The 144179-nt window shown below is 45.7% G+C and overlaps 1 protein-coding gene across 3 annotated transcripts; it reads left to right on the forward strand.

The window, feature by feature from the left end:
- Window positions 1-21368: 21368 nt before the first annotated feature.
- On the forward strand, window positions 21369-114538 carry SLC25A51 (solute carrier family 25 member 51). 3 transcript variants are annotated; one of them, XM_069236401.1, is made up of 4 exons: window positions 21369-21480; window positions 31943-32023; window positions 60176-60320; window positions 104979-114538. In XM_069236401.1, the coding sequence occupies exon 4, from the start codon at window positions 104981-104983 to the stop codon at window positions 105932-105934; it is 954 nt and encodes a 317-aa protein (XP_069092502.1). In that variant the 5' UTR covers window positions 21369-21480; window positions 31943-32023; window positions 60176-60320; window positions 104979-104980; the 3' UTR covers window positions 105935-114538. The 3 variants fall into 3 exon arrangements, with proteins under 3 accessions (XP_069092502.1, XP_069092492.1, XP_069092511.1); XM_069236391.1 differs by lacking the exon at window positions 60176-60320; XM_069236410.1 differs by lacking the exon at window positions 60176-60320 and having other exon boundaries at window positions 21394-21504.
- Window positions 114539-144179: the final 29641 nt, after the last annotated feature.

The following is a 144179-nucleotide window of genomic DNA, read 5'->3' on the forward strand; positions in this document are numbered from 1 at the left end:
AGGGAGCTTGTGAAGTCCAGTTTTAACTCTTCCCTAAGCTGTCTTGTAGTGAAGCTAGCAGGTCATTTTTGGTGAGTGCCATACTGTCGCGCTCCAAATGAGGTACGTGGGCCTCCCTGGCCTCCACCAGCTGGAAGTAGCTGGACACTCTATTGTGTTGTGACTTTTGGGTGGCATGTAGGGTGTCCCAGCTGATCACACTTTTAGTGCTGTAGATAGGCTTGTATGTGGGTCTCTGCACTGTCAGGTCACTCGTATTACAGCTCACAGCAGTACATGGGAGGGGGCGGTAGTGTCTTGAGGCAGGGCTCCCACTCGTAGTAGCTTGCTCTCTAGGGGTTGCATCCAAGACGCTGTCTGGTGTGAGCGAGGAATCCACGGCTAAGACCGGGGGGTTTGAGTCAACCCCCCTACTGTGCATTCCATACATTGTCTATGGTGGATTGTCACTCCCAATTTCCTAGCTGTTGCTCACATTTTCCCCTCGGCCATGCCGGGGGACGGGATGGCTAGGTTTCCCTTGCTGCTCGTGGAATCCCCCTAGTATGCTCCTGGTCTAGCTTTGCACTGGCAGGGCCTGTAATCCCACTCAGCCGCATGTCGGGGTCAGGCATTTTCAGGGACATCCCGCGGGGGCCTTGATCTCCGAGCCCCGCTCTTCAGGGGGGCCGCTGCCTGCAAGTGCTGCAGCTGTGCTCCCCCCAGGAGAGAGAAAGTAGCCAAATTCCGTACCTGCAGCTCCTGCGCCACTCACCGCCGGGCCGCTTCACCTTGGCGCATGCGGTCTACTTTCTTTATAGGTCCTCGCAGCTCCACTTATCCAAGCAGCACCACAGGGACCTCTCCACAGCTCTGCACAAGACTTCCGGCGTCTCTGGTGGTCCCTCTCTGTGGCACCGACAGTTTCATTGCCTGCGGGCTCCCCAAGCCACCATTTTCACCAGTAATGCGGTGGAGCCTGGGTCTATTATGTCCCATGACCATGTTGGCTTGGCCACTCCCTCTGAATTGTGCTTTGAGAACAGTTTTTAAAGACATGCTCATGTTTGTGTGAAAATGGTAATTCAAAATGCAAAGCTTTTGTGTTTCTGAGTTAAATGCATGTGCAAGAGAGCAGGCACACAAGGCCACCTTATCTCACGTCTGTGTATGCTTTGTAACCTTGAACTTTGAAACCAAAGAAAATAAATGGTTATTTTACATTGAACACCCTGCCAGAGCACTCAATTGTGAGTATAGTATTTTTTAGGTTAGATAAGAGTGGCATACGCTTGGAATAATGGCTTCTGTGATACATAACCTGGACACACCTTACAGAGGATTTGGAATGATGTTTGCCTCAAACAACAGCCTTGAGACTGAGGTAAAAAGGCGAGCATGGCCCCTTGGGTGCCATCACTGTATATTTGCTTTGCTGATAGACTTATCTTTTTCTTTTGAAATATAATTGCCTTTCTTTGTTGACTGCATTCGGCAGCTGTGCGTCAATAATAATAAATTAGCGGTTGTAATGGAATTATTTTCAAGCGTGTGTATATGTATGTATATACATAGAGAGAGAGAGAGAGAGAGAGAGAGAGCATCTCAACTTGAACAAGATGAAACATTTAAAGATATTGCCCTCTGTATATGTTTCTGCCCCACGGCTTAAAGCAAATAAAAGTTTGCTTCTGTAGATCACCATGACTATGTATTGACTGTTATTTCCCTTTCAGACAAATTTTGCTTTTACACTTGGTTAGACTGATATAGCTTCAGATGGATGAAACACTGCGGTCCTGGGGCAAGGATATACAGCTCTCTCGGATGCACATTGCCTTCAATGGGCTTTCTTCCAGCAGACCCGAACGAAGGAGTCTCTGTGACCCCCGAGACATGTGAACGTATCAGCTCTATTCAGACAGTAAGAGGTAATTGCAGTCACCCACAGTTATTGTGGAACCAGTAAGACACAAGGAATGGGTCTGGGGTGTATAAAGGAGAACAGGGTTCCACTTCGAATGTTGCAAACTGACACCATGACTGGGTCCGTGATGCATAAAAGGGAACGGGTTCCACTTTGAATGTTGTTGTTTTTTTGGGGTTTAAAGTGACTTCACAGAGGAGATGGAGGATTAGAGTCCCCTGTCTAAGGTAGGGTTTGAGTCCCCACCTTGAATAGGGTTAGAATCCCTGTTCTTATCACTGGAGGGGTTGAAGTCACCAAGTATAAATGGTGATGGTAGCTACAACTGATATTGAAACAAGTATTTAAAGTCACTAGAGCTCACTAAAATGTTGGCAAACCTGAGAAATGTTATGAAGGGTATTGGTTACAAACTAGAGCTAGCCAAAAACTGAAACCGCTGTATAAAACAATTGTTGCATTGCAATGGGTCATCTTTCTGAAATGTTGTGTTATATAATTAAGGCCCTCATTATAACCCTGGCGGTAAACCCCACTTACCGCTGGGCAGAAGACCGCCAACATACCGCTGCGGCCACGGAATCCCGCTATAGGTATTACGACCCACAGCTCGGAATCCGCCACAATACAGACACCCACACAAGTCCGCCACACCAAAGGTCAGTGATAAAGTGGCGATAACAAAACCGACACCGTCACGCCAACAAGAATACACCCACACTATTACGACCCACGAATCAGCGCGGCGGTCTTTCAACCGCGGTAAACCATTGGTGGTACACACCACTGCGCGCAAAATACACACACATTTACAAAAACACAACCACATTGGACAATTCAAAATACACACACCTGATACACATACACACACCACACCCACACACTCACACCACTATAAAAAACACAAACCCACATTACCCACAAACCCTTACTACCAGAAATTTGAAAGCAGGCCAGAGAGAGACACTACCAAAAACAACACCAGCATCCACAGACACGCAACACAACATCGACGCACCTCAAACATACACCAACACATCCCCTCACACATCACAACAGACACCACCTCACACATCACCCACACCACATCATGGCACCTCAAAGACACCCCGGGTTCTCTGAGGAGGAGCTCAGGGTCATAGTGGAGGAAATCATCCGGGTAGAGCCACAGCTATTCGGATCACAGGTGCAGCAGACATCCATTACAAGGAAGATGGAGCTATGGCGAAGAATTGTCGACAGGGTAAACGCAGTGGGACTGCATCCAAGAACACGGGATGACATCAGGAAGAGGTGGAACGACCTACAGGGGAAGGTGCGTTCCCTGGTATCCAGACACCAGATTGCTGTACAGAGGACTGGCGGTGGACCCCCACCTCCTCCCCTACAACTAACAACATGGGAGGAGCAGGTCTTGGCAATAGTGCATCCTGAGGGCCTCGCAGGAGTAGCAGGAGGACTGGACTCTGGTAAGGCAAATCTTTACTACCTTATCCCCCCACCCCACCTGCATGCCATCACATACTCCCACCCTTAGTCTCACACCCATCACCCCAACAACCCACAGATACCCCACCAACACAACCCACAAACCCCAAAACCAAGCCCTGCATGTAACACCAATGCATGGACACCCATCAGCCAAGCATGTCCAGTACAAAGACTCACTCAAGCCCCAAAATCACCAATCACACAAGGACCAAGCCAATAATGCAAACACTGGAGTAGAGGGTCACTCACCCATTGCACACGATGGCACACACAGATACAATAACTATGCATTTACACCCCAACAGGACCCCTACCCAATGTCACCGGACAGGAGATGCCAGACAAATCCAGTCCACCCACAGAAGAGGCCCACAGTGATGACAGCAGCTCTGCACGCCTGGATCAAGATGACCAGTCCGGCCCATCTGGGACCTCGGGACAGTCGGTTCCCCTGCCACTGTCACAAGCCACCACAGAGCCTCCCCCCTCAGGAAACACCAGCACAGCACCCACTCAGTGTGTCCACCACTACATGGAACCCAGGCAAACCCACTAACACAGGACGATCAGGGACCTGGGGGCAGTGGCAGTGGGCACACGGTTCAGGGGACAGAGGCACAGGATAACAGGGAAACTGGGAGGACTGCTGTGCGACGGGCGTGGGGGGGGGCCGTTCCAGGGAACCGACACTCCATGAGGCCCTCTCCAACATCATGGGAGCTTACCATCATTCCCAGGAGACCATGGCAACGGTACTGGCCAAGTTTCAGGAGACCCAGCGGCTGCAGGAGGAACACTACCTTGGGATCAGGGAGGACTTTAAGTCCATTAACACCACCCTGGTCACCACTGCAGGGGGCTGGCAGACCTTCTCAACACCAGGAGGGACCCAGTGGCACAACAAGGGGCCCCTGACACTAGCCTGGACGATGAACAGCCCTCCACGGGCGCTAGTGGACAGGAGGCACCGCCACAGGAACAACAGGACACCAGCACCCCACCCCCTGCAGATGGAGAACCACCCCGCAAACGATCCCTGAGATCCAGGAACAAGACAGAGAACATTGCCAAGACCCCCACCAGGAAATGAGACCCCCCTGAATGTCACCCTTCTGTCCCACTATGTCACCCTGTCCATCCTTAAACTGCCATTGCTCCACTTCCTGTGCCCCTTTGGACAATGCACCTGTGAAACAAATAGACTGGACTCTGCCATGGACATTCCTCCACCATTACCCCAGCCCATTTTACAACCCCCTCCACTTATTTGCACAGGAATAAACACACTTCAATCACAAAACAATCTGGAGTCAGTCTGTGCTTTCACAAATGTGTAATTGCATTAACTATGGAATATAGCAATGTCAATTTACTTGTTCACATACCAATGTAACACAGCTGTAGGCCAGGAGTAAACAGAGCAGAGGGCACAAAGTGGGACCCAGATCTGTGAAATGGAAAGTCAAAGTGAAAAGTCAGGGTCCATAAACTGAGTGAAAATGACAGACTTATGCTAGCTCAAACAACAGTATGAGATGTGGGAAGCAGTTACATCTTCTTACCTGTGTTTCACTGGAGGTATTGCATGACGATGTTGTTTTGGTTGTCGATATCCTCTTCTTCTGCCTCCTCTTCTTCACTGTCCACAGGCTCCACAGCTGCCAAAAGACCACCATCTGGCCCATCCTCCTGCAGAAAAGGCACCTGTTTCAGCAGGGCAGACAACACTCTGGACAACATGTTAGAGAACATTGGCTAGGACATCCCTGATGCCATGGCCACTGTTGTTTGAAAAGACCCACTGGCCAAGAAATGGAGTACAGACAGGACCTGCACTAGAGGGGGGATTCCTGTGGGATGGCGGATAGATGAAATCAGGTCTGGCTCCAACTGGGCACATAGTTCCTGGATTGTTGCACGATCAAGTCTCTATGTGACTAGGATGTGTCTCTCTTCCATTGTCGACAGGTCCACTCGGGGTCTGTACACCAGAGGATGCCGCCATCTCATCACCTGCCCCAGCAGACGTGCCCTATGGGGGAGAACAGCGAGCAGAGAGTCATCCAACACTGAGGTATCACAAGTTCTTATTTGCAGAAACGTTATTAATCCGCAATATGCCGGTATCTGTCTATATTCCCGGCCCAGATAGATGTGACGCAGTTAACATTCATCCCATGTGGCCTCCTGAAATGGCGGCTGCCTGACCTGTAAGGTGGGACATGGGGATGAGGTAACTGCGCTGCCGTTGTACACCGTCGCAGTGGGCAGTCGAAGACCGCTGCGCAATTCTGCATTGGTTAACATTGGGCCCTATGGGTCCCAGGAGCCAATGACGATGTATGCCGGCTGTGATGGTACGCACCAGCGCGGACGTGACCGCCATTTTCTGTCTGTTCCCTCACTTGATACCTGACCTTCAACAGGAGAGGACTTACACTGCAAGTGCTGCTGTGACCTGTGTCTGGAAGCGATGATGGCTACAGTGTCGGGGGAAAGGGCCCCTGCCTTCACTTCGGAGGAGTTGGAGAAACTAGTGGATGGGGTCCTTCCCCAGTACACGCAACTGTACAGTCCTCCAGACAAACAGGTGAGTACAGTGTTAGCATGCTGCATGGGCAATGCATGGCGTAGTGCAGAGGGCTGCTCCATGTGTGTTGTGTCTGCCAACGGTAGTGGTGTTGCATGCACTGAACATGTCTTTCTTCTGTCCCCCCCCCCTTTTTTGTGGTCTCCCTGTTCTTGTGTGCAATAGCATCATCAGGGGGAGGAGCATTGGCACCGGAGCAGGAGGGAGCTGCAACCCACTTGGCCCTGGGGGGTGAAGCAACGGAGTCTGAAGCCACCAGTGGGACGGAGGGCGAGGGGAGCTCCACAGCGGGGACAGGAGCAGACAGCAGTGACAGCGACTCCTCCTCTGATGGGCGCTCCCTTGTGGTGGCGGGCACCTCTGTGCCCACCGCATCAACAGGTACAGCCGCCACACCCCCTACCAGCACCGCCTTCCCAGCAGCCCCTCAGCGTGTGTCCCGTGCCCGCTCACCCAGGAGGGTGGGCATCTCCTTCACCTCAGGCCCTGCCCCAGCCATCCCTGCTGCCCTCAGTGAGGAGGCTATTGACCTCCTGAGATCCCTCACTGTTGGGCAATCTACAATTGTGAATGCCATCCAGGGTGTAGAGAGGCATTTGCAACAAACAAATGCATACCTGGAAGGCATTAATTCTGGGCAGACAGCCCAACAGAGAGCATTTCAGGCTCTGGCCTCAGCACTGATGGCAGCCATTGTCCCTGTGTCCAGCCTCCCCCATCCAACTTCCTCCACCCTGACCCAATCCCCTGTACCTCAGCCTATCCCAAGCACACCATCAGACCAGCATGCACACACATCAACACACAAGAGTGGGCATGGCAAACATAAGCACCACACATCCCACAGGCACTCACACAAGCACCATCCCCATCCCCATGCAGACACACCAACATCGATTGCCTCCACTGTGTCCCCCTCCCTCCCTGTCTCGTCTCCACTCACACCTGCATGCACTACATCCTCAGCCACTACCTCCATCACCATGCCCATCTCCACACACCGCTCATGTGCACTCACCACCCCCACTACCATTCACCCATCCCCAGTGTCCTCTCCCAGTGCGTCAGTGAGCCCTCCTCCCAAAGTACAGAAACGCAGGCACACACCCACCCAACAGCCATCCACCTCACAACAGCTTCCGGCCCATGCACGTTCACCCAAATTCAGCAGACGTACACCTCCTACAACCACTACCTCTACCTCCAGTCCCAAGCCCCCTCCATCTTCCCGTCCCATTGTGTCTAAAAAAATCTTCCTGGCTAACATTGACCTCTTCCCTATACCTCTCCCCCCCACCATGTCCTTCACCTAGGGCCAGGCTTTCCAGGTCCCAGCCCAGTACCTCAGCCACCACATCCCCAGGCACAGTGGTGCCAGCAACTGCGGGGTCATCGAGTGCGCCACCCATCAGGGCTGCCAGTGTGCCACGTAGCGAGGGCAAGGACATTCCGCCACCTGCCAAGGTGAAAAAGGTGCCCACATCCTGGCGGGAGAAGCCGAAATTACCAGCCACCAAGGGCTCAGCAAAAACAAAAGGGGATAGTGGCAAGACAACTGCGGTACCATCAAAGGTTGGAAAGGGCTAAAAGCAGAAGAGCAGGTCAGGAGAGGGCATGGTGGCACCGACGGAGGGACCAGTGTCACACCTTCTGTCCACGACCACGCCAACCTGTACGGCAGCAAACACCGCTAGCTGCCCCACCACCACAACCGCCACTTGCACCGCCCGCGGCACGTCTACAGCCTCAGCGACAGTCCCCAGCCTCTTCCCCAGTGGGCAGCCGTCCGAGGCTGCAGGAGATGTCCTGCTTTGTCCCTCAGCAGGTACTGACCCATGCACCGCCACCCCAGACTCCGCCACCTGCACCGCACCCGGCATGTCTACAGCCTCAGTGACAGTCTCCAGCCTCTTCCCCCATTGGGCAGCCGTCCGAGGCTGCAGGAGACGTCCTGCTTTGTCCCTCAGCAGGTGCTGACCCATGCATCGCCACCAGCACCGCCGCAACAGACACCACCGCAAGCACCACCACCGGCCCCGCAGCGTCCTCGGACACTGGCACCACTGCTGACATGGCTATCATCCCCAGTGGTCAGTCGTCTGAGGTTGGAGGAGAGTTCCTGGACCCAGGGCAGCTTCCATGAGGCATGACTTCCATCACTGTTTGCACCTGCAGGTGGAATGCTAAGCCGCAGCAGTGTGGGGTATCTCGCTGCCTACATGCTACCTAAACCTCACCATCTCGTGGCACGCACACCCAGGTGAGGGAATTGTACCGGCCACACTGCACGTGGAGCACTCTGGGCACCACGCCCCCTCCAGAACCAGTGGAGTATCACATCCACTACCTCAGTCCTTGGCAGGATGAAGCACTCTGGGCACCATGCCCCCTCGAGAACCAGTGGAGTGTCACATCCACTACCTCAGTCCTTGGCAGGATGAAGCACTCTGGGCACAAAGCCCCCTCTAAAACCAGTGGAGTATCACATCGACTACCTCAGTCCTTGGCAGGATGAAGCACTCTGGGCACCAGGCCCCCTCCAGAACCAGTGGAGTATCACATCCACTACCTCAGTCCTTGGCAGGATGAAGCACTCTGGGCACCAGGCCCCCTCCAGAACCAGTGGAGACTGTTATCCACTTAAGAGACTGTGGCTTTGCACTCCCCAGGATAAAGCAGTGGGCAACCACCCACTGGAGAGACTTGAGAGACTGTGGCTTTGCACTCCCCAGGATAGCGCAGTGGGCAAACCACCCACTGGAGAGACTTGAGAGACTGTGGCTTTGTACTCACCAGCATAGAGCAGTAGGCAAACCACCCACTGGAGAGACTTGAGAAACTGTGGCTTTGCACTCCCCAGGATAGAGCAGTGGGCAAACCACCCACTGGAGAGACTTGAGAGACTGTGGGTTTGCGCTCCCCAGGATACAGCAATGGGCATGGAGCCCCCTCGTGCAGCAGTGGCGTTGTGCGTTCATCAGGCTGAGGTGCCCCCCCTCCCCCTCAGGTGCTTGTGTATTTTCGATCTGATGCCCCAGCAGTGTTCTCTCCGTTCCCAGTCAGGTATCATGTGTGGGCTTCGCCCATGCATTTTGGGCCCAGTGGTCCACGGACAATGATTGGTACACTATCCGGACTTGTGTAGTTGGTGTACATATTTGTATATACTGAATTTTGACTTTTGACTAATGGATTTTTCATGATTACAATCATTTCCTTTTGTCCTTGCGTTCTTCCACGGGGTGGGGGTGTATATGTAATGTTGATGCAGGTATTTGTGTGTATGTTGTTGGGTGTGAGGGTGGGGGTGTTGCGCGTGTGTCACTCTCTTTCCTCCCCCCCTCCCCTGTGTTGTAGGTGCAGTACTCACCGTAGTCGCCGCCGCCACCGCCGTTCGTACTCCTGGTAGAAGAGGAGGTAAATCAACATAGGTACATGGCGTCCTGGTTCCTCGTTGGGTGTCGAGAGGTGAGTGGTTTCCCTTCTGTGTACTGTTTCCGCTGTGCTTTTGATAGCGTTGGTTCCGCCCTGGAAAACGTGGCGGATAGGTGTCTTGAAATACGGTGGGCGGTACTTTGTCTCCCGCCTGTCTGTTGGCGGTTAAAGCCGATGTGTTTGTTTCTACCGCCGTGGCGGTCGGAGTGTTAAAGTGGCTGTCTATGTTGGCGGTTTCCGCCACGGTCGTAATCCCATTTTTTTTTTCGCCGGCCTGTTTGCAGTATAAACGCCGCTTTAACACCGACTGCCAGGGTTGTAATGAGGGCCTAAGTGTTGTAACGGAAGAAAGAGATTTGATGAAAATCTAGTACCACCAGAGCCTAACACGCCAGCATCACATGTGGTTAAAAAGAAGGGTTATCACATGACTATGTTATTTTACAATTGTGTTTATATTACATGTGAGGACCCACAGAGACAATGGCCAAAGTGGGGGTCATTTGAGGAAACTAGAATAGATTATTTAGAAGACTGTTTGAGAGAATGAGAAAAGAAAGGGAAAAAGGTAAAGTTGTTACAGTAGAAGGCGCTTTATGCATGCAAAGATTGAGCAAGAGGGAGACAGTGGACGGAGTCAAGAGATACGTTTGGGAAAGTAGTGAACTATGAAAGATAAAAGATGGAAGAGGCGTGTGATGCAGCCTGTGGAGAACAGGAAGTGGTAGAACAGAAATATCTTGCACAAGAAGGGCAGGAACAGTTACAGAGAGAACAAAACACTAATCAGAATACAGAAGGTGCAGGCAGACTGACATACTTTTCTGAAGCACTAGATGAAGAGTCTGAATTAGGATTAATGTTGAGATCCGCTACGTATTTAATATTGTTTACTGCAGGCTCCTCAAGAGGTAAAGTGACAGTTTTTGTATGGAAAATATATATAAATTTGATACTCTTAAATGTTGGTAAGGTGTGATATTGATGCAGAAAACAAATGATTTGTTTTTTTGGTCAGCACTATTAGAGAATTAGAAAGCACTACATCACAGATATGGTAGATTACTGAGTTTTCAGTCACCTGAAACTAAAGGCATTTCTTAATAGTATATAAATGTGTTCAACAACTGGTTGGGAGACCTTCTACCGAAAGGGCAGAGATAACTGGATGCAGAGCGCATAAAATAAAATTTTGGTTGTACCACCTCCAATCATGCAAAACAGGTGAGCACATTTTTAGGAATGGCTGGCTACTATAAAAGATTATGGGGGTTATTCTAACTTTGGAGGAGTGTTAATCCGTCCCAAAAGTGACGGTAAAGTGACGGATATACCACCAGCCGTATTACGAGTTCCATAGGATATAATGGACTCGTAATACGGCTGGTGGTAAATCCGTCACTTTTCCGTCACTTTTGGGACGGATTAACACCTCCTCCAAAGTTAGAATAACCCCCTATATGAATATTTCTCTGTCACATTTGGTGTAGATGCAATATATGACTATGCAGCCACACTACTACCTCATGTAGAAGTGTACCGAAACACTTTGACAATAATAAGTGCATTTAAAGAACAAAGATACAGACAAAGGGCAGAATGGATATGCAGAGTGAGATACTTGATGATGCTGAAGGAGAGTTGTGTTATGAATGAATGTACTCATGCTACCCCATGTGAAAACGTTGAAATAATTATAATAGTGTGTACCAAGACCATTTTTCTCCATTCATTAACAGTGTAAAAACTTCAGGAACTGGCATATAATGTGCAGATTCAGAATATTTAAGTGAAACATCATGTTGTTCACACTGTTATTTCCCTTTCAGACAAATTTTGCTTTTACATATATAGACATTACCAAGAAGTGAGAAAATGGAAAACCCCTTTCTAGTCTAAAATAAATATACTGACAAGGAAAGAAGGAAGGCAGAACAAGGCTTTGTAATTATTGTCTTTCACACAAATAAACATGTTCTCTTATTACTGAAATTGCAAAGACAAGAGGATGAATAATGTCTGCTTTTTTAGCATGATCAAAATCCAAGAGTTTCCTGGACAGTGCTAGTTTTCTGTGGCCAGTCCCGGCATCATTTTGAATTTATGTTCTGGTTTTGGAAAGAGGAACGAGTGACTGTGCACATTAAAATGTATAGAGTACACATGCTCACATTTCAAGTGGCCAGCTCAATATCACAGCAGTGCCACACATTTATTTTGCAGCTGTCGCCAGACAATTATGTAATCAGCACTATAGAGGGGTTTTGGCTCCACTCACATGTTGGGAGCCAGGAGTACATGTTTTGAACGGGGAAAAGTTGTGTGCTTCCACAACAAAAGTGCCCTCCAGCAGCTGTGATCATTCTGTTTAGCTATCCAGCTGCCTGAACTCAAACCTTCTTGGGCAGACGTATTACTTTGGAATGCTATTAAAATGTCTTAGATGACTAGATAGTTTATGTTGTTGCTGTCTGGCATCTGCACAGAGGGGAGGAGGACAGTTTTTAGCCTACATGGTTTTTTGATCTGGCTTGACAGGCCAACTGTCACCTGACCTTTTTAATAGTAAATAAACAGGTCTTTGCTTCCATGTCAATGCATATATTCCCGTGCTATTCAATTGTAATGCTTCAAATTATCATAACATTCCTTTAAAGCCAGACCTGTTTGCATTGCCAATGCTTGTTTGACATGTAATAGAGGTTTCCACAAATGTACCTTCTACATTAAAGTTTTTAAAAGTGACACTTTTTGTTCAATATTATCAGAAACGTAAATTCATTGTATGGGCCTGTGTGCCTCTCCCTACCATCTTCCCCTCCTCTCCCTTGCAGGCACATATTAATGCTTATCCAGTTCTGATTTTGTATTTTGCTTTCTGTTTGTTTTTTATCTTTACATGCATGAGTACAAGTCAAAGAATGCAAAAATAATTAAAATAATTAAATTAGACACGATTTGCTACTCATGAGGCAACTTCAGATTTCTGTAATGTTTTCCTTTTTGACATCACGTTCTATGCAAACGAACAAAGGGTATGTTGCAAGTTGACATCATACTAGTTTACTTTAAGGAACCTCACTATGACATAGATTCTAGGGGTCTGCTGTTGTTAGGAGGTCTGCGTTCAGTTTGTTTCTGCTGGTTGGCATGGATCGTCTCTGCCTGTATGGTCTGTGCATGATGAATTTACTCGCACAAAACCATAGAAATTAAGCAGTTAGAGTTACTTCAAGTAACTATAACTCACGCCCTAAGGTAACTATAACTTGCGCCTACGCCATGCACAGTTTTCCCCTCAATAATTTGACTGCTAATGTTTCATTGATATTTTTAGTGATGTTAGAAAAGTTGTCATAAGTGCTGCAATATCTGTGGTAATTAGCAGTGCATGGCGAGGACGCGAGTTATAGTTACCTTAGAGCGCGAGTTATAGTTCCTTGAAATAACTCCAACTATAACTGCTGAATTTCTATGGTTTTGTGCGAGTAAATTCAAAACCTAACTATAACGTCCCCGTAACCTTTGGCTTTTTAAGTGAATTTCTATTTCATCACTATAACGTCTCTGCAACCTTTGTTTTTGTCATTCAATTGCAATTTTTTTAACATAAAAAAATCTTCATTAGTATATGTTAATCCAACCGCCGCTGTGCACGGCCTTTGGCCTGTGTGTGGCAGGGGTAGGCTGCAGGTGAGGCCAACCCCCAATAAGCACACAACCCCGCACCATGCATGGCCTTCAGTGAGCAGGTTCTGCGGCCAGCCCCCTGCATGACTCTCTGAGTGGGTCTGTGAGTGGGTGTGTGAGTTGCTGAGTAGGTCTGTGAGTGGGTGCATGAGTGTCTGTGTGATTCTGCGAGTGGGTGTGTGACCGAGTGCATGCATTACTACGGGAGTGAGTATTTGAATGTATATATATATTTATTTTTTTTAAGCGGGGTTTGCGACTATGCCACAGCATTATACGGGGGCCGCGCAGAGCGTCACACAAGGTCCACAAATACAGTGCACCCATGGGGTCAGGGTACTCCTACCCTGACCCCTTCTATAGTTAAGAGCTTTATTTTTATCCCTTAAGGCCATGTCCCGCTGCATAACATGTGCACTGCTCCTGGCACATGGAGCCACGACACTCCACCTGGGAGTCGCAAAGGAGCTGCGTCCCTGTATATACAAATTTGTTTTTCATTTAATAACTAGAAAACTATTTAATGGATTTACACCAAATCACAAAAAGGCCGCATTCTGGACCAAGAGCTAGCTTTCTGCCAAATTTACTGTAAATCCATCTAGCATTTTGGGCTGTAGTCGTGTTCAAAATCCCTATGGAAATGAACATGAACAAACGCATTTTGGGACCCTCTCCCCCATTTTTTTCTCAGCTCCAGCTTGATGGTTCACCCCAAAACTTTCCAAACAGCAGCTGACGTGAGCATCAAATTTTGGGGAAATTTATGAAGATTTATCAAACAGCTCCAAAAATAAAAGCAAGTCAAAAAACGCTTTTACTATGGAAACTAGGTCCCAACTATAACTACCAAGTGGCGACCGCCAATAACCTATTGTATGTCACTAGTTGGAATTTATAGTTAGGACCAAGTTTCCATAGACAAGTGTGTTTTTTGTTTTGCTAATTACTTTGGCGGTTTGATGACTCTTCAAGAAATGTTCAAAACTAGTTTGCAACTCACTTCAACTGTTGTCTGAATAGTGTCTGGGTAATCTGTCCAGTGGTAGGCCGTGGAAAAAAAAAAGGGGGGGTGAGGGGGGCAAAATGCATTTTCCCTATAGGGATTTTGAATCCAACTACCGCTGAAAGGAATTACACCAAATTTGGCACAAAGATAGATGTTGGTCTAGAAATAGTGTTTTTTGTAATTTGGTGCAAATCCATTGAATAGTTTTGGAGTTATTAAAGGAAAAAGAAATGTAGATCTGTGGGGACGCAAATCCATTGCAGATCCACCAGGATGGATCCGCGGAGCCACATGACAACAGCAATGCTGATTGGTTAGTCACCACCTGACAGTGAAGTTACGGCCGCCATTTTAACTATCGGGACACAGTCCCCGGGCCTCAAAATGAAATCTTACAGTGATAGAAGGGGTCAGAGTAGAGGTACCCTCACCCTATGGGTGTGATAGAGGTGTCACCGAGTAACCCCTGATAGGCAAGAAACTGACCAAAAACTGGATTTTTTTTTTTTTTACACATGCGCTGATCCATCGAGGCGCTCAGCGCGACCCTCGCGGATCCATCCCCAATGGTGAAAACAAAATACACACACTCACAGACCCACTTACACACTGTCTTATACCCCACTTCCACATGGTCAAGTTCAATAAGGGGCCTCTCTTGCGTTCTAATATCATAAGTAGAGCACTTAGCCTCTGGAGATTGAAGTATGCACCCACTCAAACACCGATACAGCCTCTCAGAAACGTAAACTCACGTACATGCCCACACCAGCTCTCACACACACGGACATACTTGCACAGCCACTCACACATCCAGAAAATGACTTGCATGCCCACATATGCACCCACTGAGCCACTCACACACCCACTCACATACCCACAGGATGGGGTTGACTGCATTAAGGGCGTTGGCTGCGGGGCGTGCACGTTGTGGGTTTGATTAACTTATGGTAATTATTTATTTATGTCAGGAAAACATAGAAATTCACTGAAACACAACAAAGGTTACAGGGACGTTATAGTTAAAAAATAGAAATTAAAAACCTTAGAAATTTGCTAAAATAAAATAAAAAAAAATAGGTTACAGGGCCTTTACACTTAGGTTCAGAATTTACACACACAACACCATAGAAATTCATCAGTTATAATTAGAGTTATCTCAAGTAACTATAAATCGTGCCCTAAGGTAACTATAAACCACCCCATCACCCTGCCCTGCTAATTACCTCACATATTACATCAGTCATGACATTTTCTATTACATCATTGATAATATAACTGCAACACTTGCAGTAAAATTATTGATGAGAAAATTGTGCATGGCAGGGGTGCGAGTTATACTTACCTTAGGGCGCGAGTTATAGTTACTTGATCATAAGAAATGCACTTTTGTGTTGCTAATAATGTTAGCACCATTTGACAAATCTCCATGAAACATTCCAAACAAGTGCTCTTTTTGCCTAGTGTACATTTGGAAAGTTTCAGGATGATCTGTCAAGGGGGAGCCAAGAGAAAAAGGGGAGTCCCAAAACTTGTTTTCCCGTTTATTTTCCTGATAGGAACTTTGGGCACAGGTACAGCCTAAACCGTTGAATTGACTTACACCAAATTTGGCATAATGCTAGCTCTAATTCCAAAAAGACTGCTTTTTGTGTTTTGGTATAATTAATGCTCAAACGCTTTGTATATCTAGGGATGTGGAAGCTCTGCAGATGCCGACAGATCTCTAACTGAGACCTGATTGGCTGCAACCATGTCAGGCAGGAAGTGGTGGTATCCATCCTGCTTGGGGCCAAAAACATTTTTTTTGGTAAATTCTGCAGCGAAATTAGAGAGAATCTGCTGCAAAAGTTCAAACTAAAAACAAATGTGGTCTCTCACGCTTTTTTTTTTTTAAGCCCCCAGGTTGGGCCAGGTCCTGGGGTGGGGGGATATTTATATTTTGGGGGAGGGGCATGTGTGGTTCCTTCCACAGCCCATTTTTGGCCCCAGGGACACCATCCCCTTGCCAAGTTTGTAAAAGGGGAGGAGGCACAAGCCCCCCTCCCTCCAGGCCCTAGGGACCCCATCCTGTGTGTCCCTCCACATGTTTTAAGGGGAGAGGGGCCACACACACCCTTTCCTGAGCCATTAATGGCCTTGGGACTCCATTCCCCAAGACCGGCTCTCAGGCAATGTCCCAGGTAGCCTACCCCCAGGACATAGCGGTTTCCCTGCTCACACTGGTGTGGGCAGGGAAACCTGTGTTCGGTGTCACTTGACAGGAGTATTTTTAAGTCTCCCACCAAGTGGGAGCAAATACCAAGTCTGCTCCCAGCGGGCAGGAGCTTGAAAAGTGCGCCTCCAAGCTGGGTGCAGACTTTAGATCTGTTTTCCTGCCCACATGTGATGCGGGCAGGGAAGCAGATCTAAATATTGCTCCCGCTTGCAGGGAGCATCATTATTGGCTGCTCTGTGTGGGCGAGAGCAATGCCTGCTCCTGCTGGATGCAGGGAGCTGACTGGGACGTTGGGATCTCCCTCTGCTGCCTCCCTATGACAGTGCAATGGGTACCCTGTGTAGCACCAAGGCAACCACCCTTTGTTGGCTGGGTCCCAGGGATGGGGTCCCCTGGGCCAAATGCGGTCCAGGGAGGAGGGTGTTTCCCTCACCCCCTTGCATATGGTGCCACTCCCTGCGGGATTAGGGTCTCTGGGGCCAAAATTGGAACTGGGCAGGGGGCTGTGTACTCACTCCCCCTTACATATGTCACCAGGCCCCGGCGTCCCCGGGGCCAAAATAACCCATGCCCCCCCCCCCCAAAAAAAAATGTGCCAGCCCCCAGATGATGGGATACCCGGGACTGAAATTGGCGCAGGAGGGGGACACGTGAACCCCACCCTTTGAATATGGTGGTGGCCACTGGGATGGGACACCCGAGGCAAATCAGCAGGGGAGGGTGGCCAAATGCCCCTTACCCCCAAAAAAATGCATTGGGGCCAAAGGTCACCAGGGCCAAAAACGGCCCGGGAAAGGAAGAGCTGCATGCACCCCTCCCTTTAATTTTAATTACTGGCCCTCGGGGGCAATCGGGACCCTGAGGCCATAATTGGTTCGGGAGGGGAGCCAGGTGCGCCCCTCCTCTTAAAAAGGCTCTGGGGACCCAGGGCCAGAGTTTGTGGCTAACCCGCCACAGGGCACATTCAAAGGCCATGCGCAGAGTGGGGGTTAGCTGCATGCGGGTGGTTGGCCACAGGCCAGGCCTTGTGGACAATCCCCCACTGCTCACAGGCCAAAGGCAGTGCACGGCGTGAGGTTGACTGTATGGGGAGGGATTGCCCTGCGCAGCATGGGGTTGGCTGCATGCGGGGTTTAGCCGCAGGACCTGCAGCCAACCTCCCACCGAATATGGCCAGAGGCCATGTGCGGCAGAGGTTAGATTAACATATGATAATTATATATTAATTTAAATTGGAAAAACAAACGTAGAAAATCACTGAAAAAACAAAGGTTAAAGTAATGTTATAGTTAGGTAAAATGTTAAGTAACAGCGTAATATTTTAAACTCTATAAATAACTGAAATTCATCAGGTATAGTTATCTCATGCAACAATAACTCGCGACGCAAGGTAACTATAACTCATGCCCTCGCCATGCACTGCTAATTACTCTACATATCATATCACTCATGACATCTTCTTTGACATCATTGATAATATCACTTTGCATGGAGGGGTGCGAGTTGTACTTACATTAGGATCAGAATGATAGTTATTTGAGGCAACTATAACTAGTGACTCTAAGTGTTTTTCTACTGTTTAAAACGTTACATTGTTTCTGAACATTTCACCTAACTATAATGTTAATTTAACCTTTAGGTTTTTTAGTGAATATATGTATGTATTTATCTATCTATATGTATACGTGTGTGTGTGTGTGTGTGTGTGTGTAAAAAAAAAAACACCCCTGCATATATATGTGGAATGTGTCTAGTGTATGTTAAGTGCCACCATTTAATCCCAATTCCATATCTGTGGCCTGTCTCGGTGTTTTGAACACCTGGTCACCCTGAACTGCTCAGCTGTGCTTCTTGTCAGCAACACTGAGGCTCTTTAGGGTTGCTAGTGCCATATAGAGTAAGGGGGCCATGCACAATGGATGCGAAAAGTCACATGCTTAGGTTCCATGAGAAATTAGATCTGCCCACAAAGTAGGGCCACAAAAGTTTTGTATGTTATCTGAAATGCCAAATACAAACCAAAGTAGTAGCAGGGTAAGAATCAAATCACTGTCATGTAACAGAATATATTATGTCAGTTTAAAATAGAAATGCTACATGACTTTTATTGAGAGAAGATGTGGCCTAAGTGCCATAACTGCCAACTTTGGAACTGGGGAACCAGGTTGGAGTCTCACATCCTGTAATTCGGGGCAAATGCAATTAATCTCCCAGTAGGTCTCCACACCTCTTTGTTACCATCTGTAAAGGTATAAGGCTTTCTGCATTTCACCTTAAAAGGCATTCCTATCACACCGTATTTACAGTATGCAGCTACATCCGGTATGGGCCTTGTCAGGCGTTGTGGTCCACCCCTGCTGGATGCTTTCAAATTCAGCAACCAGAGAAGAAAACTAGGGGCACTTTCAGTTAATTTAATAAACCACCTCAGTATGATTCCAATCACACTGCAACTTCATAACAATCATTAATACAATCACTACATCTGGCTAACTGTAAGAAGCATTTATGTCTTGTGTTGAAGATACACATGCCTCTACATCAGGAGCAATCAAATCTACTTCGCAGCAAAGCTGGTAAACACTTAATGAGATGTATGGTAATACCCTGTACATAATGTTGGTGCATTAGTAGCACTTATCTCAATATATATTGTTGACCCAGTCCATCTATTTAGATGGAAAGTGTAAGGCAAGATCACTCAACATTATGGCAGTATCACAAACATTCGGCCTAGTATCATAAAGCGCACACCCAATATGACACAGAGCTTGTCTAATATATAGCAGTGACATAAATTCACATACTGTCCTATCAATATCCAATATACCACAGTGCTGGGATCACATAACGCTGGCCTACAACACTGTCGAGGTCTAATATCACACATAATGATGGCCAGTGTGCACCGTTCAAAATCTGTCAAATTCGTTCTAAGGATCCTTTGGCTTTTTCTGGTGTGACCAGTCCATGTAAATACAATGGGTCTCATGAATATGCCCTTTGTGTGCAAGAGGAAATGAGGATGAGCCCTTAAAATGAGGACTACTTGAAAACTGTGGTGCTGAATAGGGGTGTCCAGAATTGCACAAGTATGAATTGGTGTTACCTAGTTAAACAGAAACATTTGGGAAAGCAGTGATGGGTGAGTGTGTGTGTTGAAACTGCTCTACAGAAGCTGCACCCTCAGCTACCTTTATGGTAGGGGAAAATAGGGGGGAAGAACCATGGCCACTCAAGTTACACACTCTACTCTATACATGGCAACATATTGGGTATACCTAATAGTTTTAGAGGCATATACAAAGAAAAACAGTATTTTCTTCTTAGCTTTCATTAGAATGAAGGAAGCATGAGAAATCTGAAATATAATTTTAACTTCCCTTCCTCCATCATGAGGTTTTGTATGCATGCCATTAGGAACTTAGGGCCTGATTTAGAACTTGGCGGAGGGGTTACTCCATCACAACGGTGACGGATATCCCGTCCGCTGAAATCTAAATCCTATTATAGCCAATGGCATTTACATTTCAGCGGACGGGATATCCAATGGGATTCAGATTTCGGCGGACGAGATGCGTGTCACTGTTGTATTGGAGTAACCCCTCTGCCTAGTTCTAAATCAGGCCCTAAGAGCTGCTCTTCATCAGCTAACCCTGATTTTTTCATTATCTGTCCTCTGTGCAGAACAAAGCACGGAGCAAAGATCTAAATTGACTGTACCACGATCACAGTGGGCTGAGCTAAGACCCCACATCACTGGCACAAGATAGTACATCAATGGTTCTCTATTAGTACTGGCCTAAATCACAGCAATGGCTTAAGATAAGGGTGGCTTAAAAGCAAACTGTTTGAGCCACGTCACCTTTTTACTAGCCTAAGACAACATACCATGAGTCAAGATCACACAGTGCCGAGCCAATTTCACATTCTGTTGGGCCAAAATCAACCACTCACTGGCCCCAGAGCATACAATACTTGAGCAATATAACACACAGCAGAGCCAAGAAGAGATACTAGTGCGTCGCAATTATAATCAAGATCTTGCTGATTATTATGCCCAGTTCTAAACCTGGTAAATTGGTACAGAATCTCTGGAGGCAACGAGACGATTGTCCAGCCTAACCTTTCCCTTACAATGGACTGCATACAGAGTTCTGAAGGTCATAACATCATACTAGCTGTTATATATGTCTTGTGCCATATGTGCAGAGGGAATCTGCACATATGGGAAGTTTAAGCCTATCAACGATAGTATGAATACTTGATAGTATAAGTGTCTCGTATCATCGTGTTTGGTATTTAGCCCTGCCCCTAGCCCCGCCTATTAGCCACAATCATAGCTCATTTTATTGAGTACCTGCACTTACGTTTTCCAATGTAAAGTACTGCCGGTGCATAAAACAATGAATAAGTCCCTGTTTAATAAAACTGGTGCTTACGTAAAGCTCTCCAACACCTTCGGGTCGAGCGCGCGCTACATAAAACTGCTAAAGAATAACAACTGAAACCAGACATCCCACCGAGCCCCGATCATGCTCAGCCGGTGCCTCGAGAACGAAAGCATCACTAAAAGCTGCCCAGCTGTCAGTCATAAATAGACCGTGACAGGAATCAGACCACTGCTCACTCATCAGCTGGTGCACTGCTTCACGCTGCCCACTATGTTCTTCCCCCTTACATCTAGACCGGGAAGCAGCGGCCCAACTCGGCCTTCACAATCAGCATAGGCTGACATCACCGGGTTAGTGTCTAAATCATCTCTATCGAGCATCAAAAGAAGCCCAGCCGTCTCCACACTAAACAGCGACCGCAGCCGCAGACTGAAGTAATAGAAAGGGCTGGGTACAGCCACGTGCGGATTCCAGTAGCCAATCAGCTATTCGGAATGCTGTGTAGTCAGTAGATTGGCTGAAATACCCTCAATGGTCCAATGCTAGATCACCTTAAATATTAGCAGACGCATACCACTCCCAGGCTACTCCCGGAAAATGTACGGCTGTTGGATTGGTTGTCAAGCGACCCGGAAGTGGTAAAGTTACGGCCAAATGACATTCGTTAAAAGATCAACAACGGACGAGAGGCTTTGGGCTGGTTTCACGGGCGGCCGGTGCAAGCAGCGGGCAGTTGACCACCTTCAGGTCTGCAGACATTGCAATTTTTAGGTCGGACTGTGCCATGTTTTATTTGATAATAGTGGTGCAGGTGCCGATAGCTGCTCAAGGAGAAGAGGAATTGAAAACCCATTACATAGCGCCCTTAAATAATTAGGTGTATTTATGAGTTGTTACGATCCTTGAACTTTAAACATTTTAAAGCAGTTCATGTTTTTATTGCAGCTATAATTTGGTTGCTATTTAACAAAATGTGTAGGGTTTCCATTAATAGTCACTAATAGATTTTAAAGCATACTTTAAGCTATCCACTTTTTTATTGATTCTGTAAACTGATTGTTGTTTTGCAAAGCATATAGGGTTGATTTTCATTCCCACGAAGTAACCAATTGTGATAATTAGAACAATAATCATGCACTTTTTTTCTGGCAGCTATTTTACTAACAACTACATTTTTAGATTTCCAATATTCTTGTAATTTCAATGCGATTAAAAACAACATACACATCCTTTCCCTGATATGAACTTTTTTGGATGCAATAGCGATGTGTGGCATGGAAACACAGTCTTTAAATAGTAAAGTAGGCAAACCCCTATTTTCACATCTCCTTCTTAGAATGTGAATAAACCTGTCAAATTAACATACTAAACTGTTAATTTTACACGATCGATGCCTTAAAACAACCACAAGCCTTCACGTGTCTTAATGAATTTCTTCATGGAAGTACATCTGTTGCTGCTCTTTGGCTAAAATATTGTTCAGTCTAAATTAATTTTGTATGAATGAATAAAAATTATTAGTAAAGCGCACAATAATCCTAGCAGGGTGTCCTGGTTCGAAAATAAAACTCAGAAGGAAGTTTAAAAGATTATCCATTCTTAGGAGAATATGAGGAGCTGGAAATTGTACGGGTTTAGCCTACGAAATATTAAATGGTTGGTGACATCATGCAAGGCTGGCAGTTAAAGAATTGCGTTGTTTGGCCGTAGCACGGAAAAAAGAATGTGCGCTGCTGCGGCTGTGTTGCACACGCTTGAACTTATAGATGTGGGAAATTTGTGGTGGCCATAGTCTATTGGGAACTGCGAGCAAAAGGGGAGTGGGACATTATCAGAAAAATTAGCAGAATGAGGCCCGGAAAGGCAAGTGATGTGCACAGAATTGCAAAACGTGGCCAAGTGGGAACTGTTTCTTCATCAGTCAAATCAAAAGGATGAACAAGTTGTCTAGTGTTTGTGTTAAAACAAAAGTGATCATGTCTGGAGACCTTATTCTTTTGGGAACTATATTCTGAGGTGCCACTGCCTCTCTTATCAGAGTATACGTTTTTAAATAGTGTTTTAAATGCAAATATAGAAGTGCTAGCCAATGCTTTTAATGGGAAGAAAAAAGTGCAGCTACTCACCAAATTGTGCTATGACCTGGGGGTGGGGTAGGGAGGCAGGTTTAGGGGTGGGGCCAGAGGGCAGGGCTACTTGGAAACTATTTATCTTTTGCAGCAGTGTGGAATTCCTATAGCCCAATGCCCAGTACATATTGTTTGTGGTCAAGGACAACAGGTTTTCATGTTTATTTTGTCTTTGAAACAAGTAGGCCCAACCCCCTGCAGCACAAACCCTTTGGCTGCTAGTTTACAGGAAAGGGAACTGTCTGCAGTTGAGGTAATATTTGTGTCCACATGTTAATGCTTCTTGAACTTGTATTTATCGTTCATTAATGCAAAGCCTTTATTATTAGGGTGAGCGCTCTAAATAAATGTTGTGCGGTCACACTGCACTACTGACAGTGGTTCCAGTAAAGAAATGTGTACAAACACGTGAAAAGTTGAAAAATATAGTGCTCGCTGAATGCTCTCTGATTAGATACAGATGTTTGTAAGCAAGATTAATGATTCTTTGCTTTCAAAATGAAATGTTCAGGAAAAAAATGCAGGTAGGAAAAAAATAACTTTTTTTAAATTACTGTGAAAATGTAGGTGCTATTTCTTTGAAGCATCATTTAGTAAAATGTGTTGATGCATGGTGATATTTCCAAAAACTATTCATAATGGAAGATCAGTGTAACTGTTTCCAACAAGATTATGGGAAACATGGAAATAAACTAGCACTAGCAAAGCCAACCAATCCGAGTTTGGTGGTCATTCTTTAGATTTTCTCAATATGTGTCTTGTTTTGACATGGCTTTTGTAACACTTTATTGCTGTGGGCGCTGCCAGACCCTAACTATTGTAACAAACATTGGCAAGAAAATGGTTTAAAAAAGCACACATTGCCACACTAGTTCCTGGCACTGAACCAAACTACTTTGTGTGCCAATATGCTCTACTACTTTGTGTGCCAATATGCTCCTTGTGGAAGAGCAGAATGCTATCACTCACAGTAAAGCCAATCGATATATAGATCAATAGAATTTTCCTGAAAACAAAATGTCTTGGTTAACGCCAGACCTAATTAGGGGCCCAATCCTTTAAGAAAGTCACAATGTAAAGATATATACCAGGCCTACACTTTTGTGACTTTCTTTAAGGATTGGGCCCCTAATTAGGTCTGGTGTTAACCAAGACATTTGGTTTTTGTTAAAATTCATACTCCTAGAAGATATTTGTGAACTATATTTTAGCAAGAGCAATTATGCATGTGTAGATTTGTTATGTGAAAATCTACTGACCGTTTACAAGTTCACTTTCCCTCCAACCAATTTTTACTGCCCTTGACAGGAGTACATTTCCAGCCTTTCTCAGTATGGGAAAAGATTAGAGAAGAGCTGGTGTGAATCCGTAAAACATGCAAGTTAGTAGGTTTGGACAAGTAGATATTTTATTAAATTCCCCACCCCCGCTTTTGTGCATCACCCAGTAAAGCATCACACTTTGTTTTTATGGTATTAAATTCTTCCATGACACTACAGAATATCAAAAGTGCTGCTTCATTTGTCGTTTCTTATTTCCAGGTTCGAAATATTTAAACAGTTCATTTACAGGCATTTATGCTTGCAAAGTTTCACAAATCCTCTCACTCCGCAGTCAGGGAAAGAAAAGTAAACACCAGTCTCCATGTTAAAAGAATAAGCAGCAATTTGTCAGATGGGATCTCCTGACATTCAACTTCTGATGTAAGAAAAATAAACTAAAGGCATCTTTTTGCTGTTTCGTCTTAACTCCAGTGCAGTTATTTTGGATTTTACACCTATGCCACTTCTCAGGGAAAGCTTAACCGCTCGAAACAAATGTTAAAAAAATAATCTGCTCAACAGTAATTCAACGGAATGTGCTTCCTGAGCCACCAGTATTGGCATCGCTGAAAGTAGAGATTCTAATTGACCTTTTTCTATCCCCTGAAGATCTCTGACGCAGGCAGAGTCGAATTGGGGCAGAAGGCTCCATAGCCCGGGAGCTCGCAGTAGCAGAGAGTGACCACTGCAGGGGCCTGAGTACATGCAGAGCCCACCAGGGTAGGGGCATCCTTTTTATCTCACCTGGGTTCCAGGGAGGTCGATCGGGCCAACTCCCCCGCCGCCCCCCTCCATCATGGGCTCAGTGTCCCAGTTCAGCAGGGGCCAAAGGAGTCAGTCTGACCCCAGTGGCAGGCAGGCTAAGGGGTGAAAATGGCCCACATAACCTGGGTTCCTGCCTGGCCAGTCATGCTCGGGCCCTCTTCCCCTACCACTCATTTAATCTGCACATATCAGTGAGCCCTTAACAGGCAATGTCGACCCGAAATTAGAGCCCCATTTGAGTGGAAGTGAGCCAAGGTCCACTTGTGCCTGTGGCTTGCCTCCAGCGAGGCCCTTCATCCCCTATGTGGCCCTTGCAACATCCAAATGATAGCTGTAATAAAGGGCAACATGCCACCAATAAAACGGCCCACAGCTGACCCTCACTCACCTGTCAGTTGTGCAATACCCGAGTGCTTGCTTATCAATTGATCCTGGCATCAGGCGGTGCATGGGTGGAGAGTCCAGCAACTGGAGGAATCAAGTCCTGCGTCCTTAACAACATAGTATAGATGAGATCTGATCCTTGCTTCCTGGGTCCCTGATGAAACTGGATGCAGGAATCCGTCCTGAGTCCCTGGTTGGTTCTGTAGGGAAACCTTTGTCCGCAGGTGCTGCTCCTCGTTTGCTCCTTGTGATGATCCATGCTGCTGTATGGTAAAGAAGGAAGAGAAAGGAATCACAAACTGCATTCTTCCCTTCCTTCCCGCCACACAGTGACAGGTGTTGACGTCACATGTTTTGTTGATGGCAAGATGTATCTGGCCTGAAACCTGTTTCCACTTTTACACCTCACTTGGACATGGTAGGTCCAGAAGTAAAGATTTTTAAAAATATTGTTGTGGAAAAAATTAGAACAATGTTTAAATTTATTCCTAAACCGCATTACAATCTTAACATATGTGAACAACAAGCACTTACTAAGTTACAAAAAGACAAACATACCACGGTTAAACCCTGTGATAAAGGGGGTGGTATAGTTCTAATGGACACCGAACAATATAAGTCCAAAATATTGAGTATGTTGGATGGACCTGAATATTACCAAAAGGACAACAGCAGTTGGCGAATACGGGTCAGACAGGAGATACAGAAGGTGAGTAATGAGCCACTAAGTAAAGGTTTGATTAGTGAACAAGAATTTCAATATCTTAATCCACAGAAAACGAGGACCCCAGTTTTTTATGAAATCCCTAAGATACACAAAAATGAGGAAGATCCCCCTCTTCGTCCTATTGTTTCTACGGTTGGATCACTCACTGAACCCTTATCTAAATATGTGGGGACATTTTTGAACCCTAGAGTGGTAAGTCTTCCTGCATATCTAAGGAACACTGGGCATATCACTTCCATGCTGGAAGGTATCCCTTACAATCCCATCACTCAGATGTTAGTTACCATGGATATTGAAGCCTTGTACACAAACATCCCACAAAGGGAAGCGTGGCAAGCAGTGGTTTGTCTGTTTGAAAGAGAAGGTATGACAGACCATCTTTTGATGGAAACATATACCAACAAAAGAAAGGAGTTAGCATGGGGGCGGCCTGTGCCCAGAATGTAGCAAATATCTATGTGGGATCATTTGAAGAAACCCATATCTACAATGAGATAGCTCCCTTTTATGAAAATATACAGTTCTGGTCTCGTTATATAGATTACATTTTTTTCGTCTGGACGGGACAAGAAGAACTTCTTAAGAGTTTAGTGAATGGATTAACGTTTGTGACCCAAACTTAAGGTTTACTATGCATACGAGTAGAGAAAAGGTTGAGTTTTTTTATATTTGGGTTGGATATAATAATTTTCAATTAGAGATGCACCTATATACTAAACCAACTGCTAAAAATACTATACTCCACTTTGACAGTTTCCATCCAACAAGCCGAAAACAGGGAATACCTTTTAGTCAGTTCCTGCGTATTCGCAGGAACTGTACTAATTTACGTGATTTTGAATACCATGTGGATATTTTACAGCGGAAGTTACTCTTGCGAGGTTACCCTAAAAGATTAATAAAGGACTCCTATAAAAGAACAAAATATTATAACAGGGCCAGCATGTTTGAGAAACAGAATAGAAATTCAAAACCACAGATGGTGTATGTTGTTCAACACTCGAATCTGAATGAAAGAATTAGAAAAATAATTCTGTCCAACTGGCGCATACTTAATAGTGATCCTAATTTACCATCGTTGGAACGTCCTCTACTTGCTTTTCGAAAAAATCAAAATATCTCTAACAAATTGATTAGAGGACGTTTGCCTAAAGGTGGAAGTTTGTCAGAAATCTATAAATTAAGAACAACCGATAAAAGGTAACCACAAGTGTGGTACCTGTAAGGTCTGCCCGAGAGCCATAGTAGGAGATTCCTTACTATGGAATCAGAAGAACTACAAATTTGTAGATATGACAAATTGTAGAATGGCTAATTGTGTCTACTTGATCTGTTGTCCTTGTACACTGGGATATGTTTGTGCGGCAGGACGGGAAGTCAGAATAAGAATACTTGAACATATGTCCAATATACAAAATAATAGAGAGGGAGCTCCCCTTGTTCAGCACTGGAGAAATCTTCGTCATAAAGTAGAGGATTTGACATGGACTATCCTAGAAAAAATCAAGAAGTCAGTGGTAGTTGAGGAGAATAAGATCAGAAAGAAACGGGAAGTTTATTGTATTTTTACTTTGGACACATGTAATTGAGGATTGAATGAATATATTCCATGGGAGAATGCTATTGACTAACTGTGTGGGTATTTTGCTTGTAAATTAAATCATATTTGTATTTACTTTGAAAAAACTCCCTTACATTACTGGCTAAGAAAGATCATTCCAGGTAGAGAGATCGGTTGCTCTCTGTTAGTCTTTATCTAAAAAGTGAGCTGTAAATTCTCTATTCTGAACGTTATATTCTTGGTCCTCTCAGAATTCTTTTTGCGATCTGGCAAATATTCATTCCAGAATAGTCCTTACTCCTTTAGATAGAATGTATTTTTTCTTTCTTTTGCGTTCATGCCATTAAGTGGTGTTTAAATATTATGTTTAATGCATTTAACACATGGGCACGAAATATGGAATAGACCAATTTGACTGAATATGGCCGCATGCATTAGGATTACTCTGTTGCTGTAAATTGTGCACTTTAGTAGTATTCCCCTTTTCAACATGGCGGCCGTTTTAGTAGATCGTATCTATGTTTTTGAGCGCGGTCTAGCTTTTCACGCTACCTTTCCGACGTGACTGTTTGAATAAAAAGGAGTATGCTAGACCGGCACTTTCACTATGAAATACGCATCGCATTATAGAGCATCCAGGTAAGGAGAAGCTGTCTTCCCTCAATATATATCCAATTTTATAGCATTTCGTATTATGAATCTTTTAAGTGAAGCAACTAATATTTCCCCTTTTTTAAGATCCTTTAGACAAAACAACATATGCGGCCAATCCTATGATATTAAATGGAGTTCCAACTTTAAGATTTGCCACATATTGGACAGGTAATCTAAATTTGTTTAAAAATATATTCTTGTCTTGGTTCTTCCTCTATACCTTCGATTATTTGATTTTCAGTGTAGTCTTATTGGTATTTTGTCTTTCTTCCGTTTATAGACAAACTATATCATTCTTGATTTGAGGTATAATCCTCAAATGGCAGCTAAGGGCATTTTGCCTGTACTGATACAAGTGGAGGCTTTTGTCTGATAAATCATAAACGATTCTCTCTGCAGGTCTCATTAAAGATAATTCACTATCATTAACTTCACAGTTCACATGGGCCTATTTTTTATTATTTTTTAAGAAAATGAATGTGTATCTTAGGTTCCTGATATATAAAGAAATATTGTCTATTTATATATTTTTTCAAATTTATTAAATTTTCTCTCTTCGGTCTTTAGTCTCACGCTAGTTTATTCTTCATCTGTTTGACTACTCTTTTGGTATTTCATCTTATCTCATTTCTTTTTTCTTCATTTTATTTCATGTCCTGCACATGGGTGTATTTCATTACATCAAAACTACTTGGGTACCTTGTAGGCACTAGATGTGTCTACTGATATATTAGTTTATAATTAATATAAAAAAGTTTTTATTGTTATAATTTGGGACTCCCGTTGTTCAAGTCTGTTTTATTTTTGTTTGTTCCTATCGGATATCATTTTATATACCTGACATTTATTCTGATTTTCGCACATGAAGTTGGCAGAATGTCCGGCTGTTGGGTCCACATCAATATTGGACTAGAAAATTGGGAACTGCCCTGATGAAGGTAGCCTCAATAGTAGAGGACTACCGAAACGTGCGTTGGCAATAGTTTCCTTTTTTGTAATTAGGTCTGAAGTCGTTGAATTATCAACACTAGATTTTTGAAAATCAAACTTTCAGCGATATGTATTAGCATATATATTGTGTCCAACTGTAGTTGTACATTTGACATTGTTCTGTTTTCTAAAATATTAGATATTTTGTATTGTATTTTAAGGATGTCTTAGCTTTATGATATTGTGGGGTGATTGAATTAGTCTTATAGTAATTTTTGTAGTAGGTTTTACATATTATATATGTTGTTAATGAAATAAGTAAAATAATGTATTGTTGATAATATTCGAAACTTGAGATGTCATTTATATATGGAGATTTACTTTAAGATATCTATCTAGTCCTAGTCCTAACACCGAGGTGTTCCATATTTATGATTCACTGAACATATGTTGGTGAAGACATACATAATTATCTAATTTCAATACAAACTGTTATGTGGTTTTTGAGGAATATCTATCCAGTTGTATTCATAGTAGCTCATAATTTTTTATTTACTCTACAGATGGCAAGATTATTGCCACTGCCAGTGTGTAATGCTAATCATGTGAGCATGCTCTGCAGAGTAGAAATGCTGCATATGCTCACACGATCACCATTTCTTTGGAAAATACAAACATTCTGCATTGAGTACCGGTAGTCTCCATGGTCACACGGAAGTTCTGGTATTCAGAAGCAGAAAAAATAGAAGTGCCGGTACGGAGTACCGGTGAGGATCGGCCCATTTAAAGCACTGATGTAGTCATTCATAATATAGAGTACTTGTTTGCTCCTGAGATGGGCTCGTACCCTCCCATTAACTACATTGCTGCAGTGCTGAAAAGTGTCAGGTCTCTCCCTCTAAAATTAAAGACGTGCAGATACTCCATACCAGACAGTACTTGCTGATTAAAAGCTTTGTTTGTAAATGCTTTTAAAACATTATCTAGTTATTTTTGTCATATTAATATCTTCACCCTGGTCACATGAAGGCCCCTCTGGAGTATGTGAATATTAGCGCACGAGTAATCATTGTAGTGTACTCTTAAAAAATATTGACCTGTATAAAATGAACTATAATACATCTGTTTATACACAGGGTGTGCATTGACTTTTGTAGCTCACCACAGTGGTAGCTCACCTGAAATACCTAGCTCAAGCCACAGTTGCCCCTGGTGCGGCTTCTTGCATGAAAAAGTTAGCCCTTGGGACATCACCCACCGTAGCTCCAGGATTGATTTAGCAGCTTTGATTCATACATTCCATTCTGTTTTTTTCCTCGCTCCAGGGTGAAGTCTAAAAATGTGGTCATAAAAAGGCCAATAAGAAGTGCTTGTGAGCTGCAGGTAGAGCTCTAGGTGGGCCTCGTTTCTTTGTGTAGTAATTCAAAACAGATATTGAAATCGGACCCTATATTTATGTCCTAACTTTCCGGGCAAAAACACTTCTCGAGTTCTGAACTATGAATGTAAGAATGTTAAGGTAAACCGGGTCAGCGATGTAGTTTGTTTATAGGTCACACTTCACATAATGTTGCATTCTCTATGAGTGTTAGCTAGTTCTGGATTTTTTTGTGTAGCATGTTACTCTTGTCTAATGCATACTTCGAACTGAATCGCCTCTAGGTGTATAAAACGGGCAATAATTGAGAACTCTGAAGTTGAGGCAGAAGACAGTGCAAGTTTCTCACAGTGCTTGTTAGAAAGGTGTTCAGAATATCTGTCCATCCAATCCTTAGCCTCTCTGCAAAGCACAAAGAGCCGTGGTCACATATTCCAGCTGTAATTGTGAATCTGTGTAAATGTGTGTGAAGAAGGTATACAGTTGTCAAGATATTGACGAGGTAAAGGAAAATGTAGTGCTTACAGGTAGATGGGTGCATTGTGTGTTGTGGAGGAGGTAAAGGAGATGCAAGGAAGTGGATTCAGTTCAGAGTGAAAAGAGGGTGCTGAAGAGGAAAGAGATGTAGTGTAAGATATGCAGATGAACAAGATGTGGAAAGAAAAAGGGTGTTCATGTCTAACATACCGTGAGCATAACAGGTGTGATTGAGACACTCTGAAGATCACTATCTCTTCCACACGTATTGTGTTATCTATCAGCAAAAACAGAAAGCCTAGACCGGAATATATATATATATATATCTATATATATATCTATATATATATATATATCTCCCTCTCTCCCTCTCTCTCCTGAGCTTGATATGCACAGATACCTCACAAGTTCTTCGACATTAAAAAGGATGCTGTCATCAACTCCCGGGTGGAAGTTTTAAGGAACATGACGTCGACGTGGTCTACGTTGCAACATACAATATTTACTGACTCATCAGTCTGACGCAAAACTAATTGGATGTCAGATTTCATATGTCTTTTTAATATTAAATGGAACACCTGCACATATGTATCGAATTACATGTTTCATTTCCTTATTTTCACATTGATACGTTAAAAAAAATGTATATCTCCACTACGTGTAGCAGTATCATTCTATTTGGTATTATATTCCTTTGCTACAGACTCAGAAGTGTGGAACTTGATGGGATGCGTTTTGTAAGAGAAACCGTTCCAGACCCCAGGACGCCATTCTTGATATAAGAGCTCTTTAGAAATGCTATTTATTTATTATTTCAAAATGTTTGTATAAAGCTGAGTACTAAGAGCAGTGTGTTTGTTAACTTTGATATGTTCTACCTAGGCTGCCTCCAAAGAAGCCATATCAAAATCTCCTTTTCCGACCAAAGCACCATGCGGCAAGGAAGCAGAATTTGGTCTTAAAGTAAGTCTTGCAACGGTTTGCTTTTAGGATTATTGTTGTTTTGCCTTGCTTTATCAGCCATTCTTTGACAAAAGTGTGTTATAACTTGAGGGAAGCATTTACCGCCACACATCCCTCAGACTTATAGTCACCTTCCTATTGGGAGGAATCCTCATGTTTAGGACAAGGGTTGGCCACCCACGTGATAGAGCATTTGTTATTTAGAATATTTTCTCAGTACAGGGCGCGTTTTAAGTTGTATACTGTAGATAGTTACTATCAATTTCCCTCAGTCAGTTACCTGTTTTGGAAGCAGAGTATGTGGATTCTGCATAATTTTTGAATTGAGAATTACCAATCACAGTGCAGTCAAAACTAGAACTAAATAAAAATAGTACAAAACACATTTTAGTAATCTCTGAAAGCACCTGAAAATCATCAGTTTGTGAGCACTCTTCTCTTTCAAAATGGGAGGAAAAATATGGATCAGGAAGATTTATTCAAATTCTTTTTTCACACGAAAGGCATGGGTGATTAGGTTTTGCTGGCTAAGTTTGCTGCCATTGCACACATGACTAAACCTTTTTCTTCGCATCACTTGTTTCACGTCTAGCTGTGGTGAATTATTCTACCTTCTGCAGGCTGTCATTTTCTATTCTCGAAGTGAGAAAGAAGCGAGGTATAAGCCAGGTCTGCAAATTTTTAAGAGACCGCGTCTCTCCTTTTCCACAAGTAGATGTGTTTTGCCAGTTGCAGTTTCCCATTTTTTTCAGTGGCCTGCTCCCAGTCATTTTCAAAGCTCCTCTGGTCAAGGCATGGTGTGCAGCACGTTGCTTATCTTTAATTCAACTTTGGTGATTCGCCATTTTTTATCACTTTTTAAATCGATGAGTAACTGACTACCAGTGGAGGCTTTGAAAAGAAAGAAATTGGTTCCTTAATAAGCTATCGTGAATTATTAGCTCCAGTCATGTTGGAGTCCAGAATGGAAAGAGAAAGGTTTTTGAAAAGTAGCAGTGGTGCAATTCTAACTCTCATAAAGGTTACATTCAGGAATCTGGTCCGGTCGCTTTTTGTGAATGCTGCTGTGTTGGTTTAGAGAAAGGAATGCACAATTAAAATTCCTTGGATACAACCTCTGCAAAGAGCTGAAATGTTGTTGAATCGGAAAGTTTGAACAGCAGCTGTTGCCTCCAGCTATGTATTCATTCTGTTCATTGTACATTCAAGGTTAAAGTAAGGGAAGTTTCTGACAAATGTCCCAGCCAATTGTTTGCTCACACTGGCAGTTTTTCTTATCAATCATTGAAACACCTAGTCTCGAAGTGGTGACCAGCCCATGGAAGAGATATTGGTCCAGAAGATGCACATAACAAAATAGTTGAAAACTGTTCCAAAGTGCAGCAAAGATTACAGCCTTTTTTTTAAATGGAAACATGATTTTGGCCTGAAGTGTGCTTGAATAAAGTATGTAGGTGGAAAGGGCTTTACAGTTTTTTAGGTGGAAAGGACAACCACTTCCTTCCCATGCAGTCAGATTAGGCATCTGCTAACACTATATGGTGGGGTGATGCATGGTTCCGGCACAACTTAAAGCATATTCTGGCTCTTGAAAGGATTGCTGCTGACAGTGTGGGGAAGAAGATATTCATATACTTTCATAGAGGATGCAAAGTTATTGGCCATTTTGTAAGAAGATCATCTCCTTGATAAAGAGATCGGGGGATATGGGGTCCTCTGGCAATAGTAAAATAACATGAATGACCAGGAAAACATGTACTAAATACGTTAACACTGTTCAATGGCAGTGTTATTGCAAATGAAAGTGATAAGCAATGATAGATATTAAACAAACGTTTCCTCGTGTCAGCTAGCAAAACGAAGACACTCTTATGAAGAATGATTGTGTGCTTATTAATTAGGCCTGCACTGTTTGTATACTCTTAAAGAATTTGTATGGAGACCTTTTTTTCTGAGGCAATGGAAAGTCCGGGTGGCTGATAGGGGAGAAGTGAACCTGAGATGTTGAATGTGTTCAAAATAATATGATTTCTGAAAGGAAAGACTTGCTTTTCCTTCTTTAAGTACTCAAGGTTGTCAAAAGGTACAAAAAATAAAGAAAAGAACCGTTGATTTAAAAAAAAAAAAAAAAATCCTGGTGCTTGAGAAAACTGATCACGGAGATGCCTTTGTTGGACTTTCTTTATGGTGGATAATGCAATGGTTGGCAGTGCTGTAAAGGCACAATTACCAAAGGCAGGCAGCTGAAAACAGTAGCACATACATCTTTATCTGGTCGTTGCCTATATGTTAAGGCGTCAAGGGTTCACTTTTTTCTAGGGTCCTGCATTTCTCTGTTACTGGCATGAAGATCTTCCCCCGTCATCTGAAGTGATGCACATGTATGTTTCCTAAATTCTAAAGGGGGTAATTATTTGGCCCAGTTCTAAAATGTCAATTGACTTTTCTTCACAGGTTTATGCACTGTACTTAGGGAAATAGGAAACTCAAAAACAACAGCCCCGGGTAAACCAGCATTTGCTTCCTTTACAAATCCTGTAATTTTTCTTGGCAAAATGCAAAAGAAAATTGCTAATATAGTTTCTGCCTTGGTTCCATAAACTGCTAAATAAAAGAATGATCTCACTGGTTGTCGTTCAGTCACCACATTATGTAAATTGTGTGAATGTCTTGACGGGTTATTATATATTGTTTTATTTCCAGTTGAAATAATTTAATAAGAACTTGTGCCAGAAACTATTATTATGTGAAGGAGGTGTTGTCCGATCTAAAACTACAGTTGTCATTGTCTGCTTATTTCCCTGAGATTTACAGATGTTGTATATGCTGCTTGCCACCAGGTAGTTACTCCCAGTTCTTTAAAGTAATCTAGGATCTCTGTGGTACTGAATATTTAAAAAGTATGTAGCAACGCTAACCAAAAAACGACAGTTGTGCCATTGTTAAAGGCTAACCTAAAAGCCCCTGGAGAATGTCCAAAATGTAGTAAATTCACCATCAGTCATTGATTTCTTCGGTTGAGGAACATTCAGCCATTGGCTTGAGACATCAACATTTCGTATCAGCTCACAAGAGTAGTTTCGTCTCACTTTCTTTCTGTTGGCTGTTTTGGTCCATTTTTCTTCCTCCAATGGAGTGCATAAAGAGCAATTTTATTTCTGAAAAGTCCAGTCCATTATCACACATTGAAACCATTGTTTTGCCAAGCAATAAACATTTTTCAATGCTTTCGCCAGCATTCGAGTACGACTCTCAAATAACTGTCATAATGACTTTCTTTCATGCAGTTTGCCTCCGCCCAAGAGGGCCACCCCTAAAGCCTTAATAACGCACGACAGGCGCCATGTTCTTCTTGTCAGCCATCAGGAGAAACTTCACTGTTGAAAAATGCATTTTGCTAAGGCCTAGATCGGATGTTTCTGTCATGCTTGTCAATTCTCTGGCCAGTGGGCTTGTGATGGGCCTGCTGCCTTCACAGCGATTACAAAACCCACAACCTTTGGGGATGGCTGTCAATGAGTAGTTACAATGCTTGCAGCTTCCTGACCACTCCTTCCTGAGTCGTTCCTCCTTCACTGGTTTCACAGTGTCATGTCCCTCCCTCTCTGTTTCACACCTCCACCTGTTGGCTATCAGATCTCTTCCACCCCCTGGGAGGCTCACTCTCCCTCATCCTCCCTTGTGGTTCCCAGCTCCATCTACCCCAACCCCCCACAAGTACTCCAACCCCAACTACATCCCTTGTATCTCCCACCCTTGTGCATCACCTGCCCCCTCTCCACCTTGCTCCCAAGCCCCTTCCTCTTTGCTGTGCATCTCCCATTCTACTGCTTTCTACCGCTGCTCCTCTTCCTCCATTGCCATTTCCCAGCAGCTGTTTCCCTCATAACTGCTCCACACTGCCTGCTCTTTTTGCAGGAACTCTTTTGAGTTTTGCCGGATTCACTTTATCAGCGATAAAATGTCAAACCTGTTGGCTTTGCCAAAGCTTTTTGTATGTGATAAGAAGAAAGAAAAGGGTGGGGGGATTCCGAAGTCTCAACTTATTCCTCTACCTGCTATGTGGGCACCTTTTCAATATCAAAAACAAGCAATGTGAAAGCTAAAACATTAACACATTTAAAGGCGAGACTTATTGGTCTGGCCAGTGCATGTTAAAGTGGCCACTGACATTTGCCATTTGTCCCTCACTTACTTCCCTTTCTCGTGCTGTTCTTCCTTCCTTCCCTCTGTACCTGTCTTCCATGTGGTTTATTTTAACATCCGATTGATACTCAATTCCACTATCCTTTCCCCATGATGTAAATTTCTTTACACCTAAATGTCCTTATTTACCTATCCAACAATGGTCTGCTTTTGATCTTTCATTCCAGAAATTATGAAAAAGATTTATATTTACTGAGAGTTGTTAAAATACAGTAAAAAGCCTGGTGGGGGGCACCTGGTTCACATTCAGTTACTAAAACCGAGCTCCTGATTATGACTTTATTGCACTTACTTATTAATCCCTTACTTCTATCTTGAATATCATCAACATGTTCTCATTGGTGAAATTCAACCCTTCCTCAAAAAAGCCAAGCATGACCCACATGAATTCGGTAATTACCACTCCATCAAATGCCTTTATTTCTTTGGGAAAGATTCTGAAGAACCAGTAGACAGCCACCTTCATGAACATATCAAGCCATCCAACAATCTCGTCCAACACTATTACTGTTGCTTTGTCCACAATGATTTACAGGTTGTACATGACATTCTGCCAATCGCGGATGATGATGGTCTTGTTTCCTGGTGGTGTTAGATCTGTTTGCAACCTTTTTCATACTGTTGACTCCGAGATCTTACTTGCAACTCTGCACTCACAGGTGGGCATCACTGACACCATAGTTGATTGGTTCATCTTTTACCTATCTCACTGAAAAATTTTTTACCGGTTGAATCCTGTAGCAACACTACTTTCTGTCTTCTATCCTTGCTCTCTCTTCATCTTCTTTGATAAGCAACTTTGTTTTTTCCTAGCATTCAAAAAACAGCATAAAACTACGAGTGATACAACATACACCATCTACATCCGTAATCAGAATATCATGTGCTTTAGTTAATCCACTCATTGTAGTAGGTCCCTCAGATCCATTCTGTTGTAGTTGAGCCATTTGCCCCAGATCTTCGCATGTTACCTTTTGACAGCCTCCTGCAGCATACATGGGCTCTTCCAGTTGTGTGCACCAGTCCATTCCGGAGCGCCCCTTGTACAGAGTAGGTGGGGTGACTGATCTCCATTTATCGTCATTGTCACGTTTGGTATGATGGTGGCCATCCCGATTAGAGAACGGTCTCCTACTTTGTTGAGGATCCTCCCTTGTTATTTAACCTCTACATGGACACATCAGAAGTACTCCTTAGTCCACACGAAATTAACATTTCTCAATATGATGATGATATCCAATTATCTCTTAAAGAGATGTCAACTGAAGACATCCTTAATCTTATAGCTTGATGTCTTAATTACATCTTAAAGTCAACCTAACAAAAAACAAATTTGTCTTCATCGATGAAAGAGTAAGTGTACCCGACATTAAAAATCACATTGCTGCAAAATAAGAAAATATCCATGTGGCGGACCTGGGCTAGGTCTCAGGTATCTCGATTTACTAGGGAGGGTTCATGCGTGGGCCTCCCACCCTGAGATCTTCTGCGGTCCCTGGGGCTCCATCCACCTGGGCCCAATACAACCAGGATTGTCCAGAGGGACTCCCATCTCCCTAGGAAGAAAGCAAGGGGTAGGCTGGCTGCTCCTCCTTCACCCTCCAATCCTCCCCAAACGTACCCTGCCAGTGTCTGGTGCGGTATGGGGTATGTGCACATAGGAACTGGGTTCCCACCTTTGACGGAACAAGATAGAAACTCCCTGTTTCCAGCCTTACTCGAATCCCACCAGGCAGAAGAGCAGGTGACAGAGCTGGCACCTGTTGGTCGTATCCCACATGTGGTAAACTGGCAGGGCCTGAAGGGACATTGACTCTTCCTTTGTGCAGCCATTTTAGCTATAGTTTTAGACACGTTATTTTAGCAAACTAGGCCTGCCGCTGTGCACTTTAACCTAGATATGTTTTATTCAAGCTTCGTTATATTATTTTAACAATAGCCACATTTGCGGTCTTGTTTTATTTTTCTCTATCTAGCTGTTCTTCGTCTAGGCCAGCACTGCGTTCTTAAACAAGACATTTCTTTCACTCTGTGCTTTTTCAAGGCTGCAGTGAGATAGGTTGCCGGCAAAAGTGGTACTCTTTGTCTTCAATGTTCACAGAAACATACACACTCTTATGTGGGGATCCTTTCTTGGAACATCAGATGTTTTATTATAGAAACCCTACTTTGACCCATATAAGTTAGAGGGAGATTCCAGCCAGATGACCATGACTGTATCCTGATTGCTGAGGGCTTCGCTGCAGCTGCTTATGTAGATTACAGGCCTCTTGCTCAGGTATAAGGGATGATGTCTTCCCAGGGGAACCTGAAGGGCAGCATTAGAGCTTAACATGCTGTGCTCTAACATAGTCTAGGTAGGAACTATTCTTAAAAACCGCAGTTACAACATGGTAGCGTTATTTTTGTGTTTTACTCTCCTTGTCACAATTTTAATCCTGTCATGCTTTGTCGTCCTAGTTATTGCAATACATGCTTTATTATCTAAGATGCAGTTACTTCAATAAAACCTTATTGAACTATACTCTGCCTCTGATTGTCCTGGTATACGTGAGACTAATGTAACTGCGAGAAACGGATGAGATCTAAGTGACCGCGATTTCCTTGAGGAGTCATTTGTGTCATGCGCCCGGTTGCCCAATCATCCCTACTCTCGTTGGAGATTAGGGACTGCTAGTTAGCTGGAGGAAAACCCGGATTAGGCCGGCAGGTGTCACCTGGTGTGGGTTTAGTCCCAGTCCCCCGCAGTACAAGTGATTCTGCCGCCTAAATCCAGTAGTCTCATTAGGCTAATGAGAACCTGCGCGACACCATGCAGCCACAACCAAATAGACATGTGGATGCCTAGAGTTTAACTTGGGCACCGGTAACCAAAAGAAAATGTTGTGCAAGGGCCGTATATTCATGGAAAAATCCACCAGCAAAGCCACTAATGAGAAATCCAGTTTTGAGGAAAGAAGCACCCCAGAATCCTCTGGGGTGCGCCAGAAAGTTTCCTACTTGCTTCTGTGTTACTCCAGGAAGGGCAGGGGCACCACCAACAGATTTGAAAATCGTTGTGAGGGGCTGCAGGGAGTGCAGCTGCCTCCTAGAAAATTGCCCCTTCAAGGTTGACCTAAGTGTACCAGAGAGTTACATGGATGCCCCTTGAGAAGGTTAACTTGTTTTCTGGCATTCTTGAAGATTGTGCCTTTGCATAGAGTCTCTGGATGGGGGGTGGGGGGGATCTCTGCTGGATGGTACTAAATCTGTAGTGGCAGCAGTATAAAGATGGAAAAAGGACTCATGTCCATGTGATTGTATTTACCATGCGTTATTGGACAAGCTTACACGAATAGGGGATCATAATATATATTAATGAATTTCATTGAGAGATGGTACCATCAGAGGATGTTATTAATGTGGTTTGCCATGACGTATGTCAGATTTCAGTCTTTATAATTGTGGTGACACCGTGGCAGTAGGCCTGTCTTTATAATTTCACCCCATGATCTTTTGTCTAGGCGTATGTGTAGAAATACTGTGACTTAGAGTTTGCAGAGGTGGCAACTGTTTTGAGGGTGTCACCAAAGGTATTTCCATCTACCAAATTGCAGATATTTGTAAATTAATTTGTAGTATTTAATAGTGTGTATAAAAAAAGTAATTTTCCTTTTTATAAGAAAATACACGGACTGGACAATGATTTATTGAGTATTGTTGCATACCAGCAAGCTGGATTTACTAGCCTGCACCACCTCCCCCAATTAGGCATTGCTACCTTGAGAGAGTGAAGTCCTACAATGGATTACCTAGTTTCAAGTAAAGAAAAAATTGCAGACTTATTACTTGAGACGGATTCACATCTTTTGTAACTAATATCCCAGTTCCTTGCACACAATGTTTGGTACATTGATTTACTTATGATTTTTCTGTGTTTTATCTATCTTGCTTCTTCTAGCTGTGTTTGATGCTTTTTTCCATTATTCTCTGACACTGTCTACTAAATTGCTGTAAATTAATTGCTACATATGATCTAATGATATTTGTGATTAACTGGCATTATGTTGTATATTGCAACAATGCAGCATTTTGTACTGTATGGATACTGTACCCTAGACTGTACCATAAACCTTATGAAGACTCCTTTGGGAAGCTGTCGTCTGACTTGTAACTAGAGATGAAATATGCAGCACAATGATTCACTGATTTGAGATTTATGTTTAGGGACACCAGTAATCATTGTTTTGGATATGATTGAATACAAATGTTGCTGAACACTGACCCAAGGTTCTTTTTCCAGAAACATCCTATAAGATTTTAGGTTTAGGATTAATGCTTATGTTAACGTTTTGACATGAACAATAAAAATTTGCACTGCTGTACCCTCATTGAAATCTTTGGAAGCAAATGTGTTCGTAGATTTCCTTGCAGTGTTTTTCGGAAGTAAGTTGTCTGTTATGATAAAAACTTGAAGTTACGTTTCCTCTTGTGTTTGTAGAAACTTGTTTTGTGTATATTTATATGTTGTGGGAAAGGAAGCAAATATCTGAAGGCTACTACAGAAAATCTTGAAAGTTATTTTTGAAAAGATTCCCCAGTTAAAATAAGACTGAAAACATTCAGCGAAGTGGCTACAATTGTATACATCCAGTATGAACCTGATAATTGACTTCCTCATGCCAAACATTATAGACTGTAAACACTACTTTCTCTCCACCTTCCTGTTTTGGGTCATTACCAGCAGGTGAAAGCGAACACCACGTACGCTGCAGTTGAACATGCTGAGCAGGGAAATTATCTTAAAGGCTTTCTACAAAGGTCTCTCCAGCTTTATTTATGTACAAAGGTGAAGCAAAAGATAAAATGCGAAGGTCATGCGAGTAAATGAGTTGCCACTAGACAGCAATGTGTGCGCCAGAACATGGGACAAGGACAGGACTGCATTTTATCTTGTAGATACAGCGCAGTCCTACCCTTTTGGTTTGACGCAGGGCGGTGTAGCAAAAAGGCGTGTGGTGCTGCCCTGCTCAAAACTTAGTAAATGAGGCCCTCAGTCTTTTGGGTGATCTAGCGAGGATCAGGTTTGAATACACCCCATTTCAGCATTTTTCTAAACTGGAGGTATTATTTTTTCTACAAGTCCTTGGGGGAAAAAGGTAATAGCGTACCCTAGTCTAGAGGCATGACACAATTTTGCGGGTAAACACCGACATGGAATGCACATCAGAGATTTTGTTTTGGTGACTAGAATCTGCACTGCTAGATATAATTCATAGGTTCTTTAGTTTAGAGCGTGTAAAAGCCTGCGTGCAATGCATTTAGAATGTAATTCTTTCATTTGCTTTGCATAAATTTAGTGTTTGTTGCATGTTTTCACGAAAATCCTCCGAACTGTGCTATCTTTTGTGCTGAAGGACTGTCTACAGATGCCCCGTATTTTTTGTATTTTGTATCGTTTACAGGGCCAATATGATTCTTGGTGGTAACATCGCTTTCCCTAAACACCTTTTAAATATTGATGTGCTGGGAAGTTATTCACCCCCAATATGCATATATGCGAAAGTCTTTGCTGACACTAAATTTAATTTGTGCAAATGATGCAAAACCGGTCCCTAAAGTTTTACAGTAGCCCATGAGTTGCGACTTTGGTGGAGTGGCTTGGCAGCAGCCAAGATGGCCACAATGTAAAGGAGCTCTGGAGATCTCGTAAATGAAACCCTTGCCCTCTGTCAAAAATCCGAATCTAGGCCACAAAATGCCCCCGGGGGGACCAAAAACCGACGGCGCCCGATAGATGCAAATCCACAACAAAAACAATTGGGGCCGGTGAGGCAGTCGCAGAGAACTCGTGGGCTACCTACGGAGGAGAGGCACGCGAGGCGCCCACAAAATCTTCATGATGGAGGCCTCTGGAGGTGGGCCCTGAAGGCAGATCGCCTAACATCCTGTGGTGAGGCTCGGCCAGCGGGGACCCCTGGTGATCGCCTCGGTTGCTGAAAAATGGAGAAGAGGTGGCCGGGGCACGTTCCAGCCGGCCGGGGGAAGCAGCAGCGGGCCTGGGAGTGAGGCACTCTGCCTGTAAAGCGGCCGGGGGGCCTGTAGGAAAGTACCATCTTGCCTGGCATGTTACCCCCATATTTCACTGTATATATGTTGTTTTAGTTGTATGTGTCACTGGGACCCTGCCAGCCAGGGCCCCAGTGCTCATAAGTGTGCCCTGTATGTGTTCCCTGTGTGATGACTAACTGTCTCACTGAGGCTCTGCTAACCAGAACCTCAGTGGTTATGCTCTCTCTTTGCTTTCCAAATTGTCACTAACAGGCTAGTGACCAATTTCACCAATTCACATTGGCATACTGGAACACCCTTATAATTCCCTAGTATATGGTACTGAGGTACCCAGGGTATTGGGGTTCCAGGAGATCCTTATGGGCTGCAGCATTTCTTTTGCCACCCATAGGGAGCTCTGACAATTCTTACACAGGCCTGCCACTGCAGCCTGAGTGAAATAACGTCCACGTTATTTCACAGCCATTTACCACTGCACTTAAGTAACTTATAAGTCACCTACATGTCTAACCTTTACCTGGTAAAGGTTGGGTGCTAAGTTACTTAGTGTGTGGGCACCCTGGCACTAGCCAAGGTGCCCCCACATTGTTCAGGGCAAATTCCCCGGACTTTGTGAGTGCGGGGACACCATTACACGCGTGCACTATACATAGGTCACTACCTATGTATAGCGTCACAATGGTACCTCCGAACATGGCCATGTAACATGTCTAAGATCATGGAATTGTTACCCCAATGCCATCCTGGCATTGGGGAGACAATTCCATGATCCCCCGGGTCTCTAGCACAGACCCGGGTACTGCCAAACTGCCTTTCCTGGGGTTTCACTGCAGCTGCTGCCAACCCCTCAGACAGGTTTCTGCCCTCCTGGGGTCCAGCCAGGAAGGCAGAACAAAGGACTTCCTCAGAGAGAGGGTGTTACACCCTCTCCCTTTGGAAAAAGGTGTCCGGGCTGGGGAGGAGTAGCCTCCCCCAGCCTCTGGAAATGCTTTAATGGGCACAGATGGTGCCCAGCTCTGCATAAGCTAGTCTACACCGGCTCAGGGATCCCCCAGCCCTGCTCTGGCGTGAAACTGGACAAAGGAAAGGGGAGTGACCACTCCCCTGACCTGCACCTCCCAGGGGAGGTGCCCAGAGCTCCTCAAGTGTGCTCCAGACCTCTGCCATCTTGGAAACAGAGGTGCTGCTGGCACACTGGACTGCTCTGAGTGGGCAGTGCCAGCAGGTGACGTCAGAGACTCCTCCTGATAGGCTCTTACCTGTGTTGCTAGCCTATCCTCCTTCCTAGGTAGCCAAACCTCCTTTTCTGGCTATTTAGGGTCTCTGCTTTGGGGAATTCTTTAGATAACGAATGCAAGAGCTCATCAGAGTTCCTCTGCATCTCTCTCTTCACCTTCTGCCATGGAATCGACCGCTGACTGCTCAGGACTCCTGCAAAACCGCAACAAAGTAGCAAAGACGACTACTGCAACCTTGTATCACTGATCCTGCTGCCTTCTCGACTGTTTTCCTGGTGGTGCATGCTGTGGGGGTAGTCTGCCTCCTCTCTGCACTAGAAGCTCCGAAGAAATCTCCCGTGGGTCGACGGAATCTTCCCCCTGCAACAGCAGGCAACAAAAGACTGTATCACCGGTCCTCTGGGTCCCCTCTCAGCACGACGAGCGTGGTCCCTGGAACTCAGCAACTCTGTCCAAGTGACTCCCACAGTCCAGTGACTCTTCAGTCCAAGTTTGGTGGAGGTAAGTCCTTGCCTCACCACGCTAGACTGCATTGCTGGGTACCGCGTGATTTGCAGCTGCTCTGGCTCCTGTGCACTCTTCCAGGATTTCCTTTGTGCACAGCCAAGCCTGGGTCCCCGACACTCTAACCTGCAGTGCACAACCTCCTGAGTTGTCCTCCGGCGTCGTGGGATCTTCTTTTGTGACTTCGGGTGAGCTCCGGTTCACTCCTCTTCGTAGTGCCTGTTCCGGCACTTCTGCGGGTGCTGCCTGCTTCTGAGAGGGCTCCTTGTCTTGCTGGGCGCCCCCTCTGTCTCATCACGCAATTGGTGACATCCTGGTCCCTCCTGGGCCACAGCAGCATCCAAAAATCCTAACCGAAACCCTTGCAGCTAGCAAGGCTTATTTGCGGTCTTTCTGCGTGGGAACACCTCTGCAAGCTTCTTCACGACGTGGGACATCCATCCTCCAAAGGGGAAGTTCCTAGTCCTCTTCGTTCTTGCAGAATCCACAGCTTCTACCATCCGGTGGCAGCTTCTTTGCACCCTCAGCTGGCATTTCCTGGGCATCTGCCCAATCTCGACTTTGTCGCGACTCTTGGACCTGGTCCCCTTGTTCCACAGGTACTCTCGTCCGGAAATCCACTTTGGTTGCATTGCTGGTGTTGTTCTTTCTTGCAGAATTCCCCTATCACGACTTCTGTGCTCTCTGGGGAATATAGGTGCACTTTACACCTACTTTTCAGGGTCTTGGGGTGGGCTATTTTTCTAACCCTCACTGTTTTCTTACAGTCCCAGCGACCCTCTACAAGCTCACATAGGTTTGGGGTCCATACGTTATTCACATTCCACTTTTGGAGTATATGGTTTGTGTTGCCCCTATACCTATGTGCTCTCATTACAATCTATTGTGACTGTACATTGCGTGCATTGCTTTCTATTGCTATTACTGCATATTTTTGGTATTGTGTACATATATCTTGTGTATATTTGCTATCCTCATACTGAGGGTACTCACTGAGGTACTTTTGGCATATTGTCATAAAAATAAAGTACCTTTATTTTTAGTATATCTGTGTATTGTGTTTTCTTATGATATTGTGCATATGACACCAGTGGTATAGTAGGAGCTTTGCATGTCTCCTAGTTCAGCCTAAGCTGCTCTGCTAAGCTACCTTTTCTATCAGCCTAAGCTGCTAGACACCTCTTCTACACTAATAAGGGATAACTGGACCTGGTACAAAGTGTAAGTACCCCTTGGTACCCACTACAAGCCAGGCCAGCCTCCTACATTGGTTGTGCAGCGGTGGGATAAGTACTTGCAACTACTTACCACTTTGTCATTTTGTACTTTTCATAAGAGAAAAATATACAAAACAAGTTCAGTGTATGTACACCTAACCAAAAAGTTTTGCTTTTCTTCTCTTACTCTATTGCTAAGTGCTGAAAAGTACCTCTAAACTTTCTAAAAAGTTGAAATAGTTTTTTCTGTTTCCTTAAAAAGTTCTGAAACTTTTTCTTTCTTTTTCTGTCCCTTAAACCCTTTTCTATCATGTCTGGTACATGTCCTACTCTTAATCTGGCCAGCACAGCTTATGATCTCCTTAGTTTGAAAAATTTGAGGAGTCTCTGCATTGATAGAGGTTTAGGGGTAGGGAAGAATCCCTCTAGAGAATTGTTGATTAACATGCTCATTGAAAATGATAAGGCCTTAGCTGGCACATCAGTTGAGAAGTTAGCAGATGGTTCACACTCTGATTCTGGGGTAGCCCCAGTAAGAATGTTAATGGTATTCTTTCCAACCTGCCCCTTAGCAGACCCCTTAGCATAGCTGGTACTAATGTGAGCTCATCACAGTAGGGATGGCATTCCTTTAGGCCAGGTTGTTAGGGTGCCAACTGTTAGGGACAGGTCTCCTTCTGTTTTTTCACATCATTCTTCTGTGTCAAAGCATGCCCAACCCACCCACCCTGATGACAGAATGTTAGAAAGGGAGCTCAATAGATTGAGAGTGGAAGAGACCAGGCTGAAGCTTAAACAGCAACAGCTGACTCTAGACAGGGAATCTTTAGACTTAGAAAAAGAAAGACTGAAGTTGGGGTATGGACCCCATGGTGGCAGCAGCAGTATTCCAGATAGTAATCCTGTGAAAGAGCATGATTCTAGGAATCTGCATAAGATAGTTCCCCCTTACAAGGAGGGGGATGACATTAACAAGTGGTTTGCTGCTCTTGAGAGGGCCTGTGTTGTACAGGGGGTCCCTCAAAGGCAGTGGGCTGCTATCCTATGGCTATCTTTCAGTGGAAAGGGTAGGGATAGGCTCCTTACTGTGAAGGAAAGTGATGCCAATAATTTTACAGTTTTGAAGAATGCACTCTTGGATGGATTTGGCTTAACCACTGAACAATACAGGATTAAGTTCAGAGAAACCAGAAAAGAGTCCTCACAAGACTGGGTAGACTTTGTTGACTATTCAGTGAAGGCCTTGGAGGGGTGGTTACATGGCAGTAAAGTTTCTGACTATGAAAGCCTGTACAATCTAATCTTGAGAGAGCATATTCTGAATAACTGTGTGTCTGATTTGTTACACCAATATCTAGTGGACTCAGATCTGACCTCTCCCCAAGAATTGGGAAAGAAGGCAGACAAATGGGTCAGAACAAGAGTGAACAGAAAAATTCATACAGGGGGTGACAAGGATGGCAAGAAGAAGGATGGTAAGTCTTCAGACAAGGGTGGGGACAAATCTAAAAATGAGTCTTCATCAGGCCCACAAAAACACTCTGGTGGGGGTGGTGGGCCCAAATCCTCTTCTAATCAAGTAAAGAAACCATGGTGCTATTTATGTAAAGTAAAAGGCCATTGGACAACTGATGCCAGTTGTCCAAAGAAAAGCACCAAGCCTCCCACTACCACAACCCCTACTGCTACACCTAGTGCCCCTAGTAATAGCAGTGGTGGTGGGAGCAAACCTACTAATAGCCAATCCAAGGGAGTAGCTGGGCTCACTTTTGGAAATTTAGTTGAGGTTGGTCTTGTTAGGGAGACCACAGAGGCTGTGTTAGTCTCTGAAGGTGCCATTGATTTGGCCACCTTGGTTGCTTGTCCCCTTAATATGGATAAGTACAAGCAACTTCCCCTAATAAATGGTGTTGAGGTTCAGGCCTACAGAGACACAGGTGCCAGTGTTACCATGGTAATAGAGAAACTGGTACACCCTGAACAACACCTACTTGGTCACCAGTACCAAGTGACTGATGCTCATAACAACACTCTTAGCCACCCCATGGCTGTTGTAAATCTCAACTGGGGGGGGTTACTGGTCCAAAGAAAGTTGTGGTTGCCTCAGATTTACCTGTAGACTGTCTACTAGGGAACGATTTAGAGACATCAGCTTGGGCAGAAGTGGAGTTGGAGGCTCATGCAGCAATGCTGGGCATTCCTGGGCATATTTTTGCTTTAACCAGGGCTCAGGCCAAAAAGCAAAAAGGACAGGGTGACTTGGATCCTGGAACAATGGCCCAAGTGCTCCCTAAAGCTAGGGTTAGTAAAGGTAAATCCCTACCTACTATCCCTCCCTCTACAGATGATTCAACTTCTGAGGAAGAAGAATTTCCCCCCTGTGCAGAACCTTCAGCAGAGGAGCTGGAAGCAGACACTGCTGAGCTTTTGGGTGGAGGGGGGCCTGCCAGGGAGGAGCTGAGTGTGGCACGGCAAACCTGTCCCACATTAGCATGTCTAAGACAGCAAGCTGTCAAACAGCAAAATGGGGATATCAGTGACTCACATAGAGTTTACTGGGAGGACAACCTCTTGTATACAGAGGCAAGGGACCCTAAACCTGGAGCAGCCAGGAGATTGGTCATTCCCCTGCAATACAGAGAGTTCCTCCTAACTCTAGCCCACGACATTCCCTTGGCTGGACATCTTGGGCAAATTAAAACATGGGAAAGGCTTGTCCCCCTGTTTCATTGGCCTAGGATGTCAGAGGACACAAAATATTTTTGTAAGTCCTGTGTCACCTGTCAAGCCAGTGGCAAGACTGGTGGCACCCCAAAGGCTCCCCTTATTCCACTGCCTGTGGTTGGGGTCACCTTTGAAAGGGTAGGGGTTGACATAGTTGGCCCCCTTGACCCTCCTACTGCTTCAGGCAATAGGTTTATCTTGGTGGTAGTGGACCATGCCACAAGATATCCTGAATCAATTCCTATAAGGACCACTACAGCACCTGCAGTGGCAAAGGCCCTCCTGGGAATCTTTTCCAGGGTGGGCTTCCCAAAAGAAGTGGTATCAGACAGGGGTAGCAACTTTATGTCTGCATACTTGAAGGCCATGTGGAAAGAATGTGGTGTAACATACAAATTCACCACACCTTATCATCCACAAAAAAATGGACTGGTAGAGAGGTTTAATAAAACTCTCAAAGGAATGATAATGGGACTCCCTGAAAAACTCAGGAGGAGATGGGATGTCCTGTTACCTTGCCTCCTTTTTGCTTACAGTGAGGTACCCCAGAAAGGAGTGGGCTTCAGCCCCTTTGAACTCCTATTTGGACACCCTGTAAGAGATCCTCTAACACTTGTAAAGGAGGGTTGGGAACAACCTTTAAAAGCTCCTAAGCAAGACATAGTGGACTGTGTACTCGGCCTAAGATCCAGAATGGCTGAGTACATGAAAAAGGCCAGTAAAAACCTTCAGGCCAGCCAAGAGCTCCAAAAGCAATGGCATGACCAGAAGGCTGTTCTGATTCAGTACCAACCAGGACAGAAAGTGTGGGTCTTGGAGCCTGTGGCCCCAAGAGCACTCCAAGACAAATGGAGTGGACCCCACATCATTGTTGAAAAGAAGGGAGAAGTCACCTACTTGGTTGACTTGGGCACTGCCAGGAGTCCCCTTAGGGTGCTCCATGTCAATCGCCTAAAACCCTACTATGACAGGGCTGATCTCACCCTGCTCATGACAACAGATGAAGGACAGGAAGAAGCGAGTGACCCTCTCCCTGATCTCTTCTCTTCCACAGAACAAGATGCTCTAGTGGAAGGTGTAGTTTTAGCAGACTGTCTTACTGCTGAGCAGAAAGACCACTGCATAAATCTCCTGGGTCAGTTTTCTGAACTCTTTTCTACTGTGCCAGGTACCACTTCTTGGTGTGAGCACACTATAGATACTGGAGACAGCATGCCTGTCAAAAGTAAGATCTATAGGCAGCCTGACCATGTCAGAGACTGCATAAAACAAGAGGTTCAGAAAATGCTTGAACTGGGAGTGGTTGAGCACTCTGAAAGCCCATGGGCCTCTCCTGGGGTGCTTGTACCAAAGCCTCACTCTAAAGATGGGAAAAGAGAAATGAGGTTTTGTGTAGATTACAGAGGTCTCAACCAGGTAACTAAAACTAATGCTCACCCTATACCCAGGGCAGATGAGCTAATAGATACACTGGCATCTGCCAAGTATCTAAGCACCTTTGATTTGACTGCAGGGTATTGGCAGATCAAGTTATCAGAGGTTGCTAAAGCAAAAACTGCATTTTTCGACTATTGGAGGGCACTACCCATTCACAGTAATGCCCTTTGGTTTGAAAAATGCACCTGCCACTTTTCAGAGGTTGGTGAATACAGTCCTGCAAGGGTTGGAGGCTTTTAGTGCAGCATATCTAGATGATATAGCTGTCTTTAGCTCCACCTGGGATAATCACCTGGTCCACCTGTGGAAAGTTTTGGAGGCCCTGCAAAAGGCAGGCCTCACTATCAAGGCTTCAAAGTGCCAAATAGGGCAGGGGAAAGTGGTTTATCTGGGACACCTTGTAGGTGGGGAACAGATAGCACCACTTCAGGGGAAAATCCAAACTATCATTGATTGGATTCCCCCTACAACTCAGACCCAAGTGAGCGCCTTCTTAGGCCTCACTGGGTATTACAGGAGGTTCTTAAAGAACTATGGCTCCATAGCAGCCCCTCTTAATGTCCTCACTTCAAAGAAGATGCCTAAAAAGGTATTATGGACAGCTAGCTGTCAGAATGCTTTTGAGGAGCTGAAACAGGCCATGTGCTCTGCACCTGTCCTAAAAAGCCCATGTTACTCCAAGAAATTCATTGTTCAAACTGATGCATCTGAATTAGGGGTAGGGGCAGTCTTATCACAACTCAATTCTGAGGGCCAGGATCAACCTGTTGCTTTTATCAGCAGGAGGTTGACCCCTAGAGAAAAGCGTTGGTCTGCCATAGAGAGGGAGGCCTTTGCTGTGGTCTGGGCACTGAAGAAGTTGAGGCCATACCTGTTTGGCACTCACTTCATTGTTCAGACAGACCACAAACCTCTACTTTGGCTAAAACAAATGAAAGGTGAAACCCCTAAATTGTTGAGGTGGTCCATATCTCTACAGGGAATGGACTATACAGTGGAACATAGACCTGGGAGTACCCACTCCAATGCAGATGGACTCTCCAGATATTTCCACTTAGACAATGAAGACTCATCAGGTCATGGCTAGTCTTATTGTCCTTCGTTTGGGGGGGGGGGGGTTGTGTAGGAAAGTACCACCTTGCCTGGCATGTTACCCCCATATTTCACTGTGTATATGTTGTTTTAGTTGTATGTGTCACTGGGACCCTGACAGCCAGGGCCCCAGTGCTCATAAGTGTGCCCTGTATGTGTTCCCTGTGTGATGACTAACTGTCTCACTGAGGCTCTGCTAACCAGAACCTCAGTGGTTATGCTCTCTCTTTGCTTTCCAAATTGTCACTAACAGGCTAGTGACCAATTTTACCAATTCACATTGGCATACTGGAACACCCTTATAATTCCCTAGTATATGGTACTGAGGTACCCAGGGTATTGGGGTTCCAGGAGATCCCTATGGGCTGCAGCATTTCTTTTGCCACCCATAGGGAGCTCTGACAATTCTTACACAGGCCTGCCACTGCAGCCTGAGTGAAATAACGCCCACGTTATTTCACAGCCATTTACCACTGCACTTAAGTAACTTATAAGTCACCTATATGTCTAACCTTTACCTGGTAAAGGTTGGGTGCTAAGTTACTTAGTGTGTGGGCACCCTGGCACTAGCCAAGGTGCCCCCACATTGTTCAGGGCAAATTCCCTGGACTTTGTGAGTGCGAGGACACCATTACACGCGTGCACTATACATAGGTCACTACCTATGTATAGCGTCACAATGGTAACTCCGAACATGGCCATGTAACATGTCTAAGATCATGGAATTGTCACCCCAATGCCATCCTGGCATTGGGGAGACAATTCCATGATCCCCCGGGTCTCTAGCACAGACCTGGGTACTGCAAAACTGCCTTTCCTAGGGTTTCCCTGCAGCTGCTGCTGCTGCTGCCAACCCCTCAGACAGGTTTCTGCCCTCCTGGGGTCCAGCCAGGCTTAGCCCAGGAAGGCAGAACAAAGGACTTCCTCAGAGAGAGGGTGTTACACCCTCTCCCTTTGGAAAAAGGTGTCAGGGCTGGGGAGGAGTAGCCTCCCCCAGCCTCTGGAAATGCTTTGATGGGCACAGATGGTGCCCATCTCTGCATAAGCCAGTCTACACCGGTTCAGGGATCCCCCAGCCCTGCTCTGGCGTGAAACTGGACAAAGGAAAGGGGAGTGACCACTCCCCTGACCTGCACCTCCCAGGGGAGGTGCCCAGAGCTCCTCCAGTGTGCTCCAGACCTCTGCCATCTTGGAAACAGAGGTGCTGCTGGCACACTGGACTGCTCTGAGTGACGTCAGAGACTCCTCCTGATAGGCTCTTACCTGTGTTGCTAGCCTATCCTCCTTCCTAGGTAGCCAAACCTCCTTTTCTGGCTATTTAGGGTCTCTGCTTTGGGGAATTCTTTAGATAACGAATGCAAGAGCTCATCAGAGTTCCTCTGCATCTCTCTCTTCACCTTCTGCCACGGAATCGACCGCTGACTGCTCAGGACTCCTGCAAAACCGCAACAAAGTAGCAAAGACGACTACTGCAACCTTGTATCGCTGATCCTGCCGCCTTCTCGACTGTTTTCCTGGTGGTGCATGCTGTGGGGCTAGTCTGCCTCCTCTCTGCACTAGAAGCTCCGAAGAAATCTCCTGTGGGTCGACGGAATCTTCCCCCTGCAACAGCAGGCAACAAAAGACTGCATCACCGGTCCTCTGGGTCCCCGCTCAGCACGACGAGCGTGGTCCCTGGAACTCAGCAACTCTGTCCAAGTGACTCCCACAGTCCAGTGACTCTTCAGTCCAAGTTTGGTGGAGGTAAGTCCTTGCCTCACCACGCTAGACTGCATTGCTGGGTACCGCGTGATTTGCAGCTTCTCCGGCTCCTCTGCACTCTTCCAGGATTTCCTTTGTGCACAGCCAAGCCTGGGTCCCCGACACTCTAACCTGCAGTGCACAACCTCCTGAGTTGTCCTCCGGCGTCGTGGGATCTTCTTTTGTGACTTTGGGTGAGCTCTGGTTCACTCCTCTTCGTAGTGCCTGTTCTGGCACTTCTGCGGGTGCTGCCTGCTTCTGAGAGGGCTCCTTGTCTTGCTGGGCGCCCCCTCTGTCTCATCATGCAATTGGCGACATCCTGGTCCCTCCTGGGCCACAGCAGCATCCAAAAACCCTAACCGCGACCCTTGCAGCTAGCAAGGCTTGTTTGCGGTCTTTCTGCGTGGGAACACCTCTGCAAGCTTCTTCACGACGTGGGACATCCATCCTCCAAAGGGGAAGTTCCTAGTCCTCTTCGTTCTTGCAGAATCCACAGCTTCTACCATCCGGTGGCAGCTTCTTTGCACCCTCAGCTGGCATTTCCTGAGCATCTGCCCAATCTCTACTTTGTCGCGACTCTTGGACTTGGTCCCCTTGTTCCACAAGTACTCTCATCCGGAAATGCACTTTGGTTGCATTGCTGGTGTTGTTCTTTCTTGCAGAATTCCCCTATCACGACTTCTGTGCTCTCTGGGGAATATAGGTGCACTTTACACCTACTTTTCAGGGTCTTGGGGTGGGCTATTTTTCAAACCCTCACTGTTTTCTTACAGTCCCAGCGACCCTCTACAAGCTCACATAGGTTTGGGGTCCATACGTTATTCGCATTCCACTTTTGGAGTATATGGTTTGTGTTGCCCCTATACCTATGTGCTCTCATTGCAATCTATTGTGACTGTACATTGCTTTCTATTGCTATTACTGCATATTTTTGGTATTGCGTACATATATTTTGTGTATATTTGCTATCCTCATACTGAGGGTACTCACTGAGATACTTTTGGCATATTGTCATAAAAATAAAGTACCTTTATTTTTAGTATATCTGTGTATTGTGTTTTCTTATGATATTGTGCATATGACACCAGTGGTATAGTAGGAGCTTTGCATGTCTCCTAGTTCAGCCTAAGCTGCTCTGCTAAGCTACCTTTTCTATCAGCCTAAGCTGCTAGACACCTCTTCTACACTAATAAGGGATAACTGGACCTGGTACAAAGTGTACGTACCCCTTGGTACCCACTACAAGCCAGGCCAGCCTCCTACAGAGCCAAGGAGAAGCGACTGCGGTGGCAAGTTGGACCCTGAGACTCGAGGGGAGACAGCGGTGAGGCCTGCTCCAAACTGGTCTGGGCTTGCTGCAGTGTCCCTGGACTGGGAGCCAAGCGGAGAGCACAAGGCAGCAATGCGCTAAACCGTCTGGCCGTGCAGTCTGTGCTTGGATGTGGGCGCACCGCGCAGCCATAATCACTTTGGCGGTTGGAGGGGTGGAGGGTGGCCACTCTCCTGATCCCCTCCGACAGAGCTGACAACAGGAGGAGCTGAGGAGTGGCTCGGCAGGCCGGGTAAGGCGACATCGACTGCGGGGTGGCCCGGAGAGAAGTGAGTGGAAACAAGGTGAGTGGGGCGGCCCTGGGAGGACGTTGAAGGGTGGCTGAAGGCCCGCTGGAGTTGCTCACTCGGCCTCGGCCCAGCGCTGCCTTGGAGATATAGGTGCCCCCTCCGGACAAGGGTTTGGGGGCAGTCGAGGATTGTGCATCACCCCCCCACCCCTTTCGCTCCCCCCCGAGGCTGGTGCCATAACTGGGACAGGGCACCTGGTGGTGGGGGAGGATGTGACAGACAGCGGCTGCTGGCTGGGCCTTGGGACTCAGAAGATGATAGAGGTGAGGCCTGCCCCGTGCCAATTTGGGCCTGCGGTGGCGACTCTTGACTAGGAGCTGGGTGGAGAGAACCGTAACAGCGCCATAGACACTTTAGAGGTTCAGGGTGCGGCCTGCTGTGGGCCGACTCTCCAGTTCCCCTCTTTCTGAGCAGAGGTGCCTGAAACCATGGTAAAACCCAAGGGCCAAAAGCAAACGCAATCAAATAAGGTGGACAAGTATGCAGTGACCAGTCACACGTCGGTGAACAGTCAGAGAGGGGAGGAAACGCCAGAGTTGGCAGAGCCCTCGCTGGGCGCCATAATGGCAACGATTTGAGATCTCAAGAACTCGTTCAAGCCAAGACTGGATGCTATCACAGTGGACGTCAATCTCCTGAGAGGAGACATCCAGAAAAAAAGTCAAATCTGCGAAATTGCACATTCACCTACTACAATCCTCGTAAAAAAAAGCTGGACGATCAGGTCCAGTACCTGACAAATCAACAGGCGCTAATTGCGTCCAGACTGTAATATCAGGAAGGCATGGCAGGAAGAAACAATATCTGAGTGGTGGTGGTCCCTAAGGGGGCGGAGGGGCCAGTGTGGATCTTTTTCTTGAAGACTTGATAGTCAGCACCCTCCGCCCTAAGTGCCTCTTGAAATTCTTCTCCATAGAACGGGCACACAGAGTGCCGGTGCTGCGGCCCATACCGGTCCCCCCACCAAGAACCATCATAGCGAGGGTGTTTAACCACCGAGATGCCATCCTCCTTGCTGCCCGCATGCACGGAGATCTAACCTATGAAAATGCCACAATAAGGTTCTTTCTAGACTTCACGTTACAGTTACAGCACCAGTGTAGAAGCTTTGATGAGGTCAAGAAGATACTTGGGTCCAAAGACATTAAGTACATGAGGCTCTACCGGCCCGATTGTGAATACTGACAGAGGGCAAATCCTGGTTCTTCACCACACTGGCGGAGGAAAGGGATTGGGTGGAGGGCTGGCACGCAGAGTGAAAATGCTCCCCCAAAGGCACAATGACGAACCGCGCTGCAGTTCAGGAAAATAGAGACACTAAGGAACAACCTGCACCAAATGCATCGGACCAGGAACCGCCTGAGGGCAGTCTCTTGCCAATGTGATGGGGGATGGACGGGGCTCATGGTAGATCATATGGGTCATGCAATTACAGGAATAGAGGTGGTTGGACAGCTCATGCAATGCAATTTGACCCCGGATGTCACTGATCTCCAATGTCCAAAGGGCTGCAAATGACATGTTGGGGGTGCTGCAGGAGGCAGACGCACAGCTGCAGAATAATGAGAGTTAAACTCTGGGTTGTGCGCCACAGATGCGTGGTTAGAAGTGTTGGAGAAGAGGGGTTCAGCATACAATGAACAGCACTTAAATCTTGTTTGGAGACACCAGCCAGTCCCTTACTAGTTATGTTGACTCTGGGGCGACAGGCACTCTGCAGATTGGGGTTGTGGGCGGTTTTAAGCCTACTAAGCAGGGTGGGGGGAGTTCATGGGGGAATTCTGTTTTGTGCCAGGTTGTAGCGATTTAGGAGTTTACCTTGTTCTTGCTCAGCTGCACACTGTCCATAATGTTGGGGACGAGAGCTTGACTTGAAGCGGGGGTGGGTGGAGTCATAGGATCGCGACTGTAGGTGGGGGGGGTATGGTACTATATAATAAACTATGTTAGAAGAACATTAGAAGTGGGGTTCATGACCTGGAATGTCAGTGGCCTTGGGAATAAAATCAAATGCACAGTTGCCTTGCAATACATTAAAAGGCATGCACTGGACTTTGTCCTGTTACAGGAAACGCACTTGAAAGGGAACAGACATAAGGCATTGGATCGAATGGGCTGTGCCCTTGTCGCACATGCAGGCTATACGTCTAACTCCAGGGCTTTTTGGAATGCTGGTCAAATCATAGGTGCTGTACACACGGCGCAATACACGGATAGATCCCCTGGGTAGATTTGTAGCGCAGAACCCGGGAGGATCAAACGCTAAACATTTGCTCGGTATACGTGCCACCTGGGCTGCATGCTGAAAGCTACTAGGTGCTGGGTGAGGTGCTGTTGGAGCTGCCTCAGGGTACTCTGATATTGGGAGGTGACATGAATGATATTATGGACCTGGGTAGCAATAGATTGTCTGGGGCCAAGAGGGTGGGGTAAATGCTAGTTCCCTTAAGACATTTGTGGAAGCAATTGGACTGGTAGACCTTTAGAGGGAGCACAATCCAGGGGGGGAACCAATACACATATTTCTCGACACTGCATTACAGTTTTTCATGAATCGACTATATCCTCATTCACACGTGGGTCAGTTTCACTGGGCCACATATCTCGCAAGTGGTGTATCCAATCATTCTCCAGTGGCGGTGGCGTTATCGGCCCCAGGTGGGGACCGAGGATCATCTCCAAGGCTAGACCCCTGCTATTTTAAAGATGTCGCCTTCAAGGACAAAATATGGGAGCGGACCACTCAGTATTTCCAGGACAATGAGGGGTCGGTGACCTCGCCAAGTAACCTCTGGGAAGCCACTAAACCAGTAATCCAGGGCCAGACCCAAGCACTGATTTAGAAGGGTTAAAAAAGAACAGTCCCTCCAATGTGAGAGGTTGGAAACAGAAATTGCAGCTCTTGAGCTGGCAGTGCTGCAGGGAGGGTGGCCAAGCCCTGAGCAATGTCATCCGCACCGGATCCGGCAACAGGAGCTCAGGGACCTGGTGGAAAATAAGGCAAGAACATGTGCGCTTGCAGCCAGTGTCACTTGTACGATGTTGGGGACAAAGCCAACAGACTAATAGCCTGGTTTGGGAGGAAAGATGGGGAGAGACTGGGTGGTGACACTCAGGGATGCAACGGGGGGCACAGACTACCAGCAAGGATATAGCTAAAACGTTCCCAGAGTACTACAAGCAGCTATATGAGTTCCAAGACAACGTACTCAGGCGAGGATTGTACTGATATACCGAGCCGATCTTCCTGCTCGGGCCACGGTGGACCGTGACGCAACAAATCGTGGTGGATCAGATCTCACCCTTTTCTCTTAGTTGCATTAGTTTCACACATGCAAAGACAAACAGGAAGGAAATTATTCAATATTATTTATTGAATCAGCTGTGTCTTAGATAAAATAACATGAAATGCAATAATTAGAATGATGAAACATACTAGAATCAAAATGGTGACAAGAAAAGTGAAACACAGGAAAAGTCCCACCACACTTTCACTATGCACGATACATGTAATTCCTACCTAAGCTAAGTTAGAGCACAGCAGGAGAAGCCCTAATCCGCTCCCCCCCCCCTGGGAAGACATCATCCCCCATACCAGAGTATGACAGCAGTGGAGAAGCCCATTATCTATAGAGACACTATCCCCATGTGTGCCTGGGAACCGGTGTTCTCAGCGAGCAGCTGTAACAAAATCAGACAGCATGCAGTCGTGGTCATCTGACTGGAACCTCCCTATAACGTGCATGGGACAGGGAAATATTTTTTATAATAAAACAACTGATGTTCTGAGAAAGTGTCCCCATGTAAATATACGTGTGTTTCTGTGAGTGTTACAGACACATTGTACCACTTGTGCAATCCTATCTTTCTGCAGCCTTGAAGAAAGCACAGAGTGAAAGAATGTTGTGCTAAGAAATGTAATGTTTTCCTAGGTGAAAGGACAACAAGTTAAAGGAAAATAAAACACCACCACAAATGTGGCCGATTCTAAAAGAATAAAAATGAAATAAAATGAAATGTTACTAGACTAAAGAGCACCGGCAGCGGGCCTAGTTGCTAAAATAACTTGCCCACATGTATCACTAAAATGACTATACAACATGCCCAGTGGCAGCAGCCTGTCTTTCCCCAATGAAGAACCGTGCTTCATCATCATACATACAATTAGAACTGCAAGCATGCCATGTGCTAATAAAATCTGATGCAACTGTGTGTCCATTGTTCTAAATTCCGTTTTTGGCCATAAATGTCTGCAGATTCAGGTCCAGATTCTCAACAGTTTAGCTTTGGATTTGCGTTACCTTTGTAACGCTAAACCAGCGCAAAACTTTTTGGGGGAGTCACAGACCAAAGCAAATCGGTATTTGCATTGGTTTGTGTGGCAAAGTAAAGCAGCGCGAAACGCTACTTTGCATTACTTTGCGTCAAGGAGGGTTGCGTTACATGGGTGGTACATGGGCATTTCCATGCTACCACCCATGCCTTTTGGAGTTAAACCTTATTCTGAAACATCAGTAGAAAGGGTTTAGCGCCAAAAATTTATGCTGCTGAAAAGCAGGTGTTGGACGGAGAAATGCTTTTCTATTTTGTGCTTTTCTGACTTTACATGTGTGCTGCATTGTACAGCACACATACAAAGTAGGAAAAGCATTTCCACTTGTCTAGGCATAGTATTTTGTACAGGAAGGATACACTTCCTATACAAAACCTATGCTCGACTCACGCACACGCCTAGCACTATGGCGCTAAGGTGTGTGTGTGTGGCAGCTGAAATCGGCGCCGGTGCTAGGGAGAGAGGAGGAGAGGGCCATATCTTGTGAATATGGAGCTCTCCTGCTCTCTCCCTGTCACGCAATGCAGGTTGCATATGTTAGACAGATTTGAAAACTGTCTTTAGATCTGAATTATATTGTTGCATATTTTGATTCATTTAACTGCAGTACTTTCTGCCTGATCATATATTTTTGATAAGTGAGTTTCACATAAATGCTTGTTTCAGGTTTAAGCAATGCAGCCCAGCTTCACTGCGTTGGGTGATATGTTTTAGAATCTAGGCCTCAGTTTTTAAATTCCAGTGTTAACTACTTTGTTGTCATTTGTGGAAAATCTAGGGTTTTGCAGAGAGCCAGGAGGAACATAAATGTAAGGCGATGTAGCTGCCTGGCTTACATGTTTCACAGGTGGGCTGGGGAAGTTCTTATAGTTCTGTCATGAATACTTACAGCATATTGTCATCGAGGCTACTTTTTAGTGGTGAAGTGTGGCATATGAGCCCTTCACGAAAGACTGTGCCATATTTATGTCCCACAGCAGGTATAGTTTAAAGTTTACCTGCGATTTAACAGCAGAGCATGCAGATAGGTGAGATGTTCTTGGATATGAGCACACCAGACTATGCAAATGATCCACTTGGAGCTGATACTTTATTTCGTTCCAAGTCTGGGCAATTACGTGCTTTTGCCATTTCCTTTTTATTTGCCCTTTGAGTTCATCTCAGACCTTGTCCTCTTAAGAACTCTTTTGCAGAAAGCAACCCAAGTACTATTTGAAATGTTATTTAAAATATTTTTATTGCCACAGTATACACTACATCAAAATGTATTAATCTGGAAAATGCGGCCTCGGTATTTCTTATTATACAAGGTAAAAACGTAACATAACTCAGTAAAAAAAATAAAAACCTTCGGGAAAGAGTTGCTTTTAAAAAGGAGTAAAGAAAAGAACCAATGGGAATAGACCAAAATGAGGAGTGAAAGCATGAATCAAACAACACTGTTTTTCAATTTTGTCACATCAAAATTAGATCATAGCATCAAGAACCAATGTGTCCCTAAATCTGACTGTGCCATCCATTACTCAAAGTGGTATGCTCCATGAACTTCAAATTTCCACCCACTAAGAGCCAGACGGTGTCGGGCTGCTTTGCTGCCGGCAGTCAACAATCTCACAGCCAATATCCCAGAGAACATAAAATGATCCTTAGTCACCTAATCTTACTCATTATTATAAACTTGACTTGTAAGGTGACACACAACTGTTTACTACAGAAATCGAAGAGAAAATGTCACTACAGAGTAACCTGAGTTTGGGGCACGATCGAAACAACTGCAATCGGTCAGCCAGTTGAAAACTAGCACAGGCAACACAATATGGATCGTGCACTAGATTGTCACCCCTGCACTTTCTATAGAGTTATATACATTTCAAGTGATAATGTAACTTTTGCTTAGAGATGATAAAAAAGAATGTTGACTTTACTAGTTATTGAACATGGCCACTTGTATCTGCATTTGCAACAACCATTTTTCCATGTTACCACTCAGCTTGCAAACGGCCTTTCATATCTGGATGAAACAGTTGATGGAAGTTAGAGAGCTGAGAAAGACAAGGAACCAACATTTTTTGCTACGAAGACTACCTCATTCAACCATTTTGAATAGAAAAATGCGGCAACATAGTATTTTAGTTGTAAGTCATAAACAAATTCTAATCATGAAATTTCTTTTGCGAGTTCAGTGTATGAGATTGCACTAATTGTACAGGGAGTGCAGAATTATTAGGCAAGTTGTATTTTTGAGGATTAATTTTATTATTGAACAACAACCATGTTCTCAATGAACCCAAAAAACTCATTAATATCAAAGCTGAATATTTTTGGAAGTAGTTTTTAGTTTGTTTTTAGTTTTAGCTATGTTAGGGGGATATCTGTGTGTGCAGGTGACTATTACTGTGCATAATTATTAGGCAACTCAACAAAAAAAAATATATACCCATTTCAATTATTTATTATTACCAGTGAAACCAATATAACATCTCAACATTCACAAATATACATTTCTGACATTCAAAAACAAAACAAAAACAAATCAGTGACCAATATAGCCACCTTTCTTTGCAAGGACACTCAAAAACCTGCCATCCATGGATTCTGTCAGTGCTTTGATCTGTTCACCATCAACATTGCGTGCAGCAGCAACCACAGCCTCCCAGACACTGTTCAGAGAGGTGTACTGTTTTCCCTCCTTGTAAATCTCACATTTGATGATGGACCACAGGTTCTCAATGGGGTTCAGATCAGGTGAACAAGGAGGCCATGTCATTAGATTTCCTTCTTTTATACCCTTTCTTGCCAGCCACGCTGTGGAGTACTTGGACGCGTGTGATGGAGCATTGTCCTGCATGAAAATCATGTTTTTCTTGAAGGATGCAGACTTCTTCCTGTACCACTGCTTGAAGAAGGTGTCTTCCAGGAACTGGCAGTAGGACTGGGAGTTGAGCTTGACTCCATCCTCAACCCGAAAAGGCCCCACAAGCTCATCTTTGATGATACCAGCCCAAACCAGTACTCCACCTCCACCTTGCTGGCGTCTGAGTCGGACTGGAGCTCTCTGCCCTTTACCAATCCAGCCACGGGCCCATCCATCTGGCCCATCAAGACTCACTCTCATTTCATCAGTCCATAAAACCTTAGAAAAATCAGTCTTGAGACATTTCTTGGCCCAGTCTTGACGTTTCAGCTTGTGTGTCTTGTTCAGTGGTGGTCGTCTTTCAGCCTTTCTTACCTTGGCCATGTCTCTGAGTATTGCACACCTTGTGCTTTTGGGCACTCCAGTGATGTTGCAGCTCTGAAATATGGCCAAACTGGTGGCAAGTGGCATCGTGGCAGCTGCACGCTTGACTTTTCTCAGTTCATGGGCAGTTATTTTGCGCCTTGGTTTTTCCACACGCTTCTTGCGACCCTGTTGACTATTTTGAATGAAACGCTTGATTGTTCGATGATCACGCTTCAGAAGCTTTGCAATTTTAAGAGTGCTGCATCCCTCTGCAAGATATCTTACTATTTTTGACTTTTCTGAGCCTGTCAAGTCCTTCTTTTGACCCATTTTGCCAAAGGAAAGGAAGTTGCCTAATAATTATGCACACCTGATATAGGGTGTTGATGTCATTAGACCACACCCCTTCTCATTACAGAGATGCACATCACCTAATATGCTTAATTGGTAGTAGGCTTTCGAGCCTATACAGCTTGGAGTAAGACAACATGCATAAAGAGGATGATGTGGTCAAAATACTCATTTGCCTAATAATTCTGCACTCCCTGTATAATTGTTCTCTCTATAGTTTCTGAGGAAGTGTCTTTTGAATTGCTTTGTCAAATTAACGTTTAAGCTTTCACTGTATTTCACAAAATGTTACTGTAAATAAAACCATATTATATTTGCGGATGAGTGATAGGTTGCCAACTGAAGATCAGTGCGACCACTGACAGTCTGACCTTCCCAACTGACCACAACATACTTCATTAAAGTTACTGTGGTTTCACACTTTTAATTTACCAGAATGGCGGGTGGCGTGTAGCATGCAGTGGAAGACTGAATCTTTGTCAGGTTGAGTGTGCAGAGATGGAGGGCATGTCGCACTTTTTCAGGAGCAGAGGTGGTACTGGGCACTCAGTCCAACCCTGGCTGAATGTAATTAGCTAAGTGGAAATATACCTAAATAATGACGCCACTGTCCGTAGTTAAAAACTTGGATTATAAAGTGAGTGAGCTGACCTCCAGTAGACTGATTGCAGTGTAGGCTAGACTGCAGTCAGCCAGTCAGAAGGCCTGTTTTACTGCCCGCCCCCTTTTTTTCTTTTTGAAGCTCATGAGGTGTTGGCGAATTTTGTGATGTACATTACGTGTTGCCATCAGTGTGTTTCAGGCCGCTTGTGGCCCCTTTCCAGACAAGGTCAGTAAGCCTGAGTACTTCCTCACCCTGGGGAAAAACACTTTCACGCTATAGGGAGGTTAGTTTTTGAAGGGCTGAGCCACTTCATCCCCGTATAGCACAGCAATGCTAAAAAATAATGGTGAAGCAGGGAAGGCAATTTTAGCTGGTCTGACATTGTGCACATCTGGACTGCAATCGCAGACCTAATAGTGAGGTAATTTTGTTTATGAATTCAGCACTAAGGAGGGTGGCTTTGTCAGTGAGGATGAAGTTTGGCCATATGGCAATATGAATTATTTCAGTACCCCAGATTCTCATTCTACTTGAATCATTCCCTGTCAGTAGACTAAGGGAAGAACATTCCTACAGTAGCAGTGTTTTAAAGCAATGTACTATGTGGAGTACTGTAAGTAGTACCTTATTATGTTAGCCAGAACTCCTGCCAAAGAAGTGATTTGTTCAGAATTCACTGTGTTCCAGTTGTGCCATAAGTCAGATTTTCTCCCCCATAACATGTATAAAGGAGACAGACCCTAGAAAGGTTTTTTTTCAGTAGTATTCATTCAGAGAAAATAAATTCGATCACAAATATACTAAAAGAAGAACTAGGTAGGTACCGACTATGAAGATAAGCCTTTTTTGCTGTGTTTTTGTACGTATCAGCACCCCTAGAAAATCTTTAACTAGGTTTGACCACAGCTCTGCAACTACCCTGTAGTGTGTTGCTGGGGTTCTTGAACCTGGGGAGCATTTATTATATAAATGTAATATACTGCTTTTTATCTAGTCGTGCATTGATTCTGAGAACCACATATTCTCAAAGCCAATCCTAGTAACTCTATCAAACCTAAGCTGAAGCTGGATCACCCTTTTAAAGCAGACTTTCTGCTCATGAACAAGATACTCTCCTCAGGCAGCATTGTGCCCATGATGGGGGAAAAAGATCGAAATTCCTGGGTTCAGTCCCTACATCTCTTATTGGACAGTCGAAGCCAGATTCAGTTAGAATATTAGTGGCACAGAGAAGATGGCAGACTTGCCCCCTCTATATAGTACCTGGCAAAGAAGCTCACTCTACGTGTTTTTTTAAATGAGAAATTATATAGCAGCCCCTAAAGGGAAAGCTTCTAAAACGGCTATTTCACAAAGCTACGGCTGCCAAATAGGGCAGGTCATTGTAATTGTTCATGGACCAGATACCAGGGAATAGGGTAAAAGAACAGAAAAGTAGAAATCATAGAGGAAAACTATATAGCCTTTGTAGCAGTTATGGGCACAGCCATGGACTTAGTGATGCATTTCATCAGCTGCCTAATGTGGATGCTGTCTTTACCACTAACACCAGGCCTGCAGTGTTACACCTACCAGCTCCATTCACACATACATTAATATGATCGTCCACCCTCCAACAGAAGAATGTCTTCCCAGCCCGAACCCCAAAAAATGACTCCCCAATGAAGTCTTTGCTGTTTCTTTCTGTCTCCTGATTTAAGACCAGTTATTGGAATAAAAAACAAACTGGATAGTGCTCGGGACCCAGCCATCTCAATTAGGCTTGTGAAGCCCTTGCAAAAGACCAGAGGACCCACCCTTAAAGGCGACTTTCATCCATCTGAATGCAATGAAGGAGGACATTCTTGGGATGCTAATGAAAAGAGCTAGAGAAAATGCCAAAATATTGAAGGGGCCTCTAATCTTGCCTTATCTTGTCATAAGTGGAATTGATGTCCATCCTGGACTTTCAGCAGTTGGAATGGTACTTGAGAAAAAAGTTTTTCAAGATACCTATTTCCACATCCCAGGTTATCTGAGCACAGCACTGTAAAACCGTGAGGTTCTGTGGCTATTATCAGTTCAGGGTACTTGTATTCAGCTCGAAATCAATATCCAGGGTTTTCACCAAATGTATTGCTCCAGTTAAACTGAACCTCTGGAGGGACCTACCATGTCTTGCCCTATTAGGAACACTGTGTGCTTAAGGCAGCATTGCTATTACAAGTGGTTTAAGAGGTGATAGCAGCCCTGCTACAGTTGATGAAATTAAGTGTCTTCTAAAATGCAAGCAACTCTTCCTTGACACATGAAGAGTTTAACGTTTTTTGGAGCATACAGGATAACTAGCCAATGCAAAGTTGAACCTGTCACCAGAGAGGGCACAGGAGTTTTACCTTTCTACTATCTCCAAGCCTTCTGCACACGAGGCCTATCAGAACAGTTCAACCACCAGCAAATGCAAGTTAAGATGTTGGTCCTACCTGGTGCTGTTAAACCAGTGGATCCTTTCTGTCTTCCACCTTTAGCTTCTAAAGCTTTTACCATTTAGTTTAGCAGCTTCTTTTCAATTGAGTAAGGCAAGAAGCACGTTTTGCTAATTCCAGTTTTTCTGTAGCATTCCTTATTAACATTTTAAAATGCTTCTCTCATTGTTTTTGAATTGCCATCTCTCAAATTTCACTGCACAGGGGTGTGGAATTTTAGAAGATATCTACTTGTCCAGGGGACCATGCTTCAGAAATCAGTTTGTCCTGTTAAAAAACAACCCGCTCGTCCATTTCAATGCAGTGTGGTAACAGATTATGGCAGTGTTTTCATTACCACCAAAATTCATATGAAGCCTCTTTGATTTTGGTAGCACTCATGTGATATAGGGGTTCGGATTCTAGCAAGTTTCTAATTCTGCTACCTTTCTCCAAATCCACACACAGTGGCCGGACGTAAGCTGGGATGTGTAGTTCCAGGATTGGGCAGATCTGTGATTTTGTGCAAACCCACAAACTAACATGTTTAAGGGTATTTGGCAACTCTTCAACAGTCTCTTCCCACACTGCAAAAGGTTGGAAATTTACTCCTGAGAACAGCAGAAGCACAACGTGTTCCAAGCTATGAAAATAAGGGTGTGTAGAAAAGTGAATTTGCAATAGCACAGCAAATTTGTGCATGAGCAAATGTACATGTGTTTATTTGTTCACGAGAAATGGATTTCACAAAACAGGCCAACTGTGGTCAAATCCTGAAAACCATAATCTGCCCTAATGCCTGGCTATTTACCTGAAGGTGCACATTTGTGAATGTCTTTTAAGAAAAAAAAAACAATTTCAGGGCGAAAAACACAACCAGGGAAACTTGAAGACATTGATATTTCTTTCCATTCATTATGAAATTACTGCCTCTCAGAGCTTCATTTGTGTTGTGCAGTGGTGAGAAAGCAAGTAGAAATACTCTAGAGTCTTGCCCTTCTCATTCTGAACGGGTTGATATTTCTCCCAACTGGCAGTGAGACTAGAAACTGCTTCAGTGCCTGTTTGTAATAAAGAGTATGTATGCATGTGTCATTTGTGACACACCCTCTCTACACATATGCACACCCTGAGAAGTTGTTTTTCCCCCTTCCAAACACTATTCACTGAAAACTGCAACGTTGGTGCGCAACAGATTTCCTGCAGGGGCCTTGCGCCCATCATATTGGATGTTATTGATCTGCTTCTTCTTGGTATTCCTCTCCATCTTCTTTGTGGTTCAGAATGAGTAATTGCATGAAAATGAGATCGCACAGAAGATACTTTGTGGTCTAGATTCCCAGCTCCGGGGGATGTTTCTGCTATAAGTTGAGCCCAGCTCCTTTTCTGGGCATAGGTGCCCCAAGCAGCACTGCACCACAGTACTAAGCCAGTCCTTTAGATACAGTGTTGCAGACCTGCTGAATGAAGAGGTTGAGTTAATGTTTCCATGTACATAGACCAGATGGTCACATCTCCAACTTCTGCATAGGCTTACACTGGAGAGTGCAGATGCTCTCTTTTTGTGTGTTGTCTTTATTAAAGTCAGTGTCTGATAGGCTAGGCCCTTTAAATGGCTCCTTCTGGCTGCCACACTGTGCAGGTGGTTGTTGAGAAGCAGCGTGCCACAAATTAATTGCGTTGAAAGCTTTAAAACTTGAAGAAACCTAGTGGGCAACTGAGGCCAGTCCTGAGGATGCCCGCCCCAGGCATTCTTCTGTCCATGACTTTGCACTTGTGGCACCGCTGTATGAAACGGACAGGAGGAGAGACACTGTGCCTCTGAGCTACCTCTGGTGGGACTGCCCACGGTGACCCCTTGACCTTCTTCCCGGCGGGACAGTTAATCGCTTGGACGGAAGTGGAAATGAGTGACTGCTGTAGGAAAATACCCCCACTTTTTGCCTGCTGTCAGTATGCTTAGACTGTTTTTACTGGGATCCTTCTAACAAGGACCCCAGTGATTGTGCTCTCTCCCTCTAAATTTGGTTGCTAGGACTTTACACACCCCACAATTGGCATACTGGTGCCCCCTTATAAGTCCTTAGGTACCCAGGGCATTGGGGCACCCACGGTTTCCCATAGGCTGCAGAATGTATTGTGCCACCCATGGGAGCCCATGCAAAATGTGTCTGCAGGCCTGCCATTGCAGCCTGCGTGAAAAAGTGCATCCACCTTTTCATCACAGGTTACTGCACCAGGTCACTGAACGTCACCCCATGGTAGGCCCTCCAGTCCAGAGGGTAGGGTGCAGGTCCCTGTGTGTGAGGACACCCCTGCATGAGTAGAGGTGCTCCTACAAACTCCGATTCCATTGCACTGGACTTCGTAAGTGCGGGAAAGTAATTTTACCTGTGTACTGGGCACAGGTCAATACATTGACTATGTCACCGGAGTTCTGCTAACCAGAACTCCAGTCCTTATGCTCTCTCTGTTTACCAAATGTGTCACTATAGTTTAGTGACTCCATATTCCAATTCAGATTGGCACACTGGACCCCACTTGTAAGTCCCTAGTATTTGGTACCTAGGTACCCTGGGCATTGGGGTTCCAGGAGATCCTTATGGGCAGCAGCATTTCTTTTGCCACCCCAAAGGAGCTCATACAAACACTCTTTCAGGACTGCCACTTCAGCCTGAGTGAAATAGTGCACACACTATTTCACAGCCATTTTCACTGCACCTGGTAACTTATAAGTCACCTATATGTCTAACCTTCAGTTACTGAAGGCTAGGTGCAAAGTTTCTGTGGGTGAGGGCATCCTTGCACTAGCAAACGTGCCACCACGTTGTCCAGGACCAATTTCCTGGACTTTGTGAGTGCAGGAACACCATTCTAAGCGTGCACTACACATATGTCAATGCATATGTGTAGCTTCACAATGGTAACTCCGAATATGGCCATGTGAGGTGTCCAAGATTGTGAAATTGAACCCCCAATCCATATTTTGTATGGGGGGGGCAATTCCATGCACCTTGAGGGTGCCACCATAGTCCCCTAGTACTGCCAAACCAGCTCTCTGAGGTTTCCACTGCAGTCCCAGCTGCTGCCACCTCACAGACAGGTTTCTGCCCTCCTGGGAATTGAGCAGCTCAATCCCAGGAAGGAAGAACAATGTATCCCCTTTAGGAGAGGGGTGTTACACCCACTCCCATTTGGAAATAGGTGTTACAGGCATGGGAGGGGTATCCTCCCAGAGCCTCTGGAAATGCTTTGAATGGCACAAATGGTGCCCTCCTCGCATAATCCAGTCTACACCGATTCAGGGACCCCCAGTCCCTGCTCTGGCACGAAACTGGGCAAAGGAAAGGGGAATGAGCACTCCCCTGTCCATCACCATCCCATGGGTGGTGCCCAGAGCCCCTTCAGAGTGTCCCTAGCGTTAACCATCTTGGGTTCCAAGGTGTGGGGACCCTCTGGGAGCATCTGAGTGGCCAGTGCCAGCAGGTGACGTCAGAGACCCCTCCTGATAGGTTCATACCTAGATAGGTAGCCAATCCCCCTCTCAGGGCTATTTGGAGTCTCTCCTCTGGGTGTTTCCTCAGATTCAGTTTGCAAGACTCCACCAGGACTCCTCTGCTCCAGCTTCTGACTCTCGGATCAACCGCATACTGCTCCAGGAACCGCTGTAACTGCAACAAAGTATCCAGGAAAGCTACTGTGACCTGCAACTTTAGCTCCAGCCAGCAACTGCAACAGTTTACAGGTTGTGCACGCTCTTAGGACTGCCTGTCTTCATTCTGCACCACATGAAGCGGAGGAATCTCCTGTGGAGGGACAGAGACACTTCCCTGCTTCAGCAGGCACCTCTCTGCAACAACGACCGGTACTCTGGGACTCCTTTCCTGTCGAGAGTGTGGTCCCTGGAACACAGATGGTGGACCAAAGTGATCCTGACTGTCCAAAGGTCCAGCTGTCCAAATTTGGTGGAGGTAAGGGCTTGCCTCCCCGTGCCAGACGGTACCCCTGTGCATCGCGTCTTCTGCAGCTCCTTGTTCTTCTGTGCACTTCTGCCAAAAGTTATTCGTGCACAGCGTAGCTCAGGCCCCCAGCACCCTATCCTGTGACACTCATCTCCCTGAGTTGTTCTCCAGCGGTGTGGAATCCCTTTGTTTAGTGCTGCGGCGACCGCACTTTGCAACACCTTTGTCCCCGTGCCCTGGGACTCCTGCGGGTGCTGCCTGGTCTTCTGAGGGCTCCCCGAAGTGCTGAGAGCCCCCTCTGTCTCAACAGACTGAGTTGAGACCCCCAGATCCCTCCTGGGTCTGGGCAGCGCCTCTTTGACGCAAAACACATTCTTGCGTGAACCTAGGCTTGTTGGCGGATTCCAGCGACGCAAATGGCCTGCATCCAACGACTCGACGTGGGACATCTCTTGCTCCAAGCAGGATCCCGCAGCTGTCTTCTTTGGTGCATTTCTGTACTTTTCTTTTATTGTGTATAAGTACTGCGTGAGTATAGTGGTATTGCAAGAGCTTTGCATGTCTCCTAGTTCAGCCTTAGCTGCTCTGCTACAGCTACCCCAAGACACCCTAAGCTGCTAGACACTGCCTACATTTCACTAAGGTGGATCACTGGACCTGGTATAAGGTGTAAGTACCTCTGGTACCCACTACAAACCAGGCCAGCTTCTTACACAAGGCTTGGGAAGGCGTAGCCTCCCAAAGCCACCAGTTTGCTTTGAAGGGCACATTTGATGCACTTCTTGCATAAACTGGTTTGCACCAGTCCAAGGAACCCCGGTCCCTGCTCTGACGTGAAAATGGACAAAGGAAAGGGGAGTGACCACTCCCCTGTCCATCACCACTCCAGGGTGGTGACCAGAGCTCCTCCAGGTGGCCAGTTGATTCTGCCATCTTGAATCTAAGATGTGCGTATGCCCTTTTCTGATAGGTGGTCACCTTGCTAGGTGACCAGTCCACCTTCCTGGGCTATTTAGGGTATCCATCTTGGGTAGGTCCTCAGATTCAACGTACATGACTCCTTTGCATTGTTTACCTAATCTTCTGGCCACTGGAAGCACAACTGGACTCTTCAGGAACCAACAGTATGCAACTCCAGAGACAACTCTGCATTGCAACATTGTTTCCCGGCTCCTTCTAGCAACTGTAACATTTCCTCAGCTGTGCATCCTTTGAGGTCGAGGAGACTCCAGCCTGCACCAAGAAGTAAGAAGAAATCTCCCTTGGAGTTAAGGAGTCACTCCCCTGCATCTACAGTCACCAACTGCATGGACGACCTGCTACGTGGATCTGCTCTCCTCTGGAATTGCGTGGATTCTGAATCACAGGTCTTGGTCTGGAGTGGTGCCCTTGGTCCTCTCTGACAGCTATCCAACTTGGGAGACCGTAAGCCCTTGCCTCTCCTTGCAGGACAGTACCCCTGTGCACTACGACTCTACCAAGGCTTATTTGCCCCCTTCTCCAAGTGATCTTCAGGCTCTGTGTAACCCCAGCCCCTAGCACTCCATCCTGCCAAGCAGAGTCTGCCAAGCACAGTCTCCTCCCTGCTTCTCCAGCGACGTGGGACTCCTCGTCAGGTGTGCTTACTGGGCCTCACTGCGACTTACTCTGCCTGCTGCCAGTGGGGTCTGCAACTGCTTTTATTGGCTCTCCCGACTGCTGAGGGTCACCCAGGACTTCCCTCATTGGGTCGAGTCCCTTGGATCTTGCTAGTCCTTTTCAGCCTTGCAACTCTTCTTCATCTTCTTTTGCAGTTGCCAAGGCTTGTTGGTGGTCTCTGGCACCACTGACCCACTACAACCCGACAGTCGACGACGGTCTTTTTCTTCCCCCGTCGACCTGGTCCGGAATCCACAGAAGAGTGGATAGTGGCTCCTGCCACGACTGACACTCCATCACAAACTGGACTTGGTCTTCTTCCCTTGTAGGTCCTTTTCTGCCAGAATCCACTCTTGTTTTCTTCCAGTCTGGTCTGAGTCTTGCACAATCCTTTTGCGAAGTCCTCCTGTTAGTTTTGGAGGAAAACCGGTATTTTCCTCTGCTCTCCTCGTCGCTTGTGGTCACTCTGGTACTCACCTCATGGGGTTCCTAGTTCCTCCAACTCCCCTCTAACAACTCCACATCCTTGGGTGGGGCACTGTATCTCACATTCCACTTTCTTAGTATATGGTTTGGTGCTCCCCTAGGGCCCTCACTATTTTCTAATACGTTTGCCAATGCTTGTTGTTTTTATGCTATTTTCCAATTGGTAATGTGCATATAATTAGTGTGTACTTACCTTCAGGTGGGGGAACTGCCTATAAGTATTCTAGTGTAGTTTTACTATAATAAAGTACCTTTATTTTTGTAATGCTTTTGTGGTTCTTTCATGTGTGATAGTGCTGTGTGACTATAGTGGTATTCCATGAGCTTTTCATGTCTCCTAGATAAGTCTTGGCTGCTCATCCACAGCTACCTCTAGAGAGCCCTGGCTTCCTAGACACTGCATACACTTCACTAATAGGGGCTACCTGGTATAAGGTGATAACACCGTAGGTGATCACCACACACCAGGCTAGCTTCCTACATTGGTGGTGCAGGGATGGGATAAGACTCTTGCAATTACTTTACCACTTTGTCACTAGCGACTTTCCACTGGAATGTCCACTACTAGTTGTTAGGAACACCCTCACTTAGTGATCAGGATCTCTAGTCTCCTAGTTTGGGTAGGTTGGGGGTCCAGTATAGCCCCTTTCTCCCAACTTTCCTAAGGAGTCCAGTTGTTGGAGTAGTCAGGTGCACCAACACCAGTCTATCAAGATGTCTTCAGTGGAACACACAACTCAGACTCCAGACTCTCAGTATGAGAGCTGCACTTTCTAAGAGTTGAGGGAGATGTGTGCTTCCAAGAAGCTGACGACAGGGAGAAATCCCAACAAGAGTCTACTTCTGAGGTTACTACTCCAGGCTGACCAGGACAATTCAGGTAGACAGGGGAAGGAAGAAGTAGAGACTGACCCTCCAGTTTAGGACAGGGTAGATTTTAGGCTACACTGAGTAGGGTCAGGAATAACCTCTACAGCCCTGTTAGGAGCACTTTTGTGTAGTGAAAAGGAGGGTCACTCAAGTAGGCCCACTTTTACTCCTAGAGGGTTGGTTCAAAGGGTCCCCAGGAGGAGGGCCAAGTCCTTCTCTGTCAAGACCCATGTCTCATCACTGTCTGATGGGACCCACTGCTCCAACTCAGGGGAAGATTCTCTAGATAGGGAAGTCGGGAAACTGAGATTGGAGGAGACCAGGCTGAGACAGCAGCAGCAGTTAGCCCTAGATGGGTAGGTTTTAGCAGTGGAGAGGGAGAGACACGATTTCGAGCTAGCTCCCATGGTGGTGTCGAGATGGGGCCACTCACCTGAAAAGCAGTATGTCTGCAGGGGCGATGGTATGCCCCGACCTCCTGGAACACCTCTCAGCACTTCCTGGTGGACACAGAAACCCCAGCAGGTGTCCCAAAAGGAAAGGGGGAGTGGAAGAGAAAGAGACAAAACACTGCCACTTCTTGCCGTCCAGCCAGGTGCCCTGTATCTTCGGGGGCAGGTCATTGTTGACAGGGTGATAGTAGAGTTAGTGCACTCAACTTCCTTGAAACTGAATCTCTCTTTCTGATATGGGCACAGGAGCGGTAGAAGAACACTGGGATGCTCCAGCATTTTTCTTGGATAATAATAACTGTTGGCACAATTACTTACACTGCATTACCAAAAACCCAAACTGAGTATCATAACAATAAGTACTGCAACACTAGGGCTGGCTTCACAAAGATTCACTGTTGCACACTACAATTAGATCTGTGGTTGCACATTTCATGCACAAGAAAGACAAACAAGGGCATTAATTATATCACGTATAACTTTCCTGCATGCATAGGGTTAAACTAAAAGGAACAAAAACATTCCAAGAAATACAAATGTCCACTCTGGGTTTAAACAGTTAGGGTGGCACAGTTTGGTTTGGTTTCACTGTGTGTGTGAAAAACCCTTCAAAAGCAAATTCCTCAAACCTGAAACACAGGCATGAATGACACAATTTAAATCCAAGAGTTATGCTATTCGAGAAAGAAAAGTCACGTAAATGCTCTTTTAAAATTGCACTGTCACTTTTTGGCGTACTTTAGCTCAACCAGATTGCCTGAAGCACATTTAGGCAAGTAATTACAATAATAATGTAGAATGTTCAGAAATGCATTTGTCTCTTCAAGATAAGCACTCTGCCAAAATATGAGGTCTGGAATACACCAGCTGTTCTAGGAAAGCGTGGTGCTCAAAGAACAAATTCCCTGGAGAATACTAGTCACTTAGCTGCAGTCTTTTCCAGAGTGCTGGAGGAATGCCTGGTATCAACTGGTACAGGAACGAGGAAAAGAATTTCCTCAAAAGTCCTGAATACGAGGATGACAGCAGGGGCTCGACTGCCAAATCAGATGCTGAGATTAGGAAGCAAAACAAAGCCAAGCAGGGAGGCATGCTTCACTCTGCTATTTATAGCCAATCAGGAAAGCATTTGAGTTTCCACATGTGGATGAGTCACCACACCCTATTAGAAGCACATGTCTACACCACACCCAATTAGAAGCACATGTCTACACCTGCTCACATTAGCAAACAAGCATTGGTCAAACAAGCATTGATAAAACCAATTGTGTAACACAGCACATTATGTTTACTTAGAAACATGAAGGTTTAACCAAGAACAGAGGTATGATTTAACCCTAATCCCTTGGGATGCTGACAGATTTTTAAAACAAATATTTTTATTACATTTTCATTACAGATCTATGTACCATGACTTTGTGCTTACATTGGCAGGATTTGGTTGATCTAGTAAAACATTTACATTCAATCAAAAACAAAATGTACACAACTTAGGTCTTATTATAACATCCAATATATTTGTCTGCTATGCCTGGCTGATGAATCTTGTATTTTGGTGTTAAGTGGCCACTCGTTTAGCTACTTGATAACACTATTCCCTGCTGGCTCCTGCTTTGTTTGTGGTGGTGGGGGATGCCGTTCTGTTGTCTATTAATGTGTGTGTTGGGGATGTATTTGTTGTGCGTGTGCTAAATATTTGCCCGTCTCTTGTTGGCTAACGTGGGTAGCAGCAGCTATGGGGTGTGGGGGTGGGTGTGTTCTCGTCTAGTATGGTGTGTCTCGCCCGGTTGCTTTATGGTGTTATAAATGGTCAGGTACTATCTGGTTGTGTCTAAGGCTGTATCATTACACTGTTCATGGTGGTTTCTTATCATTTTTAGCTTCTAGTCTAGTTACTAAAGTTTCCCAGGCTTCACATCCTGTGTGTTGTTGGCCCTCCCGCGCTAATTTCCTTAGTACCTGGTATTCTGTGTGGGTCCAGCGCAGTGTCAGGGTGTGTCAAGTTTTCAAGTCGGGCGCGTTGGGTGCTTTCCAGTTCATGGCTATCAATCTTTTGTACATCATGTATGCTAGGTCTGCAAACTTATGTAGGTGTCTGTTTCTTCACTCTCGTCCTCAGCCCTAATAGACAGGACTTGGGGTCCACTGCCAGTTCGATACCTGTCAGTTCTGTGATTTCTTCTACCACTCCATTCCACTCCTTTTGTACCTGAGGACACTCCCAGACCATGTGGTAGAACTGTGCCAGTGGGGCATTACATCTAGGACAGGTTGGGTCCGACCCAGGGAACATGCGTTTAATCCTGGTTGGTGATAAGTATGTTTGGTGTGTGTAGTTGAAGTGTGTGTAACGAAATCTGCTGTTTCTCGACACCCCTCGACTGTGGTATAGGACTTTCGGCCAGTCCTCTTGAGGTATCGGGTCTGGCAGAACAGTGTTCCACCTATCCCTTGCTCTCTCCAAGTTAGGCTCAGGGGGCTTATTCAGGATTTTGTATAGGTTCGTCACTACTTTTATTTGATTATCGTATTGCAGCATGTGGTGTAATGTGGGGGAGATCACTGGCTCTTGGTCTCCAGCCGCCCATGTTTTTTTGATTGAGTGGCATATGGCATAGTAAGTTAAAAATTGCCCTGGGTTCACTGCTGTGAGGGCTTGTATAAATTTGAATGTCATCAGTTTCCCAACTTCGAAGCAGTCTCCTGCCAACTGTATGCCCGCCTCCGTTCAAGCCGTGAGTGAGTGCGACCCAGCCGCAGACTAACCAGTGAGCCGTTCCAGAGGGATGAGTGGCGAATAGGGGAGCACCTTATGAGCTTTTTGTATGTACCTCCCCCAGCATGAATGTGCCACTACCATTAATGGATTATCAGACGCGTCTTTTAGTGTTTTATTTGTTAGCCATGTGATCAGAGGTTCTCCCTGTAGTCGCGCCAGCAGCCATACGGATTCCGCCAGCGCGGGCCTGTGGATCCAGTTCAGTATCCACTGTAACTGTGCGGCAGCGTAATAGAATTCGAAGTTGGGGGCGCCCAGACCGCCAGTGCTAATTGGGCGCTGTAGAGTGGAGAGTGCTGCGCGCGTCCTGCCCCCACCCCATATAAGCTGCAGTAGGACTGCGTTCAAATTACGAAAAAAGCTCTTGGGGACACTGAGTGGCAATGCCGCAAAGTAATATAGCAGCCTGGGCAATATCAGCATGTTCGCCACCCTGCCCAGGGGCGACAGTAGTAATTTATTCCAAAAGTGCAGCGACCCCTTCAAAGAAGCCAGTGCTCTCCCCAGGTTGCCATCTCTGAGATCCTCAGTTTTATGATATATGTAGACCCCTAGATATTTAAACGTGTCGAAGCACCATTTCAGGGGTCCTACAGGGGCATTTTCTTTTCTTAACGGGGACCATCTGATTAGTGGGTACACACACGATTTTTCCCAGTTTACCACCAAGCCCGATATCCCCCTGTATTCGGTCAGTAGCGATATTACTGAAGGTATCACCTCACTTCCTCTCCGTACATATATTAAGGCGTCGTCTGCATATAGTGATATAGCGTGGTATAGCCCATTTCTGATTATTCCCCATCTATCTTTCATTGCATGTATTCGAGTCGCTTATGGTTCCATCGCTATGGCAAACAGGGGAGAGAGGGGGCATCCCTGCCTGGTGCCTCTGGTGATCGGGAAGTTATCGGATATAACCCCTCCTGTCTTCACCCTAGCTTGTGGTTTGGTGTACAATGTCTGTACCCAGCGTTCCCATGCGCTGCATAGTGGCAAATAAAAAATCCCACTCTAGTGTGTCGAATGCCTTCTCAATGTCTAATGAGAGTACCATCTCGTCATGTGCATCCGGGGGGGTGACTCCCATGACACTCAGCAATCTCCTGATGTTTAAAAAAGTATTACGTTTTGGGATGAATCCATTTTGGTCATCATATATCGGGGTGTGTATGATGGGGGCTATCCTGTTAGCCAGTATTTTACCTAGTATTTTACAATCAAGATTTAGGAGCGAGAGTGGTTTGTAAGATTTAACATCTGTGGGATCGCGCCCTTGCTTAGGAAGGACCACTATCATTGCCTCTCTCTGTGTTGGAGGCAATATCTTATTGGACCATGCCTCCTCAAATACTTTCAACAGATGTGGCCTTAAGCGTGCCGAATAAGTAGAATAGTATTCTATTGGGAGGCCGTTTGTACCTGGCGCTTTGTTCCTAGGCATCTGCGCTAGAGCTAAGTCCAGTACCCCCAGCGTCAGAGGAGCCTCCAGTGTCTCCCTGTCTGCCTGTGACAGCTGCGCCAGGGGTGAGCCTGCGAGAAAGGACTCAAAGTTGTTGGGTCATGCATATTGTGCGTTTGGTATAAAGGTTTGTGTAGTATTCCCTGAGCGCCCCATTTCTCTCTTCTTGCGTGGTGGCCGTTGTGCCTGCGTCTACCCTTATAGCCCCTATGGGGGACTGCTGGCGGTCCTCACGTAGGAGCCACGCTCACAGCCTGCCCCATCTGTCTCCCTCTGTTTGTAGGCGCATTAAGTGATATTTGTGGTGATGTCGGCGGAGTCGGGTATCTGCTTTGTTATATTTTGTACGTGCTTTTTTTAGCCCTATGTAGGGTGTCTCATTGCGTGCCACTGCAATTTCTATTACTCTCAATTCCTTTTCCAATTTGCTGACCTCCGCATGTAGGGTGCGTCTCACTCCCCAAGTGGTTGAGATGCAATGACCTCTGACTACAGCCTTGTGCGCTTCCCATTCTACTGCTCTTGAGTCTGTGGAGTCTTAGTTGATTTCCCAGTACTGTCTCAGTGTTGTGTTCAGTACTTCTGCAAATGCCTGATCTTGGAGAGCTTCCACCTGTAAACGCCAGGTGGGGATTACTGAGCGTCTCCTGCCCGGGTTCAGTGTTATTCTAAGCGGTGAGTGATCCGATAGTGTCTTGGGTAAGTATTCTGTCCTGTTACCAGTGCGCATATGTCCTGGGTTCCCCATATTATGTCTATTCTGGTGTGTACTTTGTGGGGTATGGAATAGAATGAGTATTCCCTCTGTTGTGGCTGTTTCATGCACCATAAGTCATAGAGTCTCATGTCGCCCGCCCATGTCTGGAAAGGGCATCTGGCATTTCTATTTGTTGACGCTTTCGGAAGTGTGTTTGACCTGTCTAATACTGCGTTCGGTGTGCTCTTGAAGTCACCGCCCCATATGGCCGGGGCTTCGGGGTTTACCAATAATGCTAGAGTAAGTGTGCCCAAGAATTCAGCAATCGCACTATTGGGGGCGTAAATCCCGATTAACGATAGTTGTCTCCCGTCTAACTGCCCCTCTATTACCACATATCTGCCCCCCTGGTCTATCCTATGCGAGGTTTGGACATATGGGACGCCACCTGCTATCCCTATCAGTACTCCTCTAGCAAAGGCTGAGTATGTTGTGCCTATGACCTGTCCTCCCCACTTCCCGTGCATCTCCTGTAGGTCAGACTTCAGTAGGTGAGTTTCTTGTAAAATGGCGATGTGTGCTCCCTGACGTCTGAGGCGTGCATGTACCTGGGATCTTTTGCTTGGTGCCCCCAGACCCCTCACATTCCAAGTGACTATTTCATATTGATGTGTGCCGTGATTCGCGTTTTGAGCCATGTAACATTGTGTGATGTAATTGCATGTGACACGCTCCAAGTTACAATACCCTTCCGAGCTCCTCCCATCACTGCCGGATATATAGTTAAGACTGACAGCCGCAGCAGTGTTTCCTGTATTTTGGATAGACCTATAGTGTACAAATTAACTGTTTCCCCCTCCTCCCACCCCAACTAATTACCTAACCCAACTATAAACTCGTATTAAACTACACAACCCGCTATTGCATAAGAAAACCTGTATCCATGTGGATATCTGTAGGGGAGCTATTTTGGCAACCAGTTGTGGCTCTTATACGGGGCTCACATCCTTCCGTAGTCCTAGTCTGCATATACATATGGGCGCTCCTGGAGTGTTTACCCCCCCCAAATCGCATGCTCAATGACAATAACCAATCCTCTCATTAAAGAGGTGAAAATGTGTTCAAAAGATACTCCTAGGTGGAAGTTACAACCTCCATCGTATAACTTCGCACACGGATGTCCTGTGCCATCCTTCAAGTTTATCACTCAGTTCAGAAGGAGAAGCGGCTTTACAGCTTGCATTTATAGTGCATCCGCAGATCTGGGGGTGAGCTTCGGGCCCTTTAACACTTCTGTTAACGTGGAGTCTGAGCTGGCCAAGTCGGATTCCGGGCTGTCTGCAGGGATCGCCCGAAGTGCCTCAAAGGAGTTCTGTGTGTGCAGGGAAGTTTCTTTCAAAACTTTTGCCCTTTCTTCTGCTGCCTGTTTTTCAGTGGGTTGTCCCTCGGGTCGTTTCTTGCTGCGCTTCCGCGAAGGGGAGATGAGCCATTCCTCTCCTTCGTCCGTTCCCTCCTGGGATCGTGCAAGACCCTTGGCATGAAGCCACGTCCAGGCGTCTTCAGGAGAAGTAAACACATGGGTGCGATCATCTGATATCACTCTTAATTTAGCGGGAAACAGTAGGGCATATTTAATATTATGCTCGCGGAGGAGTTGCTTAATTTTTGCATAGGAATTACGTTGTCTCTGTACCTCTTTGGTAAAGTCTGGGTAGGGGTTAACAACTGAGTCCTCATGTCTGAATGGGCCTTTGCTACGGAACTGCTGCAGTATTGCATCGCGGTCTCTATAATATAAGAATCTGGCTATCAGCGGTCTAGGTGGTTGGCCCGGGGCCGGCGGTCTCCCTGGGACTCTGTGCGCCCTTTCCACGGAAAAGAACTTCGATGGAGCCCCATTCAGCACTTCTTTGGTTAGCCATTGTTCTAGGAATATTTCCGTGTTCTGCTCTGGTAATTTTTCGGGGAACCCTAGAAAGCCTTCTGCTTCTTCAGTCCGTCTCCATAAGATTTTCACCTCTGCGTCCAGTCGTTGAATTTGTTTTTGATTATCCGAGGCCGTAGGGGTCAGCTCATTCAACAAATCTTCTGCTGATTTCACTCTCTCCGCCAGTTTGCGGTGGTCCACTCTAAGTAGGTTCAAATCTTGTGATACTGTGTCTATTCTTTTTTCCAAGGAGGATTTAGTGTCCATGATCGCCTGCAGTACTTTTTCAAATTGTGTAGAGTGGGCTTGGAGTGTGCTTTCCAATGACTGTAAGGTTGGTATTAGCTGTTGATCACTAGGTGCCGGTCCATGTGTGTTTCGGTCTTGACTTTTCGCAGATTTGGATTTCCCAGCCATTTTGCTTTACTGTTGGTCAACTTTCGAGGTGCAGCGCAGCGTGACTGTGTGCTGCTTGGGCAGCAGATTTCACTTTTGGTGCGCACCCGCCCCTCCGCGTGTGGTTCTTCACCTTGGCACAGCCGGGACCATTTACGTTTCCCCCTGGGCGAACCTGTCAGCGGCGGCGCAAGCCGCAAGCATTTGAATAACAGACACTCCCTCCAATTTGTAAGTGTCCTGGGTCAGGAGCGTGTTACCTCCAGCAGGCTACCCGGCCGTCACCAGTAATGCAGGGTCTTTGGCGGCCTGGGTCACCCCCTCTAGTACGTCCCCTGTATTGTTCTTATGTGCAAATTTCCGGGGTGGGGAGGTGGGTGTCAATGGTGGATAAGGAACAATGGTGAGGGGGGGAGGACTCCGGCCTCGCCCACCCGACCAGCTCCTTCACGGGATCTGTGTGAACGTTGCTCGCATTGACGGGGGGAGGAGAGTTCTGCTGTTAGTGATGAAAAGGGAGCTGTGCCTCTGGCTCTTGGATATCACCGCCGGGCCTGGGTGGGCGATCCCTAGCGCGGCGCAGCTTACGAGCACTCGCGGCCGTGCCGATTCACCTCCACTTGCCAATGTTTATTTCCTCCCCGGTTGGCAGGCAGCCACCGCGGAGCAGCGCACGGCCTCAGTCCTCAGCGCGCGGGCTCCACTGCTCATCAGCCGCTGGGGCGTCCCGCCCGGCGGCAAGAATATAAAAGTTGCGGCGGCCGCCTCCACTCGGCGCAGGTGGGGGGGAAGGGGGGAGAACCCACAGTCAGTTTTGGTCTCCCCCAGTTGTGAGCCCCCTTCCGTAGCCACCCACTCAGCGCACGCCGATGCCTCGTGGCCGGGACCGCAGGCAGCGCTCCACGCCGTCCCTGCCTCCGCGGCCTCCTGAAATCCCTTGATGCCACGGCCGCCTCCCAGTCCCTGCTGCCGCGTCGCTGTCTGCAGCACCGCCCAGCCCCGCAGCGGCACACCGGCTTCCCGAGCCAAATTTCTGTGCCTGCGGGTGCCGAACACCTCTCCGGGAGCGCCCTATAGGATATTTTCGGCGAGCCCGGGTCGGAGCTCACGCTTTAGGTGTCCTTCTCGGCCACCATTTTGGCTTCTCCCCCGGGGATGCTGACAGATAATGCAGGAGGCACCTTGGGGATTCCTGACAGGTGGCAGCAATACTAACTTTAGGGACACCAGGGTGATACCCTTTCACCACAAGTCACTTCACCAGGTCACTGTAAGTCACACCTATGGAAGGCCCTCCTAGCCCAGAGAGCAGGGTGCAGGTCTCTGATTGTGAGGGCACCCCTACATGGGCAGAGGTGCCCTACGAACTCCAGTTCCATTGCACTGGACTTTGTAAGTGCGGGGAAGCCATTTTACCCGTGTACTGGACACAGGTTATTACCTGTGTCTAGCCACACAATGATAACTCCGGACCTGGGCATGTTTGGTATCAAGCATGTCCAAAGCATACCCCAATACTGTTGCCAGTATTGGTTGTATGATTCCATGCACTCTGGGACTCATTAGAGGACCCCTAGCTCATCGGAAACAGTAGTGACTTTGAGACGTAGCCCAGAGTGTTCCCAAACTCAGACTTGGTACAGTAATGTCTGGTTGACCGAGATAAATCATTGCGTCATCAGCATATATGGATATAATATGCTCAGTTTTTCCTATGACCACACCACACCTGTGTAGCACCCGTCTCAATCGACAGGCCAGCGGCTCCGTCACAAAAGCAAATGCAACGGGACAGGGGGCAACCCTGTTGGATGCCACGCTGCAGTTCAATAACATCTAACACTAAATGGCCGGTTCGTGCTCTAGCCCTGGAGGACTGATATAGTCATCGAACCCATCTTATAAATTTGCTACTCACTCCATCACCTCCAGTACTCACCGTATGTAGTCCCACTGTACAGAGTTGAGTGCTTGGTCTGTGTCTAAAAATGCCAGTGCGTAGGAGCTTTCTTGCAGTTCAGGCGCATGTTGGACATGGGTAAGTCACTGCAAATTACATAGCTTATTTCTTCATGGGATAGTTCCTGATTGATCTACATATACCAGGCTCTGGAGGTGCAGGAGCAATCTCACCTCCAAAACATGTTTCAGTACCTTCTAATCCACATTTATTTAGCATAGAGATAGGTCCGGGGGTCCCTTATCCGGTTTGGGGATCATAACGGTTAGGGCCTCCCTCATAGAGTCGGGTAGGCAGCCAGTTCCCAAGGCCTCATCAGATACTACTAGTAGTTTGTCAGCTAATGAATCTGGGAAAGCTTTATAAAATGTGTCAGGGAGCCTGTCATTGCCAGGGAAGTTAACTGTTTGCAGCACCATAATCGTTTCCTGAAGTTCCTTCTTAGATATAGATCTAGTAAGTCGCTGTCCTGCTGCAACAGTCACTGCAAGGAAAGGGTCGCTAAATATACACGAAGAGGGGTATCAGGTTCAGCCACTGAGGTCTCAGCTTATATCTCCTACAGATGAGCTGAAAATGCTTAATTAATCGCTTTTTGGGTATGCACTATTAGTCCTTGTTGATTCTGCACCGCCAGAATAGGTTGAGGCATATACTCAGTTTTAATTTGTTGGGCCAACATACTCCCTGCCTTATCCTCCTCTATGTACTGTTGCCTCCGATTTACTTTCTTGGTATATTGTTTACGTTTGACCCATAGCTCATTTAGGGGGTCATTTTGACCCTGGCGGTCCGAGACCGCCAGGGCTAAAAGGACGGAAGCACCGCCAACAGGCTGGTGGTGCTTCCAGTCCTATTACGGTCGCACCTCCGGGGCCGGCGATTTCCTGCAGTTTTAGCCCCGGCGGTGCATAGCAGACAGTGAAAAGCGCGACGGTGCTACTGCACCCGTCCCACGGCCGCAACACCGCCGGCTCCATTAGGAGCCGGCTCCTATGTTGCGGCCTCATCCCTGCTGGGCCGGCGGGCGCAAACATGGTTTGAGCCCGCCGGCCCAGCGGGGATGTCGTAATGGGGGCCGCGTGAGTGGTAGCCGCCCGCCAAGGTCGTAATGACCCCCTTAGTGTTTGCCTGTGTCTGTCCCAGGTGACCATCTGGTTTGGATCAGTCACTAGGGCATTTTTAGTCTCCACCAACTATTTCTCTCTCTTTGTCAGGTCTTGTATCAGTGTTTCACGTATACCAACTGATGCGGACAGGCACCCTCCTAAAACCACCACCTTCATTGCGCCCCACTCTATTGTCGTAGTTATATTTGAAATAGTGAGTTAAGGCCTCTGAGAGTGTGTGTCTGAACGCCTGGTCAGTCAGTGCCTCAGTATTAATTTGTTGCAGTGGTATTTTGGAGCCCTGTTGGTCCAAGGAATAAGTAAGCAGTGTAGGCAAGTGGTCCGAAATGTATTGAGCCAGATATTGTATGTCTATTACCCTCAGTGTTGCAAGGGTGTGAACAAAAAATAATATAAACTGGTGTAGGTTACCGTTGCCGGGTTATAGTAGGAGTAAGCAAGTACTTGTGGATGTCGTGTCCTCCAGATATCTTCCAATGATAAAGCAGCAAGGCACTGCTGCAGCACCACAGTCATGCGGGGGCTTGGTGTAATTGCGTGGGGTGGGAGATCTGTCCAATTGTCCATCGAGCACACAGTTATAGTTGTCCGCCATTAGGATCTCAGCTGTAGGTTGAATGAGCTGAGGCCAACATTTGGCTGAGGAACTGCACGTCGCCTGTATTAGGTGTGTACATATTAATTAGGCAGAGTTTGAGTCCATCCAGGGTACCCTCTAGTATTACATAGCGTCCTCTACAACCGTGCAGGAATGTTTAAATGGGAATCCAGTGGCCACCCAGATGGGAGCTCCACATACGTACCCAGAATATGATGTTGCGTAGATGAAGCCCCGCCGTCTCTTTCGGAGGTGTCCAATACAGTCACCCCAAACATGTGCTTCTTGCAGAAAGGTTACCGCAACCCTGTAGCAGCGCAAGTAGGCATATACTCTATTGCGCTTCACAGGGTTATTTATGCCCCGGACATTCCAGGTCAGGAACTTATGTTGGGTGCCCATAATGCTGGTGAATAGTCACATGTGTAAGACTGGGTGAGAGCAAATATGTGTGTCCATTGTCACATGTAGTTAAATGAGGGTACATATTTTTGGAGACTTGTCCCACTCACTTATCCCATTGAACTTCAGCTAACAAGAGGCAACAGTATGTTAGAACGGTAATCCCATTCAGTGCCAATCCCACCCACAGCAGTGTCCGCTAACCCTCCTGGAATAACCAGTTACCAAGAGGGAGCAAGAACCCCCACCCCAATCGCCCTCCCAAACCTTTCATTGAACAACTAAGATAATAACAGTCCCACAGTCAGTGTAGTTGGAGTTCAGGAGCTAAACCCAGCGCTAGTTCCAGGTTACCACCAAAGGAGATCCCAAGACCTCACACCAGATCAGCCCCGTAAACCCCAACACAACAGATTTAAGGCAGGACTTTAAATCTAGTCAAATTTAAAAGATAACTGTCTTCCATCGAACAAACAGGCATATTGGCTTAGGTATTTCCCCATAGGGGGTCTTAACAGGTCAACAGCATATCCTTGAGCGGCAGAAAGGTCAAGGAGCGGGGAAATGGAAGGCCCACTATCGATAGAAAATAGGGGAGAAAAAAGGAATTTCCCGATACCAGGAATGTAGTGTTCACTCCATCCTAAGTTTGCTGTATCGGGTATCTTCTACAAGGTATTAGGGAGAAAAGAGCTCTGGATGGGCAAAGGGGCTGCTTCAACTTGTAGCGTGCCATCCAGGCAGGCAAGGATACGGTCCGCACGTTCTGTCACCCTTGAATCAAATCTGTCATCCTCAGGATTTCGTCAACTCTGTTCTTGCCAGGTCATCGGTCCTCTGTCATTATTAGCCAGGCTCACAGACACCATCCATGCAGCAGCCTCTCGGGGTGATTCGTGAAAATAGACTTTTCCCTTATTGTACCCTGAGCTTGGCCGGGAAGAGGAGGCTACATTAGAAAAGATTTTTCCAGAGTGCATGTTTAACATCCAAGAAGGTTTTCCAGAGATCCTGGACTTTTTTTAGCAAAATCTGTATGAGTTTATCCTCAAATCGTGGGGGGCCGTGCGCTCTCACATTTAGCAAAATGGTGTCTCTGTCTCTGTAACTGAAGAAGCGTGCAATCATAGCTTGTGGGGGAGCCTCAGGGTGAGGTGGAGGTGTCAGCGACCTATGAGCCCACTTGATAAAAAAGAATTTCGATAATCGCTTAGGCTGAAGCACAGAGGTTATCCAGTCCTCCAGAAATAGGGCTGCTGTAGAACCCTCTGCCCTCTTAGGAAAAGCAAGAAAACATAAGTTATTACATCTCGAGTGCCATTTGGCGTCCCTGACTCGCCATTCCATTTTCTTCACAGTGGATTTTAATTCTGTAACAGTGACCTGTAGCTCTGCTACTGTCAGTTGCAGTTGTGTGACCTCCCCCTCCGTAGATGTGACCCTCTCTGACACCTTGCATAAGTCTAATCTTAAATGGTTGATATCTATGGCCATGGAATCAGTTTTTGACTCTAAAGCCAGTCGTGATCCCTGTAAGGCTGCAAGGATGTTAGCCATGCCGTGCTGCATATCTCCTTTATCCCACTTTATCTGGGCTCCTTGTCCGTCCACTGGGGTGTGGGGGGTGGCCGGGAACATTGTACTGCACTATTTTATTAGCCTGTCCCCCATTCAGCACTCTCTCCTTCAACATGGCGCCTCAGAGGACAATTCAGCGTATTACGCTGTCAGGCAGACAGTATGTGGCTGCAGGTAGAAGCACAAGCCCTGTGGCCAAAACAGTAAGTGTTTCTTTTAGTTAGCCTAAGCAGCGGTGTACCGAATCAGTATGGAAGAGAAGGGCTCCAAAGGGCATCCAGCAGTGCTCCTGGTCCGTTTTTAGGCTTGGATAGTATGCACATCATTCCCATCTCTGCACTTTTAAGGCCCAGGCCCCAGGCAACCCCATGGGACACAGCCGCAGTCCACCTTACTGTAATTGCACTAGGCAGTGTAGTAGGCTTGCCTGACAGAAAGTTCCATGCACTGCCAGCGCCAGGTGAGGAGCCCCACAGCTCACTGAGTCTAAGGTTCATGTTGCCTTGCTGCATATCCACGGTCCACAATCATTTTCTGTGCAGGCAGCCACGCGGTCAGACGTCTGTCTGCTCTCCATGCCCCCCTTCAGCACTGACAAGCCAAGGAGGAGAGACCAGGGATTCAGAGAGAGTCTCGCAACTTAGGGGGGGGGGCCTGTAAGTGAGTTGGTTGTCCTCCAATCAGGTCTTTTCTAATTAGTAGTGGCCACAGTGGCGCCCATCTCAGTGCCGCGGAGTCTGTTTTCAAAGGCTTGTGCTCACAGCATGCAGGGCAGTGCAAAAAGGGCTTGCAGGCAGCTCTGGGGAGTGGCGGTCAGTTTTTCTTGAAGGAGCAAATGCGTTTCAGCCCCAAAGGGTAATAAAGGATTTTTGCATCTGCAGAAGGAGTGGCATTAGGGCACATGTAACTTCCACCTTCTTGATTGGCCACACCCCCATTCAACTGGGGGGATACTGATTTCTTCTTTCTTACCTAATTTATGTCTTCCTGTCTAGGCATCTGTTTAGTGATTCTTCTAAGCTTGACTTTACTCACACATACACGATCAATTTCACATTCTATTGATAACTTATGGCAACAGTTGAGGATCCTCCCTCTAACTAGTCTTGCTCAATTCAATTTGCTTTCTTTTTAGCATAGCAATGAGATTTTGAGAAGGTCTTCGCTATCTATTCTTATCCAGAAATGTATTCTCTCTGTGAATGCTAAGTAAGTCCATGCCAACAGGCCAGTTGACATTCTAGCAGCCTGGACCATAGTAGAGAGTGAATGAGAGAGTCTTTTTAAACACCTACCCTCTTTAAGGTCCCAATTTGATTTCCTGCTAATACAGACCACTTTGGTACCATACTGGAACTGCAATCATATCATCCCTTGATAGGCCTCCAGCACCGGTCTTAAGAAAGGGCCCACAAACAGTTTATTGAATTTCTTAAGGCCCCCACCCCCCCTACAGAAGTTAATGGTTTAGCCTCCAAAGACTTAATATATTCCTTCCACAGCAGATTGCTTGAGGAAAAAAATCCCCAAATAGTTTACTTACAGCTTTGTTTATATTCCAAACCAACTTTCTCTTTTCTCCCAAATGGTAGCACTTTAGTCTTCTCCATATTTATGATTAACCTTTTCCTCATACAATATGCATGGAAGATAACTAGCTTCCTCCGGAGGCCAAATTCAGTCAAATCTAGAATTACTAAATCATCTACGTATAGGAGACAGCTTACTTGTTTACCATTCATTTTGGGGCTGGAAGGTAAATCAGCCAAAAATAGACCAGAATGGGAGCTAACATGCATCCTTGTATCCGGCCTTTTCTTATATGTATTCTCCTTGAAAGTGGCCCATCAAGATCTAATTCCACCTGGGCCCAATTATCTTTTTGCAGTTTTTGTAAAATTAAAAGTAGACCTCCCAGAATTTCACAGTTTCTTAGCGTATCCCATAGGGGGGCTCGATCAACAGTTGCATGTGGAGCAAAGCAACAGTATAATTCTCCACATTGCTCTATTGATTTCATAGCTAATGTCCATAAGCTAAAACAATGGTCTATTGTAGAGTGCCCTCCTTTGAAACCGCCTTGTTCTAAGGAAATTATTGAGTTTGTTTCTGCCCATTCTTTTAACATCCACATTAAGATTTTGGAAAATACTTTCCCACTCATATCTAGCAGGTTTATTTGCCGATAGCTTATGGGGAGAGAATACTCACCTTTTTTTTATACATAGGTTTAATAACTGCTCCCTTCTAGCTATCAGGGAAACACTGTATCTGAAGGATTTTCTGGAAAAGAGACTAGAGCAAGTTGGTCCACCAAGCAAAATACATTTTTATTATCACTGCCAGTAGATTGTCTGGCCATGCTGCTTTTGTAAGAGTTAGTGACTCAATTGGCTTCTTGATTTTTGGCACTGAAAATCTCTCCTTTATTCCCTCATTAATATGAAATAATACGGGACCCTGTGTAATTAAAACATCTTCATTGTAAACGTCTTCCAGGTGATCAACCCATGCATCCTCTCCCACAGAGCATGTCAGCTTCTCCTGATCCTTTTCTATACCATTTTGTACCAACTTCTAAAATATTTTGATGTTATTTGACTCTTTTGGCTCAAGCATAACTTTCCATCATTCCTCCTTATGTGCCCGTTTCCTGCTTGCTACCAGTCTTTTAAATACTTTTCTTAGGTCAGTGAGACAATATCTACCCACCTTATTTCTTGAGAACCTTACATATCTTTCTATCGTCCTCATTCTTCCTTTTATATGTCTGTGTTTATTGTCAAACCAGATAGACCTTTAGACATGCTACTACTTCCTTGATTAGGTCCTCATACCACTTACTGAAATCTGGGGGTATCTCCTCTGCTGTAATTTCTGTATAGTTATATTGGAGAGCCTTCAGTTGGTTTAAGTGCTTCTCAGACAATTTTGTCCTTATTCTTTTTGGATAGTGAACTTTTACAGGAAGTACCTTTTTCTTTTCTGAATCAATACCCGAGCTATGTATTGTACTTGAAGGATAATGGTCACTCCCTTCCAACTGCAGTACCTCAAACTCCCTAATGTAACTGAAAGACCATGCATGGACAAACACATCATCCATAGGGCAATTGGTCATTAAGACTCACAAATCCATATGATGTAAGAAGATCCAGCAGCAGTACATCTCTACCTGTTGGAACATTTCCCAGAAAGCGGGCACTATTTATGTTGAAGGCAAACAATAGATCATCATACTTTTGGTCAACCTTTTGTGGGGACCAATTTATGTTTAAAATACCCCATTAAAACTAGCAAAAATTGTGGGTACGATGAATCCATTTTAACCACATCATCTTTAAACATCTCCATATTTTCTTTATGATGGAGAGGATTTCTTGCATGCATATAGATATTAAGAACAATAATGCAATCCTGGTCTGTCTTAACATTCAGCAGTTTTACTCCACAAACTAGAACTCATTTACTACTGATCTTGATTTCCCACTCTTGTGGCAACTTTAGTAGAAATCAACATTAACATCCCCCTGAAGGACGTCCTGAAGAGCTATGTAACGCACCCTGTTGGATGTCCAAAAACCCATCTATTTGTGAGGGTTCCATGCACAGCTATGTTTTCTGGAAACAAAAGATTGAAAACTGATCAAGTATTGTTTTAAACATTTGCTGCTTCCTTTCCTTGCTGAACCCATATGTATTCCAGGCAAACAAAGAAATACAGTGCATAAATTCCCATTCTAGGTCTACATTGCTCAAGTTGTCACAGCCTTCCTGAACTTCCTCCTCCCATCTTAGACGGGCACACCTATTTTAGCTATATACATTTTGCCTGCCTAGATTTCCCTACCTTTGGGGCAGAAGAATTTTCAGATTGCCTTCTCTATTTTCCATTATGTGCCTTGACTTAATTTGATCCCTATGCAAATCCAGCTTAACTTGTTTTAGCAGAAGACTTCTGTGGCATTACAAAAAGCCCGACCTATGGGAGTTGTTACGAACCACCCCCAGAGAAATGTTTACCCCCTTGGGTTTTTAATTCACTTTTGACCTTAACCAGAACATCTTGAACCAGCGCTAAATATAATAGAATTTTTGTTACATCTTTACCTTCTTGTTCACCACAAAGCCAAATTGTTTCATGTCGCTTGACAATATTGAATGGAAGCTAGGGCAATTTCAAAATAACTCAAGCAAGCGAGATCTATTTAAAGGATTTAACTTCCTGTGCCTTTTCTTTCGCAAACGTTTAGGGACTGGCTCTAGAAATACCCAGAGGGAACTTACATCCTTCTCCTGAGCTTCACTATTCCTCCTAGCCATGATGGTGCCCACACAATGATTGCCACCAGACTTGCTTTCCTAAACCTGGCTCCAGATTATATACATCTAATCCTCTTTCCATTTCCCTGGAGCGCACCCTTCTGGGGCCCTCTCTTTTGAGACCCTTGTCCTCACATCTTTGACCTTTTTGCCTACTCCGCCTATCCGTTGTTCCTCTAGCCGAATCCATCCCAATACCAAAAGAGGAATGCCTATTCTTTAACAGCCTAGATTTCCTGCTGGTATTATTTGAATCAGGACAGATTCCTCTACCTCAACCTTTGTCTTGGGTAGCACTTGAAATCCCATGTTTCCTCACATCACCATTACTTGTTTATGACCTATGTCTTACAAATTTTAGAATGGGCCTTATATTTCCTAACCCAGGTTCTTGAAGCGCAGTGACCTTCCTCTGTTCTCTTTCTCTGCCTTAAGCGCCCTAAGGGAGGGGTGTAATTGATAGTAACTGTCTGATTTTTTTTTTATTAGCATTGGACTCTTTGATATATATATGCTAAGGGTAATGCCTCAGAGGTAGGAGTTGTGTCCCGGATACATGGAATATTGCCCTCACCAGCACTTACCCTCTGACTTTGTGAACTCGTCCCCACATTCCACAGGTCTTACTAACGTAGGAATACAGCTACTATTCTGTTGTAATTCTGAAACAATGGTCTGCAGGGAGAGTTTGAGACTCCAAAGCATCTGTGTTTAAAACTACAGCCTCAAAAATGCCCTGTAGATTTTTTTTAAATTAAGACCATGATGTCCAGCATAGATGAGGAAGAACTTGATCTAATATCCAAGTCAATGGCCAAGTTAACGGGGAGGTCTTGATGGGAAATATTCACCAAACTAATCAAGGGCCCATCAGGTTCACTCTTGTGGCAAAAAAAAATGGCATTACGGGGCTTTGTTGGTATTCCTTGGCCTTTTGAGCCTTCTGAGGCTTGATTCTCATGAACCCTACGTAGGACCGAGTATTTACCTTCCTGTAAATCCCCTCCCAAAGTCCTTCCCATTGACAGGCATACTGAGGATGACAGTCTGGGCTCTAAATAATCCATTTCTGGTTCGCTTGAGGCCTGGAACTCTTGAAGGTCTGCCATGTCCAAAAGGGGAAATTATGTTTCTCTAGGGGATAAAGAAGTGGGGGGTGACGTTGCACTGTCTTTTCTCACCAGTTTGTTCCTAAGGTGTTTTCTTGCTCACCTTGCAAAGAAAAAAGGATCTTTGAAAGAATTTGTAAGTTTTTGAGCATAGGTAAAGCACAAACAGCTCTTGGTCTCCGGTATGCTGCCGAGCCTTGTCATACAGGTCGCTCAATGAGACCTATGCTAGGGTAAGACCTCCCCAAAAATAAAAGGAGCCAGGTCCCCCTGCAACTTCAGCCTCTGTGGGGTGCTTGCAACCGAAGCCCAGGACTCGAGTAAGCTCCAACGCTGCTCCGCTGCATGTCCGACCCTGCCCCAGCTCTCCAGGGCAGGCCGACATGTTATGGCCTCTTTAGTAGTGCTCCCAGCAATGGTTCGCTACTACCACCACGCCGCTACAGGCTGCCTCACTGGGGCACACTTCAGATCCGCTGCGAGCTCAGTGCGTCCTGCACCAGCAACGGTATGCCTGTTGTTTCTGCGAAATCCAATGTATCCTCAGTATCCTGCGTATTCTGCAGTGTTCCTGTGGTAGGCCCGAGCACGCATCGAGCACGGATCCAGGTCACCACCCGTCAGACACAAGAGTGACTCCAAGGGCTAGTTGACTGGCCTGCTGTTCTGAGGTACAGGTATCTAACAAGGTCCAGATATCTGTCCTGCATCTGCCCGGCTTCAACTGGACCTGCCTGTGCCTTGCTGCTGGCCTCTGCTGGAGCGAGTCGTGACCCCAAAGAGGTACCCCCAGGTCCTTTACCCTTGGCTGGCATCAGATTGTACTCCTCCTGGACCAACTGTGGATTCCCTCAAAGCTGACACAGCGCAACTCAGGACCTCGCATTAAAGCACCACGCAGCTCCTGATTACTTGCCTCATTTGTACTGACGCAGGGTGAAAAAACTTGAAGTAGGACCTCACTTTGCAGCTCCTGATCGTCGGCCTCACTGTAAATGAGGCAACGTGATGCAACTCAACACAGCACTTTGTGTAGGAAGCTGGCTTGGTGTGTGGTGAGCACCTGTGGCGTTACCACCTTGCACCATGGTCCAGTTATTCCCTGTTAGTGAAGTGTAGACAGTGTCTAGGAAGCCAGGACTCTCTATCGGTAGCTGTGGATGAGTAGCCAAGACTTATCTAGGAGACATGGAAAGCTTATGCAATATCACTATAGTCACACAACAACATCACACATGAAAGAACCAAACCATGTTACCCTAATAAAGCATCTTTATTTTTGTAACAGAAATACTACAATACTAATAGGCAGTCCCCCCCAACTGGAGGTAATTAAACATGCTATTATATACCCATAAGTAATCTGTTAAGAGCATAAAAAGCAATAAGCATTGGTAAAAGCAATAGAAATACTGTAGGCCCTACCAAACATATACTAAATAAGTGGAATGCGAGATACAGTTCCCCCACTCAAGGATATGGAATTGTTACAGGGGAGCTGGAGGCACTAGGAACCCCAAGAGGTGAGTACCAGAATGACCCCCAGCGACCAGGAGAGCAGAGGTAAGTACCTGGTTTTCCCCAAATCCACAAGAGGACTTTGGAAAAGGACTGTGCAAGACCCAAACAAGACTGGAAGAACCCAAAGCTGGATTCTGGCATAAGAGGGCCTGCAAAGGAAGGCGACCAAGTCCAGTTTGTCATGAAGTGTCCGGTTGTGGCAGGAGCCACTACTCACTCTTCTGTGGATGTAGGACCAGGTTGACGGGGGTGAAGAAGACCAGCTGTGCAGCACCGGAGCTGAAGAGGAGTCCCTGAAGTGATCAGTCAGTGTCCCATGTCAGCTGTCGGGTTGCAGTAGGTCAGTGGTGCAGAAAGACTACCAACAAGCTTTTGCAAATGCAACAGAGGAAAAAGAAGTGTGGCAAGGCTGAAGAGGACCAGCAAGGCCTGGGGAACTGTGCCCAAGGAGGGGAATCCGTGGTGACCCTCAGCAGTCGGGAGAGTCACAAGAAGAGGAGGCAGCCCCCACAGGCAACCCACTGGCAGCAGGCACAGCAGTCGCAGGGAGGCCCACTCAGCACACCTGAAGAGGAATGCCACATCACTGGAGCAGCAGAGAGGAGACTGTGCTTGGCAGGAAGAAGCGCTGGTTCCGGGGGCTACATGAAGCCTGAGGATCCCTTGGAGGAGAAGCAAACAAGCTTTGGTAGATGCAAGAGTTGCCGTGCACAGGGGTACTGTCCTGCAAGGAGAGACAAGGGCTTACCGCCTCCCAAGTCAGACAGCTGGCAGAGAGGACCAAGGAGACCACTTCAGACCACCACCTGTGATGTAGGATCCACGCAGTTCCAGAGGAGAGCAGATCCACACAGCTGGTTGTAATTGCAGTTGGTGCCTGCAGATGCACCAAATGTGCCCTTCAAAGCATACTGTGGCTTGGGGGCTACCTCTCCCAAGCCATGTAACACCTATTTCCAAGGGAGAGGGTGTTATCTCCCACTTCCACTGGAAATCCTTTGTTCTGCCTTCCTCTGTCTAAGCTGGTCAAGCAGCAGGGTGGCATAAACCTCTCTGAGGGGAGACAACAGCGCGGGCTGCCCGGAAAACCCCAGAAGACTCGTAGAAGCAATGCTGGGGGTCCTCTAAGGAGCACCCCAAATGCATGGAATCATACAACCAATACTGGCAACAGTATCTGGGTATGATTCTGACATGTTTGATACCAAACATGCCCAGGTTCGGAGTTACCATTGTGTTGCTGGACACAGGTAAGAACGACCTGTGTCCAGTACACAGGTAAAATGCCTTCCCTGCACTTACGAAGTCCAGTGTAATGGAGCTGGAGTTCGTAGGGGCACCTCTGCTCATGCATGGGTGCCCTCACACACATGTAGCTGCACCCTGCCCTCTGAGCTATGAGGGCCTACCATAGGGGTGAATTACAGTGACCTGGTGCAGTGACCTGTAGTGAAAGGGTGCATGCACCTTTTCATACAGGCCGCTATGGGAGGCCTGCTGACTCATTTTGCATGGGCTCCCATAGGTGGCTTAATACATGCTGCAGCCCATGGGGAACCCCTGGTGCCCCAATGCCCTGGGTACCTAAGTACCATATACTAGGGACTTAAAGGGGCACCAGTATGCCATTTGTGGGGTGTGCAAAGTCCTAGGCAACCACATTTAGAGGGATAGAGCACAATCACTGGGGTCCTGGTTAGCAGAATCCCAGTGAAAACAGTCAAAGCATACTGACAGCAGGCAAAAAGTGGAGGTAACCATGCCAAAAAGATAGTACTTTCCTACACATTGCATCTCAGAGTCCAAGTACAACCATGTACATTGACCAGTGGATCAAACTCTGTTCTGTGCCCGGCCTACGCTCTATCGCAGTAGCTTGACCTTGTGACTTTGTCCCGGTCCAACGTGACCAGATAACCCCATTTGGCACTTTACATTTTTTAGTCCGACGTTTGCCTCTAACACTTTTATATTGCATATCTCCAGTTCTACTTATTAGATTTCTGTTGTTTTGTTGGATTTTTCTTGTGTTTTTACTTTATTACCATTTGAGTGCTGCATAGATACTTTACACATTGCCTCTAAGTTAAGCCCTGACAGCTTTTGTTCCAAACTACCAGAGGGCTAAGCACATGTTTATTTGGTGGCATTTTGTGGTTTACCCTGACAAGGATTGTTGATGTTGCTTGAGAAGGACTCACACCCACCTCAACCAACATTCCAATTTTTGACACCTGGAACCCGCCACCAGCTAAGTCTACCATTGGGGCATCAGGCAATTCATTCCAAAAGAGGATCTAAAGTCCTTAGTTCAAGCACTGGTCCTCTCCAGACTGGATTACGAGAACTCCCATATATCCTCTCCCGAAATCTCGTCCTCCGCCCACCAGAGCAGTGCTTCACATAGCTGCCCACTTTGTCACATTGAAATTATAGCTCAATTTAAGGCGTGCAGCACTCAAAAAAGCACTTTAAAACTTTGGTCCCTCCGCTCTGGCTGGAAAGGTGAAGTTCTCTGCCACATAACTGAGTTCTAGGAGTCCTTGATCTGTAGCCTTGACCATGTTACCAATAACCATGTTATTACTAGTATCTCTGTGCAAAAGGTCTAACGACAAGGTGATGCTTAATCAATAGTGGTCACTATAATGGGATTCTGAAATCTGAAATTTCTTCACCAACGAAAAGCTGAAACAAAAGTAAAATCAATTATTATTATGGGGTTTTGAAGATTAAAGCCTCTTCTGGTGTCTAGTATGGCTCAAGTTAAAATCCAAAATGATGGAGTTGAACCTTTTCACCTTGTGGTATGTGTTCCGTATGCAACGTCCGTGCTGAGTCATTACCCTCTATGTGGTTGAAGACATAACAGGATAAATTGCACATATGTATATTAAAATCACACAAAAGAACAGTAGTTGTGGAAGAGCAGGTCCCTTCTTTGCAGTGCTCAAGGAAACCTTTTAAGTATGTTAAATGTTCAAAATAACTATCTGCAGAAGGGGAATTGTAAAATTAATCACAATGTCAGTGCTGTCTTGAAAAAATAATCTCACAGCCAATAAATGAGGAGACCCACATTCCAATAGGATGTTTCTTTAATTTAAATCCAAAGAAATCAAAATAAGACCACCACCCTTGGCACTACCACAAGTACCTTGTGTAGTTAAAGGAAGGTAGACTCAAACCCCTCCACAAAAACTCCATTCGATACTTCTGAGGTTTCTTGAAGAATAATAATCTTATAGCTTTTCAGGACGGCACGCCAGTGTAGTTCATGTTTCTTGTTACCCAGTCTGACACATTTCAGCTTGGGAGTGATTTTTTTTTTTTGTTTGATAACTTTGTTTATTGGTTTTTTACAACTTTTAGTAATCATTAATAAATATATATGCTCTTCAATACAAGCCATAAGTAAGGACTCATTTTATACATTCCGGTCGCGGTTAAAGACTGGTTCATTGCGTTATTTATGATCATCCACCTGTACCTGCCATCAACGCTTCCCATCCATTCTCGTGTCCAGTTTCTACCCGCGCACTCGGTATCCCCATTTAAACTGTAAACCATCTAAACAACAAGATAGCTAAAAGGTAACTACTGAAAACAAACAATGCGCGGGTGGAATAAATTGTGGCATTTGAGACCCATTCTTGCTAGTACATGTAGATCACTCTACTGTTGGGTTTGTCTTAAGCGTTCCCCTGTCCCTTCCTTGTTGTGTGGTTTCCTCCGTTCCAACAGGAATCCTCCAGGTCTTAATTATAATCACACTTCCTATCCAGGGGGTATCTGGGTCTTCCTTCCCTCCCCAGAGTCCACCCTTCACTGCAAATTAGTACATCTCTGCTCGTGTACCCCTGAACTCATGCCTGTCCTCCCGCATACTTCTCTCCCCCATCATCCCTCGCCTCAGTCTCCTCTCCTAGCATTCTGTTGTTCCTGCACTCCTGTGTTCTCTCACACCCTCGCCTCCGATCCTCCCATGCCTCCATTATTTTTATCCACAACGGGGCCAAATGTTTGGTCCTAATCCTCCTCTCTCTGCAGCGCCTGAAGTTCGGCTTGAGCCCATACCGAGACATCAGTTCTCCAGTCCTCCAATTTTGGTCCCGACTGGGACTTCCAGGTCATTGCTATTTGGCACCTATACAAGACCAGTGGAAGATCTAAACACCTACTACCCACTCTCTTAGATGCAGGTCTCTTGTGTAATCCCACCAAACACAGGAGGGGGCTCATGTGCAGGCGAGTGCCGAGGGTCTCTCCCTGGTCCTCCAATAGTGTCATCCATCTCCCCTGTTTGCTGGGGCAGTCCCAGACCATATGGTGAAAGTCTGGATCCGCCGTCTGACATCTGGGACAATCCCTGGGCTCCCCCTATGTTCTATGGATATAGTTGTATTGGATATATTTGAACTGTGTGTTTCTGGATACATTCCAAGGATATGCTAATACTCTCTGCTACTCTGTATCTGTTAATTCTCTACCCCCTGTCTCCTCCCATTTCGTCCTCAGGGTCTGTAAGGGCTTCAGCGTAGCATCAATGGAAGCCTTGTCAAGTTTATTGACTAGACGACTGTCCTCCCCCGTCAGTAGTAAATGCAATAAGGCATGGGTCTCCGGCTCTGCGTTTACTGTAGACTATAATCGTCGCACCGCTAGGACCAGCTTTTGGTACGTCAGAAATTGTCCCCCTGGGATCCCATCCTCCTCCACTAGTCCCACAAAGGGTCTCCGCATCCCCTCTTGAATAAGGTCCCCTAACGTCAGCACCCCCGCCTGGATCCAGGCCCAGACCTGGCCCCCACTCAAGGTGTGGCCCGACGCTCGCAGCGGTATACCAGTCAGCGGTAGCCCAGGAGAATAGGCCACCATCATCTCAGTGTGCTTCAGACACTTCTTCCAGCAGGAAAGAGCCGCCGTCAGTAGGACTGATCTCCCAGGCAGAATTTTCCCAGCTCCCAGCAGGCCCGCCAACAGGGCATCCGTCGCTATCTCACCACCGGTACACTCAATCCAGTCTGATGCCCCCCGAGACCGACCTGGCCACCCATTGACGTTGGCATGTCCGGTAGTACAATTCAAAATCTGGGACTGCCAGCCCCCCTCTAGGGCAGGCCAGCGAAGAGTAGAGAGCGATGTCCGCTGATGCCCCCATCCCATAAGAGCCCCCTAAGGAGCACATTTAATTCCCTAAACCCGCTCCCTGGAATAGTCACAGGTAGATTCATGAAGTAATAGAGGAGGCATGGTAACATGATCATTTTAGATAAGGCCACCCTGGCCATCATTAGGAGTCTCAGGGAGCGCCAGAACTGCACAGTGGATCGTAGGGAACGGAGGGCCGCTCCCAAGTTCCCATCGCGCAGATAACTCATATCGTGGAAGATCGGAATGCCCAAGTACCCAAAAGAGCGTTGTGACCAGGGGAGATCAGCAGGGCACGTGGACGGGCACCCGGCACCCTCAGATAGCGGGAAAACATGCGTCTTCCCTTTGTTAACTCTGTGACCCGACCGTACACCGAATCCCTCAAGCTGCGCCAGTGCCCATGGAATTCCAGACCCGTTGTCCCGCAGATATATCAGCAGGTCATCTGCATAGAGCGATATAATGTGTTTCTCCCGGCTCAGCATTACTCCCCTACCCCGTCCCTCCACTCGGAACTGCGCTGCCAAGGGCTCAATGACAATCTCAAACAATAAGGGTGAGAGGGGACAGCCCTGTCTGGTGCCACGGCCTATTAGGTTGGATTCGGGTACCGTTATCCCCACTCGCACCCTGGCCACTGGTTGATGGTATAGCAGCTCAACCCAGTGTATCCAGTTCTCTCCCATCCCCATTCTTATCATCACTGCTCAAAGATAGTCCCATTTCACTGAATCAAATTCTTTTTCTAGGTCTACCGATAGGAGCATAGCCTCAGGACGTCGCTCCTCTAATGGCCGGTGCAGGATCATAAATAGCCGTCTAAGGTTCAGGGAGGTGCTACGTGTGGGCACAAAACCATTCTGATCCTCATGAATAAGACCGGGAATATGCTGCAACAGCCTATTAGCCAACGCCTTGCTGAGGTTTTTTACAATCACAATTCAGCATGGACAAAGGGCGGAAATCAGTCACCGACCTTTCGGGTGATTTTGTCTTGGGTAGTGGAACCACCAACACCTCCCTCAGGGTCCCCGGAAGAATACCAGTCTCAAAGACTTCCCCATAAAGATCAACCAATACTGGGGCCAGGATGTCCACGTACATCTTATAGAACTCCATGGGTAGCCGATCCGTGCCTGGAGTTTTACCCGCAGCCAATTGTGTAACAGCAGTTTTCACTTCCTCCAGGGAGATCGGTTCCCCCAAATGACCCCTATCGTCCGCCCTGAGGCCAACCAACGGAAGGGACTCCAGCTGATCCCCCACTATCCACGGCAAGTCATCCCCAGGGTGCCTGTACAGGGTTGTGTAGAAGGATTTGAAAGCATCATTATTCTCAGGTGGTGTGTAAACCTGGTCCCGAGGCACCCCTCGTACACTCGTTATCGGGGCGTTTCCTCCCGCAGGTTGTACCAGCCAAGCAAGTAGTCGGCCCACCCTGCCCTTCTCGGCCTTTTACCAACATCATGTGCTTCCGGTAATCGTGGCATCTTAATCTTTCTAGTGTCTAGTGAAATGCCTCTCTGGCCTTGAATATTCTACGGTTGGCTTCCGGGTCCGTTCACTGCTCAACCTCTCTGTCATGAAGGTCCTTTTCTAGCTGAGTCAGTTCACTAACAACAGTACGTCTGATCCCCACCGACTGCCCCATGTAATCAATCAATAATATTTATAAAGCGCGCTACTCATCCGTGAGGGTCTCAAGGCGCTAGGGGGTGGGGGTTTACTGCTGCTCGAAGAGCCAGGTCTTGAGCTGCCTCCGGAAGGTGAGGTGGTCCTGGGTGGTCCTGAGGTTGGCGGGGAGGGAGTTCCATGTCTTGGCCGCCAGGTAGGAGAAGGATTTCCCACCTGCCGTGGTGCGGCGGATGCGAGGGAGGGCGGCGAGTGCGAGGCTGGTGGAGCGAAATTGACAGATGGGCGTGTAGAAACTGAGGCGACGGTTGAGGTATTCGGGTCCCTTGTTGTGGAGGGCTTTGTGTGCGTGGGTGAGGAGCCTGAAGGTGATCCTTTTGTTGACGGGTAGCCAGTGCAGGTGTCTCAGGTGGGCGGAGATGTGGCTGTGGTGGGGTATGTCGAGGATGAGGCGTGCGGAGGCGTTTTGTATTCGCTGAAGACGTTTCTGGAGTTTTGCGGTGGTTCCTGCGTATAGGGTGTTTCCGTAGTCCAGGCGGCTTGTGACGAGGGCGTGGGTCACAGTTTTTCTGGTGTCGGCGGGGATCCATCGGAGCATGCGGAGAGTGAGGAAGCAGGAAGACGAGACGGCGTTGACTTGTTTGGTCATGGTGAGAATCGGGTCCAGGATGAATCCGAGGTTGCGTGCGTGGTCTGATGGGGTTGGTGCGGTGCCCAGGGCCATGGGCCACCAAGAATTGTCCCAGGCGGACGGTTATGTTCCCGAGGATGAGGACTTCCGTTTTGTCTGAGTTCAGCTTCAGGCGGCTGAGTTTCATCCATTCTGCGACGTCTTTCATTCCGTCCTGCAGGTTAGTCTTGGCGGTGGTAGGGTCCCTGGTTAGGGAAAGTATCAGCTGGGTGTCGTCGGCGTAGGAGATGATGTTGATGTTGTGTTTGCGTGCGATGTCGGCGAGGGGGCTCATGTAGACATTGAAGAGAGTCGGGCTGAGCGAGGAGCCCTGTGGTCACTACATTGAGCGTCTCCCAGTCCTTACTACTGGACCCCGTGGAGCCCTTATTGATCCTAATATGTTCCCTGAGGTGTGTCCGGAGCTCCTCTGTACACTGGATCCTCCAGCGCCCGCGGCTGAAGTCTCCATATCGTAATAGGGGCCCTGGTCTCTGATCTTCGCCAGGTGAGCTGTAATGGGCTATGGTCTGATAACATACGGCCCAAATACTCAGAATAAACTATCTTGTGGGTAATGGAGCCCGAGCACACCACCCGGTCTATTCTGGTGTGTAGGTGATGTAGTCAATTAAATGAGTAGTCTCTGAGCTGCGGGTGCTGTAACCGCCATATGTCTTCTACTCCCCAATATCTCAGCCACTCTCCAAGATTCTCCACCATTTTATGTGCCGCCGCTCCATGCATGGGAGGAAAGGAGCGGTCCATTCCCAGGTCCAGTACACAATTAAAATCATCCCCAATCAATAAGCGGTCCCCAGAGCACCAAGCCATTCGCCCGAGAGTGTGTGCCAAAAGGAAGGTCTGTTCCTGATTAGGTGCGTATATACAGCTCAGCACTACGAGCCTACTGTGCAGCCCACCCTCTACAATGACATATCTACCATCTGGATCCAGATCTATTGAGAGAGCCTCAAATGGGACCCCAGCCCTGACCCAAATCAATGCCCCCCTTGCACACGCCGAATGTGCAGTGACGAAAAGCTGTCCCCTCCATCTAAGCCTCAGTTTATCTACCTCCTGTGTGGTGAGGTGCATTTCCTGGAGCATTGCTATGTGTACCCCCCTTCTTTTAAGATAGGACAGGATCTTATGACGCTTAACCGGTGACCCCATCCCCCGGATATTCCAAGTTATCAGCTTGTAGTCCATTGATATGTGGGAACTGAGTCAATAAGGATCATCACCCCCTCTGGTGCCCGCATCTCCTCGTTACTCTTTCATGTCTCAGTCGTGCCATGTATAATGATTCCAGTGTAACTGACCCCCTGTGCATGAAATGTAACAAAAACATCAAACCCAAACTCCCTCTTCCCAGGGCAATCCCGCAGCGAGCGGTTGTCCAGTTTACACTCAGTGAACAAAACAGTAACGTTAAGTCATGTAGAGTTCTCGCCATTTGGTGATGTTGGACGAGAATCCGGGTGGGAGGCCTTTATCACTTATAGGCCCCTAACCAAGTCGCGCCTCCAGAGGAAGGCCCAACACCCTTCCCCTTGCACTCCCTGCAGGTCATCTGCTGTTTGTTGGGTCACTATTGGGGCCCCATCAGAAAGGTAGGAGTCCAAGTCCGTGGAGTAAGTTCGGTGATCGAGTCCCCACCACTGGCCTCAGCTGTCATTTTTCCCTGTTGCAGTGATGCTACAGCTTCCGAGGCTGATCTTCTAGCCAGGTCTTTCTGTGCCGGTGTTGGTCTGGTTCCCGTGCGTGACCTGTTCTGGGGTCTCCTCTCTCCCCTGTGCCTCTGTCTGTGTGATGCCGCAGGCGAGGACCCAGAGTTCCCTTCCACCTTCTATGCCTCTAACCATTCCCAGGCTTCCTTCGGTGTCTGGAAGAATGTGCTGTGACCATCCTGAATTACTCTCATCCTGGCTGGGAATAGGAGCGAGTATTGGATACCAGCATCTCTCAAGGCCCTCTTCACCGCCATGTAGGATGCCCTTTTGGTCTGTACCTCAGCAGTAAAGTCCAGGAATAGGGTCACTGATCCGTTATCTATCCATCCTAAAAGGCCCTGCTTCCCTTCCGCAGTGTAACAGGATGTCCCTGTCCCTGTAGTGTAGCAATTTAGCTATAACAGTCTGCGGAGGACGTCCAGGGGCCGCTGGTCTCGCCGGGACTCGATGGGCTCTCTCCAGAGCAAAGAATGGGGTGAGCAGGCCCGGGCCACTTCCTGCTTCATCCACTTTTCAAGGAATGCCATTGCATCCGTCCCTTCAGCTCCCTCGGGCAGCCCAATAATGTGCACGTTATTTCGCCGATTGCGGCCTTCTGCAACCTCTGCTCAGCGTTCGAGTCTCTGAACACAGTCTGCCAGTTGCACTAGTGTAGCCTGTTTCTCTTGCTGCGCTGGTGCCACTCCTGTGAGCGTCGTCTCTGCCTCTCGAACCCTGTTCGCAAGTTTCTCGTGATCCGCACGCAGCAGGCCCAGTTCCACCGATACCTGGCCAGTTTCTTGTTGAAGAGGGGTTTTGGGCTCCTCTATTGCCCCCAGAATCTTGTCCAGTGTCACCTGCAAAGAGTGCGGTACCGGTTCGGCCATTTCCTAAGCGATTTGGCCGCCAATGCATTCTTTCCCTTGCAGCCTTCCCTTCTTGCGACTTTGGGTCAACATGTAGCCTCCGGGGCGAGGTATCCCTACCCAGGAGCCAGCAGCGGTCACAGCGTTCATGCCTCCCCGGGAGCCAGCAGCGGTCACAGCGTTCATGCCTCTGTCCTCTTCTCAGTCTGCCCTATGCAAGCACCTAAAGGTGGCCGTCTCCCTGGATATAGTTCACTTCCAGCCACTGACCACTCCTGGTCACCTCTTCACCTCTTCCAGTGGAGCTCCCAGAGCCACAGTGTGCACCCTCAGTAAATCATTAGCGCCATGCCCCGCCATTGCGTCTTGTCTACTGCGTAGCAGCCATAATCAGCTCTGGGTCTAGATAAATGGGTCTGAATAATTTGTCCAGCCCTGCGCACTGTTCCTCTTGAAGTGATTTAATAAGGATTCTAGCTGGGCTGAGTCCACCACCACCGTTGTAGGCTGCTTCATTCCACCCAACCCATGGTTAACCAGAAGACCGCTCCCACACACCCCACCCAGTGTTCTGCTGCTCCAGATCCCCTAAGAGGACCCTCATGTGTGTATTTTTCAGGGCTGTTTTTTTTCTTCTGTTTGTGGGACGGCATTGCGAGTCAGAAGGAGGTTCGGAAATACAGTTATGGCTCTTGCCTGTGACAATCGGGTAAGAGTAAGCCCTTGGGCCTGCAGGAGCTATTATCCAGTGGCCACTGAGAAGCGTCTATTATGACCATGATACTCACTGCCCTGCAAACCCCCTACCCCCATATCAGTGTTTCCTCCTAATCCCAATTCTTCTTCCACCGAGGTTATCGCCTCGGTTAAGGTACACAAGCCAGAGACTAAAAAGGAAATAATAGAAGACTTTTTACTGCTGCCCTTCCGAGTATTAGGGATATGTGCCTTCTGCTGACCCATAATGTTCTTTAATGTACCTAATATCAGAAAATAGATGACGGAGATGTGGCTCAGCCTCATCCAGGCATACTGGTCTGGTCTTGGCCCCCACATGTCCCGCAGGTGGGGAAAGCGCTCTTTGTAGCACCACAGTTGATGCAGCCCCACCTCCTGTCTCACTTGCCTTCTTGAATTCTGGACCCTGAATCTACAAGAGCAGCATTTTTTCCATCCATCTTTTATTCTAGCAGTTCACCACACGATCAGGAAGATCCCTGGCTGCTCGGATTGTGGTGGCTCTGGCCGGGCATCAGTATGGATTCCCCACCCGAATCCCCCCGTCCCCCACCCAACCACACTTTCTATAGTGGGACCACATCTTCCTCCTTCCAGTCTGTGACGGAAGAATGAAGGAAGGAAAAAAAAGAAAAATGTGCTCTGCCTCTCATTACCATTACTCAACTTGAGTGCAAATGTAGAATGGAGAATTCTTTCAGTTATACTCAACTAACATGCTGTTCACTTGGCAGCAGGTGGCAGCGTCATGAACTGCTTTTGGTGTTTTTCATAAAGATCTTTGTGCGCTGGTACCTCGTACGCTGGTGTACTTTACACGTAGCATTCCAGTTCCTGTGGAGTTGATCTTTAACGTCTGGGCCTATGCTCAGAGAATTTGGGGTTTCTGGTGGCTATTCAGAAGTCCTTCCCTTACTGTTCTATCACCAGGGACTAGCACAGAGAAGCAAACCCCTTATGTGCTCAGTTGATTATGTGATGTCCTTATCACTCCATCTGGCAGAGACCAGCGCTGGTGGATTCTTGGAAGATTTATTTGTTGCAGCTATTCAACAAAATCTGCTGGAACAAGCCAGGGAATGTTTCTTCTTGGCCAGTAAGACTCTCAAGCGAAATATATGCACCTAATGTGTCTGTTCAGTCTGGCATGGTGCCCTTTAGCCATTATGTATTCACTCTTATTTTTGCCAAGCTGATGTACAAGCCCTTGGACTAGTGGCATCCTATGACAAATCTGTCATGAAAGGTGGTTTTCTGATTGGTTGTAACATAGGCCAGTTGCATTAATGACTTTCAGGCTTTAGAGTCCTCATTGATGTTCCAGAGGGACAGAGTGGTCTCCAAACTCATCCTTCTTTCATTACAATAGTGCTGTTGGAGTTCCATCTGAATGAGGAGATCGTCCTTTCTGACTACATCGAAATTCATCCTCAGATGAGGACGCCTGCACAGGTTTCTCCCATTATCCAGCGACTCCCTCAGTCGTCTGTCACGACTCCTACACTAATTTGCCATTTTTTAAAACCCTTAATGGAACTTGGGTGCTGCGTGTAAGGTACACTAGCATATGAGGTACCGACACACAAAGCCTTTTATCAAAAGCAACAGTAGACGCAGTTCGTGATCCTGACCCCTAGTGACAGGTGTACAACAGGTTGCTAGTAAGCAGCCTGCTGATAAGAAGGTAACTATCATGCTGAGGCCTCCAAAGAAGGAGTATGGCCGTTTCTTTAAGACCTATAATAAACAGCATGTTAGCCCAGTTTAAGTGACTATTCAGGTTCCATCTTGAGTGTTGAAATGGACGATTTAGGCCCATTCTGCACTTTTAGACGGTAAACTAGGTTCTGTGCTGTGATTGGACATCATTTTCATTAAACTTTTATTTTTGGTTGAGGCCCCAGTAGTCTACATATAAGTAAACAAAAACATTATAGATTTGAAGAGTGTGTTTCGATTGCCTAAGTGAATTTTGTGTGGAAACGTTTCCGTAAGGTATGACTGTCAAGCCTATGTTAATCGATAGATGAGGCACAACACACGAACACAGTTATTTTGAAAGATTTGGCATTCATTTTATTCAGTAATGGGTATTTTTATTTTTTCCAGTTATGAAAGATCCCAACATCCCCCCATGTGAAGAAAGAAACTGCACATCTGTCACAATGGATTCAGAAGCTCACGAAAAAAGCCAAAATGATATCCTGTTATCCACTTCAAATCAAGATTTTGGACATCATGTTATCGGTGTCAGCTCAGGAAAGCATTACTTTTGTGGTTACTTTGCTGCCTTTACCAATATAGCCATCACCTTTCCCATTCAGAAGGTCCTCTTCCGACAGCAGCTGTATGGACTGAGGACAAGAGATGCTATTCGTCAACTTCAAACTGATGGGGTGCGAAACCTCTACCGTGGGATCTTTCCTCCATTGATGCAAAAGACAACCACTTTGGCACTTATGTTTGGGCTTTATGAAGACTTTTCAAGCCTTCTTCTTCAGCATACCAGTGCTCCTGAACTTGTGACTCGCAGTATGGCAGCAGTTCTGGCGGGTACAGCTGAAGCTCTCCTCAGTCCTTTTGAGAGAGTTCAGACTTTGCTACAAGACTACAAGCACCATGACAAGTTTACAAACACTTTTCAGGCATTTCGAATGCTGCGGGATTATGGGATGAGAGAGTACTACAGAGGCTTGGTGCCCATCCTTCTCCGCAATGGACCCAGCAATGCACTATTTTTTGGTTTAAGAGGGCCCATCAAGCAATCCCTACCAGAAGCCAAAACCTACAGTGCTAATATAGTCAATGACTTTATTTGTGGTGGGTTACTAGGAGCGATGTTAGGCTTCATCTTCTTCCCACTGAATGTTGTGAAAGCTCGTATGCAGTCCCAGATTGGGGGAGAATTCCAGTCTTTTAGTCGAGTGCTTTTCATAATCTGGACCGAGCGTGATGGGAAGCTGACTCATTTGTTTAGAGGAGCCCATCTGAACTACCATCGTTCCATCTTGTCATGGGGTATCATCAATGCAACCTATGAGCTTTTGTTGAAGCTCTTGAACTAAGTCATGTCATGTATCCAAGTGAAACTGCACAAAATTACTGAAATGTTTTGAAAGTTCAAATTGAAAGTTCATGTGAAACAAAAATGCCTTGACATGAAATTGTGTAGATCATGAAACCTGCCATACCAGAAGTTTATAAAATAATTTTTGATCAGTCACACCACCATAAACCGTATCAATAACAGGAGTGCTTTTACATTTGGGGGTCCTTTTTAAGAGTACAGTTGAGTTTTGCCGTTCATCAGCTGATCTTTTTTCTAAAGAATATTACAGTGGTTCCTATTTCCATTTCTGAATTAAAGGGGCTCTGCAGTGTAGCTATGTGTTTATGTACAACATGTTACCTGCCCGAGTGACCTAATTTGGGTAGGTTATTGCAGTTGTCTTACATTTTTATACTGTGATGTCCCTGCCCACCTTTGCCTTTCTTGAACGTTATGTCATGTGAAAAGGAGCATAAATATATCTGTTTCTTTTGTGGCAGTGATGGTTCAAGGGTGGTGAACGAAGAGTAAAAGGGTGATAGTGTGGGAGACTGTGATCAATCGCCACAGGACGTAATTCAGGAATCGCCATGATAGATGCAGTGCTCTCAATGAAAAATGTTGAAAATGCATTTAAACCTCACTGGAACTTGGAAAGGTACAGTTAATTTTTATAGGGACCCTTGTTTATATAAATAAATAAATCCATCAAGGTAACTCTGAAAATACCAGGCTATCAGTGACCAAGAAAGATGCTTGAAGTAGCACTTAAGGTACTTTATTCCCTCATTTAGCCTCTCAGCTAGTAGCCTGTAGATTGAAGTGCGGTAAGAAACAAAGATCTCTTACAAAGATTTATTTCTTTTAAGAGACTTTAGTACAGATTTACATTGAAGGGTATCCATGAAATAGAAGGACCAGTTGTGGTACGAAAAGAAGATGGCTTGCTGGGGCGGCAGATGGTGTGTTTGTAACTGGATAGCCTTGAGCTGAGACAATCTGTGTGCATCCAACAGTAATGTGTGAAGTGAATAAGAAACGTTGTGTGGAATGCAGATAAAGTAGTTCCCATCACACCTCCCTGATAATTGAGTGTATCGGCATGGTGGCTAGCTGGTTTGTTCAAAATACTTTAAAACTTTTGGCAATGTGTTTGTTTTAATTTGAGATCCTGGTGCTCTGGTGGAAATGGAAGTCTTCCAAAGAATACTAGAATAGAGGTTGGTGTATGTGCATAAGTTATATACACTTTATGTAAGATGAGGACACCACCTTTGCCTTTGTGGAAGTTACTACTTCGAGATTTATTTAAAAAAGAAAAAAAAAAAAAACCTTAAATCCTCTATGAGATTTTATCACAAAGTGTAACAATTAGTATTTATAACAGGGGGACCTTTTTGTTGCATTAAATGGTCTACTAGTCTCTGTTCACTCCCATAAAAAGATGACACATAATTGACAATAGTGTTTTCTCAACAATACAGCGTGTAGTACCTGTGTTGTTGGGAAAATTAGCATCATCCAGATGATGGCTATTGTGCTGTTTCTTATGTGCTTCTAAATAGTTGACCCCTCAGCAAGTTCCGGCACTTGTTGGTGCTCAGGTACTCACTCTTTAATGTGCTCCTTCTTGCTGAAAGCACTAGAGAACATTGGCCTCTTAAGAGGTATACATGTGAGGCTGTCTTGAATTTACAATTAGTTTTTTTGTTGAGGCCCAAACGTGAGCGTTGTTGGTATATTGTGCAGGGCAGATCACCATAATCCTGATACACAGATATTATATTTGCAGAACGTGGTCCCATATTCCTCAGGCTTTATGCAAACGCAATCTTATTCTGCGACCCGACATATATAAAAATAGGTCAGTTCACAAAATACAATCAAAAGAAAATATAATCCCCCCACCGGAGTTGGTCCCAATAGCAGGAATTATGGAGTACAAGAGTCGGCATTCCACAATGTCTTTGATGGCGTTTACATTTACGTAAAGATTTTTTTAAACTCAGCTCATTTTTCTTAAAGGAAATGGGACTGTGTTTAAAAAAGTTTTTTTTGTTTTTGTTTTTTTCTGGACCCCTGCCTACTCCTCCTGAAACTTTTGTCAGCATTTACAAAGGGGAAGAGGTCCAAAGAGTAGGTCTTCCCCTTTATAAATCAGTTACCACCCCAACTTGGGAGATTAGTGGTTTGCAACCACAATTGCTGTGGCAAACCGTTGATTCATCAGGGTACTAATCACAGTTTGGGGGGGGCATCCACAATACGTCCCTTCCCAATAGTGAGTTGAAATCCATTTCTAAACCCTTTTACTGATTCATAAAGAATTTTCTGAATCTGTAATTATGTTTAGTAAATACTAAAGTGCTCTTTAATGACCTGAAGCCCTCTGATTTAACTAATCGAAAGGTTTGAAGATGTTGAAAAAGTTTTGTTTACCAGGATTCATGTCTCCTTTACAGACCCTACATTCATTGCTAGTAAGCAGTTCTTTAAACCTTCCCCTGCTGTTGTGATGCTGTTGTAAGAAACTAGTCTAGTTTCTCTAGGTTTTAGTTCACTCATTGTCTGCTGAGTAGCCTGTAAGATGGAATAGCACTTTCTTTTAAAGGAGCAGGACTGGAGGAAAGTTAAAGTGTAATTGGTGTAGGAGGCATGGAATTATGAAAACTGGAGCCCTGTTTCTTGCCTCTCACCGAAGTTAGTAACCTGAATGATCACTGTATTTTCCTCACTGAACTTGTTATCCTTTGTCACTTGTGTAGCCCAAAATGTGTATTTTACTTGCTTATGAACAATTATTTTCCCAGTTTGGTTTTGCCCTCTGTACTGCTGACATTTAAATTATTATTTTTGTGTGGAAGTTAAACCTGCAAGCACGACAACCAGTTTTGCACTAATTTGCCAAATACTGAATTTATGTACATTTCAGTGAAGCACTTTTTCTTCAGCTCTTGCCTGTGTTTCTCCTACATTTGTGTTTTGTCATTCGGTCTTCTAATACATTGCATTCATGAAACACTGTTTTATCGTAATGTCAGATGGACCTTAGGCATTGTGCCTTGATAGCAAAACACCTTTCAGTTTGAGTTTTATATGTTCTAAATGGACACGTGTCTCTCATCCAATAATTGATTGGTATTGAAGATTTTAACAGCAAGATGGTCTGTTAAATGTCACTCCGTTGTTGGCAGTTTTACACACAGATATTGGATACTGATGTACATGGTGCTCAGTTTAGTTAAAAAAGAACAGTGCTGATAAAGGCTCATTTAGTCATCTTATTAACATTTTAATTATATTTTAGGAGCTCTAGGAAAGTATTGCCATAGTTTCTTTGGTGACGTAATAGGCTATGAAAAGTAAACACTCCAGACATGCATGGTAACTATCAGCATGAAAATGTTAGAACCATGTCTATCTTCTGTGTTTACCTATTTCAGGTATGATAAACACCACTGCAGATTTCCCTTTTAGCATTTTTAAGAATAATTTTTTGTCATGCTTGAGATTTTAGCTCTGGGTTAGGAGCTCCTGTCCTCTGCTAGTATAATGTGGGGCAGATGTTAAATGTTAGACAAAGGCATTTCCTCTTAATGGGACTGCAAGTCCTTTCAATAGAAATTAAAACATACTTTACACTAACTTTCTGGTCTTCACTAGTGCTATCCTCACCCCCTCCTCCTAATACCTCTGCTAGTTTCAGTGGACTTGGAAAGAGGTGATCTGTTCTCACATGACGTTGTCCAGCATTTACCTAGTCATTAGCTTGGGAACAAGAGTTAAACATGACTAACAAAGGTCGAGCTATTTTTTGAGATTTCTCCCTTTCTGAAAAATAAATGAGGCTGGGTGGTTGCATGTAGAGGGTGCGTGCCATGTTAATAACACAAAACCCTTTTAATTTCCTACACTGCCTCTCTTTCCAATGAATAGGATTGTCACCAATTTGTGCTTGAAGAATCTGCCTCTTCGGAAGCTGCTAAAGACCAGAGTTGTGCACAGTCAAGACTGCACATGCCTTGGGCATGCCTCAAAGGAGTTCCAGAAAATGTGTCTTTATCTTTTGGTGATGGGAACTCATTTAGTGCTACATCGTGGTAGTTTGATCTGCTGCTTTGACACTATGTATCTCAGCAAGCAAGCCAAAGTGTCATTGAGCATGCTGATGACGTCAGATGTTCTGATGCCTCTTTTTTAAAGTGTTATTTACTTCTCAGGACTCTATGGATGCATAGATCCCTTTGCCTTAAACAGTTCTTTAGCTTTTTAGTTCAAGCAATGAAAAACAGAGTTATCTTCCACCTTAGTTACTATATTACTTTATTTTCATCTTGTGAAGAATGTCTTGCCTTGTGTAATCGTATTGTAGCCTTTTTGTTGCTATAAAAATACACTCGCTAAAGGTAGGACTGTAGTTAGACAAGAATTAGAATAGTGTCATGCAAGACAGGACATTAGTAGACCCATGCCTGAAAGTGGTGTCTACGTGTAAAAGAAAAACATTTTAGATGTTAGCAAATCCGAAAATATGATTTGTTAGCAAATATTGGCAAATCTGAAAATATTGATTTGTTAAGTATAAGCTTAATACTAAACTTTAAGTCAGAACTAGACATGCTCCTTGGCCCCAGAGCATAAAGTACTATACATTGCAAGATTTCAAAAGTAGAACCGTTTCTGTCGATGTACTGCCTACCCCTTCTTTCCAAAGATTAAAATAGTTTTTTCTGTCTGAAAGTCCTGTACTTTGCAAAGTTATTTGGGGTCATAAGCCTTGTCCTATGACTGAAGCATTTTGGATTAAAATTCTTCCCCAGTCAGCCCCTTGAAACTGTAGAGAGGAAGGCGGTGGGGCCAGCAACAAGTCAAGATGAATTGTTCTCATCATTTCTGTATTGAATGAGGAAAACGTATACTGTAGGTGTCATTATGTCATGCTATCCGAAACATGAATATGTCTCATTTGTGTAAGCTCCAGTGGAAGATGTTTTTAAATATATTTTCAATACAGCTACATATAGTGTCAGAAGCTGGAACACTACATGATGTTTCAAAACCACTTCCTTTATATGAAATTGTGCTGAAACTTAGAAAACATAAATACATAATACACTCCAAATACGCCGCCTTTTGTGAGTGCGTTCTGTGTATCTCACACATGGGAGTTCAATAAAAGATGCACGTCTCCCATTCCTCAGAATGGTAACTAGTAGAAAATCGAGGTGAAATTTTGGAAGCTGAAGAGTGACCCAAGGCTTTTTCCCAAGATATCTGAATTACTCATACCAATCTAATTGTGGCTTGTTTATGATATAGAAGAAGAATTCTTTGCTTTCACTCTGCAAGTCTTCAAGTATCTGCTGTGAAAATGTTTGAAATTCATTGCATTTCCGAGAGACTGCTTTGGAATTAACAAAGAATTCCTGCTGCGCTCTTGGTTGGCTACAGATGATGCTGAGATCAGATGTGTAAATATCTATGAATTCCAAAATGAATCTAGAGTACATTTCTGAATCTGGCAATATAACCCATCAATGCATTTTTATTGGATGTTTTTGTTCTCCTTTTCTCCACAGGAAAAATATTTTTCTTAATGGAGGAATAAATCTGCAATGGATATTATGGTCGGCCGTTACTTGTAACATGTTATGAATACTCATTTATCATGTTTTTGTGTGTTCGCTATTTCTTGCAGCTGTCCCTGCCCTGCTACACCCACACTCCATCTCTGCTGAAACACATTACTCACATTAAATGTTATGGCATACTGGTGTGATTTCAAGGTTGAGAACATCCTTATACTAGTACACATTCATGTTTTCTGAATCGCTGATGTGAATGATATTTACTCTAGTGAATCACTAATATGAACTGAACCTATACAAGTGACTTAAGCACCGATATCTTTGAGTCATTCTGTTTGTGGTTTGGTAATTTCCATTAATAACCCCAGAAGTAAAATAGTCCCAATTCTGATATGTCATTTTTGATTTCGTGGAAGCCCACTTTTTTGGGACAAACTGTTTTTTGTGAATTTTTATACAAATTAATACTGATTGCACTTAGTCCCCTAGCTCCCACATGAACTTTTGTGTACCCTCTTCAGCCGTCTCACTTGTTTTGCCTTACACCCTGCAACTTCTTTCCTTTTAACAGGGTATTTTTTGTTTTTGTCAAAAATGCCTAGCAAAATAATTGACACCATTCACAGTTAACAAAATATTGATTTTAATATTCAAAAATAAAACTGAAGATGAAACTATGAAACATATTGTAGAGAAGTGCAGTGTAACATTTATATTTGTTGTAGTAGGCAAGACTGGTGGACCCTGTGAACCTCTTTTGCTGCTCACCGACAAGAGTGTTAAATAAAATGCTTAAATGTGTCCTTTAAATGTAGTGTTAAATTGCCTTACATAAATTAGCCAACATTAAGGTTCAGTTACTCCATGTTATATTTAACTGTTTGCAATGCCTATAACTGTAGGTTGAATAAGTAAGGTGCACTCCTGACAAAATAAGCATTTTACAGAAATAAACACCACTAAACTCAGATATATGGCCCAGTTCAAAGTTTAAAAACTTACTAGACATTGAATGAACAAACTTCACCTTGTCTTGCCCGATTATATTGTTTAGTTTTTCACTTACAGCCCTAATAATAAATCCGAGCCATGCAGTTGTACTTTTTTAAATTCAGAGCAGGAGAACCCAGGCAAAGTATGTTTCCTTGATAATCTGTAGTAAGAAAAAGACGTCTGACCGAAAAAACACCATGCACTCGTACATTGACCTAAATATTTAATTATTAATAGAATTATTAAGCATTCATTTTGCAGGTTAACGGAGGGCTGATAAGCCTAAAATTTCTGTATTACTCGTCAGATTTTTTTGTTATTTTAACAGCTGGCCTTGTTACTGAAATTGTTCTTCCCTTTTTCAATATTCAAGTCGCAAGCACCAAAAGAAGCTTTAATAACATTTCAGAGTTACCACCTTGTGTCAATTGGTCTTTAAGCTACAGACTTGAAATACTTTGCTGAAGGAAAGTAAATAACCCCCTAAAAGGCTTAATCCTGTACACTTTTAATGTGAAGTACTGTATATAACAACATGCTCTGCATTTTGTGTTGTATGATGGCTTTTGTGCAAATATATAAATAGAGGACTTAGAGATCTCCTAATCTGTTCATATACACCTGTCAAACACAGCCGTCGTAGAGTTATTTGTTTTTGTGAACATTCATTCTGATTTTTGCCATGTACTGTAAATATCTGTACACAATATGTACACATAAGCAAGCAAGTCATAAAACCCACAATACATCAATATGGGATTATTTTTGTTGCAATCTCCTAAGAATTGGAGGTAAAAAATTGGTGTTTTTTTTAAGTGGTCCTATTGTCTTCCTTCCCATGTATTGACCGTGTTTTACTTTTAATTTTATTGAAAGGTGGGGATTTCTTTTTAGTAGTAATATCTTTTCTATATGTTCCAGGTGTTTGGTAGAGGTATGTTTCTCTATGAGATTGTGCAACATTGTATTTAGTAATTGCCAATCCAGAACGAGTGGCCTTCAGACTGTGAAAAGACACGCAGATCAGAAGTCATTAGTTTTTTTGCATTCTTGTGCTTGGTTCAAAAATGTCCAGTGCTTTTGAGTGTGAGCCTCACAGAGACTTCTCAAAACATACCAGAAATATTGAAGCGCACATAGTCTTACTTCACCCACCCACGACCAGCACCCTCACATGCAAGTCATGAATGGTTGGCTGCAGACATTACCCAGTTTATAAAGTTCAGGGGCGATTTCTTAACCAAAAATGAAGCTGTTATCCATGAATGAGTTGTGGCAGAGGTCATTATGTACACAGTACCCATGGTTTTGTTTACATTTCACCCACATGCTGTGTATTCAGTGATGTATTATAAAAAGTATTCACAAAGCTCATTAGCTGGCGTGATTTCATTTGTATTATTTCACAGATTAATTTAATTCGTATTATTTCGTAGATTTCGAGCTGGCCGTTATTTGTATCATGTTGTAAATGTCTCATTTAAATTAAATGCTGTTTATCTGGTTTTCGAAGGGTTTATTGGTGAGTAAAAACCGATAGAGAGGGGTGATTAGACTTTCCTGTTTGTTTGCCATCCCCTTTTTAGAGGCTTGATGCAAACTTGTTTCTTTACTGTGGGCACAAAAATTGTAGAGGTGTTAGCAGCGTTAGAGTTTTTCCATGCGCATGCCCCAGGAATATTACTATTGGCCATACGGATTGTAAGATTTAGAGTTTTGTCAGAAGCATTCACTGCTCGATTCATCCAAAGAGCTACAAAAACCATACTGAGTTATTTGTTCTATGCTGTTATATCTTGCAGAGATATTTTATGGAGTTTGCAGCAATAGTTTGCGTTGTGCATTTATTTATGTTTCTGCATTTGGATTGTATTTTCTGATAATTGAAAGTTGTATTTTTCTGCTGGTATCCTGTTTTAAATTGTTATGTTGAAAATGCCCTTCAAAAGAAGAATATGTTGTCTTTTTTAATGGCATACTTTTTGCAATATATAACGACATATACTGTTGCCAAGCACAATTAAAATTACTTTTAACAATTTTATTGTATTTTGTAATTTATTAAATTATATCAATTTGATTACAATCACTGAGTGCTAGTTACTTCTTCATTATTCTGTTGTCTACCTTTGTGTTCTTTGGTATAGTTGTTAAATGTGTAATAAGCCTCTATTCTATCATCAAAGCCATTAGGGCTACAGGAATTTTAGGCAAAACCTATATTAGACTTTCTATACCTTAATCTCTGAACTGTGTAGCAGATATACATATCGGGCCATTTTGTAGGCCTTAGAATGTATCCTATATTTACTTTGTAGGTTTTTCAGGCACAGCTCTTGCTCTGTGCTTGTGAAATCTCTTGTAAATAATAAAAAAGAAATCTTAAAAAGGGCTTAGAATCCGCACATTACTTACATTTGGTTACCATGTAAGTTGGTTGGTTCCCACGTCTCTCTTGTTTCCTTGCTTACCATTTTTTTTACTTATCTCCATGCACTCACAGTGCATGCTCTGTAGTCCCTTTCCTTCACCCCCGCCGCCCACCTAGTCTCTGTGGAGTTACTCTTCACTCCCTCCACCAGGTCACTTTCCGCTGCCTGTTTCACCAAAAGCACATAGCCTTCCTGCTGCCCTTGGTTTCACCCAGTGCCACCCCCCCCTTCACCCCCTACCATCCAATGTCTTTCCCACCCTCCTCCTTCATAGCTGTTGTGATCAGCAGTGACATATTTGGCGAGCCACCCACACAATGGTAGCTCTTTAGCAAACACATGGCTGACTGTTGTGCATGGCAGCACCAGTCTAGCCGAATCGCATACATAATGGTGGTTCCTTGGCAGACTCTGGTGCATCTTAGTGGTTCATTGGCAAGTTGTTGTGAATGACTGTCTCCACAAGGCATACTTGTGTCCACAGTAAACCACGCTCATGTATTACATTAGTTGAAGACTTGTGAAACCTTTGTGCATGGTGATGGCTGCATTTGATAGCTCTTTTTTTCAGTGTTATATACAGCAAACTCGACCTGAAGGTATTGGAGAGCTGAATTACATATTAATTTTTTGTTTTTTAGACAAAAGAAGATTAGGTGATCTGCCCACATCCCAGGTCGTTAAGCCAACGCCGAGACTCAAACCCAGTTTCCCAGTTCCACTGTCCGCATCTCTGGCACTTACACCACATCCTTCCCTCCAGCTCTTGTACAAAGTGCTTTGCACTTTTGCAGTATCTTGTGCATGTCAGTGGCTCCTGTTAGTACCGTAATTTTGCCGGGCTGTCATGGAAAATTGTGGCTCCCATGTCCCTTGCCTTTGCACAGCAGCGATGGAAACTGTGAAACCGTAACGGGCTACTGTTAGACTTTTCATCGTTGGTGTGGTCTCCCTTAACTTTTTGCCTCTGTTTCCCAGGTTGTTGATGTGTGCTGGACTCTGTTTTTAATGTTTTTATTACTCTGGGCACTTTACCACTGCTAACCAGTGCTAAAGTGCAAGTGCTCCTATACAAAATGTGTATGTAATTGGCTTATCCGTGATTGGCATATTTGATTTACTAGTAAGTCCCTAGTATAGTGCACTAGAGGTGCCCAGGGCCTGTAAATCAAATGCTACTAGTGGGCCTGCAGCACTGGTTGTGCCACCCACATAAGTAGCTAGTTGTATTCACGCATGGATGGAATTGTCGCCACATTCCTCGTGACGACAATTCATTAAGTGAATGCTCTGGGGATTCCATGGGAGGAAGTTAGTAGAGAAAGCTGAGGAGCCAGATGCTGGTGTGAATCTATATATTGTGCCTGTATGTATATTGATCTACAAATAAACCAGAGTGAAACCGTTCTTGACCTGCCTTCTGGTATGCATCACAACATAGCTCTGTAATCATGTCTCAGACCTGCCACTGCAGTGTCTATGTGCAGTTTTAACTGTAAATTCGACTTGGCAAGTGTGTCGCGTGGGCTCTCATTATCCTAAATGAGACTACTGGATTTCTAGGCAGCAGGATCATTCACGGTGTGGGGGACTGAGTCTGACCCACTTGGAAGGACCTCTGTCACCCTAAACCCGGTTTTGCTCCGGCTAACTAGCAGTGCCTCATTTCTCCCAAGGGGAAGAGATGATTGGGCGGGCGATTGCATGACATCTTTGGAACTTCTTAGGGAAGTCGTGGTCACTCAGATCCAAACCAGCTCTCTCATTTACAGTATGATCTCATATACAAATGACAAAGGCAGTTTAAGTTTTATATAATGTTTTAATAAAACGACTGCATTTTAGATATTAAGGCGTGAGCCGCAATAACCAGAACCATACAACACAGTAGGATTGAAATAGTCACGAGGAGAGTGAAACATAAGAATAACGCTATCATGGTGTTAACAATTTCTACTCTCTCTCAGCTAGTTCTATTTCGAGCACAGCATGTTAAGCTTCTAACTTGCCTTTCAGATTCCCTGGAAAGACATCAACCCTCATACCTGAGCAAAGGCCTGTGATCTGGTTCAGCATCTTCAACGAGGCAGTCAGCGTCTAGTTGTGGTTCCCTGGTCGGAATCTCCCTCTTGCATGTATTTGGACAAGGAAGTGTTTTATAACTAACATGTCAGCGTGATCACAAAACGTGCCTACGCAAGAACGCCAAAGACTAAACGCCTACCACGTCTATCGGCAATGTACCAGACTGTATCCTTGACTGAAGCACAGAGTGAACAGGAATGTGTTATTGAGAACTCCAGTGCTGAAGTCGGCTAAACAGTGTGATATAAAAAATAAAACAAGACCGTAGAACTGGTTATTTAAAAAATAACAGTACGAAGCCGAATAAAAATCATTTAGAGCAAAGTGCTCAGAGGCTCTAAGCTGCGAGCAAAGGAATAACGTACATCCAGGGCAAAGTGCACAAAGGCCTAAAGCCTGAAGCTAATGCGCAAAGGATACATAAAACTGACCACACTACACCCTCCCCTTGTCGGTAGCAAGTGGTTCTAACAATAGGAAAAATATGCCCCAGATACAAAAACAAATCTAACATTTTTCGACAAGATCAGAGGACAATAAAGAAGAAAACCAATTTAAATTGGGAAGCATGTGACAGTAAAGCCAAATTTTATATAATGTCAATTAAAAAAAAATAATCCAATTATCAGACAGAAGCCACGGAAAGCAGGAGATCCTCCACTTCGACAGATGTCAACATCGGAAAATCCACGCCAAAAATTAACACGGAGCAGGTGTATTCCAAAGCCTTGGAACCATCCGGGGCGGCACCCCGTGCAGGGCATATGAATGAGACAATACTATCTTCCTCCAGGAAGGGAATCTCCTAAACCGCCTCTCGAAGCAAACGCAACCGCAGTGCACAAGTCTGGGAATGAGCCCTAATCGGGAACATCAACAGATCAGTATTGACCACTGGGGGGCGCCGCAGTGAGAGACAGAGAGCCAGTGTGTAAGGAAATGCCTCCTTGGCATGGTTACCCCCTGACTTTTTGCCTTTGCTGATGCTATGTTTTGAATTGAAAGTGTGCTGAGGCCTGCTAACCAGGCCCCAGCACCAGTGTTCTTTCCCTAACCTGTACTTTTGATTCCACAATTGGCACACCCTGGCATCCAGATAAGTCCCTTGTAACTGGTACCCCTGGTACCAAGGGCCCTGATGCCAGGGAAGGTCTCTTAGGGCTGCAGCATGTATTATGCCACCCTAGAGACCCCTCACTCAGCACAGACCCACTGCTTACCAGCTTGTGTGTGCTAGTGAGAACAAAATGGGTAAGTCGACATGGCACTCCCCTCAGGGTGCCATGCCAGCCTCTCACTGCCTATGCAGTATAGGTAAGACACCCCTCTAGCAGGCCTTACAGCCCTAAGGCAGGGTGCACTATACCATAGGTGAGGGTACCAGTGCATGAGCACTGTGCCCCTACAGTGTCTAAGCAAAACCTTAGACATTGTAAGTGCAGGGTAGCCATAAGAGTATATGGTCTGGGAGTCTGTTTTACACGAACTCCACAGCACCATAATGGCTACACTGAAAACTGGGAAGTTTGGTATCAAACTTCTCAGCACAATAAATGCACACTGATGCCAGTGTACATTTTATTGTAAAATACACCACAGAGGGCACCTTAGAGGTGCCCCCTGAAACCTAACCGACTATCTGTGTAGGCTGACTGGTTCCAGCAGCCTGCCACACTAGAGACATGTTGCTGGCCTCATGGGGAGAGTGCCTTTGTCACTCTGAGGCCAGTAACAAAGCCTGCACTGGGTGGAGATGCTAACACCTCCCCCAGGCAGGAGCTGTAACACCTGGCGGTGAGCCTCAAAGGCTCACCCCTTTGTCACAGCACCGCAGGACACTCCAGCTAGTGGAGTTGCCCGCCCCCTCCGGCCCCGGCCCCCACTTTTGGCGGCAAGGCCGGAGAAAATAATGAGAATAACAAGGAGGAGTCACTGGCCAGTCAGGACAGCCCCTAAGGTGTCCTGAGCTGAGGTGACTCTAACTTTTAGAAATCCTCCATCTTGCAGATGGAGGATTCCCCCAATAGGATTAGGGATGTGAACCCCTCCCCTTGGGAGGAGGCACAAAGAGGGTGTAGCCATTGGCTACTAACCCCCCAGACCTAAACACGCCCTTAAATTTAGTATTTAAGGGCTCTCCCTGAACCTAGAAATTAGATTCCTGCAACAACAAGAAGAAGGACTGCCTAGCTGAAAACCCCTGCAGAGGAAGACCAGAAGACAACAACTGCCTTGGCTCCAGAAACTCACCGGCCTGTCTCCTGCCTTCCAAAGAACTCTGCTCCAGCGACGCCTTCCAAAGGGACCAGCGACCTCTGAATCCTCTGAGGACTGCCCTGCTTCGACGACGACAAGAAAACTCCCGAGGACAGCGGACCTGCTCCAAAAAGACTGTAACTTTATCCAAAGAAGCAGCTTTAAAGAACCCTGCAATCTCCCCGCAAGAAGCGTGAGACTTGCAACACTGCACCCGGCGACCCCGACTCGGCTGGTGGAGAACCAACACCTCAGGGAGGACCCCCGGACTACTCTACGACTGTGAGTACCAAAACCTGTCCCCCCTGAGCCCCCACAGCACCGCCTGCAGAGGGAATCCCGAGGCTTCCCCTGACCGCGACTCTCTGAAACCTAAGTCCCGACGCCTGGAAAGGACCCTGCACCCGCAGCCCCCAGGACCTGAAGGACCGGACTTTCACTGCAGAAGTGACCCCCAGGAGTCCCTCTCCCTTGCCCAAGTGGAGGTTTCCCCGAGGAAGCCCCCCCTTGCCTGCCTGCAGCGCTGAAGAGATCCCTTGATCTCTCATTGACTTTCATTGCGAACCCGACGCTTGTTCTAACACTGCACCCGGCCGCCCCCTCGCCGCTGTGGGTGAAATTTCTGTGTGGGCTTGTGTCCCCCCCGGTGCCCTACAAAACCCCCCTGGTCTGCCCTCCGAAGACGCGGGTACTTACCTGCTGGCAGACTGGAACCGGGGCACCCCCTTCTCTCCATTGAAGCCTATGCGTTTTGGGCACCACTTTGAACTCTGCACCTGACCGGCCCTGAGCTGCTGGTGTGGTAACTTTGGGGTTGCTCTGAACCCCCAACGGTGGGCTACCTTGGACCAAGAACTGAACCCTGTAAGTGTCGTACTTACCTGGTAAAACTAACAAAAACTTACCTCCCCCAGGAACTGTGAAAATTGCACTGTGTCCACTTTTTAAATAGCTATTTGTGAATAACTTGAAAAGTATACATGCAATTGAAATGATTCAAAGTTCCTAATGTACTTACCTGCAATACCTTTCAAACAAGATATTACATGTTAAATTTGAACCTGTGGTTCTTAAAATAAACTAAGAAAAGATATTTTTCTATACAAAACCTATTGGCTGGATTTGTCTCTGAGTGTGTGTACCTCATTTATTGTCTATGTGTATGTACAACAAATGCTTAACACTACTCCTTGGATAAGCCTACTGCTCGACCACACTACCACAAAATAGAGCATTAGTATTATCTCTTTTTACCACTATTTTACCTCTAAAGGGAACCCTTGGACTCTGTGCATGCTATTCCTTACTTTGAAATAGCACATACAGAGCCAACTTCCTACACAGTGCATGTTCAAACGCGCACCAAAGGCACCGAAACACGGGTTGCACACAATCCAAAACCGGTCGGAACAATAGGGACCAGTCACACTCCAACTCTCCCAGGAGTGTTGCTCCAAAATGCTGCATCATGCGTTCACGACACAGCTGCGCTGATGGAAGCGCTAATATGGGACCTCGTCGCAGTGGGACAGCCATTGCGGAAGAACAGCAGCAACAGCAAAACCCCAGCCAACAAAGCCAAAGTAATCGGGAATCCCCCAAAAATGCTTCCGAAAATAGAGTGAATAGCCGAAGGTATTAAACCGAATATGGAAGAGAAGGTATGAGCAAAACCAACACCAACGGCATTGAAAAAATGTGCAATTCCAGCAGTGCTGGACGCATTAAATATACGTCCCACGAGTTCACCAAAGTGACTCGGAAAGTTAGTATTCAAAAGGGACTGTATTTCCGCTGAGGACCTCACCACCTGAAGTGCGTAGGTTTCGCTAGCAGATGTAAGGGCCACATGCTTTTGAAACAATAGAGCTTTTAGTCGACTAAACTTGTCGAAATTCACCTTGGAAGTAGCAATATGAGGCCAGATGTCTGCTACCTTCCTAATTTGAGTGGGGGAAACAACACATTCGCGCAGCACGTAACGGCGTTGGTGACAATGACTACGTAAACTATTCCGGCACGCATGCCACAACAGGGTTCACTGTTAAGAAGGACGTAACTGCCGTTTGAAAGCACCTGGAAAGTGTTTTTAATTACCGTGACTGGAACTCCCTTAAGATAACAAGCTAAGTTAGCAATCGAGGCATTACACGCCCCGTCCAAAGACAGCTGTTTACAAACCATCGAATGGCTGACTGAAGTGTCGCATTCGCTACCGCTAAGAAAAACCTCCCTCAAACCATTAATACATCTGTATAGAAAGGGAAGCTCCCACACCTCGTGTATGTAACTGTCTCCCAACCGTTCATATCTACCCACCGGAATGTGCTTTAAACAAGAAGTAAATTGCAGAGTGGAGATAGGCAAATTAATAACCCCGTGAATCAACCACTCAGCTGACGGAATCTCAGCAACAGTAAAAGGCAATTTCTCCAACTTTTCAATATTTAACATAACATATGTCACTTCCTTCTTAGCCATCAGCTGTTGTTGACGAGTCAAATTAAAGGAAATAAATATTTCCCTGGCACAAATGTGCTGCCACAGAACGCGACCTGCCTTCAAGATCTGTAGAGTCCAACCCAACTGCATGACGGACCGCGTTTGACTCTGCCCATGATATAAAGAAGACATATCAGATTTAATAATGTCTATAGCAGAGGAAACAATGTTGTCAATTGTGCATACACGGTCTGAAAGGGTATGCATCCCATTATCCACAACAGACAAAGCCTGTATCAAATTTTCCAGATCAATTTGCCTCTACCGGGCCGCTGCCTCTTGTTGTGAAAGCTTCCAAATCTCATTATATACTTCATACAGAAAACGTTTCTTCTGCGGCATTCTTGGTCCTGACAAAAAATCTTGTAAGTCAGTATCATTAGACAGTAACGTGAGATGTGTCTTAACTGCATCCAGCGTGGATGACTTCAACCATTGTTGACAAAGTTTCCCCACGCTGTATGTAGTAATGATATCACCATGTTCTGGTGATATGTAGCTAGGGTCTGCCCTACTAGTCCTGAACCCCCACAAAGAGGTGACAAAACGCTGATGACACCCATTAGTGTCTATGGGCCACAATAACCACCCGCCCGGACGTATCAATGAAGTGTTAAGCGTACCATTCTGAACCCAGTCTGTAAGCTCACTAAACGTGGCATTAATATATGGCTGCCAATTGTTCAATTTGGAAGGGACAGGTATGCTAGGCAAATTCAAATCTCTAATCGTTGCTAAGCCCAAACAACTAGTCTGTTGTACAGTGTCATTTAGGAAAATCATTTGGACAGGAATAATACACGCCCTAAACAATGTGTCCCTACCCCGCATTTGCCAATTTTTCGTTCCCCAGGCACTTTTCAAGTCCACAGTTTTGGACCAGTATTCATACCCCTCAACCGAAAGTTTGGATACAAACATATTTGAATACAGTAATTTAGTATCTGTCAATAACATTTGCTTATTAGCATGCGGAGTAACTTTAAAATAGTAAGACTTAGCACTCTGTTGATTATGCCCAGAAAAATATGTCAATTTATCAGAATACGTTTTTGAGCTCCCCTGTGGAGGAGTCGGGCAATGTTCCCATTGCATATATTCAAATATCGACTTAGGGCTACTAGCTTTATGAATAAAGTGGTGTCCATAATAATTGTAACAAAACATGTCACCATAATTATCTCTAAACAGGTAAGCATCTTCATTTTCATAGACAGTATAATATTGCAATTCCGTCAACATAGAATCCACTGTCTTTACATCCCAATCATCAGATACAATGCCTGGTATAGCGATATCATTCATTGATAATTTGAGAACATACGGTATTTGAATTATTTCAGTGGGACCATATATATCAAACATCACTCTATCCCACACAATCCCATCCGGAATCGGCACTGCAGAAATGTTCACAAAGGACAAGTCTCTTCGAACCATATGAGACGAAAAATGTGGTTTCAACACCGTCACCACGTGCTCAATGTCAGATCATTCAGGAAGAAAATGACCATGTATTACCAAAAAAAAGGTAACTACAAATCCCACCCACAAGAAAAGAGTCATTACAGTCATAAAAAGCCACAGATAGTTCCAAGGAACAACAAAATATGTGTATTTAAGCCAACACAGCAGCTTACGTGGACCCTGGGCTGATGGTAAAGAGGACGAGGAGTCCGACACGGTATCATCAGTGGTGTTGAAGCAGCCAGAGGCAGTTCTCGCAAAAGGTGCAACCGTAAACAAAGAAGCAGACGGTGGCTCTCGCCTTGGCACGCTATAAACCACATGTTCAGTAATATCAGTAGAACGTACAGCAACTTGATCAAAAGATTCCAAATCACTCGCCGTCTGTGGAACAATCGCAAGATCAGCTTCCACCCTCCCCAAGCTCGGAGAGGAAATAGCGTTGGTGCAAATCACCTGCAGCGGGACTTCTTCCCCAGTAGTGAGAGGGATTCTGGAACTACTGGGTGTCCCTCTTGGTCTGCTGTGCAGAATCGGCCACATGTTGTAACTTGACATTATCAATGGGAACAAAGCGATTTCCTTTGGCCCCTTGTAACGGTGGTAAAATTACAGTTCTTCTGCCGCTGATCCCTATCACAGGGACAGGCACCCGATAAGAAGGACCAAATTTTTTTTTCACTGCGACCTTTTCATGCACAAGATCCCCAATCCTGGGAATCCAACCAGTAGGCGTTACTGGTTCATCCTTAATTCCTGTGGAGGCAGCACTTGCAGAAGAGTTATCTTCACGGAATTGTTGTAAATCCTGCAAAACAGTGACACGATCATTTATGTCAAAGGGCGTATCTGCTGTCTCCACACCAGGACCATCTAGATCAGGAACATACATTTGTGTTCCAAACAGGCACTCATATGAAGTACGACCCCCCAGGGGCCTTCTAGGCAAGTTATTAAGTGCTCTCTGTACTCCATACAGGTGGGCTAGCCAACTACGACCCGTACCTATAACTCTGGCCGTTAAGGATTGCTTTAAATCGCGATTTAAACCCTCCACAACAGAATTTCCCTCGGGATGAAATGGAGACGAGAACTGGAGCTGGACCCCCAATGAAGCCATGGTGTCCTTGAATGCCTTAGAGGCAAAAGCAGGGCCCTGGTCCGAATGAAAAGCCGCAACTGCAAATGTATCGACAAAGATGCGCAAATCTTTAATAACAGTTCGAGCGTCAGCCGAGCGCTGTGGCCAGACCCACACAAATCTGGAGCACGAATCTACAGCAACCAATATATATTTGTATGCACTATCTGGCGTCAGCGGACCACAATGATCCAAGTACACACACTGTAAAGGTTTATTTGATATGAGAAGGGGCGTCTGCTGCGGGCGTCTAGCCGTGGAAACTTTAATTTGTTGACAGATGTCACAACAAAGGACATACTGCTTTGTCTCTTTATAGAGACCAGGCCACCAATAACGAGCCTGTAAGAGTGAAATTGTGGCAGCCACGCCAGCATGCGCAGACGCCGCCCCCTCACGTGCTGCAGTAATTAATCGAGGTTGTTCAATTTTAGTGGGCATTTCACGTACACCAACGCCTGGGATTTTAACTACAGCGTTTAGCATACCACCCATACATTAACTATATTTAGAAGGGAATCCTTTAGGAAATGGCGTGCCATCAGCCGCAGCTTTTATGGCAGCCAAAATCTCTGTGTCTGGTTTGGAACTCGAACGAGTTACTGCGGCAACAGTGGCAACTGCCGATTTTGCGGCTTCATCAGCCAAAGTATTCCCAGCAACGTGTATTCCAACGCGCTGGTGTCCAAGTGTATGCACAACATGGACTTTAGGAATCGTTTCTTTCAGATCCGCAACCTTCTTCCACAGCAATTTGTGTTTAATGGGGTTACCTTTGGAATCTCTGAACCCATTCAACCTCCAGTAGTGCAAATATTCATTGAAAGACTGAACACAGTAATAGGAGTCACAAACCAGCAACGTAAATATCGCTGGATCCGCGTGTTCCAAGGCTAACAATAGAGCTTTCAGCTCAGCCAACTGTGCCGTACAATCTCTCAAGGTCTGTGTATAAGTATGTTGGGGGCAGAACCTCTCCCCCTCCATACAGCCGCTCACCACCGCACATGCAGCGGAATACTGCTGTTTAGTCCTGTAGGAGGCTGGACTGGCTTGTAGTGAGTACCAAGGGGTACTTACACCTTGCACCAGGCCCAGTTATCCCTTATTAGTGTATAGGGTGTCTAGCAGCATAGGCTGATAGATAATGGTAGCTTAGCAGAGCAGCTTAGGCTGAACTAGGAGATGAGTGAAGCTCCTACAGTACCACTAGTGTCATATGCACAATATCATAAGAAAACACAATACACAGATATACTAAAAATAAAGGTACTTTATTTTTATGACAATATGCCAAAAGTATCTCAGTGAGTACCCTCAGTATGAGGATAGCAAATATACACAAGATATATGTACACAATACCAAAATATGCAGTAATAGTATTAGAAAACAGTACAAACAATGTATAGTTACAATAGGATGCAATGGAAACACATAGGGATAGGGGCAACACAAACCATATACTCCAGAAGTGGAATGCGAACCACGAATGGACCCCAAACCTATCTGACCTTGTAGAGGGTCGCTGGGACTATTAGAAAATAGTAAGGGTTAGAAAAATAGCCCACCCCAAGACCCTGAAAAGTGAGTGCAAAGTGCACTAAAGTTCCCCAAAGGACATAGAAGTCGTGATAGGGGAATTCTGCAGGAAAGACACAAACCAACAATGCAACAACGATGGATTTCCAGTCGAGGGTACCTGTGGAACAAGGGGACCAAGTCCAAAAGTCACAAGCAAGTCGGAGATGGGCAGATGCCCAGGAAATGCCAGCTGTGGGTGCAAAGAAGCTGCTACTGGACAGTAGAAGCTTAGGTTTCTGCAGGAACGACAAGGGCTAGAGACTTCCCCTTTGGAGGACGGATCCCTCACGCCGTGGAGAGTCGTGCAGAAGTGTTTTCCCGCCGAGAGACCGCCAACAAGCCTTGCTAGCTGCAAATCTTGCGGTTAGTGTTTTTGGATGCGTCAGGGGACAGAGGGGGCGTCGAGCAAGACAAGGAGCCCTCTCAGCAGCAGGCAGCACCCGCAGAAGTGCCAGAAACAGGCACTACGAGGATGCGTGAAACGGTGCTCACCCGAAGTCGCACAAAGGAGTCCCACGTCGCCGGAGAACAACTTAGGAGGTCGTGCAATGCAGGTTAGAGTGCCGTGGACCCAGGCTGGACTGTGCACAAAGGATTTCCACCGGAAGTGCACAGAGGCCGGAGTAGCTACAAAAGTCGCGGTTCCCAGCAATGCAGTCTGGCGTGGGGAGGCAAGGACTTACCTCCACCAAACTTGGACTGAAGAGTCACTGGACTGTGGGAGTCACTTGGACAGAGTTGCTGGATTCAAGGGACCTCGCTCATCGTGCTGAGAGGAGACCCAAGGTACCGGTGATGCAGTTCTTTGGTGCCTGCGGTTGCAGGGGGACGATTCCGTCGACCAACGGGAGATTTCTTCTGAGCTTCTAGTGCAGAGAGTAGGCAGACTACCCCCACAGCATGCACCACCAGGAAAGCAGTCGAGAAGGCGGCAGGATCAGCGTTACAGAGTTGCAGTAGTCGTCTTCGCTACTATGTTGCAGTTTTGCAGGCTTCCAGTGCGGTCAGCAGTCGATTCCTTGACAGAAGGTGAAGAGCGAGATGCAGAGGAACTCGGATGAGCTCTTGCATTCGTTATCTAAGGAATCCCAAGAGACAGAGACCCTAAATAGCCAGAAAAGAGGGTTTGGCTACCTAGGAGAGAGGATAGGCTAGCAACACCTGAAGGAGCCTATCAGAAGGAGTCTCTGACATCACCTGATGGCACTGGCCACTCAGAGCAGTCCAGTGTGCCAGCAGCACCTCTGTTTCCAAGATGGCAGAGGTCTGGAGCACACTGGAGGAGCTCTGGGCACCTCCCAGGGGAGGTACAGGTCAGTGGAGTGGTCGCTCCCCTTCCCTTTGTCCAGTTTTGCGCCAGAGCAGGGCTAAGGGGTCCCTGAACCGGTGTAGACTGGCTTATGCAGAAATGGGCACCATGTGTGCCCATAAAAGCATTTCCAGAGGCTGGGGGAGGCTACTCCTCCCCTGCCTTCACACCATTTTCCAAAGGGAGAGGGTGTAACACCCTCTCTCAGAGGAAGTCCTTTGTTCTGCCATCCTGGGCCAGGCCTGGCTGGACCCCAGGAGGGCAGAAGCCTGTCTGAGGGGTTGGCAGCAGCAGCAGCTGCAGTGAAACCCCGGGAAAGGCAGTTTGGCAGTACCAGGGTCTGTGCTACAGACCACTGGGATCATGGGATTGTGCCAACTATGCCAGGATGGTATAGAGGGGGCAATTCCATGATCATAGACATGTTACATGGCCATATTCGGAGTTACCATTGTGAAGCTACATATAGGTAGTGACCTATATGTAGTGCACGTGTGTAATGGTGTCCCCGCACTCACAAAGTCCGGGCAATTGGCCCTGAACAATGTGGGGGCACCTTGGCTAGTGCCAGGGTGCCCTCACACTAAGTAACTTAGCACCCAACCTTTACCAGGTAAAGGTTAGACATATAGGTGACTTATAAGTTACTTAAGTGCAGTGTAAAATGGCTGTGAAATAACGTGGACGTTATTTCACTCAGGCTGCAGTGGCCGGCCTGTGTAAGAATTGTCAGAGCTCCCTATGGGTGGCAAAAGAAATGCTGCAGCCCATAGGGATCTCCTGGAACCCCAATACCCTGGGTACCTCAGTACCATATACTAGGGAATTATAAGGGTGTTCCAGTAAGCCAATGTAAATTGGTAAAATTGGTCACTAGCCTGTTAGTGACAATTTGAAAGAAATGAGAGAGCATAACCACTGAGGTTCTGATTAGAAGAGCCTCAGTGAGACAGTTAGTCATAACACAGGTAACACATTCAGGCACACTTATGAGCACTGGGGCCCTGGCTGGCAGGGTCCCAGTGACACATACAACTAAAACAACATATATACAGTGAAAAATGGGGGTAACATGCCAGGCAAGATGGTACTTTCCTACAAGTCCCAAACGCTGGTTGCGCAGAGCCATCGGTATACATGACCACCTGATATTGGTCAATAGGCAATGTGCCCGCGGGAACTGGGTACTCCATTTCATATTGAAGAAATTCTTGAGTCTGCAGTTTAGGGTCAAATACGTAATCTACATCAGTGGCTGTCAAAGACGTTGCCCATTGTATCCATCGCGGGTGTAAAGCTTTCGAATTAGGAACACTCGCTTTTGTAACAGCCTCTAGGGCCGGAATCAGGGAAACAACAATAATGTGTTGGCCCTGGGCAAGAGGTCGTTCTTTAATAACAGCCATCTGTACAGCAGTGCGAATTTTCTCAGTTTGCGCAAAACGTTGTTCTGCAGCCGAATACAAGTGAGACTTGTATGCTATCGGGACTGTCTCACCCTCATTAAAGGTGACATATGTAAATCCAACGGCACCAGGTAAAACCCTGATGACCAGATGCGTTTTATTGTCCCGTGTGTGTAAATGCTTTACTGCTAAGAGATCAGTTTGTAAATCTCGAAGAATATGTGTATGCTCATTCGTCCAAAACCTACTCGAAAAATTCGGGCGAATCAACTCGTATAATGGTTTTATACGTGTAGCATAATCAGGAATGTAAGTTCTGCCAAAATTCAGAAACCCCAATAATGACTGGAGTTTCCGAACCGTATTAGGAGGTTGCAACTGAGCACATTTCTCAAAAAAGTGTGGCGCTAATCTCTTGCCCTCATTCGACAACTCCTATCCCAGGAAAATGACGCTGAGGAAGGCAATCTTCGATTTTTTTAAATTACATTTGTAGCCAATTTCAGCAAATCCCACAACAATGCCTTAGATGTTGCAGTAACTCATCGTCCGTCAGATATGTATCATCAACATATGATAAATCTTCAGGGTCCAACTCGTGCAAAATTTCAGTTCCACGAGCCGAAAATAGTCCTGGGCTATTCTTATACCCCTGAGGCAGACGTCAAAACTTTTTTTGAGAGCCAAACGCACTAAAGCTCGATTAGTCCCTACTTCCGGGCGCTATATTTTGGCAGAAGAATCCATTCGAGATATCTAATGTCGTTTTGTATTTCTTACGCACTATATTATTCATGAGCGCTGCGCTGTGTGAATTCTGTATTGCATATGTGCGTGTATGTCCATTTAAATGTCTGTAATCCACCACTATCCTATAAGAATGGTCCGGTTTTGCTACTGGAAATAAGGGATTATTCATTGGCGAGACACAGGGTTCAATTACTCCCTGGTACTCCAATTGTGTAAGAATTTTCCTTACCAATGCCCTTGCTTCAAATTTTATAGGATACTGCGGTTGCGGCTGAGGTTCGCCTTTTATCGGAAATACATGATAAGGTGAATGTTTATCCCACCCCACATTATTTCTATATAGGGCGGGGGCCTGTGCTAGAGCCCATGATTTACTATAGGACTCTGCTAGTTCTCCCGGAACAAGTGGTGAGAATGAAGGTGTAATAACCTCCTCCCCAACTGGACAGTCACGAACAAAGTCAGGTGTCCAATCCTGTTCGGCCAGCAGAACGTCATACAATTTGACTACACGGTCCCAAAAGATGGCGTTTATAGTGCGTTCAATGTCCCCTTCTAATTGTAAAGTTACTGTATATACTCCATCGGGATCAGAGACACGCATATCTGCTGTTTTGACTTGTATGAAGTCATCAGTTGCTTTCACCTCCAGATGCTCTAGAAGACTCCAGTGAACTATTGTGACCTCTGCCGCGCTGTCTAACAGTGCTAACGCCCATGTCTTGTTCTTCAAGAGAACTCTCTTCTTGAGTGGCATGTCTAACTGAGACCGCCGCCACTTTCTTCTTTTTAAATTGCTGCTTTTGTTGGCTCGGTTTCTCTTCTTGTTTGACAGAAACCTCCGTTGAGCATTGTGACTCCTGTCTCGGTTTCACGTACTCTGTTCTCCGCTCAGACCGCCCACCTCTCTCATTTCTCTTTTCCGAGGAGTCCTGAAAGGAACGAGATTGGCGTGTATCAGTATATTGATATCTATCAGGCGTCTTCAAATCCCATATTCCTGAGATTATACCTATTCTGCGGGGTCTCCGGTTGCAGAGATTGTCTCCTATCTTTTTTAGGTGTCTGTTGTTTTTTCTCCCAGCGCTTTTTAGTACCCTCAGGTTGCTGTTGTTTAGTAGTATCTTTACTATTCTTACCCTGTAATTGGGGTTTTTGCGGTCTAGCCCCAAGGCTATCACGACCGATACTTGAATATGTTTCTGCTATTATTCTCAGCAGTTCCCGCTCCTGATTAATTTGCGGAACATCTCGAAGACGCATACCTACGGCCAGCGCCACTGCCTCTCCCTTGAGATTACTCAAAATAATAGAAGAAACTGCAGCAAAATTGCCCATCAGCTGCATCCCTAAATCTAAGGCTGGGGCAGCCCATTATTCATCTTGAATTTGTTTTAGCACTTCCGGTAGATTAGCCAATGTTGGTGTACCGTGTGCTGTAGTGTAGAGCGTGGCAAACACCGTGCCCCAGGTATTACAATGGTCCACAGTAGGAACCATTCCATACGGCAAACACATCGTCAATATTCTATGTTTATCCTGAGGTCCCGTATGGGGAAATACTGCTTCCAGCGTATTAATTTTTTGCGCCAGCCAAAATGGAGTTTACTCACGTTTAGCCGGTACTTTACCCATAACTGAGTGTACAGTGGCTGGATTGATACCCGGAACCACTGCCTGTGGGTGCGCCGGAGCAGCACGCGCTGCATTAGTATTTAAAGTCTGCATCACAAATTGAACCAGTCTTCTGTATGTAGTAGCTAAGTCTATATATAAACGACGAACTTCAGCCACTGCCAAGTTAGCAACCACAGGAAATGGTGTGTATGTAGCCAATAAAGGCCAGGTAGGACCATCATTACTCAGTGGACCTAACCTAACTTGTGCTACTGTGTGTGGGAGGGTGCCATCAAGCCAATTATGGTGTTCTTGATAAGATAAAGGTATCTCTAAGTATGCATATGCCCTGTACTGTCCAGGGACATTCGCAATAGTGTAATCATGAAAAGTGTTTGTACCCCCATCAGCTGCTGGAAATACGACCCAAGAATAAAAAAGCTCTATCCTATAAGCTGCATGGGCGTCCACCACAAACGTGACCAGACCCCCCTGGTTCGTCAGACCATGTGCTATCAGATGTCCCGTGAGCAGTTGTCGCATATTAAGCGCTATGTTCACTACTTGAGGATTCGCCATTATAAAAATACCACTAGGGCAGAGAAGGCACACCAATATCGGGGTTTTCCTTTCAAAGTTCAAGCTTGAACAACCGACCACTAAGTAATAGGACGCACCTATCCTGTGGTGGCGGAAATCCTCAGCCCCACGGACGTCTCCGTTAACGGAACCGAGGAGTCAATATATATATGAGACCGAGAGAGTCAGCCGGACCCGAAAATTAGAGCCAGACCAATCGTTGGTGGCGCCATGTCGCGTGGGCTCTCATTATCTTAAATGAGACTACTGGATTTCTAGGCAGCAGGATCGTTCACGGTGTGGGGGACTGAGTCTGACCCACTTGGAAGGACCTCTGTCACCCTAAACCCGGTTTTGCTCCGGCTAACTAGCAGTGCCTCATTTCTCCCAAGGGGAAGAGATGATTGGGCAGCTGAGCGCATGACATCTTTGGAACTTCTCAGGGAAGTCGTGGTCACTCAGATCCAAACCAGCTCTCTCATTTACAGTATGATCTCATATACAAATGACAAAGGCAGTTTAAGTTTTATATAATGTTTTAATAAAACGACTGCATTTTAGATATTAAGGCGTGAGCCGCAATAACCAGAACCATACAACACAGTAGGATTGAAATAGTCACGAGGAGAGTGAAACATAAGAATAACGCTATCATGGTGTTAACAATTTCTACTCTCTCTCAGCTAGTTCTATTTCGAGCACAGCATGTTAAGCTTCTAACTTGCCTTTCAGATTCCCTGGAAAGACATCAACCCTCATACCTGAGCAAAGGCCTGTGATCTGGTTCAGCATCTGCAACGAGGCAGTCAGCGTCTAGTTGTGGTTCCCTGGTCGGAATCTCCCTCTTGCATGTATTTGGACAAGGAAGTGTTTTATAACTAACATGTCAGCGTGATCACAAAACGTGCCTACGCAAGAACGCCAAAGACTAAACTCCTACCACGTCTATCGGCAATGTACCAGACTGTATCCTTGACTGAAGCACAGAGTGAACAGGAATGTGTTATTGAGAACTCCAGTGCTGAAGTAGGCTAAACAGTGTGATATAAAAAATAAAACAAGACCGTAGAACTGGTTATTTAAAAAATAACAGTACGAAGCCGAATAAAAAGCATTTAGAGCAAAGTGCACAGAGGCTCTAAGCTGCGAGCAAAGGAATGACATACATCCAGGGCAAAGTGCACAAAGGCCTAAAGCCTGAAGCTAATGCGCAAAGGATACATAAAACTGAGCACACTACAAGTGTACCCACTTGCCAGGCCTAAACCTTCCCTTTTCTTACATGTAAGACACTGTAGGAAAGTACCATCTTGCCTGGCATGTTACCCCCATATTTCCCTGTATATATGTTGTTTTAGTCTGTGTCACTGGGACCCTGCCAGGCAGGGCCCCAGTGCTCATAAGTATGTGCCCTGTATGTGTTCCCTGTGTGATGACTAACTGTCTCACTGAGGCTCTGCTAACCAGAACCTCAGTGGTTATGCTCTCTCTGCTTTTCCATATTGTCACTAACAGGCTAGTGACCAATTTCACCAATTCACATTGGCATACATTGGCATACTGGAACACCCTTATAATTCCCTAGTATATGGTACTGAGGTACCCAGGGTATTGGGGTTCCAGGAGATCCCTATGGGCTGCAGCATTTCTTTTGCCACCCATAGGGAGATCTGACAAATTTTTACACAGGCCTGCCAGTGCAGCCTGAGTGAAATAACGTCCACGTTATTTCACAGCCATTTACCACTGCACTTAAGTAACTTATAAGTCACCTATATGTCTAACCTTCACCTGGTGAAGGTTGGGTGCAAAGTTACTTAGTGTGTGGGCACCCTGGCACTAGCCAAGGTGCCCCCACATTGTTCAGGGCAAATTCCCCGGACTTTGTGAGTGCGGGGACTGCCAAACTGCCTTTCCGGGGTCTCCCCTGCAGCTGCTGCTGCGGCCATCCCCTCAGACAGGTTTCTGCCCTCCTGGGGTCCGGGTAGCCCTGGCCCAGGAAGGCAGAACAAAGGATTTCCTCTGAGAGAGGGTGTGACACCCTCTCCCTTTGAAAATAGGTGTCATGGCTGGGGAGGAGTAGCCTCCTCCAGCCTCTGGAAATGCTTTGATGGGCACAGATGCTGGCTACACCGGTTTAGGGATCCCCAGCCCTGCTCTGGCGCGAAACTTGACAAAGGAAAGGGGAGTGACCACTCCCCTGACCTGCACCTCCCAGGGGAGGTGCCCAGAGCTCCTCCAGTGTGCCCCAGACCTCTGCCATCTTGGAAACAGAGGTGTTGCTGGCACACTGGACTGCTCTGAGTGGCCAGTGCCAGCAGGTGACGTCAGAGACTCCTTCTGATAGGCTCTTACCTGTGTTACTAGCCTATCCTCCTTCCTAGGTAGCCAAACCTCCTTTTCTGGCCATTTAGGGTCTCTGCTTTGGGGATCTTACCAGATACCGAATGCAAGAGCTCACCAGAGTTCCTCTGCATCTGCCTCTTCACCTTCTGCCAAAGGATCGACCGCTGACTGCTCAGGACGCCTGCAAAACCGCAACAAAGTAGCCAGACGACTACTAGCAACCTTGTATTGTTTCATCCTGCTGGCTTTCTCGACTGTTTCCAGGTGGTGCATCCTCTGGGGGTAGCCTGCCTCCTTCTTGCATCAGGAACTCTGAAGAAATCTCCCGTGGGTCGACGGAATCTTCCCCTGCAACCGCAGGCAACAAAAGACTGCATCACCGGTCCTCTGGGTCCGCTCTCAGCACGACGAGCGTGGTCCTGGAACTCAGCAACTCTGTCCAAGTGACTCCCACAGTCCAGCGACTCTTCAGTCCAAGTTTGATGGAGGTAAGTCCTTGCCTCCCCACGCTAGACTGCATTGTTGGGTACCGCGTGATTTGCAGCTGCTCCGGGTCCTGTGCACAACCTTCTGAGTTGTCCTCCGGCGTCGTGGGACTTCCTTTTGTGACTTCGCGTGGACTCCGGTTCACTCCTCTTCTAAGTGCCTGTTCCGGGTACTTCTGCGGGTGCTGCCTGCTTCTGTAAGGGCTCCCTGACTTGCTGGGTGCCCCCTCTTTCTCCTCATCCAAGTGGCGACATCCTCGTCCCTCCTGGGCCACAGCAGCATCCAAAAACCCTAACCGCGACCCTTGCAGCTAGCAAGGCTTGTTTGCGGTCTTTCTGCGTGGGAACACCTCTGCAAGCTTCTTCACGACGTGGGACATCCATCCTCCAAAGGGGAAGTTCCTAGTCCTCTTCGTTCTTGCAGAATCCACAGCTTCTACCATCCGGTGGCAGCTTCTTTGCACCCTCAGCTGGCATTTCCTGGGCCCCTGCCCACTCTCGACACTGTCGTGACTCTTGGACTTGGTCCCCTTGTCTTACAGGTACTCAGGTCCGGAAATCCAATGTTGTTGCATTGCCGGTGTTGGTTTTCCTTGCAGAATCCCCCTATCACGACTTCTGTGCTCTCTGGGGGTTGTAGGTGCACTTTAAACCTACCTTACAGGGTCTTGGGGTGGGCTATTTTTCTAACCCTCACTGTTTTCTTACAGTCCCAGCGACCATCTACAAGCTCACATAGGTTTGGGGTCCATTCGTGGTTCGCATTCCACTTTTGGAGTATATGGTTTGTGTTGCCCCTATACCTATGTGCTCCTATTGCAATCTATTGTAACTTTACACTGCTTGCATTACTTCCTTTTGCTATTGCTGCATAATTTTGGTATTGTGTACATATATCTTGTGTATATTTGGCATCCTCATACTGAGGGTACTCACTGAGATACTTTTGGCATATTGTCATAAAAATAAAGTACCTTTATTTTTAGTATATCTGTGTATTGTGTTTTCTTATGATATTGTGCATATGACACCAGTGGTATAGTAGGAGTTTTACATGTCTCCTATTTCAGCCTAAGCTGCTTTGCCGTAGCTACCTTGTATAAGCCTTAGCTGCTAGAAACACCTCTTCTACACTAATAAGGGATAACTGGACCTGGCACAAGGTGTAAGTACCTCTGGTACCCACTACAAGCCAGGCCAGACTCCTACAGACACCCCTAAGGTAGGCCCTAGGTAGCCCCAAGGGCAGGTTGCAGTGTATGGTTAAGGTAGGACATATAGTAATGTGTTTTATATGTCCTGACAGTGAAATAATGCTAAATTTGTTTTTCACTGTTGCAAGGCCTGTCCTTCTCATAGGTTAACATGGGGGCTACCTTTAAATCTGATTAAAGTGTAGATTCCCCTTGGCAGCGTATAGACATGGAGTTTGGGGTCTCTGAGCTCACAATTTAAAAACACATCTTTTAGTAAAGTTGATTTTAAGATTGTGTGTTTGAAAATTCCACTTTTAGAAAGTGAGCATTTTCTTGCTTATACCATTTCTGTGACTCTGCCTGTTTGTGGATTCCCTGTCTGGGTAGGTTTGACAGTTGGGCTGGTTGCACCTCACACTAGACAGTGACACAAAGGGAGCTGGGGTGTAGTCTGCATTTCCTGATGAGCCATCTGTGCTAGGAGGGAGGGGAGGAGTGGTCACTCACACCTGAAAGGGCAGTGCCTGCCCTCACACAATGCAGTCTCCAGCCCCCTGATGAGTGTCTGGAGCCTGGCCTGGGCAAGTCATGATTTCATAATCAAGAGAGACTTTGCTTTAAAGTAGGCCTACTTCAAAGGAGAAAATGGGTAAAAGAAGGGCACCCAAAACCACAGACTTTAGAACACTTCTGAAAACCAAGAGGAACCTCTGCCTGGAGAAGACCTGAAGAGCTGCCCTGCCTGTGACTGTGCTTTGTAGAGCTATCCTGCAGTTGCTGCTTCTGCCTGTGGTAGAGGACAAAGACTGTACTTTGTGTTGCCTTCCTTTTTTTAAAGATCTCCAAGGGCTTGATTTAGAGCTTGCCTCCTGTTGTTTGAAGTCTCAGGGACAGCAAAGACTTCTCTCTGCCAGCACCCGGTGTCTCTGGAGAGACTCCTACTCTGCTAAGTGGTGCCCATCGAGTTCCTGGGACCCTGAAAGGAGAAGCTGGCAGCCTAAGAGGGGGAAATCCACGCACCGACCTCTGTGCGGGGAAAAGATCAGCACAACTCAGATGTGCGGCTCAAAAATCAACACGCCGCCGGCTTCGCGGCTGAAAATTGATGTTCACCTGCACCGCATCCGGAAGGTCAACGCCTGTGGCTGGAGAAACGACGTGCAGCTTCGCTGACTGAGACCGTGGAGATCACAACACACGCTGCGTGGTTTTCGGATCATTGTGCAGCTAAATTTCCAATGCAAACCATAGCTGGGCATGCAACGACGACGCAAGTCCTGCCCGGACCCGTGTGCGGACCGAATCGACGCCTCGCTTTCTTGCGGAGAGAAGAAACGACGCACGCCGACTCGACTGAAGGAGAACCGACACAATGTCTCGCTCGTGAGTAATATTGACGCATCGCGACCCCTTTTTGATGCACACTCGCCCGTGCAGAGTTATTTTTTGACGCGCACCAGGTACATTTTCACGCTAGCAGCGCTAGCATTGTGTTTAAAACTACATGAAGACCCTTTTTGCTTTTTAATTGATAACTTGACTTGTGTATTGTGGATTTTTGTTGTTTTGGTCTTGTTTTGTTTAGATAAATATTTTCTATTTTTCTAAACCTGTAGTGTGTCATTTTGTAGTGTTTTCATTAAGTTACTGTGTGTGTTGGTACAAATACTTTACACCTAGCTCTCTGAAGTTAAGTCTACTGCTCGTGCCAAGCTACCAAGGGTGTAAGCAGGGGTTAGCTGAGGGTGATTCTCTTTTACCCTGATTAGAGTGAGGGTCCTTGCTTGGACTGGGGGTAACCTGACTGCTAACCAAAGACCCCATTTCTAACAGCTACTGTACACTGTGGCCCAGATTTGAATGCTTTTGTGTGTGGAGGGGTCCTCTTTCATTCTGTTACCCTTGGCAGGGCCTGAGATCATGACCAGGATCTTCTCCATGATTGAGGCTCCCATGACAAGCTATGACACACACAATGCACTGGTTCCCTTGGTACGTTTGTACATCGCTCAATTAAAATCTTCGCGAGCCCTTGTGCATAGTAGTGAGAGGAGCTTATGCAGCCTTGTGTGCATTTTAGAAGTCTTAAACTTGGAAAACTCTTCTGCTCTGCGGTGGCTGACATGTTGGCAGATTCTTGTGCACAGCAGTGACTGTGTTATCCGTGTCAGACTACTTTGCACATTAGTGGCTCCTTTGCTGGTTGCTTGTTCTCACTGTTTATGGCTTCCTTGGCAGTCGGTCGTCCACAGCAGTGACTGTGGCATTAGAAGGTTCTAATGCACACACGTGGTGCCCCCCCTCCAGGATCTCGTGCACAGTAGTGGTGACTACCTTGCCAGTTGTTCATGCACGCTTGTGGAAAAGGACTTAAACTCTTGTGCACAGCAGAAATAGGCTCCCCTTTCTTTCAGGCTGTTGTGCACAGAATTAGTGGTTGCTTTGGAAGGCTTCCATGCACATCATGCCGCTTTTTAAACTAGTTTTAGCGACGCTGAACAGCAGCTGTGCTGATGTACAGCTTGGCTACAAAAGATTTGCAAAGGCAATAGCTCTTGTAGGCAAATGCCAGTGCTTGTTGGAACAGTTGTGATCCTTGAAATGCCTCTGCTAGTTTATGGATAATTCTGTCACATTCTTTAGGCAACTCTGTGACGAAACTTTGTGGCTCGTCCCTCAGTGACATTTTTCTTGTGCAATCGTTTGTCAACTCCGAATTTCCCCTAGTTTGTTTTGAAATTCAAGAGTCTCTTGCCCCAGGTTAATAGCACCAGTCCTCTTTTGGGTTTGTGAAAAGTGAAGCATGGAACTCTTGCATCTTTCACAGAACCATTTTCTAGCGCTACCTCAAATTCAGATCTTCTAGATTAGCACAGAGAACTATTTCTTCACCTCTCTTAAATATTGGTGAGCTTTTGAGCCGTGTTCCTGAAAAACTAGCATATGCACATTTGTGCACATTATAAGAAAACATAGGCATCATTGCGATTGCGTGTGTTTTACTTTTCATTGAAGAAGGATGCAAATCTTCTAAATGGTGCACTTTTGGGTGTTCTAACATTTGATTTCAACTTGCACACAACTGGAATTGAAGCTACTTCCCACAAGCAACACTCGTCTGTCTTTGAGCTGATTTGAATATGTCTTCTGAACTCTTCTCGATTAATGATGTGGCGAGTGCTGTTCAGACGGACATCCTCTTAACAAAGACCCTGTTCCTCAGTGGAATTTCAATCTGTTTTCGACCTTATTTATAAATCAGCAATTTAAGCGTTTGCCATGTTAGTAGTGTGTTTCGAAGGAAAGTGTGCCTTCTTGTTGGGAGTCACCTCCTTCAGAAGGATCGACAAACTCGAAGCTCCCATTGGAGTACTTCTTTTAAAAATAAAACAATTATTTGGAACGCCAGAATAACATGGAGTTACTTGGACAGTTTTTTACTGCATCAAAGAAGAGAACATAACATGATGGATATTGTTGTGGAAAGACACTCTTGGCTTCTCCTGTGTAAACCTAGAGCAGGAGCTATTATATGCAGTAAGTGCTATACTCATGAGGGACTTCTTTATCAGCGACATTTCTGATGTTGAAAACCTGCTAAGTGTGCCCCATTGATCTTTATAATGCTTTCCTTCAACTATAAAAAAGAGGTCTATTCTGCACCGTTTTAGTCTTTTTTTTTCATTTTCATTGGTGTATACTTCTCATATGTGAAGGTAGCTTATCTAGATACCGCACATGACTTCAGTGGTCTCCTTTCTAGGATATATGCCGATCCAAACAATTAAGGACAGATTTATCAGTATTTCATGCAACGCAGCAAGATTCCTTGTTGCGCTCCGTGAAAGGGAGAATACAGAAATGCACAATATTTAACATTATATGGCACATTCCTGTACTCTTCTTGTGCTGGTGCACTTTGGGATGCCTAGCGCCAATGGAGGCACCCTTGTACCATGTGGGGGAAGCAATCCTTTAAGGCTTTTTACTCTTTCACCGTGTTATGCAGAATGCAGCACAATTAGAAAGAGTAAAAAATTAGAAATAGATATTTCTCCACAGTATGCCTTCCCCGGGAAAGCGTAGCATTTTGATGCATTCCCACATCTACAATTTATGCTAAATCTGAAAAAGCTCCAAAATCCATGAGTGGATGTACGGGGACACCTATGCTCCACCCATGTAACGCCTCTCTGGGACAGAGTAACGCAAGGCAGTGACTTGCGCTGCCTTGCATTACTCCTGATTTACCAAGCATCACCGGGCCATGCACAATGGCCTTGCGCGGCTTGGTCAATCTCATCTAGGTTTTGAAACTTTGAAAAATATGCTCCAAGGTGTTTTAGGCAACATTCATACTAAAAACAAAAATGTAGTCAATACGTTTTAAGAGCAACTATTTAGATGGTGATGCAGGTACAGAACACTCCTTAACTCCAAGTGTGTGTATGTTCAATGCTGTTCTCTAACCTTAGTGATTCCCCTTCTGCATCTGCCCAGTGCTATACTGTGTTGACCCACTGCACTTTGCTGGGGCCTTGTGTATATTTCCATGACTTAGTGATGCTTCTCTTCACCAGTTATAGGTTCATATCAATGAATCTATTGCCCACTTTCCTCTAGAGTGAGGGAAGAGACCTGGCAGGTAGAACTGGTGGTTTAGCTGACCAGGTTTACCTATTGCCCTCTCCACTACTTCCTTTCAGTAGTTCTTTATTATTGGCCATGACCAAGCCAAATGGAAGAAAACCTTCTCCTCCTCATTGCATCTGAATTATTCTCACACAGCACCTATAGTAAATAATTGCTAGTCTTATCAGGGGTAAGGTATGCTCTGTGCAGGAAGTTATACTGCCCGCAATTTAAATCCTGCTTCCTTTGTACTCTGACTGGACACTGTAATGCAGTAGTCAATTCTTGGTCAGACAGTTCTTGACCCAAGTTCACAAATAAATGATGGATGGAATGCTTGAATTAAACTTCGCCTCTGGTAATTACTCAGTGGAGCATCCTGGTCCCTCGTTATTTTGCACGCTATGCCATTTCAGTTCGGACCTAGCCATATGGAAACCAGTCTTGACCCTGCTGTAATAGGCACAGTCCAATCTGAACTGCCTAAACTGGAACACAAGCAAACCCAAACCGTTTTCACCTTTTTGTGGCTCATCAGTTGGGCATAGCTTGGTTCCAGTGGGCACAATGTGCATGGGACCAACATCAGGAATATTCGTCTCTTAGGGTGTCATACTGAAGTATACCAAAACGTGAGAGATGGAATGCTTGAATAAATCTCAGACACTGGTAATTACTTGGGACTGCATCCCATTTTATTATTTTGCACAACATGCCACCTCAGTTCAGATTCAACCATACATAAATCATTCTTGACCCTTCTCTACGAGTCCAGCTCGAGCTGCCAGGCTAGATCCCCTCTGAAGCGGAACACAAGCAATGCAATACCGGTGTTGCCCTTAATAGGGCTCATCAGTCGGCTGTAGTTTGGTTCCAGTGGACGTCTTGACCTAGGGAGCAGTGGGATAAACCTCTCTTTAGATATATGCTCAGCCATGTTACAGTCCGCGCCCATTGGCATTAGATGTTGTCTTTGGTGCACCAGCATAGAATGTTACTTCTGCCATCATCATAAAACACACCATGTTCTATGTTTGCATATCATCATAAAACAGGCCGTGTTCTGTGTTTGCGTATATATTCCCCAACAGGACCTTCTTGCCTTCATGTTTTTCAAGCAGCAGTACAAAGTGACTATCTTGGTCTTTTGCACATTTCACTGCTATAAAAGGTACCCCTGGCTTAATCAAAAATACCGTTCCCCTTGCAAATGCAGAAAATATGGTACAGAAGAGCTGGGCCCTCCACCCCCTCTTAAACTTAACACACACATCAATGGTGAGACAGTCTCATGTGGCAGGGCAATGTCAACCCCCTTCTTCTTTGATAGGTAGAAATGTTATCCTCGGTTACATTATTTAAAACTTTTACATTCCATGTTAGGAGTTTGTAGTTAGACATTAGCGGTCTATCATGATTTCAGTGCTCCCTACCACCCCCTCTGTTGCTCTTTCCACCAGCCCAGCATTGTTTCTTCACACCACCCTCCAACACCTAATCCCAAACTGAACTTCCATACCCAGGACCGTGTACAACTACTCTCTTCCGAAATACCAATCAGCACGACCAAATACACGTGAACCACTAATTAACATTTGCAACGAGCAACAAGGAGAAGAGGAAGAAATGGCATGACCCAACTCTTCAGTGTATCTCCAGTAGCCACTAGGTAGTTATGCTCATATCATATCATGTGCTGCAAGTTGGTCCTACCCTCCTTTACAATACAAACAACATCAAAACGGGCGTGCAACCCACAGACTGTTGGTCACGTCATTATATTACATTGTCTGTTAATTTTGGGGCTTATGCTGGTAGTTTAGACTCCGATTTCATCATGTTGTCTGTCTCTGGTCCTGAGCTGGTAGGATCAGTCCCTGTCAGTTTGCTGCCTTGCCCTACCTTATTAGTCAGTTTCACAATTTTCAGGCTACCGTGTAAGGCTTAGTACTAGGTGTTATGTGCTATCTAGTTCACTTAATCAAGTTTTTCCTTGTACAAGTAATTTTTTGTTGTGTTCTGGCCTGCAAGTTCCTCCAAGCACCCTCGTAGATGATCACAACAGAGAGACCATAGTAGAGCATTATTCGAGTATCTAACATGTCTTAGGGCACTTTGTCCGTCAAGCAGTATCCCGGACAGAGATCATCTGTTGGGCTGGCCACATTACTCTTCTTAGACTTTCACATGTTAGTGGTGTTGCTTGGGACCCTACCAATTTGTTGCTCTGTCATTCCAGCATCAGGGTATTATCCTCAAAAGCTGCCACCCCTTGCCACACCCACGCTGGTCTGTAGCACCATCACACTCCTGTAGTTGTTACAGGGAGCCGTTGCCACTACATCAGTCCATGAGCTACTTAAAAGCCCAACATCCACTTGGCAGGCTGTTCCCGGTAACCTGCAAGAGCACAGATTCTGAGGTGTTTTTCTTGATGCAGTAATCATCTTTTTTTTATTTATTTTTTATGCTCCAAAGCCCGCAGTGTCTCTCTTACAATGGAGAAGGGACGGGCCTGGGATTACCAGAAATAGAAAGAGGTAATCCCTATATAGGGAGATTATGACTTTCCAATCCGGGTCCCAGCACAAGCCCTTAATTTGAGCATCTCTGCATAACCAGATCATAAGTGGCTCGAGGACTACCGAAAAACACATATTGGAACAGTGGACATCCCTGCAGCGTGCCCTGTTCTATCGGTATTTCCTACGATAGTTTGCAGTTCACCCGCCTCCTAGCCACGGGTTCCTGATATAGCAGTCTGACCGACCCAAGAAAATTTCAGCCAAAGCCCATTTTCTCTAGCACATTAGGTAGGGGTTTTCCATTGAATCAAACACTTTTTCTGTGTCTAGCATCTGACAGAGGCTTCTAGTTGCAGATTCCTTACCTGTGAATTTCCCCCAGGCGTCAGCTTGATCTGGAGAATTCCCTGAGCTGTACCTCTACACACCATTAAGTGCTGTTGTTCTGCTCCACATCCATTGTCTGCATCGTCCGCCCTGCATATGATTATAAAGGTCCGATATAGGCGCTATCCTGGCGCACAGACGTCAAGTCTTTTCTTTCCGCACCAGCTAGTGCTGATCTGAAGAGCGCTACCTCTCTGTCACTTTTTGACTGCCCTTTTTTGACTTTTTGTTGAAGATTTTTTTGCATTTTCTTCTAGTGCATCATAGATGTCATTGAGAAAGGCAGAGTTTAAGCCTTGTGGGTTTTGTCATCGGGGGATGTCTGTGACAGATCCGCACCTCATGTGCCTTTGGTGCCTGGAGTGCATCCACGACCCAAAGTCGTGCTCCAAGTGTCAGGCCATGCATCTTGAGGCTTTGAGGAAGTGGCCCCTGAAGCTGATGGCGGCCAGACACTCGACTCCACACAAGTTGAGGTCCCAGTCCAGAGGAGTAGTTGCGGAGTTCTCATTGTCATCCTCCAACTCCACGTCGTTGGGGCGGTCGGGTAAATCGAGGCGCAAGAAGAAGAGTAAGAAGTCAAAGTATTCTTTGACTTCTTCTCGACTTTCCCTGATGCAGACATTCCCAGCGCAGGCCATGCCCATGAGCGGCACCATCCCCATTCTCATTGCTGACTCTGACACAGAGGTGGTTGGGCCTCGATGATGCCCACTCTGATTCCAGCAGGAGCCTTGCCTTCTATGTCAGATCCTGAGCCCCTTTCTTATTGGCTAGGTAATGGTGAGGAATGAGAGGAGTCACTGGACCCTTTAGAATACCAGCTCCAAGACCCTATGGACTAGCATACAGATGGGGTGAGGTCAGTGGCCTGGATACTTCGCCAAATACTGGGATGCTTTCTCCTCCTACCATGGCTACTGAGGAGGGGGCTTCCTATTCAATGGTGGTGAGAAGAGCTACTGATGTCTTAGACATTAAGG

The sequence above is a fragment of the Pleurodeles waltl genome, chromosome 1_2 (assembly GCF_031143425.1).
Source record: "Pleurodeles waltl isolate 20211129_DDA chromosome 1_2, aPleWal1.hap1.20221129, whole genome shotgun sequence".
In the NCBI taxonomy this organism is placed as follows: domain Eukaryota; kingdom Metazoa; phylum Chordata; class Amphibia; order Caudata; family Salamandridae; genus Pleurodeles; species Pleurodeles waltl.

Coding starts and splice junctions, on each gene's coding strand:
- SLC25A51 (XM_069236401.1), top strand. CDS start 104,981: ATGAAAGATCCCAACATCCCCCCATGTGAAGAAAGAAACTGCACATCT.